The sequence below is a fragment of the Heterodontus francisci genome, chromosome 8, assembly GCF_036365525.1.
Source record: "Heterodontus francisci isolate sHetFra1 chromosome 8, sHetFra1.hap1, whole genome shotgun sequence".
Taxonomy (NCBI): Eukaryota; Metazoa; Chordata; class Chondrichthyes; order Heterodontiformes; family Heterodontidae; genus Heterodontus; species Heterodontus francisci.
Window position 1 is genome coordinate 28773776 of NC_090378.1, and position 144179 is coordinate 28917954.

Genomic DNA, 144179 nt, shown 5'->3' on the forward strand with positions numbered 1-144179 from the left:
TCTATTTACAGACTTTGACACGTGGGGGGGGGGGGGGGTGGTGTAGATATGGCTTTCAAAGCGTGTGCATTGGGACTTTAAAAAGACAATGTCCCAATATTACCTCGTATTGTCGCAGTCGAATTTATGAAGGTTTATGATTTACACATGCAAAGAACGCCTTGCTGTCTTCAACCACAAGTAGTGATGTAAGTCATTTTATCAACGCGATCCAATAATTTTGATTCACTTCTGTTTTTATGAACAAATGTAAGCTTTTCGGCTGTTAAATGGATCGGGATATAGAAAAGGATGGAATTAGTTCAGTAAGCCTATGCCTATTCAAGGTATTCAAGGGCTTAAGATTCTTCCTCTGTTCGCTACATTCCCTGTTTTCACTGGAATATCGCAACTTCTTAAGGATCCCATTTAGGATTTCGTTAGAGATACTGGACAGAAGGAATTGTGATGCATGCTAGACATAGCGCCCGGGGGGAGCTCATCCAATAAATTGTAACCATCTCTGGCATGACTTAAAATACGTTGTTTCTTTAAAATAAACATGCGCTTGCCTTATTGCACCTTTAAAAGTACGTGTAGCCTTGTTGAAAAATGCGAGTGATATGTGTCCTGAGAGTGGGACAGTTAAGGCCCGATTTTAACTCTGTGCCAGTGGACGGGTTCTGAGAGTTTAAAATGCATTTTCTGTAGTTCGCTAAGGATGGAATCCAAAGTTCCAAAGTCAGTATATATGAACAATAATAGATGCATGTTGACATTAAATGTTTCCAATATGTGAATATGGGCGCCAGTGTTCTATTTATTCGCTGAAACAATGGAGTTTTTTCTTTTTATATTGCTTGAACTGAAGCCCGCGGGCGTCACGGAAGTGTTAAAAAGATATGATGGGAGGCACATTAACTACACGAAAAAGAAAGCCCGGTGGGCCCTAAACCTGAGTTTGGCATCTATTATTTGGGTGATGTTCTCGGATGCGCTTCATTTAAAATGCATGGATTGCACTGCGAGGGCGCTTACTGGATCCGAGCACGCGTGAAAAGGGAAGATCTGCAGCTAATAACATGTGGGACCCAACTAATTCAAGGTTTGCGATGACCGCTGTTAAAACTCATTCATTCGTTTCTATCTACCTGACCATTTAGGATGCGAGGCCACCTCCCGAGCCCGGGGAAATAGCCAAATAAAGCGTTTTTCTACGTCACAGGCGCCACATAAGTGCAAGTTGTTGTTGTTGGCACAACCCTACTCCCAACAGGTGGGTGATGCAGTCCTGTATCATTTATATCTGCTGGTGTGAGGGTATGCATGTGTGTGTGCCTTTAAAATCTGTCACAGTAGTAATGTGCCACCGCTATCGAACCGTTTAGTGACGCGCAGTCCCTGTGTGTTAAACTCTGGGATTTAATGTGCACATTTAAATAATTGGAGCATATTAACGCGGCAGGGGACAGAACAGTCACCAATAGGCAGAAATAGGGCAAGTAATAGAAATGTGACAATGTGCAGTCAGCTCTCTTTGACTTACACTGCTCTATCTTTGCTGCGACCTGTTATTTATTTCCCCCCACCCTGTTTCTGCACAGCCTGAATATACGGGCACTTGGTTTGCGGGGAAACAGCGAAGATTTATCGAGCCACAGACAACGCCGGGGAATGTAAGCCGCAAGCTCGCAAGCAAAGCGGCGTTCTGCAGAGGACAGCAGAACTTGGGACCAAATCGATTGTACCAATCGGCGGCGTGTGCGCAGAAAGAGCTGAATGAAGATCGGACATGTCTTCTAAGGAGAGGCAGAAAGGGAGGCTAACGAAAGACAGCGTTACTCTGCTGCCTTGCTTTTACTTCGTGGAGGTAAGTGAACGCCGACTGTGCAATCGCTGGCAGCCGCAGGTAAGACCTATCGGATCCTTAGACAACCGATGCCAGGATGACCACCTTTGGAACTTCCAAATAGTGACATTGCCAGCCCGTGTCATTTCAGGGATAAGCTGTCTTCGGGGGTTCTCACCCTCTGTCCAAAACATTCCATATCTCCCCAATGGCAAAGCCAAGATACCCCCATTTATTCACATTAGACAATCGTGCATGGAAATCACGTCGACAGCAGCAGCAGTGTAAAGTGTATTCATCAAGCAGGCATATCGAGCCTTCAGGAAAGGTACATCTGGCACAATATTTCCAGCGGTCCTGATCGAGTTCTTAAAAGAAATGAAGCAATAATTCGATTAATGAGTAAAAATTGTAAAAACAAAATGTGCACGCAGGATTGCAGTTTTCATTTTGAATGACTGACTAGTAAAAGCTGCAGCATGACACAGTGTAATTGCAATAGTACCGTTCCTGGTTAGTCTGCATTTTAATCTTTCACCACAGAATGTCATGCCGCAATATAGAATTAAACAAGCCACCCTTCAAAACCTTTCAGTAGAGAATTCGCTGCCAATCAACAAGAAGCATTGTGAGTGTGAGGAGAAGCCTTGAACAAATTACTGATATTTCACATTGTGAATAATTGAATGGGGCAGAATTAACAACTTGCACCTGGTGTATACAATGAACCCATAATGGCCCAGAAATAGCTGGAAGAGTAATGGGGAGTTCACAGTGCTTGCCACTACTAGTGTGTAAAAAAAAAATCCAACAATTTACAGTGAAGAGATATGCCATATTAGATTCACCACTAATTACTGGATGATTTTCCCTGCTGCACCATTAGCCCTTGCCAAAACCTGCACAATTACCATCTTGCTGTGAGCTTTCCCCATTGTGAGTCATGAAATTGCTGGATTTATGCCATTAGTATGAATTAATCTCGCCATTGCTATTTAGGGCTGATAGTTCATGTCGTAAGGACCCTGCTAACGTGATTTATGGTTCTGCCATTCTACTCAAACTTCGCAGCCCAGAAAAGAGACAATTGAAACTGGAGTTATCACTCCCACTGGTAGTAAATTGTTCCTAGATTTTTAAAAAAAGTATATTTAAAATGGTTTCTTTCTTTTCCTGTATCCTTTTTCCTCTCTCTTAATCCACTCTCTTTCTTTCCCTCAATTCATTTCAATAATATCAAATTTGCCCTAATTCACCCTATTTCCTTTTTGTTTGTTCAGTTTCATTCTTTATTCTTAAATTTCCTTGGTTAAGGATGAGGACCATTACACCTGATGTTCAAGAGGTCTCAGATGCCTCATTGACCTCTCTGCACCATTATCAATTTGACTTTCCAGCAATTTATGGTGCAAAGGTAATATAATCTGAAGGGTGAGGAAAAATTCAATTCACAGCACACGTGGTGAGATGTGGCACTCCACCAATCTCTGGGCCATCCTTGCACAAGATGCAGTGAGTGTGCATTAGTATTCCCTGTGTGGCAAGAACCAAGGATTCCACATGCTCAACAGGAGCACTATAATTATCCCATTCCAGTTGGAAGAACACACTCATCTTTTGGCATCTATTAAAATAACAGGCTAGCAACAAAACCTCTTTCCTTCTTTGTGTCGCTTGGCTTATCATACCTTCCCATTGCAGCGCCATTACAGATTAATACCTGACAGAGGTAGGACAAAGACATTTTCTCTGTCGCTAGGATATTTTTGTAAAAGAGCTGAACTAGTCTTAGATTTTTCTATTCTAACCCTAAACATGTCTCCAATGTCAATATTTCATAATACAACTATTTGGTGAATATTGGAGATTAGCACACAGCTCCGAAGTTAACAGCAGTAATGCCTTACTTTTAATACTTGATATCCTGATATTTCACTTTCAATTGTACAGTATGGTGTGAGCCTTTCCATTTCCTTGTTATTATACTGAAATTATGCAAGGCTCTTCCAGCCATTTTATTTCCAGTCATTTTCAATGTACTGTTAGGTGCAATTTCAGCTTTGCACCAATGTGAAATTTGAGATTCACTGGAAGCAGGAGTGGGGGTGTGGGTGGGGGGGAGGTTGGGTACTCGTGCTATACACTTTTCCTGGATTTGACAGGCTGAGAAAATCATGTTGGATGTTCCACAAACAAGCCAAAATCTGTCCTGAATTTCTGGCTAGACTTCTTCCACTGATTGTTCCTAAGATGGGCAGAGCCTAATGTGGGCAAGGATTTTACCTGCTGGTGATAGAAGTGAAATTCCACGGTGGCTGTCATGGCGCGAGTGATAATCTTTACACTCGTGGAGGTGCACAATGTCGACAGCTTTGAAAAAACCTAATATCTGGGAAAACACTGACAGACCATGATGGCATTACCTCTGCTGGGTCGGTTTGAATGAATTTGAGGTGGTGAGGTTGCAAAATCTGGCTGCCATGTGCTTGGTATGCATGGAAACTCATTGGACTTCCAATGCAATATGTGGCAGCTATATATGTGTGTTGAAGAATTTCGGCTTTGTCCCATCAGCACACCCGCAGTAACTGAGACTCATCCATTGACATGACAACAGACTCCATCCCAGGAGGTGGTAGTCTCACCTTCACTGCATGGAAGGTAAATCCAGTGCAGTGCCAAACCTGCTTTTACAAAGTGCTCAGAGGGTCTATTGGACCCTCCCCCACCCCCACTCCACCCCCCACCCCACCCCTACCCCGCGTGCACACACTACCTCATACAACTATGTTTTATGAGTTTAGGCATTCACCTCTGCTTTTATAAATATTTACATTTGTAGCTGTTGGGAGAGAGCTCTGCCCTCATTTATATACAAGCAAGTGCACAGTTCTCTCCTGGACAAGACTGCTACCATTCCTGCCAAATAGTAGGCAGTCAATATAAATACAGTTCTGCCAAGATGGGTATTCAATTGTCTCAGACCAATAGCTACAGCTTAAGTACACTGTTAAGCCCCTCATTAGACAGATTTTCCACTATTCTGACCTCAATAAAAGTAACAAGACAAAACTATAAGTTGTGTCAAACAGAAAATTCAATGATTATATTGTGTCTGTTGTTTTTTACCCAACCACTATTATAAAAACAGAATTTGAATTGATGCACACCAGTTAGTTATAGTGTCTCATCATCATAAACTGTGTGGTGCAATTTGAGTGTCAAATCACCTGAAGCGCACTTAGGAGTTATGTAACACGTTTTGGAAGTTGAATCTAGTATCTGGTAGCCTCCTAGAGGTGATTCCCAAGAATTATATTGCCACTTATGCATTGACGCATACTCTGAAACCACTTTCAATCAGGAAGAAGACCACTCCTAGAAGGTAATCTCACACCACTTCAGCTTCACACCTGCTGTAATATAATTGCAGATGTGCTAATCCAAGTTTAAAATGTTCACTACTCATCTGAGAACTTTTAAATGTTCAATTTGAATGTTTTCAAAGTTGGCAAAGAACCAACAGGGTGAGACATTGTACTTCAATTAGCATTTAATTTGAGTGAAAGTCTGATTGCATGCATGCAGTGTTCCATTGTTTTCTGACCAGAGATTGACACAGGAACCAGAAATATAACTCCTGTCTGCCAGCCGTGTAGTGCTATTGATAGGCATTGATAGTTATTGGCCTAAATCTGTGATATAACAACTCCTCAACTCACTCTAAAACTTTAACCTGCTTTGAACATCTTTTGTGCGCAGAGATTCTGACATTACACTTGAAGATTTAAGGGAAAATTTGTTTAAAATTTAGATCACCTTGCCAAACTTTGTGTGCTTTTTAATTCTTGCCATAAATTGCAAGTAGTAGTGTCTTTTGTGGGGGGAACTGGGATCATAGGAGCAGGAGCAGGCCATTCAACCCCTCAAGCTTATTCTGCCATTCAATTTGATTATGACTGACCTGTATCTCAGCTTCACTTACCTGCCTTTGCTCCATGCCCCTTGATGCCCTTGCCCAAAAAAGATCTATCAATCTTAGTCTTGAAAATTTCATTTAACCAAGCATCCACAGGCTTTTGGGAAAGGGAGTTCCAAATTTCTTCTACTCTTTGTGTGAAAAAGTACGACCTGATTTCATGCACAAATGGCCTAGCTCTAATTTTATGATTAGGTACTCTTGTTCTGGATTCGCCTACAATAGGAAATAGTTTCTCTGTATTTACCTTATCAAATCCCTTAATCATTTTAAGCATATCAATTAGATCAGCCCTCATCCTTCTAAAATAAAATAGCTTCTGTAGTCCTGTATGTCTTCTGACAAATTTCAGTGATATCTGGGACAGAATAGTTTCACCCCTCCCACTGTCGCCCATATGTCGTAGGGTCTCCTGGCACATCTTACACTGCCCAGTGAATATAGGTACAGAATTAAAGTTAAACAAAACCTCTTCCAAATAAAAAACAGATCCGAAACATGAATGTGTCCATCTCTTTGCCCTTACGAAGTTAAACATTGTCTTGTATTAATCTAAATGCACCACTTCATGAACAACATTCAATAATTGAACAAGTAAACTTGAAAAGAAAGTTTTACAGAACACATTATGTTGGCTCATGCCAGGTGTTTTAATTTTCATTGTTAAACAAATAATTTCTTTCTTGTCAGTCTTCATAAACAATTTAAAACATATTGCACAAAGTTTAATCTAATATGCACAGAATAGTGCACAGTAAAGCATACTACAAAGCATTAACACATGGAAGTTGAGCTGAGGTCATGAACTACACAAGATGTGTTATTGCCTTGAATTACACTAGATAGACTTTGTTTTCCTTGATAGAAGCTTACAGTACAAAAGGAGACCGTTTGTCACATTGTGTCTGTGTATAGAAAGAACTATAGAGGAAAATAAAAATAACATCCTTTTAAATGTATTCATATGCTTGTATTATGTGGTTAGAAAGAAGTATCACTTACTAAACTTTCAAATGGACAGCAGAGTCATTTAAGCAAGAAATGTTAAGCTACATCATAAAACCAAAAGTGGCATTGTACCTCCTGATTAGTGGTGCAGCGATATTAGGACACATGTTACTTGCTTATGCAAGAAAATCTTATAGCTTCTATTTATTGAGACAACATTTCAAGTGGAGTATAAAAAATAAACAGAGAAGTTTGCATGCCAGGCAATTTTCCTTTTTTCTCTTTTGCAAGTCAACACCCTGCACCATTAGATTATTACCTTAAATACACAGAGTAATATTTTATATCAATCAACATCAACCTATTGTTTTCCACGAACCTAAACACTAACTATAGTTGCTATTTTTCAGCTCATTTCTTTTTAATCTCACAAGTCTTCCTGTTATGACCAGGTGAGAAAGAGGTTGAAGATTCCCTTTCAGCCTTCACCTGGTCTTACTGTAACAGGGTTTTATTTTAAACACTTTTTAGCTCCCCCTTGGTGAATCCTTGTTCACTGCTTTCCAATTATAAGGCAAGGAAACCAGCACAAACAGGCTTTCTTAGGTTTAAAGAAGAAAAGTTGAAATTTATTAAACTTAAACTCTAATTCGGTTAACGCCTACGGATACATGCTCGCATGCATATGCAATACACACATGCAGACAGGGACAAAAAGAGCAGAAGAAAAAAAAGTGGAAAAGTTTGAGGTAATCTCTGAAGAGGGTTTATTGTTACTGTGCTTCGCGATCACTGTAGAGTCCTTGATTTTGGTAGATTTTGCTTTTTGTTGGGGCCCAGTATTCTTCTTAAACGTTGTTCACTGTAAGAGATTTTTCTCCATTTGGGTGCATGTGTCTTCAGTGGGTTTCGGAGTTCCATGAGAAAGAGATGGAAACAGACAGGACAGATCTTTTCAATCCAGGAGCAAACAGCTTTCTGCAGACTCTCAGTTCAAACTGTACAATTCAGAAAAAAACCCAGACTGCCAAGTAGGTTAGTCATGTGACTAACTGGTTTGACCACGTCTGTTTGTGGATTGTATTGGAGCAGGGGATAGCTCCTTTGTTCCAAGCACTGTGTGTTAATATGCAAAAATGTCTTTCTAGGAAGGGGCCTGGCAATCCCTTGTCACAGGCCTTCTCTTCTTCCCAGAAACAATTTGAAATTTAATGTCCATGTGGTGAAATTAATGTGCCTCATTCTTGGCAGTTGGGGGCCTGCATGACATCTTCCTTACATTCCAGCTTGTACAAGTCAATGCCTCCCTCTCTTTAAAGAAAATACCTTCCCTAGTCTGTTAAATCTGTATCTTTTTTATGTTCTCCTTTACCAGTTGTTTTCCTCCCACTCTCCAGACATATCTGTGCACCATTTATCCATTGCTGTGATCCTTCTTTGTTTCTGAATTCTAAGTTGCAGCTTTTAGTGAGCAATCTGCACTGCTCTCATTTACACCGTTGAAGGACAAACAACGATAAGCGTATGATCCATGAGTGCAGCATGGTTTATTTTGACCTAAGTGGGTGGATCATTTAATTTAGAGAATAACATAGAATTTACAGGACAGAAATAGGTCATTTGGTCCAACTGGTCCACAGGAGCCTTTTCCCACTCTAATTGAATGCCAGCTATAGTTCAGTTGGCAGTGCTTTTGCCTCTGAATCAGAATGATGTGGGTTCAAGTCCCACTATAGGGGCTGAATTTTACAGGCCCTGCGACGCGGGGGTCAGTAAAATGCCGCGGGGAGAGGCTCACTTTGACCCGCAACGTCGAGAATGGGCTGCCGCATATTACCGGCGGCAGGGGGACCCTGTTGCAGCCTCCCTGCTGCCTCGCGGCGGGCCCTTCATCTTAATATTCAAATTGCCACTAAAGAGATTTAAATGAACTTACCTGCAGGCGGCGGCTGTCCCATGCCAATTTTACGGCTGCTGTTCGTCCTCTGCGCACCTTCGGAATTCCATAGGGAGTTCCAGGTGCGAACCTGGTGGGGAGGGGGTGGAACAGAATTTTCAGGGTGGGAGGGGTGGAAGAGCGGGGTAAATCTTTACTAGCTAATGGGATAGTGGGAAGGGGTTAAGAGTCAAAGGGAACAAATTTTGGGGGGGAAAGTACAGAATACTATTAAAGGTTTATTATGTGGGAAGTGTAATTGATGTATAATTTACCCATGGGGGGGGGAAGAAGTGATTTATATTGGAGATGACATTTTATAGTTCTATCCCGGAGATCGGGGCCTTTAAATTTTAAAATGCAACTGAAGGGCTTAAAGCCCTTTAAAAATGGCGCCAGTGTCCACGCGGTGGCTCCATATGCCATTGCCGGGGCCATCTGCCCCCTTGCGTCATCGGGGGCGACCATTCCGGCCACTCTATTTCAATGAGCCCCTGCACATAATATCACGGGGTCTCAGGGACGGCGCATCCGTGCGGGATGAACGCTGCTTTTAGAGTGCGCCGCCGCGAACTGCGGTGCGTTCTTAAAATTCAGCCTTAGGACTTGAGCACAAAAATCTTAGCTGACACTCCTGAGGGTGTACTGCATGTTTGATGTCTTTTGGATGAGTTATTAAACTGAGGCCCTAACTGCCCTCTCAGGTAGATGTAAAAGATCCCAGTCACTGCTTTGAAGAAGAGCAGGGGAGTTATTCCCAGTGTTCTGACCAATATTTATACCTCAATCAATATCACATAAAAAAACAGATTATCCTGTCATTATCAGATTGCTGTTTGTGAGAGCTTGCTCTGTGCAAATTGGCTGCTGCATTTCCTATATTACAGCAGTGACTGCACTTCAAAAGTACTTCATTGACTTTAAAGTCTTTGGGACATCCTCTGGTTGTGAAAAGTGCAATCCTTTTTTGACTTCATGTAACCATATCAAGCATAATATTTTGCTCCAATGGGTGGGTAGTCTACCCCCAGTTCATCTATATCAACAGGGCGGCACAGTGGCGCAGTGGTTAGCACTGCAGCCTCACAGCTCCAGTGACCCGGGTTCAATTCTGGGTACTGCCTGTGTGGAATTTGCAAGTTCTCCCTGTGTCTGCGTGGGTTTCCTCCGGGTGCTCCGGTTTCCTCCCACAACCAAAAGACTTGCAGGTTGATAGGTAAATTGGCCATTATAAATTGCCCCTAGTATAGGTATGTGGTAGGGGAATATAGGGACAGGTGAGGATGTGGTAGGAATATGGGATTAATGTAGGATTAGCATAAATGGGTGATTAATGGTCGGCACAGACTCTGAGGGCTGAAGGGCCTGTTTCAGTGCTGTATATCTAAATCTAAAAAATCTAAATCTTTATATACATATATTTTATTCAGTTCTGCTATGTAACATGGATAACACAACAAGCTGAATGTAGAAATTATGCTATTTTTAAAATTTTATTTAGAGATACAGCACTGAAACAGGCCCTTCCGCCCACCATCAACCACCCATTTATACTAATCCTACACTAATCCCATATTCCTACCACATCCCCCTACCTATACTAGGGGCAATTTACAATGGCCAATTTACTTATCAACCTGCAAGTCTTTGGCCGTGGGAGGAAACCGGAGCACCCGGCAAAAACCCACGTGGTCACAGGGAGAACTTGCAAACTCCACACAGGCAGTACCCAGAACTGAACCCAGGTCGCTGGAGCTGTGAGGCTGCGGTGCTAACCACTGCGCCACTGTGCCGCCCAAAAGTAACGACTCCGCCAGGACTCAAACCCGGAACCTTTGAATGTCTTAATAAACCCGCTAGAAGTCCAATGCGCTATCCATTGCGCCATGGAGCCACCTATACAATCTCTTGATTTTCTTTATGGGGTAATTTAACTTGGTGGCAACAAGAGATTAACTGTAACATCAGTCAGATATAAATGTTTGGTACATCATAAATATATCAAAAGAATTGTACATTTTAAGCAAGGGCATAATCCTTTATATATTTTACATATTTCATAGGAGCATCCAATGGACACTGTAAACAGGCTTTGAATATATGAAATTTACACCGTCAAATTTAAAATAATCCAATTGCACAATGTCAAATCACTTTTTTAATTTTCAGATTTAAAGGGGGTTGATTTTGAGCTCCACAAATTCTCCATGGTTGGGATTTTATTCAGCATGCTTTGCATGAGATTTGTCAGGTCAGCAGGAAAGGGACCCAATAGTAATCTTGAATCAAGAAATAACAGTGGGAAAAAGAGACGCATTTCCATTGAAAACAGTGACAAATGACCATGCATATAGGGATGATCAGTAACATGCATTAAGAATCATACAAGGAAGGAATAATGAAGATATCTTAAAATAGCACCATTACTTTTGGATGTGCTCCCACAATTATATGGGAGTTCAACACATACTAAACTCAAAGTTAGACTTCACAGCATGTGGCAGCAGTCCCCCTCCTTCCCAGTATCCAGCTCATTAATTTTGCAGCATGTTAATTACATTTTAAAATAATGAAAGATGCAATCATATTTTAAAAGTAGTAAAATCCAAATTGAAACACAGAATATGGTAATTTATCTCAAAAGATATTGCTATCAGATATTAGATCCAAAATCAGCATTTTACAAAAGCAATCAGGTTATTAATCTGCAGATTTACATGATCCAGGAGAAAACTGGAGTAACCCAAATCAAGAGACTTTGCAGAATAAACATACTTCTGTTTATATATGTAAAAAATTAATGAGATAAAATTAGTTTTAATAAGTGGATATCAAGCAATTGCACTCTATTGAGGCACTGGATCACAGGGGACAATTATGGAAAATAGTGATTCTGACTGCCCTTGACAATAGATTATGACCCAGTTCAAAGTAGACATCAGGGACAGTATTTCAGTTGTATATAGAACATTCATTAACTTATAATGGCAGGGGACAATTTTGTATTTCAACAGCATTAAACTGGCTCCCCGTAATCTAAAATAAAAATATTCTATTTCTGCCACAGATATTTAAAAATAATTGAAAATAGTGATATGATCTTTTACATAGATAATACATTTCTATACTTACCTGAGTTTGTATCTTACTTTTAGACATGATATTGTCAAATTGTGCTAACTGTCATATCTATTTATTTAGCAGTTTTGTGTCTGTCCTGTCATCCATGAGCTTTCTGATTGGCTCACTGTGGGCTGATGTCTGATCATTCAAATTCAGTGTTTTTACTGCTTTTATTTGGTTACAATAATCTCCTTTCTGACTGGATATTTTTGTGATGGATCTAATCACATTGGGGATGATTTTCATGTTGCACATTGTTTGTGTAGATGGTGGGCAGATTGCATAACGATGGTTACACAGAATGTTCAGCAGTGGAATCGATGTGCAGTGGGAAAAGTTTGCAGGGATATGAAAGGCAGGGGAGTAGGACAAGCTGAGTAGCATTTACAGAGAGCAGGCACTGATGCGATGGGCTGAATGGCCTCCTTTTGTGCTGTAACTATTCTGTGATTCCAGTATTCTATGATTGATTTTGGTCCTAGATCCTTATAATGTGGTTGTGAGCTAATGGAACTGTTCCCCAATAGGTGGGCCACTGATCTGGAGGCAGGAAATTGGGTATTTGTGAAGGGTTTACAGCAGCACCTTTAAAGGGGAGGGGTACTTGTTTCAAAAAAAATAAGAATCACTACTTTGAAGCAGCAAGCAACATGTATAAAGCCTACAGAAGTAAATTCATCACATTTGAAAGCCTCAGAGCTTCAAAATACACAAGTGACTATTATAAACGTGTCTCCTAAAGCTCCTTCTAGCTTTCCAACAGCTTTCCCTATCAACAGCTGGCAATCTCTTTAATTATGACTGGAAATGACGACTTCCTGACTTGCAGAAACTAGCAGTAGTCTGGCAGGCTAAGAAGAAATGGCATTGGAGTGTTAACTGCATCATTTGATCCTGATCTGCATATATATGTGACGTCCCTGCTTGTTTCTGATAGGAGCTCTGACTGCCAAGATGTTGGAAATCAGGATAGACAGAGAAGCTGTGATAGGTTGGCACAATTACCCATTGCTTGATTTTAAGAGCCAACATGGTCCCATTTTTAACACAAAATTGTGCCTATTTTATCAAAACTTTTCTGCGATGTCACTCTTGGCGAGTCATTTTTGTCACTGAACCAATCACAAGATGAGAGCTTTGTGTTTATCCACTATTAGAATTAGATAGTTAAATACAACATCATGTAGTCCCTAAATGTCACTACAATTTTTAAATGAATAATGCATTGCACACTGAAATCAATAAATTCATTGTTAAAATTGGCATCCCAATGTCATTTTTCCTGTTACCTAACCACTCTTCAACAGGCACCTATGGTCTCTCCTCAGTGCCTGGCCTGATGCTACTACAAACCATCTGTACTGGTACATTTTAAGCTCCTAGACTTTACATGCAGCCTGACAGCCCTCTCCACTGACAATCCCTCCACACTCAGTGCCTGGCCATTGCCTCCATCCACCAGGATCCTTGAACAATGGGAGATTCATTGGTTTACTTCTTAAAATAATCAAGCAACTTGATGAAATGATTTATACACTTCATTCTCTGAAGTTAAGGGAGAACAGTTGCACCACTGAATTGTCACGCAATCTCTCATTTTATAAATGAATATACTGACATGCTCACTGTGTTTCTCAGCACTCCCTTATTTTCTTGGTTTTTGCTTTCAAATTAATGGCTAGGAGCAGACCAGTAATAAATAACATATACAGAATCTCCAATCCAGCAACATTGTGTATGTTTCTCAAAATTTTATCCTGTTTCCTTGAATCAGCAGCAGCACCGTTAGCTCTGAGTTAGAAGGTTATGATTTCAAATCCCACTCCAGAGATTTGGGCCGGAATCTTGTTCTGCCACCGCCGAGGTTGGCAGCGGGCGAAGGAAGCTAGCAAGTAATGCACTGTTGGAGTTGTCGCCTTTCAGATGGGATGTTAAACTAAGTCGCCATCTACCCTCTCAGGTGGATGTAAAAGGTACCATGCCACTATTTGAAGAACAGCTATGGAATTCTCCCTAGAATCCTGCCCAATATCCCTCAGTCAACATCATGAATAAAAAGGATTATTTGGTCTTCATCTCATTACTATTTGTGACACCTTGCTGTGTGAAAATTAGCTGCCACTTTATAACAGTGACTAGTCTTCAAAAGTACTTGTAAAGCACTTTGAGATATCCAGAGGTCATGAGGGGTGCTATGTAATTACGAGTTATTTCTTTTATGACTAGAGAAGACCATCATGATGTCACTGGAAAGGAGCTTCTACACAGATAGTTCCCATTGCTGGCTTTCACTAACAGAATGGAAGTGCACAACATGGGGGCAAAAGAAGAGTGAACAATGCTAGTCAACCCATTTTCATTTCTATCCTTCCATTCTCTCTTCCCTCTGGCCTCCTTGTCTCGAGAGACAATGGGTAAGCGCCTGGTGGTGGTCAGTGGTTTGTGGAGCAGCGCCTGGAGTGGCTATAAAGGCCAATTCTAGAGTGACAGACTCTTCCACAGGTGTTGCAGAAAAAATTGTTTGTCGGGGCTGTTACACAGTTGGCTCTCCCTTTGCGCCTCTGTCTTTTTTCCTGCCAACTGCTAAGTCTCTTCGACTCGCCACACTTTAGCCCCGCCTTTATGGCTGCCCGCCAGCTCTGGCAACTGACTCCCACAACTTGTGATCAATGTCACAGGACTTCATGTCGCGTTTGCAGACGTCTTTAAAGCGAAGACATGGACGGCCGGTGGGTCTGATACCAGTGGCGAGCTCGCTGTACAATGTGTCCTTGGGGATCCTGTCATCTTCCACGCGGCTCACATGGCCAAGCCATCTCAAGCGCCGCTGACTCAGTAGTGTGTATAAGCTGGGGATGTTGGCCGCCTCGAGGACTTCTGTGTTGGAGTTACAATCCTGCCACCTGATGCCAAGTATTCTCCGGAGGCAGCGAAGATGGAATGAATTGAGACGTCGCTCTTGGCTGACATACGTTGTCCAGGCCTCGCTGCCGTAGAGCAAGGTACTGAGGACACAGGCTTGATACACTCGGACTTTTGTGTTCCGTATCCTTCCATTACTATGCAATAAATAATAGATGGTAAATTCTGCAACTTAGCCAACATTTCTAAGTTTCTGCTCAGGTGTGCACCCTAGCTGAGCCCAGAACTACAAAATTGAACCACTCATTTAGCTTTTCACAATTGCATTTCCTAATGCACTTACATTTATTCCTGTTGTCATCAGTTTACTAAACATTAAACTGTACTTTGATAATTATCACTCATAAGGGATTAAGCGTTTATTGTAAACACCGTTACATATCAAAGCAATTATTGTGTATTGTTAGTTATCGCAGCAATGTGATCTCACAAAGACTGAATAAGAAACTCAAAAACAATTTTAAAAAGTATATTATGTAAATTGGCTCAATGGTAAATGTGCTATGCGGTGTGATACTCAGCCATACAAAACAGTAGCAGAATGCAGGGTTAAGGCAATGTTCGACATGGTGAGAATTAATCTCAACAGCCAATGCTTGAGAGTTTATTTCAACTCCATGCCAGAATGCAAGCTTATTTTTGGCATGTTTTTTAGTGCTTTCTCATCAGATTTCTTACTTTCTGTTGCTATCAACTTGTGGTTGCCAGCTTTTGCTGTGTTACTTTGTGTTGTGCAATCAAGGTTTAAAAAACTATGATTAGGAAGAAAGAGTTTTACTGAGAAGTAGTATGCAGAAGTACATATTTTGTAACTTGCTCATGTTAAACTGGATCATAGCAACTGTGGACACTGGGAACAGTGGTCTATTCCTGGCATCCACAGTTGCTAAGGTAACCAAGGAGGTAATCAAAATTCAGTCATGGCAGCATTATTAGAAGGTTTGTTTTTTAAAGTTTTTTTTTCATTTTGGCCAGCCCCAGACGCTGCTGTCCGTGGTATAAAAGTATGTGCCTGAAGTCCGCCTCAGGTATTGTCCTCCTGCCCTATCCAAGATGGCCTCCTCACCAGAGGTGGTACTCCTACCTGGAGCCCACTAAAGAAAACTGGTCAGGTTTAGCAGCACAGCCATGGGGCAGGTACAAAGCAGAGTGGAAAATCCCAGCTTTTTTCTTGCTATACTTTTTTCTTGCTATTTTTTTTCTTGTATTTCCAAACTAACTCTCACCATTGTAACCTTAATACTGCTCTCTCACAATCACTTGTATTGTAATGGTGGTGTCTTTAATTATCAAATGCTGAGCACATAAATCCTTTTATAGCAAGAATATATATATCTTCAAAAACTATGTTTTTGTGTCACATTGGGTTCATTTCAGCCATTTGATTATGATTTAAATATTTTCAGTATTTATAATGTGTGAAATTTAAAATTCTAATATTGGGACAGCATGTTTGAGCATCTTTCTAAACTGATCAGCTTCTTTTGAAAATTGACAGTTTTCTGTACTTAGTACATTTTACCTTGGTTATATTATTTCCATCAAAGAATGTTGAATGCTGAAGTAATCAAGCAGGTTAGATACCTTCTGGATGGGTTACAAACAAACTTTGAAACAAACAAAGTTAGTTGGATCAGTTGTTAAAAAAAAAATGCTAGTCTCAGTGAAAAATATCAAACTGTAAACCACTTAAGGATGAAGGACAATTGTATCAATAAAGTAACGTGTAAGTATTTCAATTTCAAATAGCAATTCATGCTGGCAAATCATTGAATATAAACAATCCCTCAAACAGCAATGAAATGAAAGACCAGATGTTGGTGGTTAAATTGATTAAGTTCCTGCAAACAAGCATGGAATTTGTGGTGCTTGCAGTCACTGGCACCCTGCACCAGGTGAAAGCCTACAATCCATGCAAAATCTCATGTTCGTTCCTCCTGCTTGGCTCTGGCAAGAGGGAAATTAAATGTTTCTCACTGCAACCTATGAGATCTTGCTCATAATTCCAGCAGCAGATTGAGAGGAACCAGGGGCAAAATTAAAAACCATAGTCATCTTGACAGCCACAGGCAATGCTGTCCTTGCCCTGCTTTGAGGCAGCAGTTGTGGATGCAGCAGTCACAACTTCTTTTGTGAACCAAAGGTGTCTCATTCGTTGGTTGTCACTGAGTTTGAGGTAAGAAAATTATTCCCTGAAGACCCTCAGCGGATTTGGCCTCCTGCTGTGTGGCTTTCACACCCCCGCCCTCCTCCACTTCTACTAGCTTTTCCAGCTATGTGTGGCCTCTCTTAATTCTCCAGTCATGTTCAATTCCCAAAGGAAGCGTAAGGCCACCCATGTCTGGAAGCAACATTTTTCAAGACAATGTTTTAAATGATTTAGAAAGGATAGCAAGACCAGTCAGATCACTCTTGTAGAGCACTTAAAATTTAACAAAGCATAGGAAACCTCCAGAAAACACATACAATTGCACTGGCAGCCGAAATAAATAATATAACCAATAAGCTGTGAGTATTTCATGAGCCCTGCTGAGGGGGGTCCTACGTATGATTTAACGTTGTGCTCAACTCTGCAAGGCCAAGAGTGTGGAGTTGCAAAACGGCAGCGGTGTCATCAAATAAGCATTGCGCACAGATTCATTTCATGATCTCCCTGCTGTGCAGGCTCCCAGCTATTGGTATGTGCACGCATGCAAACCCCTTTACCAAGATGCTCTCATCCACACTTCCATGCACATCTCAGACCCCATTTTTGAGTTTTAGTTTCCATGTATTGTCTACAAAACAGGTGTCTCATGGACAGCAAAACCTATTATGTTTAGTGATGTTGGTTGAAGGATAAATGTTTATCAGGAATTTGGGAGAATTCCCTGCTTTTCTTTGACTCGTGCCATGGGATCTTTTACATCCACTTGAAGAGGTGGATAGGGCTTTGGTTTAATGTCTCATCCAAAAGACACTGGGCCAGCTCTTGCTGGAGTGATGCATCTCGCAGTGTATGCTGGTAGTTAGACTTTATCTTGCATCCTTCAGCTCAAATGCATGACTCAACAATCATAATTCAGAATTCGAACTTTGCTATACAAAGGAAAGAATTTCGGGCAATGATACCGTTCTACAGGCAGAAATTGGCAAGGTTAGCCATCGATAGTTTGTGTGGGCTGCTTGCAATTACACAGAATGTGAAGGTACAGCCACTGAGATCTTCTGGAAAGTCACAGCCAGTAACATCTTGGAGAAAATGGATTCTGTAATGCAACAAACTATTAGCACCAGGTCCACCATTCTGCATTGTTTTGAATTGTATTGGATACAGGAGTACGAGATGAATTGCTTTTTTGTAGATTACTAAATAGAGCTACAATATTTCCTCATTGGGTGAATTTGAGGATGCTGAGCGAAGTAAGGGTGGAAATTGCAGAGGTACTGGCCATAATCATCCAATCCTCCTGAGATACAGCAGATTGTGCCAAAGGATTGGAGAATTACACCCTTGTTCAAAAATAGATGTTTGGATAAACCCAGCAACTACAGGCCAGTCAGTTTAACCTCGATGGTGGGAAAACTTTTAGAAATGATAATCTGGGAGAATATTTACTGTCACTTGCACAAATATAGATTAATTAAGGCAAATCGTGTTTAACTAGTTGATTGAGTTTTTTGATAAGGTAACAGAGAGTTGATGAGGGTAATGCAGGTGATGTGGTCTATATGGACTTCCAAAAGGCGTTTGATAAAGTACCACATTATAGGCCTGGCAGCAAAGTTGAAACCCATGGAATAAAAGGGACATTGACAGCATGGATACAAAATTGACTGAGTGACAGGAAACAAAGAGTAGTGGTGAAAGGTTGTTTTTTGGAATAGAGGAAGGTATACCGTGGTGTTACCCAGGGGTCAGTACTAAATGCACTGCTTTTCTTCATATATATTAATGACTTAGACTTGGGTGTACAGGGCACAATTTCAAAATTTGCAGATGACACAAAACTTGGAAGTATTGTGAACTGTGAGGAGGATAGTGGTAGACTCCAAGTGGAAATAGGCTGGTGGAATGGATGGACACGTGACAATTGAAATTTAATGCAGAGAAATCTGAAGTGATATATTTTGGCAGGAAGCATGAAGAGAGGCAATATAAACTAAAGGGTATAACGTTAAAGGGGGTGCAGGAACAAAGAGACCTGGTGGTATATTTAGAAAAATCGTTAAAGGTGCCAGGGCAGGTTGAGAAAGTGGTTAAAAAGTGCCTGGGCTTTATAAACAGAGGCATAGAGTACAAAAGCAAGGAAGTTATGATGGACCTTTGTAAAACAATGTTTCAGCCTCAACTGGAGTATTGTGTCCAACTCCAGGCCTCAGGCAGCCAGAGGACGCCCGCCAAAGTCATCACAGGCCAAGGGGCAGCATGATCAGCAGCTGGCCTCCAGCCCAGCTTCTAGCACAGGGGTCACACCTCGTAGAAGCAATTATAAATGTATAAAGAAAACTACCTAGGTGCACTTGAGGTTTCATGGGTGTTTGGCATTTGTTTTAGTTTTTAGTTTAGTTTAGTGATACAGCACTGAAACAGGCCCTTCAGCCCACCGAGTCTGTGCCAACCATCAACCACCCATTTATACTTATCCTACACTAATCCCATATTCCTACCACATCCTCACCTGTCCCTATATTCCCCTACCACCTACCTATACTAGGGGCAATTTATAATGACCAATTAACCTATCAACCTGCAAGTCTTTGGCATGTGGGAGGAAACCGGAGCACCCGGAGGAAACCCACACAGATACAGAGAGAACTTGCAAACTCCACACAGGCAGTACCCAGAATTGAACCCGGGTCGCTGGAGCTGTGAGGCTGCGGTGCTAACCACTGCGCCACTGTGCCGCCGTGTTTTTGTGTTAAAACATTTTCTCTTTATTGAAGTTAACATTATTTATGGAAAATGCTTATTCTTTCATGTCTTAATAGTAAGATGCTGACTTCACCATTCTCCTTCAGTGGGCTGCCAGTGTAGGCACAGCCCTCCGTTGGTAAGCATCTCACGTGAACCAAAGTGCATGGTTAAGCTGGGTGCTTTGAGATGACAGACTGAATACATTGAGGTGAGTCTTTATTGAGTTCACTTTGGGAGGCTATTATGGTGGCTGGAAGTAGGTACGTATGAGGCTCTTGCATTCCTGGCCCATCACTCAATGTGCCTGGCTCCGGTGCAAGGGTTTCAAGATCCAGTGCAGCCTTCTCATTAGCTTCTTCCACGTTCTCCTCATCAGTTGAGGGGTGGCGATCAATCATGTCCTCTTTATGCAAGGCTTCCCCCATCTGTAGGGCCAGACTGTGCAGAGCAAAGCAGACCGCCACAATATGCAAAACCCTCACTGGAGCATACTGCAGGTCTCCGCTGGATCGATCCAGGCACCAGAATCTCATCTTCAGCAGTCCAATGGCTTGCTTGATGATCACATGGGTGGAGCCGTGGCAAGTGCTGTACCTCTCCTCTGTTGCAGTGAGAGGGTTCCTCACAGGTGTCAGTAGCCATGTCTTCAATAGGTAGCCCTTGTCCCTGAGAATCCATCCCTGAAAGTAAGCGGGCAGCCAGAAAAGCAGTGGCACCTGGGACTGTGGAAGTATGTAGGCGTCATGGCTGCTTCCCGGGAAGTGGGCACACACCTGAAGGAAGTGCTTTCAGTAGTTACAGGCCAGTTGAACATTGATGGAATTAAAAGCCCTTCTTGTTGATGAAGGCGACTGGCTGGACCGTTGGAGCCTTGATGGCCACATGTGTGCAATCTATCCCACCTTGCACCTGGGGAATCCAGCAATGACCCTGAATCCGATTGCCCTCTCCACCTGACTGTCAGGATGGGTCCACTAGTGCACATAGTCGCTGGGCCTCTTGAACAGGGCATTGTTCACCTCCTTGATGCAGTGGTGAGCTGCTCCCTGGGAGAACACATACATGTTCCCTTGATTCTTGTAATGATCCAGACGCATAGAAGTTTCATGCCACAGTGATCTTCAAGGCCATGAGCTTATGGTGACCAACAAATCCCATAGGTCGCAGACCCTCTTGCAGCATGGCGCATAAGTCGGTGACAGCTTCCCTGGAGAACCGCAGTCTTCACTGACAATGCTGGTCAGACATTTGAAGGTAGCTGATTCAAGTCCAGTACACTCTCTGGCACGGGGTGGGGGGTCCTTCATGGCATGGCTGGCTGCTGCTGCGCTTTTCATGGAGCTTCACGGACAGGCGCAGCTGCTTCCTGGCCCTATGTCCATTGGAGGCGCTGCATCACGTCACAGGGGTCCACAATGACAGGGTGTATGAGACCTATGCCAGATGATCAGTAAACGTCCAAAGTGTTGTCCTCGCAGAGATGAAGTTGCCTTGGTAGATTTGCCTTTGTTACTCCTCATGGTAACCTCGCTAATGGCCCTCAGTGCCCACCCTTGTTGAGAGTCTACCCTCTCACCCGATAGTATGGCCACCCATGCAGATCACCCAGTAATGTCCCCTGGTAACAGCCACCTGGTAATGCCACCCAGCAACATGCCCACCCATGCAGAGTGTATAGCACTGTAGGTCAACAATGGCCTCCTCTTTCCCTGTCCAGTGCTGGTCACGGCTGCCTTCCTGTCATGACACTGAGGCCTCGCCTTGGTGCCGTCACCTTTCAATGGCTGGGAATCCAAAGACACATGGGGGCCGTCTCCAAGCCCTTCACTGAATTGCTTTTAATTGCATGCAAATACATTATAACTATATTTTCAGCAATTTAAATTACCCTCCCATCACGTCAGGACAATGAGGCTGCCTTGGAGCTGTCCCGCCGCTGACTTAAGTAGGAACCCAATCATGATGACGGATTTCCGGGCGGACGCGTCCGACGCAATTCTCCTGACCCCACGACTCGATTCCCATTCCAAATGGCCTCATTAAATTCATCCCCCTGAGAGTGTGGTGGAGACAGATTCAATTGTGGTTTTCAAAAAGGAATTGGAAAAGGACCTGAAGATAAAAGTTTGCAGGGTTACGGGGAAAGGGCGGGTTAGTGGGACCAGCTGAGTTGCTGTTGCAGAGAGCCAGCACTACCTCGTGAGCCAAATAGCCTCCTTCTATGATGGAACCATTCTATGATTCTATGAATCTAAGCTTTGCAGAACACAAATATCCTGATGTTGACAAAAGCACGAAACTCTTAGTAGGGGTACCCTCATTTTTCAACCTAAATCAATCACTTATTGGACCAGCACAGGCAAATATGATTACCCAATATAAGAACTGCAAATCTGTAACTGAAGATGGATTTCACACTTCTAGAGTATGCATGAGTGGTCAGCACCACAGTCAATCTTTTTTTTGACAGATTTATTGACTTGGTTTCCTCAGTGCTGAAGTTAATACACCATTAACTGGCTGCTGTCCCCAATTTTGTCTTCATCTGCAGGCGATAGCTTGATCACCAAAGTGAATAGTATCACTTTTGATGACAGCTGCTAGGCCATTGATGAACATGCGAAACAAAATTGGTACAATTCCCCAATGGAATCAGGCATAACTGTTGCGCTAAGGTGGAAAATATATTTTTTTCAAGATGTGGTGCTTCCCATCCTTTGATTATCAAATTCAACAGCTCGCTACATCTATCATAAAAGACCACCCTTTCAACCAGCTGAAAGAAAGGATAGCTGCTTAAATTCTCAAAGTCTCTTGGGGGTCAATTCTCTAACTTTATATGGGATAGCAGGAGAATCACTTTATTATTGAGCAATGAGACTAAGTCATTACAAGTTGACTAATTGATACTGAAGTTAACTGGTGATCAGATCACAGTTTATTATAATTGAATTTTGTAACAACTTTTGCTGCATTTGGGTTTCCTGAGCTTTGCAATGATTGGCAGTAGGACTGGTACACTGTTGTTACTGGAAAATTAGGAGAGAAGGTGAAAACTATCAATTTTCCTTTGCTGAGGATTTGTTATTCTCTGCCCAAAATGAAAAGGGAGTGAAACTTGTAATAGCATTTTCCTTTGAAGGATCTGCTGTTGCATATAGTGCCTAGTCTAGGCAGTATTAATGTGAATTCAGCGAACTATGTTGTTGTTTTCCACTGAGAAGTCAAAATGACCAGGTTGGAACTAGTTTATCTGGTCAAGTGGAGTTAGTTCAATAATGAAGCAATTATGCATTTGGCAGAAAGTTTGTTCAACAAGGATTTGGCTGTAATTGTGACATTAACCAGTTCAGTGTTGTAGCTGGTGAGAGATGACTGCCCAGGAGCATAGGCTCCAGCAGAGGCTGAGTATCCACCCTGCCAAATACCATCAGCTTTTGAATGTTCACTGCTGCACTCATCAGCAGAGTGAGATCCAGGGACATTTCAGTTCAGATGTTTGGTAAACTGTTGAAAAGCCCTGAAACATTGCGCAACTGCGTATTTCATGCTCTTTCATTGGAAATCAAAACTTGTTTGGATATTTAAATAAACCATGGCGAGTACAGAAAAGACCCGAAGTGACGGAAACATTGCTTAACTATTTTCTAAATCAACCTACACAAGCTGTCGCAACACACAATTTTGAAAGCTTCAATTGTAATTTGCATTGTGTTTCTAATTCATAGAATCAATGCACAGAAGGAGGCCACCCACCCCATCCTGTCTATTCTGGTTCTAACTGTTCAACTGCAACTTTCTAGACATCATTTTATATGCTTAGGTATGGTAGCATAGTGCTAATGTTACTGGACTACTAATCCGGTGGCCTGAGCTAATGATCTGGAGACATGAGTTCAAATCCCACCACAGTTGATTAAATACATTTTGGATTAAAAAGTTAATCGCCGTAATGGTGACCATGAAACTACTGGATTGTTGTAAAAACCCATCTGGTTTACTGATGTATTTTAGAGAAGAAAATCTGCTGTCCTTACCCAGACAGGCATATATGTGACTCCAGACCCACAGCAATGTGGCTAACTCTTAACTGCCCTCTGAAATGGCCCAGCAAACCATTCAGTTGTACCAAACCACTACGACAAAGGACTGCAGCGATTCAAGAAAGTGGCTCACCATTACTTCCTAAGGGCAATTACAGATTGGCAATAAATGCTGGCCTTGCCAGCAAAACCCACATCCTGTGAATGAATAAAAAATAAATATTTCTTAATGTTTCCTCCAGACAGTGACATTTATTCAAATGTATTATAATTGAAGCTTACTTCAGATGTATTATCTAATCAGTACAGTACAAAGAACAAAGAACAGTACAGCACAGGAACAGGCCATTCGGCCCTCCAAGCCTGCACCGATCTTGATGCCTGCCTAAACTAAAACCTTCTGCACTTCCGGGGACCGTATCCCTCTATTCCCATCCTATTCATGTATTTGTCAAGATGCCTCTTAAACGTCGCTATCACACCTGCTTCCACCACCTTCCCCGGCAGTAAGTTCCAGGCACTCACCACCTTCTGTGTAAAGAACTTGCCTCGCACATCCCCTCTAAACTTTGCCCCTCTCACCTTAAACCTATGACCCCTAGTAACTGACTCTGCCACCCTGGGAAAAAGCTTCTGACTATCCACTCTGTCCATGCCGCTCATAACTTTGTAAGCCTCTATCATGTCGCCCCTCCACCTCCGTCGTTCCAGTGAAAACAATTCGAGTTTATCCAACCTCTCCTCATAGCTAATGCCCTCCAGACCAGGCAACATCCTGGTAAACCTCTTCTGTACCCTCTCCAAAGCCTCCACATCCTTCTGGTAGTGTGGCGACCAGAATTGCACGCAATATTCGAAGTGTGGCCTAACTAAAGTTCTGTACAGCTGCAGCATGACTTGCCAATTTTTATACTCTATCTCCCGACCGATGAAGGCAAGCATGCTGTATGCCTTCTTGACTACCTTATCCACCTGCGTTGCCACTTTCAGTGACCTGTGGACCTGTACGCCCATATCTCTCTGCCTGTCAATACTCCTGAGGGTTCTGCCATTTACTGTATACTTCCCACCTGCATTAGACCTTCCAAAATTCATTACCTCACATTTGTCCAGATTAAACTCCATCTGCCATTTCTCCGCCCAAGCCTCCAACCGATCTATATCCTGCTGTATCCTCCGACAATCCTCATCACGATCCGCAACTCCACCAACCTTTGTGTCGTCCGCAAACTTACTAATCAGACCAGCTACATTTTCCTCCAAATCATTTATAAATACTACAAAAAGCAAAGGTCCCAGCACTGATCCCTGCAGAACATCACTAGTCACATCCCTCCATTCAGAAAAGCACCCATCCACTGATACCCTCTGTCTTCTATGACCGAGCCAGTTCTGTATCCATCTTGCCAGCTCACCTCTGATCCCGTGTGACTTCACCTTTTGTACCGGTCTGCCATGAGGGACCTTGTCAAAGGCTTTATGAGGTTCATATAGATAACATCCACTGCCCTTCCTTCATCAATCATCTTTGTTACTTCCTCAAAAAACTCAATCAAATTAGTGAGACACGACCTCCCCTTCACAAAACCATGCTGCCTCTCGCTAATAAGTTTGTTTGTTTCCAAATGGGAGTAAATCCTGTCCTGAAGAATCCTCTCTAATAATTTCCCTACCACTGACGTAAGGCTCACCGGTCTATAATTTCCTGGATTATCCTTGCTACCCTTCTTAAACAAAGGCACAACATTGGCTATTCTCCATTCCTCTGGGACCTCACCTGTAGCCAATGAGGATGCAAAGATTTCTGTCAAGGCCCCAGCAATTTCTTCCCTTGCCTCCCTCTGTATTCTGGGGTAGATCCCATCAGGCCCTGGGGACTTATCTACCTTAATGCTTTGCAAGACACCCAACACCTCCTCCTTTTCGATAATGAGATGACTGAGACTATCTACACTCCCTTCCCCAGGCTCATCATCCACCAAGTCCTTCTCTTTGGTGAATACTGATGCAAAGTACTCATTTAGTACCTTGCCCATTTCCTCTGGCTCCACACATAGATTCCCATCTCTGTCCTTGAGTGGGCCAACCCTTTCCCTAGTTACCCTCTTGCTCTTTATATACGTATAAAAAGCCTTGGGATTTTCCTTAATCCTATTTGCCAATGACTTTTCATGACCCCTTTTAGCCCTCCTGACTCCTTGCTTAAGTTCATTCCTACTGTCTTTATATTCCTCATGGGATTCGTCTGTTCCTAGCCTTCCAGCCCTTACGAATGCTTCCTTTTTCTTTTTGACTAGGCTCACAATATCCCGCGTTATCCAAGGTTCCCGAAACTTGCCAAACTTATCCTTCTTCCTCACCGGAACATGCCAGTCCTGGATTCTCCCACATGTCAGATGTTGATTTACCCTCAAACAGCCTCCCCCAATCTAAATTCTTCACTTCCTACCTAATATGGTTATAATTAGCCTTCCCCCAATTTCGCACCTTCACCCGAGGACTACTCTTATCCTTATCCACAAGTACCTTAAAACTTATGGAATTATGGTCACTGTTCCCGAAATGCTCCCCTACTGAAACTTTGACCACCTGGCTGGGCTCATTCCCCAATACCAGGTCCAGTACGGCCCCATCCCTAGTTGGATTATCCACATATTGTTTCAAGAAGCCCTTCTGGATGCTCCTTACAAATTCTGCCCCATCCAAGCCCCTAGCACTAAGTGAGTCCCAGTCAATACAGGGGAAGTTAAAATCACCCACCACTACAACCCTGTTACCTTTACATCTTTCCAAAATCTGTCTACATATCTGCTCCTCTACCTCCCGCTGGCTGTTGGGAGGCCTATAGAAAACTCCAACATCGTGACTGCACCCTTCCTATTCCTGAGCTCCACCCAAATTGCCTCACTGCACGACCCCTCCGAGATGTCATCCCGCAATACAGCTGTGATATTCTCCTTAACATGTAATGCAACTCCCCCACCCCTTTTACATCCCCCTCTATCCCGCCTGAAGCTTCTAAATCCTGGAACATTTAGCTGCCAATCTTGTCCCTCTCTCAACCAAGTCTCTGTAATAGCAACAACATCATCGTTCCAAGTACTAATCCAAGCTCTAAGTTCATCTGCCTTACCTGTTATACTTCTCGCATTGAAACAAATGCACTTCAGACCACCAGTTCCGCTGTGCTCCACAACATCTCCCTGCCTGCTGTTCCTCTTAGTCTTACTGGCCTTATTTACTAGTTCCCCCTCATTTATTTCACTTGCTGTCCTACTGCTCTGGTTCTCACCCCATTGCCACACTAGTTTAATCCCTCCTGAGTGACGCTAGCAAACCTCGCAGCCAGGATATTTGTGCCCCTCCAGTTTAGATGCAACCCATCCTTCTTGTACAGGTCCCATCTGTCCCTGAAGAGATCCCAATGGTCCAGATATCTGAAACCCTCCCTTCTACACCAGCTGTTCAGCCACGTGTTTAGCTGCACTATCTTCCTATTTCTAGCCTCACTGGCACGTGGCACAGTGAGTAATCCCGAGATTACAACCTTAGAGGTCCTGTCTTTTAACTTTCTACCTAACTCCCTAAACTCCCCCTGCAGGACCTCATCACTCTTCCTGCCTACGTCATTGGTACCAATGTGTACCACAGCCTCTGGCTGTTCACCCTCCCCCTTCAGAATGTCCCCTGTCTGTTCAGAGACAGTAGTCCCATTCAAGGTAGTCAAGGTAGTGCATCACATTCTGAGTTCTCCAAATAGGATTTAAACTGGCATTGTTTTTAATATAAAAATGCAAGTATTTGTACTATGTGATAAATCTTCTCAATCCTTTATTCCTGATGACTGCTACAAGTAAGGGAATCAAATAAACCTTTGCATGTCACGTGTGGTACATGAATAATTTAGCTTGTAATATTTTATTGGCTTCACATTATTTCCTGGAATAAAATACTGTTTTAGTTTGCGATATGTTGGTATATAGCTCATGTGCCTTTTCTCATTTTCCTTTCTCAGCTTCCAATACTGGCTTCCTCCATTGTCAGTCTTTATTTCCTGGAGCTCACAGATGTCTTCAAACCGGTTCGCTCGGGCTTCAACTGTCATGACAGGACACTCAGCATGCCGTATATTGAACCCACTCAGGAAATCATCCCCTTCCTCATGTTACTTAGCTTGGCATTTGCTGGACCTGCAGCCATGGTTCGTACTTTATATAATATTATGAATTCCATCTTGCGTTTGAAACATGATATTTAATATATGATTGATTTTAGAGTCCTTTCCAATCCTGCCCCCACTCCCATATTAAATACTAATTAAGTTAGTGTAAGTCTTTGAAAGTATGCATAATTCCTTGTTATTTTGCAGGCTTGACCTATAACTTCTTTGTCCATGAGACTGAGATTTCACGCATGAACATTTTAAAGGTTAATTCTTATTTTAAATAATTTTGAATAGCTGGTGGCTGTGTGTGATTTTCCATGCTTTCTTTAGAGGCTGTTTTTAATGTTCTATCACAGTCTCATGCCTATGAGATAAACAGATCAGGCTAGTGAGCTCCAGGAACTGAGGGCATTTGTCTTTCACAGCATCAGTTGTGCAATTGTTACCCTCCTTTCCAAAAAGCAAAGTCCCTGATTTACTCATCCCCTTTTACTTTTAATTCAGCTGCCAGTTCTGTTGGGTGCACTGTGTTATACAGGGACTCAGTTGCTGCATCAGTTGGAGTATGGAGGACTAACGCTCCAAATTTACTTACTTGAGTTTAGTTCCCTGACTAGGCTGGCATATTTGTAGGTCCATGCTTGATTTTACAAGTGTACTTATGTTTGTGCTGTGGAGCTCAGCCACTGAAGGCAATATAAAAGAACCTTCATCAGTGCAAAGACCATTATGACCCACTTTTGACTAGCCTTTCATATTCATTAAAGAACTACTGACATTCACAGTCACTGGTGAGATATCCGCTCTCTTGATAATTGAATCTGATGTATTTCATTATCAACCACTCCACTGGATATATTGGAGTGGATATTGGAAATAGTCTAGGTCAGTCAAGAGCCAGATTATATGAGTAGCAAAAATAGGCTCATTTAGATCAAAACAGCACATTCTCTTTTTGTAGTGCTCTTCAAGGATGACAGAAGTTTGTGCTGGGGAATGAAACACATTCGTTTCAGAACCCAATATCAACATCAAGCAGTCCTAGATCCGGTCTAGCACAGTTAAATGCAGAATAGAGCTTACTTTACTATGCCCCTACAATAATCTGCCCCTCAACCCTAATCTCAAAAGAACACCTTGTACAGGGATAGTGTGATTTTTTTTTCCATTTCCCACATCGGCCATTCTATATTTCCTAGTGAAAGAGACAATTAGCATCAAAGTAAGGTAATTTTGCAATTTTGCCCATACTACTATGAACTGGATTGAGAATGGGTGAAACCAATTTCACACAAGACCTTTACAGCTACCAGAGAGAGCATTTGTACCTTGGTCTTAGAAGTGAAAGGCCAGCAGATAGTTGTCTACACAGTGCCGGCCCTCCCCAAACAGGCACGTTCAATAATATAGTACTGGCTCTATATTTCCTCAAGGATCCCGCCAGGGCTCCACCATAAAGGGCTCTGGCAGAACCTGCCCGCTTACAGCATGTTCCTGCCAACCCCAGGAACTCCCATTCAGCATGTAAGGGGAGGGACCTTTGCTCAGCTCCGTCAAGTCTAATGATGCCAAGGGGTGGAGCTGGGGTTCGGGACGCCCCAGGCTGGGAGTTCTCACTTCCCAGGCAGGAGGCCAATTTAAATATGCTAATAAGCATCCCGCCTCTTCATGGCCTGCGCGATGTGTTGTGGCCGGGTTACGCAAATTTCAATTTTTAACCCATCCCCTTGACCCTCTCCTGCCCATTATGGGGTTGGGGAGGGGGGATGTTAATATCGAGGCCTGCAAAGGCTGTAGCACACTCACGTCTGAAATACATTTAGAAAACTACAACAAACTGAACAAATAGGGAACCTAACAATCAATAAGGAACAATTTTAAAAGGGTCTTATAAACAGAAAGAAATGAGTCTATCATTGATCTCAGGAACAGCCAATTCGCAGGAATTATATACTTTTTACTGTGACTTAACATAAATAGCACCACAGAAATTCTGTTAGTAGTTTTAAATTGTGGAAAGAGAAGCCAAAATTCTCCACAGACCCTAAATCACATTCACAACTGAATACTTCAAACTATCCATTGAATTTAATTCAATGAAAGCTGGAGTTGTTTACACAGCCACGGACTGAATTACATTGGGTTGTGCAGAAAATTAAATCTGCAGCCTGGAGGTGTAATATTTAACTCCCCAACAAAATCACAGCAGATGAATTTACTACATTTAGACTGTTACAACTAGTTTAATATCGTTGCTTATTTACTACAAATGAAAATGAACAATGGCCATTTAAATATAGCATGAGACTGTCTTTGGGAACTGTACTAAGAGTTTATAATAAAAAAAGTGAGCTTTAATACAGTTAGATGTCAATGAAAGAGTTACAAAAACAACTTATACTGACCAGTCCAGGATGTCAGAATTTAGTTTTTTTATCCATTCACAGGGTAGGGTCATCGCTGTTAAGGCCACCATTTATTGCCTATCCCTAATTCCCCTTGAGAAGGTGGTGGTGAGCTTCCATCTTGAAGACAACTGAGTGGCTTTCTAGGGAAATTCAGCGAGCAGTTAAGAGTCTACCACATTACTGTATGTCTGGAGTCACACATAGGCCGTACAGGATGGAAGAGTTCCTTCCCTAAAGGAAATTATTTGAATCATATGGGTTTTTACAACAATCTGGTACTGATTACTGGCTTTTTATTCCTAGATTTTATTTAATTAATTAAATTTAAATTTTCTCATGGTGCCATTGTGGGATTTGAACTCGTATCTCTGGATTATTAGTCTAGGTTTCTCATATTACTCATCCAGTAACATAACCACCATGCTGCCATGTATCTGGTATAAAATCTGCTCGTTTTAAAATTTAAATATTCTGGATTCTTATCTGATGTAATTAAATGAGGTCCTTATGATAACATAACAGTACAAATTGATATTAACTATTGAATGTCCTGTGAGTTGGCTCATGATCAATCATATTTTATGTTATTTCATAATGACAGGAATTTTATGTATAATTAATGTCATTTAAATTGAATTACTGAAAAAAGGTCAGAAGTAATAGAAATTACTTAGCAACTTTGCACGAGCAAGATGTAAAAAGATCCTTTCAGAAGCTGGTCCATGTGGGGGTTGGGCCAGAGATTGCACAGGTCACACAAGAGGACGGGATATAAAAATAGTGCATAAAATGAAACATTCATAGAGTTGGTAATAAAAGCAAATTAAATAGGCAGCAAAAATGTTTCCACCAAAAGAACAGAAAAGGCAAAATTCTCAATCAATCAATCAATCAAGCGCAAGTTTGGGAAATGTTGTCAAAGTTGGGTTTGACATTGAGCGATTGGACACAATTGCAAAAGTGGAGTATGAAGGGATGGATTTTATAGGGGCCCCAACGTTGCGAACGGTGATGGGGGGGCCATGAAGATTGCTCTGGATGTGGCCCGCCACTGACCTCGACATCGGCCCGGCCTGTCCCAATCGCGGCGGCAGCGAGGCCTTCTGTTGTCAGCCCACCGCACTCATGTGCCTTCACGTTCACGCCCGTGAAAAGCTGGCAGCACCGAAGCATCAGTCCTCGGAGCAGGTGAAGGTGGGTGTGGTACTGCAATGACTGGGACAAAACTCTGCGTAAAAGAAGGGAGGTGGGTGGAGGTCTGCAATGAGCGGGACAAAACTCTACATGAAAGAAGCAAGGTACCTCGTGCCCTTCTACCATAAAGGGGGTCATTCTGCGTCCCGTTTGGTGGGGGGGTGAAGGGGGCTGACCCTGAAATCGCCAACGCTGTTTGGGGGAGGGGGAGCAATAGCAATCCATGACCCGTTTGTGTCGGGTCGGGGCCAAAAATGGTATGGGATCGAAGGTCATGTGGCAGATGGTTGCATCCATGCAACATCAGTAACATGACCATGTTCATGCCACCCCACTATTATGTAAAGTTAAGATGGGCAATGTCATGCCATACCATATAGGTGATGATGGAACACAGCTGAAGCAGCAATTTACATCACTCTCTGCCCTGATAGGTACCATTGACCTACTGAAGGCACCGAGTTCACCTGCAGCATTCAGATGGGGCTGGTCCATCCTGTCTTTCTTGATCCAAGTGCCGTGAGGAGCCATATCCACCAGACGTGGAACCAAGAGGTAGGCACAGTCCACATGGAAGCTTAAGGAAGTGAGCAGCAGCAGCCACCAAGGTGCTTTCAACGCCTGACAAGACAGCGGGTCTACAGGTCCCGCATGACATACCTGCAGATGTCTGAGCGTCAGTGTCAGAGGTGACTGCAGAGGTCCAGAGAGGTGGTGACACATCTCTGTGCACTGCTGAATGATGACCTACAGCCGATGGACTTTAATGGATACCTTTTGCCTGTGGCACTCAAAGTCACCGCGGCCTATTACCTTTTACGCATCCGCATCATTCCAGGGACCCACCGGCGACCTGTGGACTTTCACGGTCAGCAGTACACCACTGTATCAGGGAGGTGACCGATGCCTTGTACAGGAGGGCCGGTGACGATGGATCACTTCAGGACAGACCCTGAGAGTCAGGACCAAAGGGCCATCAAATTTGGGGCCATGGGAGTCCCACAAGTGCAAGGGGTCATCGACTGCATGCATGAGGCCATCAAGTCTCCAGTCGGACAGCCAGCTGCATTCCTGAATAAAAAGGGCTTCTACTCACTCAACGTGCAGCTCGTCTGTGACCACAGGAAACGCTTTATGCAAGTGTGTGCCCGCTTTCCAGGCAGATGCCATGACTCATTCATCCTGCGCCAGTCCCAGATGCCAATGCTCTTCACTGCATCAGCTCAGATCCAGGGGTGGCTTCTTGGGTACAAGGTCTACCCTTTGCAGACATGGCTGCTGACACTGGTGAGAAACCGTACCAGCAATGCAGAGGAGAGATACAATGCCTGCCAGGGCTCGACACGAGCTACCATTGAGCAGGCCAGCGGCATGATGAAAATGTGCGTCCACTGCCTGGACAGATTGGGTGTGGCCTGCAATACTCAACAGAAAGGGTAGTGCGCATTGTTGCTGTATGCTTTGTTATGCACAACTTTGCAATATAGAGGGGGGAGGCCTTGCAGGATGATGAGAGACGGGAGCAGGAGACATCGTCAGATGATGAGGACACAGAGGAGGCAGCATTCGTGTATGGGAGGACGGAGATCATCGAGGCATCGCAGACAGGGCGAGCAAAGAGCAAGGGATGCTCGACAATGCCTTATTGCTGAACGCTTCCTCAATCTGTGAGGAGCAGAATATGCTGCCCATGACACATCACCGTACTTCAGCTGGTAGGCAGTGTCCTGCATCTGTGACATCTGCGTCACCACTATTAATGGCAGCAGATGACTGAGCCATTGCCCATATGACTGCATCCTTGCAGTGCCACATCATGCATACTGGCATGGCGATGATGGTTTTCCATACATTGGCATTGCTGTCAGGTCAATGAGTTAACGAGAGGAGACATAGTCGGCACATGCTGGCATGCGCCATTCACACAGTAAAAAGGATACACTTGTTAGAGAAACACATTTAATGAGAAGTAATCAATACATATATGTGTCACCTGTGATAACCCATATGTGTCATGGCGTCAGTTTTAAACCTCTGCACTAACAGCTTGACTGGAGGCAGGCTGCTGATCAGGACGCCCTTTGGCTTTGGATAACTTGGGCAGTTGTACTCTGGGCCCACAAGACCTGGAGGGCCCCAGCGGCCTGAGGGCCTCCTGCACCAGTGCAGGGCTCTCCTCAGAGGTTGTGGCTGCTGGAGCTGGACTCACTGGCGGAGGGCCTGAGGAGTTGGTGTCCACATTGGAATTACCCTGAGGGGAGACCCCACATATGGTCGGCTTATCTCCTCCGTCTCAAGGCTCGTGGGAACCTCGCTGCTCTCCTGAGAAGGATCAGGAACAGAGACACTCTCCAGGCCTCTGGTCCCTCTCTCGCCTAGCCACTGCTGCATCCAGCTCATGGCTGAGGGGAGGTTTGCAGGTCAGTACACATCTGTGGAATGTGACTGTCCATGAGGGCCACCATCCTCTCCATGGAGGAAGCTGTGTGCTCATTTTCCCAGGACATAGTAGCTGTCATGGCCTGGATGGATTACTCCATCACCTGCTCATGGCTGCACATGGCCTGTGGCATCTCCGCCAGATGTTGTCTTACCTCTCCCTGCAAGTCCAGCATGCCCTGTGTTGTCGACACCAGAGGGTCATCATCAACCTGGGGCTCAGTATGGGCCTGGCCACCCATAGTCCTCTGACTGTCAGAGGCCTCAGCTGTCTCAGCCTCAGCCAGTTGCTTGGGCACGCGTGTGGTGCTCTCACCAGCTTGTGATCCAGACTCTAATGCCGAATGCATTTCCACCCAGGTGAGCGTCTCTGCGCTGGTGGAAGTTGCGGAAGTGTCATGGGACGCTGCATCCTCTCGGACTGTCTCCTCCTCAGAGGTTCCGGCACTCTCCGGGGCTTCTGATGCCCCTTAGAGCGTCGCCCTGCCAGATACAATGTAAAGAGCACAGTTTTAGGTTCACTGGTGTACGTTATCACTAACATGACTGCATTGTGTCCACAAAGGAAATATGTTGAATAATCATTGCATTTGTCTAAGAGATATATGTTCACCTGGGAACCCAAACTCCACTTCTGAAATGGAACGTCCTTCCTGACCGCCACCTAGCTCGAGGGCCTCCTTCTCAGCCAGTGAAAGTTGTTGTATGTCTGGCACCCCTCCACCAGTCCTGGAGGACTTCCTCGCATTGTGCACCCTCTTCGCCTGGAAGAGCAAGGATGCAGATGTATAATGTTGCCAAACAACAACGTGACTCATTTCATAACAGGGGCACTACAACAAAAGGTGGGTGATGATCAGTATGTCAGACAGACTCAGCCTTTCATGTAGGTGCCATGCTCTGGGGTGCAAATGAAGGTGGGTTCTTTCAAACATGCAATCATCCATGTGGCATCAATCCTCCCCGCCCAGCTTCCCTGTGTTTGACATGGCAGTGGCACCCATGTGCCACTCTGTGTGGGCAAACCCAGGTCAGAAGGGGCCGCAAAAAATAATGCCACTTACTTTTGCCGTGTGAATGAGATCATTCATACTCTTGTGGCACTGGATCCAGTATCGGTGGGTGACCCCATGGCAGCTTGCTTCCTCTGTAGTCTCCATACAGGCTTGCTTGGTCAGGCGGGAGGGCCTCTTCTTGCCATTGCTGGGGAAATGGACCTCCTGCCTTGCCCGTGCAACCTGGAGGAGACTGATCAGAGAGGCATCACTAAACCGTGAGGCAATCCTTCCTCGAACGTCTGCCATCTCCTGTGCTTTACTGGGATCTTGGTTTCAGAATGATGTTCAACAGCTCCTGTGCTGGCTTCTCAGCTCCAGCAACAAGGTTTTCAAGTCAATTCTGTCTGACTGCAGGGCTGGCAGCTGTTTAAATATGGCGCCAGCACCTGATGACTTGTCAGCAGACGCCATTTACTGCGTCGTTCAGCCCGGCCCTACACGGAGGGTGGGGCAAGGGGGGGGGTGCGGTGGGTGGCCACCCCGGGCATGCTGATGAGCTGGTATGTTTTTTTCGTCCGCCGCCAAGCCCAACTCTCCAATCTGCACTCTATCTAATTGCGGCTTCCCCTTTGAGAGGTGCAAGATCCTGAAGGTTTCCTTTAAGGTATGCTGTGCTTGGTAGCTACAAGATATTATTGTATAGATAGATACGTTCACATTATTGTGCCTTATTATATTCCAAACTCTGTTTCTGTGCTAAATGTTGAGATTAGAATCTTTGAAATATTCAGTTCCCCATGGCACTTTGCCTTTGTTAGCCCATGTTCACGACCCTTGTGCAGCAACAGCACTGTTTTAATTACAGTCAGCAGTTATTTTGGACATGCTTTTGATTTGCTCCTTCTTACACTATTATTGGCACTGTAATAATTGTAGAAGTAGCACTTGTTTTAATGCAGATTACAATTGTTCCTGCTAAAAAATCTGAATTTTTGTTTGTCTCTCCATTGTGCCACACCTCATACATCATCACTGATAGCCCTTTGAATTTTCCTCTCTTGTGATCTCTAGCCCTATTTGATTCAACAACTGAGGTTTTGAATAATTATGCAAATTATTTGATACCACAGAATATAATGCCTTTTCTGCTTGACCTTTTGGGTGGGACTTTCACCAGTTCTTAACCATTTAGAACTGACTTAGAGGTGAACTATCTAAAGCAAGTACCTAGACTTTGGCCTGCAATTCATCATGACATCCCGACAGCTACTGATTTGCTAAATCATGCCCTCTCCACCACTGTTACTCTTTCTCAGCCAAATTATTCTCCTGGCATACACTTCGGGGGGGGTAGACGACAGGGGTCTTGGCCACCGGCTGAAGAGCCAGCAAGTGCCCCGCGCATTATGTGCCAATCAGGCATTTAAAGTGGACAGCGGTGGGCCTTCCCCATGATTTAGGACCACGAGGATGGAGGTCCCGCCTGCTGAGAGCAGCTGGCCAATCAGAGGCCAGCAATTCTTTTACTGAGTAGTGCCACAGTAGAGGTGGTGGCTACTGCTGGTAATGCACCCACCCAAGGCCTAGGATCGTAGAGGGACCCTGGCCACAGGTGAGTCATAGCAGGAGGTGTTTCGAGGGGTGGGGGTTGCGGGGAAGGGTTTAGGGGGTGGCTCTCAGCGGTCCCCACCTTCCCGATGCCGGGTCCTTCGATCAGGCACCTTTGAACTAGGCACCCTCCACCCACCGGGAGCCAAGAAGCAACCAGCAAAGGTTTGCTTGTCATGCTTCCCGTGTGGCAACAGGCCTGCCCACCACTGGGCTAGTACTGGTGTATGAGGCATGAAGTCCTTAATTGAGCGTTAATTTCCCACTTAAGGGCCTCAATCGGCGGCAGGTGGGAAGGCCGTCCCCAGGCCATCCCACCACAGACTTAATTGGGATGAAGGTGGGAAGGTGGCAGTGTCCCCACCTGCCACCATCCTGCCAGATTAAATGTTTTCCCTGCCTCCAAGCTCGCTGAAGGGGAGAACATAAAATCTGCCTCCCCTTCCTTTATCTCAGCTCCCTTAAGTCCAAGGGACTTAGAGTTGAATGTTTTTGGTAATCAACTGGTTTAACCATTCATCGCCAGATCTGGCCAGACCACTTAAAGCATTTTCAGGCAATGTCTATTGCTAAAACTGCTTACTATTCAGCAATGTAAAGGTAATCTCTGCCTTCTTATCTCTCCTACAAACTGTTTTCCAAAACCACCCTCCCCTGCCTCCATCCTCACCTCCAACAGAGAGGAGCTCATGGATCTTTTTGTCACAAAGTGCCTTTGCCACTTCTCTCCCTTTTGTTAACTTGTTGGGACAAACTTTCCCAAAATCTCCCACTGCCCTAGCCCTGAATCATGTCTTTCTCTAGATCCCTCCTATCTCCTGCAACGCTCTGTCCAACCTTATCTTGTCCATGAGACCCACGTCCTGCTCCCTCGAGCCTATTCCAACCAAACTGTTGACCATTTAACTTGCCTTTCTGGGCCCAATATTAGCTGATATTGTTAATGGTTCCCTTTCCACAAGTACCGTCCCCTTCTCATTCAATTTGCCTGTCATCACCTAACCCCTCAAAGAACCTACTCTTAATCTCGCTGTTTCGGCAAACTACTGCCTCATTACCAACCTCCCTTTCCTCTCTAAGGTTTTTGAATGTGTTGTTGCTTCCCAAATCTGCGCCTTCCTTTCCAACAATTCCACGTTTGAATCCCTCTAATTGGGTTTCCGGCCTGCACACAATATTGAAATAGCATTTGTTAAAGTCATAACAGATATTCTTTGTGACTGTGATCATGATAAACTCTCCGTTCTCATCCCTCCCAACCTTTCAACACAGTTGAGCACAGCGTCGTCCTCCAATGCTTCTCATCTGTCAGCCAGCTAGGTGGAACTGCCCTAGCTTAGTTCAATTCTTATCTGTCTAATCATAACCAAAGAATCACCTGCAGTTGCTTCTCTTCCCACTCTTGATCTGTTACCTCTGGAGTTTCCCAAGGATCTATTCTTGGCCCTCTTCTATTTCTCATCTACATGCTACACCTCGGCAATATCAGATTCCACATGTATGGCACCGACACTCTGTCTTATGTCATCACGACCTCCTTGGACACCTCAAATGTCTTTGGTTTGTTACACTGTTTGATTGACATCTAATGTTGGATGTGCAGATATTTCCTCCAACTAAATACTGGTATTGGGAAGACTCAAGCCATTGTCTTTGGTCCCTGCCACAAACTCTGTTGCCTGTCCACCATTTTTATCTCTAGTGACTGTCTTAAGTTCAGCAGGACTGTTTACAAACTCAGTGTTGGGTTTCCGACCACATATCTGCACCATCACAAAGTCTGCCTTCTTCAACCGCCACAATATCGCTCGACTCCGATTCCATCTCATTTGCTCCTGAAACCCTCCTCTATGCCTTTGTTACCTTTAGACTTGACTATTCCAATATTCCCTTGACCAGCCCCCCATCTTCCACCCCACATAAGCTTATGCTCATCCAAAACACTGCTGCCATCTCGTAACTCGCTCCAATTCTCATTCACCCCTGTGCTTGCTGACCTTCTCTGGTTCCCAGTCTGTCAATACCTCAATTTTAAAATACTCATCCTTGTTTTCAAATCCTTCCATGGCCTCACCACTCCCTATCTATGTAGCCTTCTCCTGCCCTAGAAGCCTTCGATATCTCTGCACTCCCCCAATTCTGGCCTCTTGTGCATCCCTGATTTTAAATGCTTCACCATTGGCAGCCATGCTTTCAGCTGCCTTGGTCCTTAGCTCTGGAATTCCTTCCTTAAACCTCTCCAAATCTCTACCTCTCTCTCTTCCTTTAAGATGCTCCTTAAAAACAACCTCTTTGAACAAGCTTTTGATCATCTCTCCTGATTTCTTGGAATATATTACTATGCTGAATGTGCTATATACATGTAAGTTGTTGTCAAAGACAAAACAATTGGCCCCAGTATCAATAAGCTATTAAGGCTTGCAATTATTTCTTGATGGATGGTGTAGGAAATAACGTGGTATTTTGTAAGTTGTGATATTAAAACCATTACTCTAGTCCTGCTGTAATTTTACACCTCTAGCATCATGGGTGGAATATTCCAATAATCCACACAAGCTGCAAAGGCAACTCTATAGGTGGTGCAGGGCTAGGCAAAATTCCACACGATGCGATAGATTTTTGTCTTCGCCCCTTTGGAATTCAGCATTGCCTAGGCAGACTGGAGAAGGGAAAATCTGGTAGGGAGGATTGAAAGCCTCTTACTGAACCCACTGGATTTCTCTACATTAATTTCAGTGAGCTCCCCCACCAGATCCAGCCACGACATTTTTACTTCCTGTACTCCACCAAGGCAATGCTTACTCCACAGTCAGTGAAGGTAGAAATCAACCCCAACTGGAGCAGTGGCAAATGGAATTTAATCCTGAAAAGTGTGAGGTAATGCATTTTGGGAGGACTAACAAGGCAAGGGAATACACAATGGATGGTAGGACCCTAGGAAGTACAGAAAGTCAGAGGGGCCTTGGTGTACTTGTCCATAGATCACTGAAGGCAGCAGCACAGGTAGGTTAGGAAGGCATTTGGGATACTTGGCATAGAATATAAGAGCAGGAAGGTTATGATGGAGCTATATAAAAAGCTAGTTATGCCACAGCTGGAGTACTGTGTACAGTTTTGGTCACCACACTATAGGAAGGATGTGATTGCACTGGAGAGGATGCAGAGGAGATTCACCAGGTTGTTGCCTGGGCTGGAGCATTTCAGCTATGAAGAGAGACTGAAAAGGCTAGGGTTGTTTTCCTTGGAGCAGAGAAGGCTGAGGGGGAACATGATTGAGGTGTACAAGATTGAGGGGCATTGATAGGTTAGATAGGAGGAAACTTTTTCCCTTAGTGGAGGGGTCAAGAACCAGGGGTCATAGATTTAAGGTAAGGGGCAGGAGGTTTAGGGGAGATTTGAGGAAACATTTTTTTCAAGGGCCTGTTTCTGTGCTGTATAACTCTGACTCTATAACTATCTGTTGTATGTAACTTTAAAAGATCCTTACCTGCATGATTGACTCACTACAATATGAAGACAGCCATTTGGGGAGCGGAACATTTTTTCCAATTGCCAGGTGTATGATTGGCCTACTCCTGCTCCTATTTCTTAGGTTCTTAAATCATCAACAGTATGTCAAAGGAACGCTTACTCTGTCACATTAATGTACCTTAGTCTCAACCTCAAAATGAGCTTATTTTTCCATATCCTACACCAACTATGTTTGTGGTTCTAAGGTTGCCCAGTTTGCACTAAATTAGGAGCAGTTTCTTGTGCTGTACACTCACACCCACTAGGAACCGGATTGAGCGTCCACAAACACTTTCAGAGGGTGAGAGAAGACTTTGTCCCATAATTTTGAGGTGGTTTCAAACACATAGGCACAGGTAAAAGTTCAGTGTACAAAGCCACTCCACTATCCAGTCTCCTAAACTACTGCATGCCTCAGTTTCTCAAACAAGGTTAATGACAGAAAACTTACCCTGTGTGTGGAAGGTATAATAATACATGCCTTAGGTAGGTTATAACTGCATTTTTCTTTCTCAAAGTGAACACATTCCAGCTCAATCAACTTGGTTTCAAACATGTCTTTCTATTGCATATAAAATTATCAATGATGTCAGAACTTATATTATCAAATACTGTTATTTTTCATTATGGGACCAAAATTTCTCTATTAACTTTAGCAAGATCTCCCATTGCAAAAAAAGCTCACAGTAATATTAAATAGGGATTGAGAGAATCCTGAGTTAAAATCTAAAAGTAAAACACATCTATTTCTACAATGTACCCAAACATAAAATACAAATAATAGCTATAGGTGATTGCCATTTGAAGCTTCAGAGATGCTATTTTACTTGAGTGAAGTTACATAAATGGTTATTGTCCTTGTTAGTATTTAAATTATATGGTGGGTAGGTTCACTCTTTCAAAGTCATAATGCGTTATGGAAAGGCAGTCAATCAACTCTTTACATTAAATTATTCAGGCACTTTGTTCCTCAGCTATTTAAGTCTCTTTGTTCCATGTGTTTCAAAAGTTGCATTTTGCTATTGGCAACTCTTTTGTTATAGTGAATACCTAATGAATTGATAAGGAGCAGTTCATAACATTATTAACGAGTTGAGCCCTGTTATTTAGTTCAAAATAGACACTGTTTAGACATCTTTTTATGATTGGCAGACTATAACTTCTTTAGAGTATGAGGGGGAAATTTTGAGAACTATTACTCACAGTGCAGAACTTACGCATTAAACAGATAGAAAATCACATTGGATACATTAATCTGTGTATTTGAATTCCCAGGGATGCTACAATCAGTCTCATGATTTCAAACAGAAGTATAAAAATTGAAAATCATTTTTTTGCATACTATTTTAACTTTCTTTTTCTTAAATCTATCAGTGATGGATGAATTTTCAACTTTGGACATGAATAACATCAAGCACTCCTAGTGTACAGCATAGATCTTGACTGAAATCTCCCTTACTGTCTCACAACAGTGTACCTTATGCCCAGTTACTCCCTACTGTGCCACTGTGAATGTATCCATTTGAACACATTTGGCTGCATTACATCTTTGATGAATGTGATTGCCAAGTGCTGAACTGTCAGCAGTGTTTGATGCTTTGGATCTGTCTTCGCTTGCAGTCAGAGAGTGGAGGCTTTCACTATATTTGTCCTGGCTGGATTCAAATCCAGGAGCCAGATATGAGAGAATAGCAATTTTAACTTATGTTCATGCCTAGTGCCCAACACATTGGCCTGGAATTTGCAATGAGAATAAAGGTTAGGCTAACAGCGTCACTGTTATAAGAAGAAATTTAACACCACGCACATATACAGTTAAACATGGAAATCCAGAAGTTATTGTCAGAGATGCCCTGCTCCTTCATAGGATGTGCTTTTATGATAGACTCGGCATTGAAATCATGGCTGTACTTGCCTACTAGTTATGCACTAAGTTGTGGTTGGCATCCTTCCATCTATGACAGATGATGAACACGCCGCAAACAATCCTCTTCTCTTGGTACCCCTTTGCTGATGGCTGTGAAGGCCACTCCTTGAGAGGCAGGTTCTGACACAAGTGATGCATATATATGTACTAAAAACAGCTGAAAAAGTTAGGGCTGGTGCATTCATGAGTAAATGAGTTTTTAACAGTGTGAAAAGTGATAATCACTACTGAGCACTCTCTGACTCTGAAAATTTAATTTTACAAATGTGAAATCTCATTCTTTAAGAAGAAAATGAGTGTTGGAGATTTTTAAAAATAAAACATAATTTTTTGGCATTTTTTCTGTCTGCCACTTTTATCTCTCTTACTTAATCCCATCTGTATTTCCCAATCTTTATTTCATTTTCTGTACATCATTTAAATCTGATTTATCTTTCCTGCTTTTTGCTTCTGGGTTTGGACGCTGTGTGTTGTAGTGAGGATTCTTCACTCTGATTGGTTGAAAAGCCTCACTATTGCTTGTCCTGTTCACAGATGCCACAGATACCCTGTAGATGGTGCCATGCTGGTAATGATGTAGATTAAAGGAACTCTCCATTGACAAGCCTGTGAAAAGTTTGTGGGCAACTTTTCGCGAGGTGAATGGCGAGTGCCGTTCCTTTGTCACTGAGAGTAAGATCTGGTCCTTTTCATAAATTTTATTTATTTACTGTTACATATAGTACAAAAAAATCCATCCTTGTAAGAGAACAGAAAGTATGTTTGAATGTGAAAAACTGAAAAATTAATGAACAATTAACTTTTGAATGATACAGTTTCCTAATGGACTAGTGAGTTTATCCAGTGAGTAGCTGAGTTATACAGGTAAAGAAGATCCTGGGAGGACACCTTACGGGTTAAGGAGGGAAAAATCAGACAGGAACCTCACCTTAACCACTCTGCAGTGGCCTCTGATTGCATGTGAACATCAAGTCTCCCTGGGTTGAATAGTCTGCCAACACTGACGGTCAAGACTCATACGTGATGAATGGTTATTTGGTGAAGTTTTGGAGAGCACCTAGTATCTGTGTAACCATACCCAGAAAGGAGTCAAATCCTTCAGGAGAGGAGAGGAGGAAATATTTTTGAGCAAATTTCTTTTCACATATAAGGTGACAAAACATTGCTTTGAAAACTTATGAAGAATGTTTCTAAAGACGCCACAAAGCATTTTCAGTTCCAATATGCTACCCCGTGACATGACTAATAGGCATAACCATCCTTCTTGTCATTGCAGATTATGATGGGTGAAGGCATTCTTTACTGTTGTCTGACTAAAAGAAGAAATGGAGTAGGATCTGAGGCCAACATCAATGCTGGTGGCTGTAACTTCAACTCATTCCTCAGACGAGCTGTCAGATTTGTTGGTGGGTTCAAATACTGGTTATGACACTTAAGTTCATATATCATTGAATAGAAAAAGTTAGATATTCAGAAGATCTGACATAGTTACTTCTGAATTTTTATTCACATTTTTGCTGAAATGAAAATGCTGTTAGACTTTGATGTGATTATCGATTGATGTAATTCTGAAAAGGAGCACAAAATCTTAACTTTTCGAGCAGTATATGTTTGGGTTAGGCTGACAATTAGATGCGCTATGTTTTCAAATCAACACATAAATACATAATTTGTTGTAATTGAGAAATGACTGCTATGAGTGTAGGCTTCAATGAAAAGACATTTAAATATGATTTGATTCACATTAACTTTTCAAAGACAATAGCAAATATGGGTTTGATTTTCCCCCAGAGCAGTTTTCGGTGGCTGGCTGGAGGAATGGGCCTGCTAGCTGCCTAGGAGACCTGATCCATTCTGAGGACCAGGCCTCATTTACACCAGGACAGAGAGCTGTGCCAGAATTTAAGTGCCTTGGGGTAACCCACTGGCTTGTGGAATGTGGGGTCCTGGGGTAGGTGGCCTAATTGACTGAGGGCTGGAGGGGGTTGGGTTTGTGGACTGGTAAGTGCACCCCTGCTCTTCCCAGCCCCACTAAAATAAAGAGGAACTCACCTTGCAGGTCTTCTTCTTCCCAGCTCTCTGCTGATACTGGCTGGATTGTGCAAGACCCACACTCCACAAATTATGGACCAAAAATAACTTTGGGGTCTATGACATCTTTTCCTGATCCATCCTTTCTTATATTAACACACTGGTTCTGGAACCAAAGGCATTTAATCTTGCAAAAGAACAGCATTGCAAGTTATCCTTCTTACCATTGAATTCCAATGGACGGTGTGAAAACTGTCACAAGTTATAAGCCTCTTGGGAGGTCAAATATACATTTAAATGAGTTGGGTATCCCCAGAAGACCCAGGTGTTGTCAATGATAACAGCAGAAAATCTGCTACCAGCCAGCAAGTGAAAACTCGAAATGATAAATTATGATTACAACAACAAACACAAATGAACTCAATTTTAAAATGACTATTTATGACATTTTATTAGGAATATTATAAATATATAGGTATCTGTGTTTTACCATCAGCTCCTTGCCATAGTGTTTGATGACCATCTTAGAAACACTATGTGAGGATTTAGCATGAGGTTTCAGCATCAAGTGCATCACGATTTGATACTTATGGAATTAAGGAAAATATTTAATTCTATTGTGAAATAGCAGTTGGGATTTGGAAGCATTTCCTTTTAAAATCAATTCTAGATTTTGGGGCCCTATGTGGATATTATAAGTACTTATATTGAGAAATTCTAATGAATGTAACAGCAGTATTTCAATTTTGTTATTTGATTCTAGATCTGTTGTTTAAATTTACATTTTTAATACTAAAGCAAAATAATATGTCCTGATACATGGTCCAGGTGTGACATCGCCATGATTTACAGGCATCACAATATTTACAGATTGCTTACTTAAATACCACAAGTCATTTTTTGGAGATTTCTTCCAGTTCAGTGTGCATGATTATAAACACCATCTGAGCCTCTTAGGAGCCTTACAACATTTCAAATAGAACAGTGCATAGAAATTGTAAGATGAATGTGTACGGTTATTACTACACTAAAGATTAATTAATGTTCTAAAGCTGACAAGTGACTTTGTTCATTCAGGTTTATTAGAACATTATAAGTATCACAAATCCAATTTAATTTTACTTCTTGCAATTTCTTTTTATAACAAAGGTATTTATCATATAATTATCATGTTATGGAAATTAAGTTCGCTTCCACTTTTTGTGTGTAAATAGTCACTAGGAATACATTACATTGCATAGAACTGCTTAGCTTACAGCCTCATGCTTCTGTCCCTTCAGGGTAGACATTCGTCTCGGGTGGTGGTGTAAAGTGGGCAGTATCAGATCATCTAACCATTACATGCACGCCTGATATTGCGTTCCATTGCGCTCATTAGAATTGATTATCAAGCGTTGGGCAGAATGGGTGCCTGATCCAATATCCCCTATATGCACCACTGCCTGAAATGAATTTCTGCCCCCTAGACTTTATTTGAACCGGTGCCAGAAGGGAAAATTATCTGCTTGCCAGTATAACATGTATAGGTTAAGATGTAAATAAAAGCAAAACCTTTGTTTATTGTGTGTGCAATACAATTTCAGTTCTTCAGTTGAGTTTGTATGTAGTACTGCAATTACAATTATTACTTTTAATAAGAATCATAGAGACAACTTTTTATTAATCTATTTACTGGAAGTGTTAACACAATAAATTATTCTGTGAAAATATATTGATGGAAACTGTATGTTGTACTTAACACAGTTCATCATCAGGTCCAAAACTCTCAAATTCTCTCTGGTATACTGATTGAGCTAATTATACTCCTTAATGGTAGGTGTATTTTCTAGCAGCTTTGATATTTTTGGCATTAATTCACCACTATTTGGGATGAACAGTCTTGTACCATATGATTCTGAACTAGCAGCTGGAGATAAAAATTGTCATGCTAATTATTTTTGATTTCTCTTGAGTGTTTTAGGAGTTCATGTGTTTGGCCTTTGTGCCACCGCTCTCATCACTGACATTATTCAGCTGTCAACTGGGTACCATGCCCCATATTTTCTTACAGTGTGTAAGCCCAATTATACATCGTTAAATACCTCCTGTGAAGAAAATCCATATGTTGTGGAGGATATCTGCACAGGATCTGATCCTGCTCTCATTAACGCTGGCAGGTTAGACTTTACGTTTCACTTTATGTATAACAAAGAGCCGCTTATTTATTCTATGCTCAATTTGCAAATCTGTTGGATTAATGCATAACTTTATCACAGCATTTTAGATTATGGTGCAGAAGAACAAGACATTTTTCACCTTGTACTTAGTAAAGGCTTCAAGCACTTTCAGATAAATTGATTACTGGGCTCTCAATAATCTTCAAAACTGACATCAATCCTCAACTCGGAAGAGTGTTTTCTCATGTAATGTGAGAAGCTCGCCTGTCTTCACTTTCAACAGTTGTAACTTGAATAGTTAAATTCAAATCAGGATCTATTCTGTACTGTGGGCATACATGACCAGCAGAAACTAGACAGGAGCCTCACTTCACTCTGGACTGCATTGAAACCTGAACCACACGTAGGATGGGTAAGCTTTCAGTAAAATTGTAAACCCCAATAATCCTGACTTTTTTTTATTCATCTCCCCATCCCATTCCACGAGAACAAATCAATTTAATTTTCAGGTTCGGTCCCCAAATTATAATTATGTGTTTGGCATAACTTGCTGGAAACCATTGTTCTGGCCATAATATTAGGCTGCAGCAGTAGAAAGGACTATGTCTGGATTTATTAAGATGTATCCCAAGTAACTTACAGGACATAAGGGGCTGAATTTTAGGGGCTCCTCTGAAGCAGGATTGGAGGTGTGGAGGACCTGTAGAATCGCGAGGGGTGGCGAGGGTGCAGAGGACCCTTCGCCGTCCCATTGCCAAGCAATTTTTCCAGGGGCGGGATAGGCCGACGACGGCCTTCCTGACCAGAGGCCAATTGAGGCTTTTAATTGGCCTATTAATGGGCACTTGAGGACCTCTTCCCGCTGCTGCGGGGATCTAACCAGCGACTGTTGGGGGCGGGGTGCCTCCACCACATGAGGGTGGGTGCCTTGTAAAATGAGGCACCCACCCTGTGGGTTTGGGGTGGTTCCCTCCTCCTTGGCGATCTGTGGCCCACGGAGGACCCAGAAGGCAAAACCTTCACCTCCATGGCCCCACCACCCCCCCCCCCCCTCCCACTCCTCCTGGACTTGACGGCCTCGGCAACCCTGTCTCACTTACCTGAGGTCCGGGGTTCCAGGGCTGGGCCTGTGTCCAAGGCCTCTGCAGGATTGGCAGTTGCCACTGCCAGCAGTGGTGCTGCCGATACTGCTGAGTTGCCAGCCTTGTGATTGGCTGGCAGCTCTTGGAGGCAGGATCTCCATCTTTAAAGGGATGGAGATACCTGCACGGGACACTTGGGCTGAAAAACAATGGAGGATTGCTCAGACGTTTCCCCCGCCTTTTTGGTCTGGCGCCAGGAGCCCCACCTCCTCCACAAAATTCAGCCCAAAATATTTGATAGTCTGAGGGCAGCTTCTATAGAAAAACTATGAACATTTTTTGTCATTGCAGCTAAAAAAGCTATCACTGTAATTGATTTGAAAAGGGTTTGAATTTTGCCTTCAAATAGGCACTAAAATTATACCAGTTTCTCTAAAAGTCATGAGCGAATTTCTTTCTAACATTTGCAACATTTAATCAAAATCAAAGGAAGACTGACAGTGTGGTTATCCCTGACATTGGTTAAAACCTTGCTGCAAATATTATACTTGTAGTTCAAATACTATTTATCAAAATTGAAAATAAACACAAACATCCTGCTCGTCTGTTGTGATTAAATTTGAAGCCTGGAGTTGAGTAATGTGCACAATTACACACACCACAACTACTTGAAGTAAATTATAATTTTATTGCAGCAACATTCTTTCATTTATAAAACTTAAATGTGAAACTCTGTCATTGTTAGAATGCAGCCAACCTTCTTAGTCAGTAATCAAATATAAATGTTATTGCTCCTGCAAATCATGATGGGGATTAAATTATAACTGCATTACCAGAGGGATTTACTGTCTGTAGTGATCAGGTTTTGTTTCTGTGTGTCTCTGCTCAATGGGTTTTTGGAACTGAGGCTCCCTTAAATTCTTCCTCCTACAGGGCAATGCTTCTGTTTTGCTACAAATCACAATGGGCAGTTTGCGCTGATCTGTTTGGTCTGCTTGTTGATAAAGGCCAATCCACTGCTCAATGCTAGTATCCCTTGTCCAATCTGTATCACTGGCACTGCTAGGTGGATCTGTATATATGCTGACATTCATCTTTCCCTCTCATGTCCCATGGTAAGGACACCAGGAAGAAATATATTTCCACCATGGAGTGGAAACTATTGGCAGAATTTTGCTCTGGTGATATCTGCTTATACTGAGTGGACACTGTTTGTCAGACTAGTCAGACCTATTTACACTGTAATGTTAAATACCACTGGCAATGAATAGAATAAATGTGGGTTGCCCAACTACCCTTCATCATAGAGTTGACTGTGTCAATGTTGTTTCCTGCTCTCACCTTGACCTAGAGAATTTAATCAATGTTGCTTCAAATTTTCACCACTGCTTTACCTTTATGTAGCCATCTCGTACTGTCTCCTTCCCTTTCTAAGCATCTTTGTCTCTTTGAAACAAATACAGTGCAGGTGAAGGGGTCCACCCCCACCCCCACCCCCCCAAAAGATTAATTTGTCCATTCTCTCAGCAGATACTGGCTAAGCTGCTGAGTATTTCCAGCATTTTCTATTTGATGGATTTGCTTATACACCTCCATTCTATTTCCCCTGTAGTCACTACCTTTGTGTGCTATTTAACACTTCCCACTTGGAATGTCACTTATAAGCTAAGTTTCTACGCCTCGAGAGAGCTTTGAACTTTATTTCACTCTTCCGAACATCTGGCTTTTCTGCATTATGCATGGAAAGAAAACTAAGTTACTCTTTTTATAATACCGACATCATATTGAAATATGTATAGAATCATAGAACCATTGAATGATACAACAGAGAAAAAGGTCACATACCCCACTGTGGCTTTGCCAGCTCTTTGGAAGAGCTAGCCACTTAGTCCCACAGCCCTGCAAATGTTTCCCCTTGACGTGTTTATCCAATACTATTTTGAAAGTTGCTTTTAATTCTGTTGCCACTCTTTCAGGCAGTGCATTCTAGAGCAGTGAATATCAATACCAATACTTGAGGGACACCACTCTCCATCCAGTCTGAAAACAACCACTCACCACTACTCTCTGTTTAGTCAATTTTGGATGCGCACTGCCACTGTCCCCTTAATCCCGTGGACTTCAATTTTGCTAAAGTCTATTATTGTGGTATTATATCAAATGCCTTTTGAAAGTCCATATACACGTGAAGTGCACTCATCAAATCTCAGCTTAATTCGTCAAAGAACTCGACCAAATTAGCCAAACATGATTTGCCTTTGACAATTGCATGTTGGTGTCCATTTGTTAACCCATACTTCTCCTATTGCTAATTAATTTTGTCTCTAAAGTGTCCTAACCACCGATGTACAAAGAACAAAAGAACAAAGAACAGTACAGCACAGGAACAGGCCATTCGGCCCTCCAAGCCTGCGCCGATCTTGATGCCTGCCTAAACTAACACCTTCTGCACTTCCGGGGCCCATATCCCTCTATTCCCTTCCTATTCATATATTTGTCAAGATGTCTCTTAAACATCGCTATCGTATCTGCTTCCACCACCTCCCCTGGCAGCAAGTTCCAGACACTCACCACCCTCTGTGTAAAAAAAACTTGCCTCGCACATCTCCTCTAAACTTTGCCCCTCACACCTGAAACCTATGTCCCCTAGTAACTGACTCTTCCACCCTAGGAAAAAGCTTCTGACTATCCACTCTGTCCATGCCGCTCATCACTTTGTAAACCTCTATCATGTCGCCCCTCCACCTCCGTCGTTCCAGTGAAAACAATCCGGGTTTTTCCAACTTCTCCTCATAGCTAATGCCCTGCAGACCAGGCAACATCCTGGTAAACCTCCTCTGTACCCTCTCCAAAGCTTCCATGTCCTTCTGGTAGTGTGGCTACCTGAATTGCACGCAATATTCTAAGTGTGGCCTAACTAAGGTTCTGTACAGCTGCAACATGATTTGCCAATTTTTATACTCTATGTCCTGACCGATTGAAGGCAAGCATGCCGTATGCCTTCTTGACTACCTTATCCACCTGCGTTGCCACTTTCAGTGTCCTGTGGACTTGTACGCCCAGATCTCTCTGCCTGTCAATACTCCTAAGGGTTCTGCCATTCACTGTATACCTCCCACCTGTATTAGACCTTCCAAAATGCATTACTTCACATTTGTATGGATTAAACTCCATCTGGCATTTCTCCGCCCAAATCTCCAACCGATCTATATCCTGCTGTATCCTCTGACAATCCTCATCATTATCAGCAACTCCACCAACCTTTGTGTCGTCCTCAAACTTACTAATCAGACCAGCTACATTTTCCTCCAAATCATTTATGTATACTACAAAAAGCAAAGGTCCCAGCAATGATCCCTGCGGAACACCACTAGTCACATCCCTACATTCAGAAAAACACCCATCCACTGATACCCTCTGTCTTCTATGACCGAGCCAGTTCTGTATCCATCTTGCCAGCTCACCTCTGATCCCGTATGACTTCATCTTTTGTACCAGTCTGCCATGCGGGACCTTGTCAAAGGCTTTACTAAAGTCCATATAGATAACATCCACTGCCCTTCCTTCATCAATCATCTTCGTCACTTCCTCAAAAAACTCAATCAAATTAGTAAGACACAAAAGCCCTTCACAAAACCATGCTGTCTCTCGCTAATAAGTTTGTTTGTTTCCAAATGGGAGTAAATCCCGTCCCGAATAATCCTCTCTAATAGTTTCCCTACCACTGACGTAAGGCTCGCCAGCCTATAATTTCCTGGATTATCCTTGCTACCCTTCTTAAACAAAGGAACAACATTGGCTATTCTCCAGTCCTCTGGGACCTCACCTGTAGCCAATGAGGATGCAAACATTTCTGTCAAGGCCCCAGCAATTTCTTCCCTTGCCTCCCTCAGTATTCTAGGGTAGATCCCATCAGGCCCTGGGGACTTATCTACCTTAATGCTTTGCAAGACACCCAACACCTCCTCCTTTTTGATAATGAGATGACTGAGACTATCTGCACTCCCTACCCTAGTTTCATCATCCACCAAGTCCTTCTCTTCGGTGAATACTGATGTCAAGTACTCATTTAGCACCTCGCCCATTTCCTCTGGCTGCACACATAGATTCCCATCTCTGTCCTTGAGTGGGCCAACCCTTTCCCTGGTTACCCTCTTGCTCTTTATATACGTATAAAAAGCCTTTGGATTTTCCTTAATCCTGACAGTTTGTAGTTGCCAGGTTTAGAACCATAGAAAAGTTACAACACCGAAGGAGGCCATTCAGCCCATCGTGTCTGCACCGGCTGAAAAAACCAGCCGCCCAATCTAATCCCACCTTCCAGCACCTGGTCCGTAGCCTTGCAGGCTACAGCACTTCAGGTGCATGTACAGATACTTTATAAATGATTTGAGAGTTTCTGCCTCCAGCACCGATCCGGGTAGTGAATTCCCGACACCCGCCATCCTCTGGGTGAAAGCGTTTTTCCTCATGTCCCCTCTAATCCTTCTACCAATCACCTTAAATCTGTGCCCCCTGGTAATGTATCCTCCTCCTTTTTGAACACCAGTGTAACTTTTGCAATCCTTCAGTCCTCTGGTACCGCTCCCATATCTAGTGAGGATTGGAAGTTTGTAGCCAGATCCTCTGCAATTTCACCCTTATTACCTTTAGCAACCTAGCATGCATTTTATCTGGATGGGTGATTTCTCTACTTTGAATACTTCCAGCATTTTAAGTAGCTCCTTTTTTATGCTATCCAATATCTGTACTATCTCTTCCCTTACTGCGAATATGAACAATAATTGTCCTGGGACCAATCCCTGCTAACTGCTAACATTGATCATTACTTTTTAAGGTCATAGTATGAGATCAGTCAAGTTACTAGTAATTCATTGATTGTAAAGCACTTTGGGATGACTTGAAGACATTCAAGATACTACAGAAAGGAAACTTCTTTATTAAGCACTAGTTATTACATTGTTAAAGAATTCCAATAAATTTACATGACATAAGCTATCTTTTGAAACCTATATTGGTGTGGTTGCTAAATATTCTTGAATATAATAAATTCCCAACAATTTCTCCTTTAGGTACTTCAGAATTTTTAAAAAATGTATATGTTTTCTGTCATGGAAGAATGATTTTACAGGTTCATAATTATGTATATAAAGTAAAATTAGAAAAATACACATAATTGTAATTTCCTATGTGTGGGTACAGCAAAATCGCTACAATGTTGGGGAAGAAATTGGTGTGCATATTGTACATTTTCTGGTTTCAAAACAGCTGCCAAGAAGTGGAATTTTGCAGTGGGATGTATCAAATCAGAATGGCACTGGAAGTGCATCCTACACCATATTGGATCAGGTGCTTGATCAGTTTCACTGGCAGCTGTTTGAAACACATGCAGGCATCATGTAAATATGTTAATAAGGGTCCGTCACATGAATCAGGCCCCTTTCGTGAAATTGGTGTCCATTCACGCCTGAAATGCCACTTCCTTAACCCACTCAGCAAATCATGACAGGGACAGATGGCAAGTCGCTTTCACGAGCAGTATTTATTGGGATCCTTATGGCAAGTCTGGTTAGTTATTTTAGGCCACTAGATTGCTTTGAGGCCAAGCTTTGGCTATGTTGACAACTGTTTGTTTCTGAGATACTTTTGCACGGTGGATTTGTAGAGGTCCAGACCACTTTCTTAATCACAATTGCTGATTTTTAAAATTATTTCATGGGGTGTGAGCATCGCTGGCCAGGCCAGCATTTGTTGACCATCCCTAATTGCCCTTGAGAAGGTGGTGGTGAGCTGCCTTCTTGAACCACTGCAGTCCATCTGATGTAAGTAGATCCACAGGGCTACAGGGCTATTAGGAAGGGACCCCAGCGACAGTGAAGGAATGGTGATATAGTTCAAAGTCAGGATGGTGTGTGGCTTGGAGGGGAACTTGGAGTTGGTGGTGTTGCCATGTGTCTGCTGCCCTTTTTCTTCAAGATGGTAGCGGTCATGGGTTTGGAAGGTGCTGTCAAAGGAACCATGGTGAGTTGCTGCAGTGCATCTGGTAGATAGTACATACTGCTGCCACTATGCACTGGTGGTGGAGAGAGTGAATGTTTAAGGTGCTGAATGGGGTGACAATCAAGCGGGCTGCTTTTGTCCTGGATGGTGTTGAGCTTCTTGAGTGTCGTTGGAGCTGCACTTATCCAGGCAAGTGCAGAGTATTCCATCGCACTCCTGACTTGTGCCTTGTAGATGGTGGACAGGCTTTGGGGAGTCAGGAGGTGAGTTACTCACTGCAGAATTCCCAGCCTCTGACCTGCTCTTGTAGCCACAGCATTTTGTGCCTGGTCCAGTTCAGTTTCTGGTCAATGGTAACTGCCAGGATGTTGATAGTGGGGGATTCAGCAATGGTAATGCCATTGAACCTCAAGTCAAGATGATTAAATTCTCTCTTGTTTGAGATGGTCATTGCCTGGCACTTGTGTGGCATGAATATTATTTGCCACTTATCAGCCCAAGCCTGGATGTTGTCCAGGTCTTGCTGCATATGAACATGGACTGCTTCAGTATCTGAGAAGTCGTGAATGATACTGAATACTGTGCAATCATCAGTGAACATCCCCACTTCTGACCTTATGTTGGAGGGAAGGTCATTGATGAAGCAACTGAAGATGGTGGGGTCTAGAATACTACCCTGAGGAACTCCTACAGTGATGTCCTGGGGCTTAGATGTTTAGCCTCCAACAACAAAACCATCTTCCTTTAGACTAGGTATGACTCCAACCAGTGGAGAGGTTTTGCCCTGATTCCCATTAACTTCAATTTGACTAGGGGTGCTTATTGCCATACTTGGTCAAAAGCTGCCTTGATGTCAGGTGCAGTCACTCTCACCTCACCACCTGAATTTCGCTCTTTTGTTCATGTTTGGACCAAGGCTGTAATAAGGTCTGGAGCCAAGTGGCCCTTCGGAACCCGAACTGTAAGCAGGTTATTGGTGTGTAAGTACCGCTTGACAGCATGTCGACGACATCTTCCATCACTTTACTGATGATCTAGAGTAGGCTGATGGGGCGGTAATTGTCTGGATTGGATTTGTCCTGCTTTTTGTGGACAGGACATACCTGGGCAATTTTCCACATTGCCAGGTAGATGCTATTGTTGTAGCTGGGAATTCTGCTGGGCTAATCACTGAGGTTCCCAAATCAGGAAGGAGAACTGTAGCAAGGAAGGCAGCCAAGGATGCCATGAACCCAGCAGCCAGCTTGCCACCCGATGGTATGGGTGGAACAGGACTGGTGCAGCACGAAAGCGTCATGACTACTGCTGGGAACCTGAGCACAAATCTGCGTGACTTGTGGTCACAAACAAGTTGAACATTCAATGAATGGAAGGCCCTTCTGTTGTAAAACCATACTGGCTCCTGATGGGTTGCATGCAGGGCGAGGTGTATGCGCTGCACCTGCGCATGTTCAGCGATGTGAGAAAATCCTAGTGACCTTTCCTCCTGCTGAGCAGACTCAGTGGGGAAGATGATGAATTGTTGGTGTCTCACAAACAGTGCATCTGTCACCTGCCTAATCACCATAAGCACAGCAAACTGACTGATATAATATAAATGTGAAACATTACTAATGTCAGCCGTTGCAGTTTGAAAGGAGCCAGAGACATAAAAGTTTAAAGCTACAGTGACCTTCACTGCCCCAGGCAGTACAGTGAATGTCTTGGTTCTGGGCTCAAATTTCTCTGCAATAGGTGACACATGTCAGTCACTACCTCCCTGATAAAGTGGAGCCACCTTGAACACTGTTCCTCTGCAAGTTTGAAGATTGAAGATGTGTTGTGCATTTTCCTCCTTTTGTCTTCTTGCAGCCTCAGCAGGTCTTTTGCTTCCTTCTTTGCTGCTCTTCCACCTGAATTGGCAGCCTCAATGATAATTCCAGCAGCATTCCATGTTCAACAATTCTGCTGAAGCTAACCCTGTGTCAGCTTTTCCAGAAACCTCGGCTGAATTTTACCAACCCTCAGGGGATGGGCTGGGAGGCTGAGGGGGGTGTAAAATAGTGAGGGAAGGGTTGAGAGTGGGGGAGTTGGTGTGCCCATCCTCTTCCAGTGCCATGCCATTTTGCCAGTAGCAGGGAAGGTGGCAGATGGCCCCCCTGCCCGAGGTCAATTGAGCCAGTTAAGTGGCCAATTAAGGGCCTCCTTCTACCATGTCTTGCATTTGACCAGTGGCGGGTGGGACCTCCGGCACATGGGGAAACTGCCAGGTAAACCCTGGCTCCCTCCCAAGTGGGCTTGGTGGGGTGGGGATCCCTCCTATTCTGGCACTCTTTGTTCCACAGAGAGTCCCCCAGGCAGAAATGGCCACTCCCACAGCAACAGCACTGCCTGCTCTCACCAACCCCACCCTCCCCCATTTCCCGGGGCCTGCCTGACTGGCCCTGGTGCCCCCAGACCCCACTTACCTGGTTAGGAGGGCACTATCCTCCTTTTCTAGGTGCAGTCCCAGCAGTGACCACCACTCCCTTAACACAGTACCTGATGGACCCATTTGTCCTAACTTGGACAATCTTATTGTGAAGAGGAAGAGAGAAGGAACACTAATTTAGGAAATGTCATAGTGGTACATTGAAGATGGTCTTCTGTAATTAGCACGAAGACATTGTTGTTGCTGCCCAGAGGGAGCTTTTGACTAGATTTAACCAATATTCTTCCTTTCCAAGGAGTGATGGTCCTAAAAAAAAAAGGCAGATCTCTGTTCACAGTCTTTCTCATTCACAACAACTTGCAGTTATATTGCATCTTTAATATGGAAAATAATCTCAAGGCACATTACAGAGGCATGAGGAAAATAGTCACTGAGCCAAAGAAAGGACAGTGGGTGGGGTAAACGAAAGGCTGGTGAAAGGGGTGGATTTTAAGGATTGGCTTAAAAGAGGAGATAAAGAGGCAAAGAGGTTTAGGGAGGGAATTCCAGAGAAAGGGGTCTAGACAGTTAAAGCACAGTAACCAATTGTAGAGATTGAAAGGGGAAGATGCACAAGAGACCAGAGTCACAAGAACAACAAATTTGGGGAGGGGAGTGACAGAGATAGGGGGATAAAGAACCAATGTAGGTTAGCAAGAATGATGATGAAGGGTGAGCAGAACTTGATTTGGGATAGAATATGAACAGCAGAGTTTTGGATAAGCTGGAAGTTATGGAGAGTGGATGATGGGAGGCTGGCAGGTAGACTGTTCTTTACCTTAATGAGCATAAAACATTCACCAGAACAATAAAATCCACCTCTTTCACCAACCTTTCATTCAGCCCACCTAATCTCCCTCCTTTGACTCGGGAGATGGTGGCATTGTGGTATTGTCACTGGACTAATAACCCAGAGTCCAAGGGTATTGCTCTGGGGGCATGGGTCCAAATCCCACCATGGCAGAAGGTGGAATTTGAATTTGAATTCAATTAATACAAATCTGGAATTAGAAGCTAGTCTAATGATGACCATGAAACTCTTGTTGATTGTCGTAAAAACCCATCTGGTTCACGAATGGCCTTTAGGCTGCTGCTCTTACCTGATCTGGTCTACCTGTGACTCCAGACCCACAGCAATGTGGTTGACTTTGAAATGGCCTAGCAAGCCACTCAATTGTATCATACCACTACAAAGTCAATAAGAATGAAACCAGATGGACCACTTGGCATCGAAGCTTGGTGCCACCTAAGCACCAAAAATGACAACGGCAAACCGAGCCCTGCTGAAAGGTCCTCCTTAATAACATCTGGAGGCTTGTGCCAAATTTGGGAGAGCTGTCCCACAGACTAGTCAAACAGCAGCCTGACATAGTCATACTCACACATTCATACCTTATAGACCATGTCCTAGACAGTGCCATCACCATCCATGGATATGTCCAGGCCCACCAGCAGGACAGACCTACCAGAGGTGGCGGCACAGTGGTGTATAGTCGGGAGGGAGTTGCGGTAGTCCTCAACATTGACTTTGGACCCCAGGAAGTCTCATAGCATCAAGTCAAACATGGGCAAGGAAGCTCCTGCTGATGAATCAGTACTCCTCCATGTTGAACAGCACTCGGAGGAAGCACTGAGGGTGGCAAAGGTGCAGAAAGTACTCTAGGTGGGGGACTTCAATGTCCAGCACCAAGAGTGACTCAGTAGAACCATTACAGGATGAGGCCTAAAGGGCATAGCTGCAGCAGGTGATGAGGAACCAACAAGAGGGAAAGGCATACTTGACCTCGTCCTCACCAGTCTGCCTGCCACAGATGCACCTGTCCATGACAGTATTGGTAGGAGTGACTACTGCACAAACCGTGTGGAGACAAAGTCCTGTCTTCACATTGAGGATACCCTCCATCGTGTTGTGTGGCACTACCACCGTGCTAAATGGGATAGATTTCGAACAGACCTAGCAACGCAAAACTCGGCATCCATGGCGCTATGGCCTTCAGCAGCAGCCGAATTGTATTCGACCACAATCTGTAACCTCATGGCCCGGCATTTCCCCACTCTACCATTATCATCAAGCCAGGAGACCAACCCTGGTTCAATGAAGAGTGCAGGAGGACATGCCAGGTGCAGCACCAGGCATACCTCAAAATGAGGTGTCAACCTGGTGAAGCTACAACCCAGAACTACTTGTGTGCCAAATAGCGTAAGTAGCATACAATAGACAGAGCTAAGCGATCCCATAACCAACCAATCAGATTTAAGCTCTGCAGTCCTGCCACATCCAGCCATGAATGGTGGTGGGCAAATAAACAACTAACTGAAGGAGGTGGCTCCACAAATATCCCCATCCTCAAAGATGCGGGAGCTCGGCATATCAGTGCAAAAAATAAGGCTGAAGCATTTGCAACAGCCAGAAGTGCCGAGTTGATGATCCATCTCGGCCTCCACCTGAAGTCCCCAGCATCACAGATGTCAGTCTTCAGCCAAACCGATTCACTCCACGTGATATCAAGAAACAACTGAAGGCAGCATTTGACTGACTATGGTATCAAGGAGCCAATCAGAAGTTACAATCAGATCTGCCCTGACCAGAAACTGAACTGGAGTAGCCATATAAATATTGTGGCTACAAGAGCAGGTCAGAGGCTTGGAATCCTGAGGTGAGTAACTCACCTCCTGACTCGCCAAAGTCTGTCCGCCATCTACAAGGTACAAGTCAGGAGTGTGATGGAATACTCTATACTTGCCTGGATGGGTGCAGCTCCAATAACACTCAAGAAGTTCAACACCATCCAGGACAAAGCAGCCTGCTTGATTGTCACCCCATCCACAAACATTCACTCCCTCCACCACCGACACACAGTGGCAGCAGTATGTACCATCTACAAGATGCTCTGCCCCAATACACCAAGGCTCCTTAGACAGCACCTTCCAAACCCACAACCTCTGCCACCTAGAAGGACAAGGGCAGCAGATGCATGGGAACACCACTACCTGCAAGTTCACCTCCAAGCTACTCACCTCCCTGACTTGGAAATATATTGCTCTTCCTGTATTGTCATTGGATCAAAATCCTAGAACTCCCTTTCTAACAGCACTGTGGGTGTACCTACCCCACATGGACTGCAGCAGTTCAAGAAGGCAGCTCACCACCACCTTCTCAAGGGCAATTAGGGATGGGCAACAAATGCTGGCCTGGCCAGCGACACCCACATCCCATGAAATAAATTTTAAAAACACACACATTGCTAAATTTCAAGTAATCTCAAGTTAAACACATGCAGCTGCTATGCCACATTTTTTGTGCCAGTATATTCACTCAATGATATTCATTAGTTCACAAGGCAATTTTCACCTCATAAAATAATGATAACTAAATCCCATGTTGCATGTTAACCATACTGCCTGCTGCTTTCTTTGTTGGCTGTACTTTCGGACCTTACGTTGAACTCAATTCCCCTCGTAAGGTAAATCTCCAGACAGCATAAACATTAGAATACACATCTATTCGCCGTCATTGTCCTGCTTAATTCCCGTAAGTTATTCATTAGAGCCCATCACATCATTTTAATTTAAGTTTATTAAAGATAAATAAGCAGAAACAACAACATAGTGGAAGGGATGATGATCATCATTTTGCAGTGTGTAAGAATACCCTTGATAACAATAGTGGAAAAATGGTCCATTTCTCAGCCCTGGCTTCTCTTGCTTTGGCTAAGACAGAACAAAAATAAAGAGGAACTTTTAGGTTTTAAAACAAGAGTGAATTTTTCAGTGCTTCAGCATCTGAGGACTAGGACTTTCTTAGTCTGTAGAGGAATAGGCCATAGCCATTGGAAACCCTACGTAATGTCAATTAGCTCAATTTTTAACTGAATGAAGTGGGAAGTAGAAACCTTAGTATTCTGTAGCATGACTAGATTGACATGTTGAAGTATGTTCAGGTGCCACAATCTACTTAATACTTAGCAAAATGTTCTTCCTTGATATATTCACTAAAGACCACCTTAAGAGGTTAGTTTGAGTAGAAGTAAAGCTGCTTTCAAAATGACTACATCTACACAACTGTTAAAAACAAGTCAACAGATGCTTTCTAAATCATTTTATTTGCTTTCATTTAAACCCCGTGACAGTTGACTGCAATATAGGGAGGTGATATTTTTAGCACTGACCTTTTAAGAGTATTGCAGTTGAAAAATATTGGTGGTTGTTCAAAATTCAATATTTAATATAAGCAGACAGAAGGTTCAGTAATGCTAACATGACTGTGTGACATGTGATGTAAATAACTATACAGCCATGCAGAAAGTCAACAGATCATGGAACAAGATGCTACTTAAGCTGAAATTAAGAAACAGGGTTTGCTTAAGATGTAAAATGGAGGAGTCTGACAAATTCAACAGGAAGGGAGTGACTGAAAAAATCTTAATATTAAATTATGATATTTTATTTCCTTATGGAGACATATTCAATGTCATATTTGCTAATAAAGATTTCACATTATGAAAAATTGTGTGTTGTCTTAAAATTGATGATTTAAAAGTCTACCTGTAATGGGAAAATATTAACAGCACTTTTTGTAGATTAAATCATTTAATTCTCATTTTCCCAAAAAATCAATCCGGTGTCAGGTAGCAAATGCAGAAGATTATTACCATCAGTAAAATGTGCCTTAAGTAATTTCTATCTCTATGTATCAGGAATTCCTTGATTTGATGATTTGGTGCATATATTTTTAAGAATCACAGATTGTCTCTAAGAAAGTAGTTTGTGTCTATAGTTGGAACATTATACAATGTACTTTATACAAAATGTATATAATGGATGCCCATTATAAAATGTGTATATATATCAATACTCCTCAATTTAATATAAAGATAAATTCTTTAAAAATTAAACTTAATTGGCTACACAACTGGTATTCTGTGCAGATTTAATGGTTAATTGTCCAGTCTTATTGTATAGCACAGGCAAATGTTTGGGCAAATTAATAAAATTCACAGCAGCTACAGAACAAAGTTACGTAGGTAGTATAACTCAGTTGAATTACACTTGTCTCTGGGATTGAAATTATTCAGCACTCCAATAATTCACTCATAAATGACTAAAACATCAACATCATAATTAAGTTGTTGTTTTTCTCTTTGCAGAAAATCCTTTCCATCTCAGCACGCTACGCTTGCAGCCTTCGCAGCTGTGTATGTTTCTGTAAGTAATCAGGGCTGCCTTGTGTGATCTATAGTGTCAAAACCAGTACAGAGTAGAATCTGTCAGTTAATTATTAATTGTGAGTAAGATCTTAATCTGCTATGTAAATTAGCTGCAACCCTCATTAGTAGGTGAAATGATCAGTGTGAAAATTAGAAAGAATTAAAATATGAGCATATGAAATTGATGGGCAGGAAAAGACCAGCTGTTCTGTTGTGCCTGACCCATATCATGTTGGCCGGACCATCATGATTAAACATTCCTCCCTTCCCCGTCACCCCATCTATGTAATCTCCTGTAATTCTGGCCTCTTATGCATCCCTGATTTCTAATCACTCCACCACTAGTGGCTGCACCTTCGGTACCCTAGGACCCAAACTCTTGAAAACCCTCCCTATACCTCTCCACCTCTCTACCTCACTTTCCTCCTTGAAGGTACTTCTTAAAACCCACCTTTTTGACCAAGATTTTGGTCATCTGACTTAATATCTCCTTTTGTGGCTTAGTGTCATACTTTGTTTTATAATACTTCTGTAAAGTACCTTGGGATGTTTTATTATGTTAAAGGCACTATATAAATATAAGTTGCTATTGTTGCTGTTGAGAAAAAAAAACCCAGGACCAATAATCGAAACATACTCTGGAAAAGTCCTCTCCAACTCTTACAGTCAAAACCAGTCCAAGCATTATCTAGGAAGACACTTGTCCTCTATGTGAAATGATTTCTGCCCCAGTCAAGAACAGGTCCAGCTCCATTTTGAAGGCATGCAGAGAGTCAGCACCTACCACATCAGCTGCCAATGTATTTCAGATGCTCATTACTCTCTGAGAAAGGTAGAACAGCCTAGCATCTTACATAGTTTAAACTCATGTCCCCTGGTCCTCCCCAGACAGTACTTGGCAGCTTATCATAGAATGATACAGCACTAAAAGAGACCAATTGGCCCATCATGGCTGTGCTGGCTCTTTGAAAACGCTATCCAATTAGTCACACTCCCCTGCTGACTGTCCATAGACCTGCAACATTTTCCCCTTCAAGTATTTATTCAATTCCCTTTGAAAGTTATTATTGAATCTACTTCCTTCACCCTCTGAGACAGTGCACTCCAGATCATAACAGCATAGCAGATTAAAAAAATTCTCATCTCATCTTTAGTTTGTCTGCCAATTAGCTTAAATCTGTATGTTGGTTACTGACCCTTCTGCCACTGGAAACAATTTCTCCTTATTTACTCTATCAGAACCCTTAATGATTTTGAACACCTCTATCAAATCTCTTAACTTTCTCTTCTCGAAGGTGAACAACCTCAGCTTCTCCAATCTATCCACGTAATGGAATCCATGGGGTACCATTCTAGTAAATCTCTTCTGCATCCTTTCAAAGGCCCTGATAGCCTTTCGAAAGTGTGATGCCCAGAATTGGACACAATACTTCAGCTGGGGCCTAACCAGTGACTTATAAAGATTTAGCATAAACCTCCTTGCTTTTGTATTCTGCTTCTATTTATAAAGCCAAGGATACCTCACACTTTTTTAACAGTCTTTTCAACTTGCCCTGCCATCTTCAAAAATTTCTGTACGTACACCCCCAGGTCTCTGTTCCTGCACTTAGTTTAATATTGTATCATTTATGCTAGTGATGTTTAAATTATGCTTTATACTGAAAGACAATTAGCAAAATGTAACAAAGCTACATCATTTAAGCATAACAGCAATTTTATGGTTCTAATATATTTTGTCCAAGAATATTTATGTGATCAATTGTTCAGTTCCAACTCGCACTAACAGTTTCTTCAACGTTATTAAGGAAATATTATTGTACCGTGCTATTTAACCAGTAGCCCTGAAGTTATGCCTTAAGCCTACAAACATACAAACACTTAACATGTTGATCTGAAATTCCTCTCAGTACTACTTCAGTAGTGATGTTAACTAGTCCAATATAAATGGGCTAAACAGGATATGTATCCTAGGGAACTGTGCTGGGACTTTTCTTTTCTGCTTATATAGATAATTTGGATATCTGTACTAGACAAATGATATCAAAGTATGCCGATGACAGTAAACTAGGGGGAATGCCAAAAAGGAGGAAATTGCAGGCAGACATAGACAAGCCAGTAGAGTGGGCACAGAAGTGCCAGGTGCAGATTAATGTAGAGAAATATAAAACAGTGCATTTTGGACAAAAGAATTGCACTCTAAATAGTAATAGTGGAGACCAGCAGGGCATCCAAAACTCTGATTCAAGGATGCTGTCAAAAGAGACATTAATCATGACAAGTGGGACAGAGAGATCAGGAGGTGCAGATATGTCGTTGAATGTTAGCATGCAGATTGATAATGCCACAAATAAGGCAAAGGGGATTCTAGATTTTTAGGTAGGGGCATTGAATAGAAAAGCAATAAAGTAATGTTGGATTTATACAAGATATTGATTAGCCATAGTGGGATTGCATGAATTCTGGGCTCTACATTATAATAAAAGGGTATATAGCCATGGAAAGGATACAGAGAAGATTTATGAGTGTGATACCAGGAATACAAGATTTTTGTTATGGTGCAAGGCTTTTTTTTTCAATGGAATTGAGAAGCTGAATGAGTGATCTAATGGAACTTTTCAAAATTATGAAAGATTTTGAGAAGGTAAATAGTGAAAAGCTGCCTCATTACAGCTGGTGAATTGATAATAAATATTCTGAGGATTACCATTAGAAGAATGCAAAGGATATTAGAATTTTTTTTAGCACACAGTGGAATGTCGACAACATAAATTGCTTTACCACATATTGGGAATTGAGACAGAGACTATGGTTTGCATCTTTCCATCTGCAAGAGATGATGGGAATGCACCCTCAGAACATCGGTGAGGTCTAATGATATCATGGAGTGGGCTTCGCCATCAGAAACTCTTTGCTCAGCATGATAGAGCCACCTTCAAATGGCTCGGAACGCATACTGTCCATCCGACTGCTCACCGCCTCTGGTCCAGTACACCTACTCAGCATCTATGCTCCAACACTCTGCTCTCCACCTGAAGATAAAGACCAGTTCTACGAGGGACTCCATAATATTATTAGTAGCATCCCAATACCGAACATCTGTTCCTGCTGGGGGACTTTAATACCAGGATTGGGGCCGAACATGAATCATGGCCCTCCTGCCTTGGGCGTTATGGCAATAGAAGGATGAATGAGAATGGACAGAGACTGCTTGAGTTGTGTACCTATCAGAACCTCTGCATCACCAACTCGTTCTTTCATACTAAACCCTGTCACCAGGTTTCATGGAGGCACCCAAGATCACGTCGTTGGCACCAGCTGGACCTCATCGTCGCAAGGCGAGCCTCTTTAAACAGCGTTCAAATCACGCGCAGCTTCCACAGTGTGGACTGCGACACTGACCACTCCTGGTGTGCAGCAAGGTTAGACTCAAACCAAAGAAGCTGCATCACTCCAAGCAGAAGGGCTGCCTGCGCATCAACACTAGCAGAATTTCTTATCCACAGCTGTTACATAAGTTTCTAAATTCACTTGAAAAAGCCCTTCAAAACACTCCTACAGGGGATGCAGAGACCAAGTGGGCCCACATCAGGGAAGCCATCTATGAGTCAGCCATGACCACCTATGGCAAACGTGTGAAGCGGAATGCAGACTGGTTTCAAACTCATTTTGAAGAGCTGGAACCTGTCATAGCCGCTAAGCGCATTGCACTGCTGAACTACAAAAAAGCCCCCAGCGAGTTAACATCCGTAGCACTTAAAACAGCCAGAAGCGCTGCACAAAGAACAGCCAGGCACTGCGCAAATGACGACTGGCAACACCTATGCAGTCATATTCAGCTGGCCTCAGACACCGGAAACATCAGATGGCATTAAGAGAGCTTTTGGGCCAACCATCAAGAAGATCACCCCCCTCAAATCTAAATCAGGGGACACAATCACTGACCAACGCAAGCAAATGGACCGCTGGGTTGAGCACTACCTAGAACTGTACTCCAGGGAGAATGTTGTCACTGAGACCACCCTCAATGCAGCCCAGGACGGCATTACCCCTGAAATAATCAAGAGTGCTAAGCCTGCCATACTCTCAGCACTCTACGAACTGCTTTGCCTGTGCTGGGACAAGGGAGCAGTACCACAGGACATGCGCGATGCCAATATCATCACCCTCTATAAACACAAAGGTGACCGCGGTGACTGCAACAACTACCGTGGAATCTCCCTGCTCAGCATAGTGGGGAAAGTCTTCGCCTGAGTGGCTTTAAACAGGCTCCAGAAGCTGGCTGAGCGTGTCTACCCTGAGGCACAGTATGGCTTTCGAGCAGAGAGATCGACCACTGACATGCTGTTCTCCTTTCGTCAGCTACAGGAGAAATGCCGCGAACAACAGATGCCCCTTGACGTTGCTTTCATTGATCTCACCAAAGCCTCTTCAGACTACTAGAAAAGATCGGATGTCCACCAAAGCTACTAAGTATCATCACCTCATTCCATGACAATATGAAAGGCACAATTCAGCATAGTGGCGCCTCATCAGACCTGTTTCCTATCCTGAGTGGCATGAAACAGGGCTGTGTTCTCGCACCTACACTGTTTGGGATTTTCTTCTCCCTGCTGCTCTCACGTGCGTTCAAGTCTTCAGAAGAAGGAATTTTCCTCCATGCAAGATTAGGTGGCAGGTTGTTCAACCTTGCCCATCTAAGAGCGAAGACCAAAGTACGGAAAGTCCTCATCAGGGAACTCCTCTTTGCTGACGATGCTGCACTAACATCTCACACTGAAGAGTGTCTGCAGAGTCTCATTGACAGGTTTGTGGCTGCCTGCAACAAATTTGGCCTAACCATCAGCCTCAAGAAAACGAACATCATGGGACAGGACGTCAGAAATGCTCCATCCATCAATATTGGCGACTACGCTCTGGAAGTGGTTCAAGAGTTCACCTACCTAGGCTCAACTATCACCAGTAACCTGTCTCTCGATGCAGAAATCAACAAGCGCATGGGAAAGGCTTCCACTGCTATGTCCAGACTGGCCAAGAGTGTGTGGGAAAATGGCACACTGACACGGAACGCAAAAGTCCGCGTGTATCAAGCCTGTGTCCTCAGTACCTTGCTCTACGGCAGCGAGGCCTGGACAATGTATGTCAGCAAGAGCAACGTCTCAATTCATTCCATCTTCGCTGCCTCCGGAGAATCCTTGGCATCAGGTGGCAGGACCGCATCTCCAACACAGTAGTCCTTGAGGCGGCCAACATCCCCAGCTTATACACACTACTGAGACAGTGGCGCTTGAGATGGCTTGGCCATGTGAGCCGCATGGAAGATGGCAGGATCCCCAAGGACACATTGTACAGCGAGCTTGCTACTGGTATCAGACCTACCGGCCATCCATGACTCTGCTTTAAAGACATCTGCAAACATAGAACATAGAACATAGAACAGTACAGCACAGTACAGGCCCTTCGGCCCACGGTGTTGTGCCGAACCTTTAACCTACTCTAAGATCAAACTCTAAAATAAAAGCAAAATACTGCGGATGCTGGAAATCTGAAATAAAAACAAGAAATGCTGGAATCACTCAGCAGGTCTGGCAGCATCTGTGAAAAGAGAAGCAGAGTTAACGTTTCGGGTCACTGACCCGAAATGTTAACTCTGCTTCTCTTTTCACAGATGCTGCCAGACCTGCTGAGTGGTTCTAAGATCAAACTACCGACATACCCTTCATTCTACTATCATCCATGTACCTATCCAAGAGTCGCTTAAATGTCCCTAATGTATCTGCTTCTACTACCACCGCTGGCAGTGCATTCCACGCACCCACCACTCTCTGTGTAAAGAACCTACCTCTGACATCTCCCCGAAACCTTCCTCCAATCACCTTAAAATTATGCCCCCTGGTGATAGCCCTTTCCGCCCTGGGAAAAAATCTCTGGCTATCAACTCTATCTATGCCTCTTATCATCTTGTACCCCTCTATCAAGTCACCTCTCATCCTTCTTCGCTCCAATGAGAAAAGCCCCAGTTCCCTCAATCTTTCTTCGTAAGACATGCCCTCCAGTCCAGGCAGCATCCTGGTAAATCTCCTCTGCACCCTCTCTAAAGCTTCCACATCCTTCCTATAATGAGGCGACCAGAACTGAACACAATATTCCAAGTGTGGTCTAACCAGGGCTTTATAGAGCTGCAGCATAACCTCGCGGCTCTTAAACTCAATCCCCCTGTTAATGAAAGCCAACACACCATACGCCTTCTTAACAACCCTATCAACTTGGGTGGCAACTTTGAGCGATCTATGGACATGGACCCCAAGATCCCTCTGTTCCTCCACACTGCCAAGAATCCTGTCTTTAAGCCTGTATTCTGCATTCAAATTCGACCTTCCAAAATGAATCACTTCACAGTTTTCCAGGTTGAACTCTATCTGCCACTTCTCAGCCCAGCTCTGCATCCTGTCAATGTCCCGTTGCAACCTACAACAGCCTTCCACACTATCCACAACTCCAGCAACCTTCGTGTCATTGGCAAACTTGCTAACCCAACTTTCCACTTCCTCATCCAAGTCATTTATAAAAATGACAAAGAGCAGAGATCCCAGAACAGATCCCTGCGGAACATCACTGGTCACCGAGCACCAGGCTGAATACTTTCCATCTACTACCACCCTCTGTCTTCTATGGACCAGCCAATTCTGTGTCCAGACAGTCAACTTTCCCTGTATCCCATGCCTCCTCACTTTCTGAATGAGCCTACCATGGGGAACCTTATCAAACGCCTTGCTAAAATCCATATACACCACATCCACTGCTCTTCCTTCATCAATGTGTTTTGTCACATCTTCAAAGAATTCAATAAGGCTTGTGAGGCATGACCTGCCCCTCTCAAAGCTATGCTGACTGTCTCTAATCAAACTATGCTTTTCCAAATAATCATAAATCCTGTTTCTCAGAATCCTCTCCAATAATTTGCCCACTACCGACGTAAGACTGACTGGTCTATAATTCCCAGGGTTATCCCTATTCCCTTTCTTGAACAAGGGAATAACATTTGCCACCCTCCAATCATCTGGTACTACTCCAGTGGACAGTAAGGACGCAAAGATCATCGCCAAAGGCGTGGCAATCTCTTCCCTCGCTTCCCGTAATATCCTTGGGTATATTCCGTCTGGCCCCGAGGACTTACCTGTCCTCATGTCTTTCAAAATTTCCACAATATCCTCCCTCTTAACGTCAACCTGTTCGAGCATATCAGCCTGTTTCACGCTGTCCTCACAAACGACCAGGTCCCTCTCACTAGTGAATACTGAAGCAAAGTATTCATTTAGGACCTCCCCTACCTCCTCCGACTCCAGGCACAAGTTCCCTCCACTATCCCTGATCAGCCCTACCCTCACTCTGGCCATCCTCTTGTTCCTCACATAAGTGTAGAACGCCTTGGGATTTTCCTTAATCCTACCCGCCAAGACTTTTTCATGTCCCCTTCTAGCTCTCCTAAGTCCATTCTTCAGTTCCTTCCTGGCTACCTTGTAACCCTCTAGAGCCCTTTCTGATCCTTGCTTCCTCAACCTTAAGTAAGCTTCCTTCTTCCTGTTGACTAGCTGTTCCACATCTCTTGTCATCCAAGGTTCCTTCACCCTACCATCCCTTCCTTGCCTCATTGGGACAAACCTATCCAACAGTCGCAGCAAGTGCTCCCTAAACAACCTCCACATTTCTGTTGTGCATTTCCCTGAGAACATCTGTTCCCAATTTATGCTCCCCAGTTCCTGCCTAATAGGATTGTAATTCCCCCTCCCCCAATTAAATATTTTCCCATCCCGTCTGCTCCTGTCCCTCTTCATGACGATGTAAAGGTCAGGGAGTTGTGATCACTATCACCGAAATGCGCTTCCACCGAGAGATCTGCCACCTGGCCTGGTTCGTTGCCAAGCACCAAATCCAACAAAGCCTCCCCTCCAGTCGGCCTATCTACATATTGAGTCAGGAAACCATCCTGGACACACCTGACAAAAACTGCTCCATCCAAGCTATTTGCACTAAGGAGGTTTTAATCAATATTCGGGAAGTTGAAGTCACCCATGACAACAACCCTGTTACTTCTGCACCTTTCTAAAATCTGCCTCCCAATCTGTTCCTCCATGTCTCTGCTGCTATTGGGGGGTCTATAGAAAACTCCCAATAAAGTGACTGCTCCTTTCCTGTTTCTGACTTCCACCCATAATGACTCAGTAGACAAACCCTCCTCGACGACCTCCCTTTCTGCAGCTGTGATACTATCCCTGATTAGCAATGCCACTCCCCCACCTCTTTTATCTCACTCCCTATTCCTTTTGAAACATCTAAACCCGGGAACATGCAACATCCATTCCTGCCCCTGTGATATCCAAGTCTCCGTAATGGCCACAACATCGTAGCTCCAAGTACTGATCCATGCTCTAAGTTCATCACCCTTATTCCTGACACTTCTTGCATTAAAATAGACACACTTCAACCCATCATTATGGCTGCAACTTTTCCCTGTCAACTGTCTAACCTTCCTCACAGACTCTCTGCACTCTGTATCTTCCTGTTCAACAGCTACCCCATCCACTGATCCGTAGCTCTGGTTCCCATCCCCCTGCCAAACTAGTTTAAACCCTCCCGAAGAGCTCTAGCAAACCTCCCGCCCAGGATATTGGTGCCCCTGAAGTCCTGACATGAAGTCCTGTAACATTGATCACAAGTCGTGGGAGTCAGTTGCCAGCGATCGCCAGACCTGGCGGGCAGCCATAAAGGCAGGGCTAAAGTGTGGCGAGTCGAAGAGACTGAGCAGTTGGCAAGAAAAAAGGCAGAAGCGCAAGGGGAGAGCCAACTGTGTAACAGCCCCGACAAACAATTTTTTCTGCAGTGCCTGTGGAAGAGTCTGTCACTCGAGAATTGGCCTTTATGGCCACTCCAGGCGCTGCTCCACAAACCACTGACCACCTCCAGGCGCTTACCCATTGTCTCCCGAGACAAGGAGGCCAAAAAATAAAGAAGAATTGATACCATCTGCTGCAATTCTTTTGATGGCTGAACAAGCCAATTCTGAAAAGGCAAAGTCTGCCATAAGTGCCACACCCTTGCCGGTGGTGCGAGATGATCTCTGCTGACGCCTTGTTGGCAGGGCTGGCGTCTGCTTTGGAGCTTCTGAAACCATGTGTCGACATGGTGGCGAATTCTTGCCCACAGCTGGTGTCGCCATTTGCATCCATTTGTCAACTAGAGTGTTCCGCTTGTCACGATTAATGTCTCTTTTTACAGCATCCTTGAATCGGAGCTTTGGGTGCCCTGCTGGTGTTGTGGCATGGGCTGCCTCCCCATATAGCAAATCCTTGGGGATGCAGCCATCTTCCATCCTGTGCAAATGCCCAAGCCAGCAAAGTCTCCTTTGCTTGAATAGTGCTAGCATGCTTGGCATGTTTTCCCTCGAATAGCCAATACCGAATGGTATTTTGTCTTTCCATGTGATGCCAAGGATGTGTCATAGACACTGGAGATGGAAGTTATTGAGCCTTTTTTCTTGGTAGGTGTAAGTTGTCCAGGTTTTGCTGCCATACAGCAATGTGCTGAGGATACAGGCCTTGTAGATAAGCCTCTTGATCCTGTGGGTCAGTTTGTTGTTTTTCCATGCCCATTTTGTTGGCAAAGGTTGGTCCAAGGCATGTGCTGAGCTGTTCATCAAGAGACAGTTTGTGTGTCGCAGTAGATCCAAGGTAGCAGAATTTGCTGACTGCTTCTAGTGGTGTGTTGAGTCTGATCACAGACAGTCCATGAACCTTTGGAGCTGGTCTTCTGTCTAGGCAACTAGTGCAGCATCATTAGCATACAGAAGTTCTCTGATCAGAACATGCCGCACTTTTGTCTTGACTTTCAGCCTTGATAGGTTGAGGAATTTCCTGTCTGATCATGTGTGGAGGTACACTCCTTCCATGTTGGCAGGGAAAGCATAGTTCAGGAGGACAGAAAAAAAAGATACAAAACAGAGTAGGGGCTAAGACGCAGCCCTGTTTCACCCCATTCTTGATCTCAAAACCGTCAGAGTTGAAGCCTTCAAACTGAATGGTGCCCTGCATGTTATCGTGGAAGGACCATACGAGACTGCAAAGCTTGGGAGGACAGCTGATTTTCTCTAGTATCCGGTAGAAGCCCATCCTGCTCATGGTGTCAAATGCTTTGGTGAGATCCACAAAAGCAAGGTAGAGTGGTGTTTGCTGCTCTCTGCACTTTTGAAGCTGACGTAGGGAGAAGATCATGTCTACCGTGGATCTGCCTGCTCTGAAGCCACATTGTGCCCCTGGGTATAATCTGTTGACTGGTCATGAAGTCTTATTAGAATGATTCTGGCAAAGGCCTTCTCAGTGACGCTGAGGAGTGAGATGTCCTGGTAGTTGTTGCAATCCTCTCAATCATCTTTATTCTTGTATAACATGATGATGTTTGCGTCACACATATCCTGTGGGATAGCCTTCTGTCCAGCAGATGAGGAGGAAGTCGTGGAGATATGGTAGTAAGTGGGGCTTTCCATTCTTAAGTAGCTCAGCTGGTATTCTGTCCTTTCCAGCTGCTTTCCTTGCTGCTGACCACATTCAATGGCCTTTTCAAACTCAAGTAATGAGAGTTCTGCATCAAGCTTATACATGACAGGTAGCTGCAGAAGATCATCAAGCAAAGGCAGACAGATATCCATCTCACGTGAGTATAGCTCAGAGCTTGTCTTGACTTTCAGTCTTGATAGGTTGAGGAATTTCCCGTCTGATCGTGTGTGGAGGTACACTCCTATGTTAGCTGGTGGGCCATTTGCTTCTTCCTATCAATGAGTACTTCCCAATCTGTGGATTTCAGAGGAGCAACTTTGGTAATGGTAGGGATGAATGCTCTTTTGATACCATCATCCACAGTGCAAGCATTACCAATGTCACTAGCAGTTTGTATTTCTTCGCATAGATTGATACAATACTTGTTGACACAGTACCTTGCTGTCTTCTGCACAACTGCCTTGATAATATGAGTTTGTCATGTCTTTTAGAGTTAGGAGCCAGGCTGTAAGCCAGGTGAGCTGCACTCTTCATTTCAATGACTGGTGTCATTTCTGTAACAAACTAATCTTTGTTCCTGTTTCTTCCTTTGCAAAATGTGGTTACTGTAGCTTCGTAGATGATTAATTGCAGAGACTTCCATGCTTCATTAGCATTTTCTGGTGAGCCCTCAGGTGGAAGGGACTGCCTGAGAGCTTCTGAGAACTTCTGACATTTGTCGTCATACCTTGTGCATGGAATTTTGATGCGCGGCATGCTATTGTGTTTAGACTTGTGTATTTTCCTTGGTTGCACCTTCACCATTCTACTGACAAGCCGATGATCGGTATCACAATCTGCACTGTGATAGATGTGGGTGTGAAGAATGCTGGACAGATCACATCTTCTGATGATTATCAGGTCAAGTTGGTGCTAGTGGCCAGATTTCGGATGGTGCTATGACTCCTTGTGCTGATATCTGCCCTGGAAGAAGGTGTTGGTAACACAAAGTTCACGCCGTTCACAAAGTTCTAGCAGCTGCTGTCCATTTTCGTTCATCTTGCCAATGCTATGATGACCAAGATGCATTTGCCGTGAAACTCTGTCTGATCCAACTCTTGTGTTAAAGTCTCTAGGAGAAATAACTTTTCTCCATGTGGCAGATGCTCCAGAATATCATCTAGAGTGTCGTAAAAGTGATCTGCGTCTTCGCCATTGGCGTACAAGATTGGTGCATAAGTGCAGATGATGGTGACAAAACCTCTATCTGATGATAGATGAAGAGATATGAGGCATTCAGAAGTTGCGACAGGCATCTCAATTATCTGCATCAATCTGTTGTAGACAGCAAAGCCCACTCCATGTTCACGGTGGTCATCTGGACTTATGCCATGACAAATGAAGGAATAATTGGCCTCGCTTATTGATCTAGGGTCAGCCAATCTAGTCTCTTGGAGAATAGTAACGTCAATGTTGAACTTGTGTAGCGCACGATCAATCAATGCTGCCTTATGTACATTGTCTGTTGACTGCAAGTCCTCTTACATGCCAAGACACATAATCCTGACATTCCAGCTTCGAAGATGGAGAATCTTCACCTTTTGTTTCTTGGGTGACCATTTACCATCTGCTTGTCAGGATAGGATTCCTAATCCTCATGCTGCCATACAGAAAGGCAGATGTTGGCTGCCCAGCTTGAGATGGGCGGTGACTGACCAATAGAATGTGATGATCCTTCCACTATCAGAGACAGCCCATGACGCCCTTCCCTTACGCCAGTCCTTCACTGTCGCTGGGTTAAAATCCTGGAACTCCCTACCTAACAGCATTTTGGGTCTACCTACCCCATGTGTTCTGCAGTGGTTCAAGAAGGCAGCTCACCACCCCCTTCTCAAGGGCAATTAGGATGGGCAATAAATGCTGGCCTAGATGCCCACATCCCACGAACGAATAAAAAAAAAAGTCGAGCTGGGCTTATAACCCATAAACTACCTTCCTTGTTGGTCCCCTCACTGGTAAGAGTAAGGATGGAGTGTCCTCTCCATTTGTTTTTTTTTTATGGGTAAAATGTCCTTTCCATTGTTTTTTGGCCATATATAACCTAGCAGAATTTGGAGACACAGACTTGCCCAGCATCTGCATCTCCCTCTCAACCTTATAGATTAAATCCAGAGGAAGGGTGGGAGCCCCTACTTCTAGAGCCCATTGGGTTGCAGGAGTTATCGGAAGGTGCCTGCTTAACGGGATCACCAGCCGCCTAAAGGACTCCACTCCAGTGTCTTTGACTCTCCTGAGCCAGGCACACAGGCAGTGGGTACTTTTTGACCCATAGCTTGTACCTGCTTGATGGATGCCAGGGTGTGCCCACACACAGGAGGGCCTGTATATCACATCTTTGGGGGCCAAGGTTCCTTTGAAAACCTCTGCAGTTGAGTCTAGGACTGCAGGGACCTAGTTGCCGTGTGTCACTGTGAGGAGGCACAAAAGGGGTCTTGGTGATGCAGAGGCTGTGTACTGGCAGGAGAGACTTACACACCCCGCTCCCTCTTTGCAGTAAGCTAGCCAGTGACAGTGAATCATGCAACTGCACTTGATGCATAACTTCACTCTGGCAGAATCAGAGATTACTTTACCACATATCGGCAATTGCATCATTCAAAATGGAATTGGATACACTTTTAAAAAGGAAGAACATGATATGAGGAAAGGGCAGGGCAATAGACAAGTGCAGTTGAAAAACTAGTGCTGGCACAATTGCCTGAATGGGCTCCTCCTGTGCTGCAAATTCTATGACTCTAGTATTCAGCAATGTAATTAAATAAAATTCAATGATTTTCATGAATGTTTGTGTGGGGCTCAGTAAAACAAGGCAATAGTCTTAGTTCAATTCAAAACTGATGTAGTTTTTATCATTCGTTGTTTATCATTTAGATGTATTTCAATGCAACCCTGACAGACTCCTCCAAACTCCTCAAGCCACTGTTGGTCTTCACCTTTATCATCTGTGCAGTGATCTCTGGTTTAACACGCATTATCCAGTACAAGAATCATCCGATCGATGTGTACTGTGGATTTATGATAGGAGGAGGAATTGCTGTCTATTTGGTAAGTGTCACATCTTACAGTTTGTTACAAGGATATCATTCCTGATGTTGTGTACTCATTGATTTTAGAAATGGCCCTCTTTTAGATGTTTATGATGTTTCTCTGGTGGTCAATAATCTCTTGGTGAGGTTACAGCAGTAGATTGGAAGAAACCTCTATAGAAAATCTAGATGGATATGTTGGTCCATTTCGCTGTATTAACCAGAAAGATCAAGGCTCAGAACCTTAGTCAGTGATGGGTTGGTTGATCTCTGATAGAGGAAGTAGAAGGACCCTAAAACAGGCATCAACCTTCAGGGTTAGGGAACACACACGATTGCCCAGGATTCCTAATTGGGATTGCTATTTTATGATTGGCACAAAATTCCAACCATCCATTTAGAGGATTGGAAAATTATGCGCAGCATGCGACCCAATTTCTGATGCACACTTTTATAGGCGACACTGCCTGCTGGGATGGTAGAGTTGGGATACTATTCCTTGATGTCTAGGAATTGATTTTAGTTAAACCAGCTGAAGTGTAGGCTATTTCAGTTGATGTCTTTTGAATAAGATTAACTTGTTTAGGCATCCAATTGAACTCTCAATGACTATGTGCCAATACTGTAAGAGCATTCTTAATTCGAATGGTTATGGTTAACATTTTATTTGTGAAAGGTAGCTTTTGTTCTCACATACAGGCACACAAACATCATATTAGGGCATGTGAAATTGGTTTGAGTGACTTCATTAATGCTTTAGCAAGGTATTTGACACCTCAGTCTGATTGTCTGCTGTGTTACAGTATCGTACCTTGGAATAAATTGACATTTTTTTTACACTTGTTAGCCCAACTCAAATACAGTCATCTTTAAAGACTCAGCTGTGGCCTTTTTGTCTGGTACTACTGTCAGAAAAGCTGCAGTAAAACCCATCATGCTTTCTGGCCTACTATCCAAGCAAGAGATTCAAAGAAAAGTAACAGAAAGTCAGGAAGTACTGAAAGAAGTTGTTATACTTTGAAGCAGTTTTGCTTTCACTTATCTAACTGTCCAGCTGTGGCTCAGTGAGTAGCACTCTCAACCCTGAGTCAGAAGGTTGTGGGTTCAAGTCCCCTCCAGGAACTACAGCACAAAAATCAAGGCTGACTCTCCAGTGCTGTATTGAGGGAGTGCTATGCTGTTAGAGAGGTTGTCTCTCAGATGAGATGTTAAAATGAGGTCCTTGTCTGCTCTCCTGGGCAGACATAAACAATACAATTGTGCTCTTTTGAAGAGGAGCAGGACAGTTCTTGCCAGTGTCCATGCCAATATTTATTCCTCAATGAACATTACAAAAACCAAAAACAGATTATCCGGTCATAATCACATTGCTGTTTGTGGGACCTTGCTGTGCGCAAATTGGCTACTGCATTTCCTCCATTACAACACGTCAAAAGTATGTCATTGGCTTTAAAGATCTTTGGAATGTCCTGAGATTGTGAAAGGTGTTATATAAATGTAAGTCTATCTTTATTTTGATATTTTCAAAATGCCCTATAATATTGATGTTTTAAACTCTGGACGTTAAAAACTGGAATGCTGTTTGTAGTGTGTCCCAAGCACTTCAAATCACAACTACATTTCGACCCATCATTTTCTGACGTACCTGAATGATGCTCAATCAGAAGTGGAGAAAATCTACTGAGCACATGAACTTCACCCTCATAAAATACTTCAGATACAAATCCAGATAAAGGTTTAAGTACATGTTCCAATTTAACACAAGACTGGATGAGCAGACTGTAGCTCAGCAATTCCTGTTAACTGAGGGCCTGACCTAATTTCCCAGGCACCACGTGGTACAGTGAGACAAAGCAGGATCACTATCACATCTGCTGCTCAGCTGGCCCAGATGTTGCAAGAGAGAAGCAGGACTGACTGGCCAGGGCATCAACTTCATAAAACAGTGATTCTTTTTCTTTAATAAGGAATGACATGAGAAATAAAAATACATTACATTTAAATTGCAAATAAAATGATAAGACGTAACTTGCAAATCAGATTTTAAAAAATTATGCAGCACGTTTTTATGATCTGAATCTCACTGTCTGCAAAAAGGATGGTGGAAGCAGATTCAGGAGTAATTTTCAAAAGGGAATTGACTATATACTTGTCAAGGAGAAATTTTCAGGGTGATGGGGAAAGAACAAGTGAGTGGGAATAATTGAATAGAAGGAAAAGAAAAAAATTGCATTTATATAATGCCTTTCACAACCTCAAGTTGTCCCAAAGTGCCTTATAGCCAATTAAGTGCTTTTGAAACATAGTCATTGTTGTCCAGTACAGGCGCATTGGGTCAAATGGCCTCCTTCTGTGCTGTATGATTCTATGCAATAAATAATCTTTAAAATGTATTTTCATTCCGCATTATTTTGTGTTCTACATGTAGGGTCTTTATGCTGTGAGCAATTTCCAACCTAGTGATGATGGCATAACCCACCAGACCCATCATAGAGAACCTTTGAGGTCACTGACAGACCTCAGCCAGGAAAGCAGTAGACAACTCCAAGGAAAAACAGGCAGTAGCATCGATGGGATTTCATCCCACCATTCTGAAAGTATTCTGAACCGAAATCACAGGGAATCTAGCTCCCTTACAAACTTAAAGAGAACGAGCGCTGACGTTGAGATCATTACTCCTCGCAGTCCAATGGCAAAGGAGAACATGGTAACCTTTAGCAACACGTTACCACGTGTCAACACATCATCGTTGGATGAGGCAGCCAGAAGAAATGCAACAATTCATGCTTCTATGGACTCTGCCCGTTCTAAACAGCTCTTGTCACAATGGAAGTCTAAGAATGAAAATCGAAAATTGTCCCTGCAAGTAATGGAGACAGAAACTGGTCACTCACCACCAAAGTCCATGGAGATGAGATCAAGTTCAGAACCAGCAGGAGTAGGCCTTAATGGGGACCAACAGATACAACTCAACCAGTATCTGAAAATTCAAGCTGGTGCTATTCCTGGGACTAACAGCACCAGTAACATCAGTGGAGGAGCAAGAGTCTCCATGCAGTCACGCCCCGGCTCATCACAGCTTGTCCATATACCTGAAGAAACACAAGAGAACATAAATACTTCTCCAAAAGCCAGTTCAGCTAGATCAAAGTGGCTTAAAGTAGCTGAGAAGAGTGGAGTAGGTAGGGCAAACACCCAACCAAGAATTATGCAGGTTATTGCTATGTCCAAACAGCAAGGTATGTTACAGAGCAGCCCGAAAAGTATGGATGGTAGCACAGTAACCTGCACAGGATCTATAAGATACAAAGCACTAACAGACCACGAACCTAGTAATATTGTCAGGGTGGAAGCTCACCCAGAAAACAACAGATCTCTCGTGCAAGTACCATCGGGCAGTGAAGGAAGTGGATCATGGAAATGGAAGTCCCATGAAAAGGCCAGCATTCGCCAAGCATTTGAGTTAAATGATCTTAACAGGGACTCTGAAAGCAGTGAGTCAGTAAAGGATAGCTATGCTTCATCTGATAGAAAGAAAACCAATCCAGACGGTAGTGACCACCATCACCATGGAATCACCACCATAAGAGTAACGCCAGTGGAAGGAAGTGAAGCCGCTTCTGAAACGCATTCTGTGTCCTCCAGTCGGGATTCAACTCTCAGGAGGAAAGCTAACATAATTTTAATACCGGAAAGAGGAAATAGTCCAGAAAGTACAAGAAATATCTTCTACAAGGGAACATCGCCCACCAGAGCTTATAAAGAATGAATCCTTATTATGGAAGCCTGCTGAAAGACAATCCATTGAAAACTGATGCTGAATACCAGTACTTACCGATAATAGATTGAGCAGTTTTAATGTGCCATTCAGTTGTTTATTAATTGAAAAGTTACTGATATTTAAACATGTTTGCATGAATATGATATTTTTACATCCTAATCAAGAGCACACAGGCAAAGCCTAAGCCTTGTGAAAGAAGTATTTGCTACATTGCTATTTCAATAAACTGTGAATGCATTTTCACCCATTCTGAATATGTCACTTATGTATTGAGCAATTCATATATTTTCAGATAGCTTTCACTGTACTGCTGTATTCCGTAATGACCAATTTAGAATTTATTTCCTGGTTAAAGCTGTAGATAGTACTTATATACCCAACTGTTATGAAGGATTTTGTGAAATTTTATATGTGGAAACATTATTGGGATTGCAATGATTACTTGGGCAACACAATCAGTCAAAGTTTTAGTGAGCTACAAAGCTACCTTCTAAGGGGATCATTTAGATGAGAAAACCATGCAGCTTTTATAGAAATTACATGCAAACTATATTCAAATACATACAAATGTGCACCATGTACATTACAAATAATAGAATTTTTCTCTCACAGAATGTAAAATGAACAGTAATTGATTACTGATCACGATTTATATCATAGATTTTTATACCTATTGTAGCCTTAGATTATTGATATCATGCCTTTAATGAAAATGTTTTTAAGTAATATAGACAGCTTTTTGGAAGCTTACCAAGGCTGTATTTCAAAAGTATTAAAAGTATAAAGTATGCCTTTAATCATATGTTACAGGCTTTGTACCAAGCTTTTTCTACATTTAAGTAATGAAGGAAAGTGTCCAATACAACAGTGCTGCCATTTCCACCCCTCCCCCAAACCCACAACTCTAGTGATGTACCAAATATAACCCTGTATGATCCTTTTAAGTTGCTAAAGGAAATTATTTCGGTATTTATTACTAGATTCATATTGATAGAAAAAAAACCTATGTGTAGTTTTTACTTGTTGATATTCAGTTTTGGATATAGCTTATACGTAGGAACACAAGAGTCAGGAACCTTCAAATGACAGTTAAAATAGTGTGCTCCCAACGCTTTCCCACAGTGTCTTTGTTAAATCCTGGTGGGAGTTTTCTTAAGGAATCATCTCATTTCAAAGAGCTATTGGCTTGAATTATTCCAGTGGTTAAAGTGAAAACTTTCCTCGTGTTACATTATGACCTAGTTACGTTTTATTATGATGGATAGAAAAAGCCGAATTGTTCCTGCCACTAAAAAAGTGGCTGTAACACATTGGACTGTGATATACATCTGCATGTATTTTTTTTATACAGCACCTCTTGTAAAATTAGACTTTATTTTCATTGCAACCCATACCTTAATTAAATATTTATTAAGGAATTATTTAACAGGTGACATCATCTTTTGTCATTGTAGATAATTACTAGTTGGTACAAACTGTGATACCTTATGGAAGATTTGTTTACTTGCCCAGTAAAATTATATTTAAGTGATTTGAATGTTTAAGGGAAGACCGTTTAACTACGGTATACACAGGTGTGTATAGTGGCATATGTGTTTAAAATGTTCTGTTAACTATTGTTTTCAAAAAAGTGTTTTAAAGACAAGCACTGGCTCAGTAAGTGTTATGCAAGACATTTTGTGTGCGAGTTTTTAAATTGTGGTATACAAACGTCTTGTGAAAAGTAATCAAGGGAGAAATACTGGAACATATTTCTGTTTAAAAAATGGCTCTGTTGTCATATTTGAGCGATATCAGCTACACTGTACCTTTCCCAAATGTGTTGGTTATTTACAAAATAAATGTTCCTTAATTGCAGTGGATACAAGTAAATCCTGTTTTTTTTTTTCATTATAACACTAAAGCAGAAACAGTAATGTTTTTCTAATGGACTACATGGAGCAATAACAAGTCCATCAAAATGCAAGATGCCCAAAGCATAATTTAGTCTCTCCATTAATCCAAGCATTGTCTAATATTTTAATCTTTTTAAATGACTGTGCTTTATATTGTCACAACATTTTCCAGCATTAGTTAACACAAGAAAGGAAAAATAAAAATGCCTAAACCATAGAAGTTTACAGTGCACAGAGACGCCCCTTAGCCTATCTTGTCTTTGCTTCTTCTGTCAGAACAATCCTAAATTAATCCCACTGTCTCATTCTCTCTTTGTTGTTTCAAATGGTTGTCCAATTTCAAAAGATATAGTAGTTTCTGCCTCAACTACACCCTGCAACAAAGCATTCTGTGCTCCAAACTCTGTATATAGGGACATCTTTAGTTTTTAGTTTTTTAGTTTTAGAGATACAGCACTGAAACAGGCCCTTCGGCCCACCGAGTCTGTGCTGACCATCAACCACCCATTTATACTAATCCTACACTAATCCCATATTCCTACCACATCCCCACCTGTCCCTATATTTTCCCTACCACCTACCTATACTAGGGGCAATTTATAATGGCCAATTTACCTATCAACCTGCAAGTCTTTGGCATGTGGGAGGAAACCGGAGCACCCGACGGAAACCCACGCAGACACAGGGAGAACTTGCAAACTCCACACAGGCAGTACCCAGAATTGAATCCGGGTCGCTGGAGCTGTGAGGCTGCGGTGCTAACCACTGCGCCACTGTGCCGCCCACCATTCTTTTTCCTAACTCTTATCATTTTGATTTTAAATTGAGACTTGCTCAACAACTCTGTCATCTGACCGATAGTTTGTACAAATTCGTCATCGCTTCTTTACTTCTGTACTCTCTGCACCTATTTATTAAACTGAAAATGTCAAGGACCTTTTTATGATTTTATCCACTCATACTTTCAGAGAACATCAGCACATGGACTGCATCAATTCAAGAATGAAGCCCATTATTTCCTTCTTCAGGACAGCAAGGAGTGGGCAATGAATGTGGTCCTGTCAGCATCACCTATATACTCCATGCCAATTACAAAAAATTGTATTTGTGGTTCAGAAAATGATGAGTGAGGAGAAGGCCATTCGGTCATAATGCCCATTCTGTCAGAAATGGTTCTGTTAAGACAACTCAATCCTGATAAATCAGTTTTACCCCCAACTATCCTATGATTCTCTAACACTGCAATCTTACAAGAAATCTCATACTTAGACATCAGGCTGCATATGCACCACTGCATATTGGCTTATCTGAATCAAACCTAAGCTGTATTTAACATGTTTTATTCCATCAACAAAAGCTCAGTACCAGTGTTGAATCTGTTTCCCTTTTTGGGAGGAGGAGCTCAAGTAGCACAGTAGTCTCCGGTTTCTAGTTGTATGGTTTAATTTATGGGATACAAGGTTTCAGACAGTGGGGATGTAAACTCAACTAGTTATCCTCCTAAACAAGAAATCTTTACAGCTGCAACCCACTTCGACATTGCATCCAGATCAAAATTCAGATTCCAAGACTTCAAAGTTGGGTGATCAACATTATAGTAAAGTCCAACCTCCGAGTTTTGGGTTTGGCAGTTACTATCTTTACTGTGCACACTAGTTCCACCCGTTCAATCAAACTTACAGTCACTATGATTTCTGCAAAAGACAATGGACTCAAGCATATCAGAAACTACACAAAAGGCCAAATACTGTGAATGCTGTAAATCTCGTATATAAACAGAAAATGCTGGAAATACTCAGCAGGTCTGGCAGCATCTTGGGGGAGAGAAACAGATTTAACATTTCAGGACTGTGACATTTCATCAGCTATTTGTACAACTGGTTCAGGAGTTACAATATCATATTGACTGTCTAGGATCACCTAGGAACAGGGTAACATCCTACTCAGCAGAGAAATGGTCCAACATAATGAGTGGACTCTGCACTAAGTGGTGATTGCATGGCTATAGCAGGGATATCTACAAGCAGGCGCATTTGCCTTGGAACACAATTAGTCCTAATCAACATCAACTGCATAATTAGAAATTAAAGTACTTTGGAGTGTATTTTAATAATAATCACATAGGTCCTGGATTTCCTTGGGGTTTGGGGAATATGTGGACTAGTCGGATGCAAGTGGGCGTCGCCTCAGCGTTGTGATGGGTAGGCAGCCATGAACAGCACTGCACAGGGGAAGAGAGGGAAGCGGAGGCCATTGTCGACCTACAGTGCTGTGCACTCTGCAAGGAGGGTTATGGTCACAGGTGGTCTGCAGGGTGGTGAGGGGGGTCGTGGTTTCAGGTGGGAGTATTGGCTGAGCAGGGTCTCGGGTGGTCTGCAGGGGTGGGGGAGGGTGAGAGGGTGCTTTGTTTTGGGTGGCTGTATTGGGTGCCCAAACAGTTGGGTGAGGTGGTCTGATATCAGCAAGGGTGGGCACTGAGGGTCATCAGGGAGTCTGCTGGGACAAGTAGCAAAGGCACAGCTGCCATGGCAGATTTGTCTCTGCATCGATAGCACTATGGAGGCCCACTGATCACCTGGCATGGGTCTTATAAACCCTGGCCTGGAAAAGTGACGCCGAGATCCTTGCATCGCCTCTTCTCCAGAAGGCCCACCGAATCTGGTACCAGTCAGGCACTTAAGGGGACAGCGGCGAGCCTTCCAAAGGATCAAGGACCCTGTCGCCAGAAGTCCCATCCTTGGAGAGCTGCCGGCCAATCAGAGGCCAACAGCTGCTGCTGGAGGACCACCTACCGGAGGCCGAAGAGTGTCGCTGCACCCAGGTCACAGGTAGGCAGGGCGGGACGGGTCCTGTGGGGTGGGAGACGCGGGGGAGGGCGTTCAGCAACAAGGGTGGTGGGGGGGTGCTTTCATTGGGCCTCTCCCCTTCCCTTCCCGATGCCGGGTCTCTTGTTCCCGCACTAGGTGCTTTTTAATGTGGGACACCCACCACCCACCTCCCGCCACCCTCACCGGAGCCAGGAAGCAGCCCACATGATTTTTCATGCTGTGGATCGTGTACGTTAACAGGAATGCCTGCCGTACTGCTAATTGCAGCGGTGACAGGAAGGCCATTCACAGGCCTTCCCGCCCCGGACTAAATTTTGGCGGAGGCAGGCTGGTGGTGGGACCCCCACCTTGCCCACCGGCATCCCACCAGATTTTATGCTCTCCCAGCCTCCAAACCCACCACGGGGGAAGAGCACAAAACTCCCTCCTCTGTCTTTTTGGATCCCCGTGGCATGATGCAGTGCCTCTGATGGAGACAGGGCCAGGATGCAGCTGTGCCTGTCCATGAAGCTCCATAACGAGAGCTTCAGCAGCCAGCCATGGCACGAAGGGCCCACCTGCAACAGAGGGTGTACTGGACTCGCCTCAGCTACCTTCAAATATCCGAGCAACATTGTCTGCGAAGACTACAGTTCTCCTGGGACACTGTCACCGACTTATGCACCCTGCTGCAGGATGTGCTGTGACCTATGGGATTTGGGGTTCACCCTACTCCAGTGGCCCTGAAGATCACAGTAGCACTCAACTTTTATGTATCTGGATCACTCCAAGGATCCACCAGGGACATGTGTAGGGTCTCCAAGGGAGCAGCCCATTGCTGCATCAAGGAAGTGACTAATGCCCTGTTCAAGAGGGTCGGTGACTATGTGCGCTGCCGACCGAACCTGACAATCAGGCGGAGATGGCCATCAGACTCAGGACCATCATTGGATTTCCCCGGGTGCAAGGTATGATAGATTGGCCATCAAGGCACAAATGGACCAGCCAGCTGCCTTCATCAATAGGAAGGGCTTCCATTCCATCATTGTGTAACTGGTCTGCCACCACTGAAAACATTTCTTTCAGGTGTGTGCCCACTTCCTGGGGAGCAGCATGATGCCTGCAGGTGCCACAACCTTTCAGGCCCCCTGCTCACCTTCAGGGATGGATTCTCGGGAACAAAGGCTACCCATTGAAGACATGACTACTCATGCCTGTGAGAACCCTTGTAATGCAGAGGAGGAGAGGCACGACACTTGCCGCTGCTCCATCTGAGTGACCATTGAACAAGCCATTGGGCTGCTGAAGATGAGATTTCATTGCCTAGATCGATCCAGTGGAGTCCTGCAGTATGCCCCAACTAGGATTTCATGTATCGTTGTGGTCTGCTATGCTCTGCACAATCTAGCACTGCTGAGTGGGGAGGCCTTGCATGACGAGTATATGATTGAATGAATCTCCTCCACCGAGGAGAATGCAGAGGAGGGACATGAGTAAGCAGCAGTGGATGTTGAACCCCTTACACCAGAGGCCAGGCAAATTGTGCGACAGGCCAAGGAAGAAAGAGACAATCTCATACTTAGCCACTTTGAGCCACTATGATGGCCACTCAGAGTAAAAATAATAAAGACTCACATCAATGCATGCAGTCTGTCACCTCCTTTCTATTTGTCTTCCATGCCTAGCACCCAGTTGAACCACACTCTATGGCTGATGCAAATGAGAGTTCTGCCTACATTGGCATCCACTAAGAGAAAAGGGTGAAGTCAGCAGCTCACAATTAATGCAGGATAGAATAATCACTTTTACACGAGGAAGGTTAATTTCAAGAACAAAAAAGAACTTTATATGATAAAGCAAATTTCAAAATCCCAAGTGTCTCTAGGTGGTTTTCTTTCTTTGTTTATGAGATTTTCTAAGAGGTGTGACCCCAGTACTAGCAGCTGGGTTGATGGCAGGCTGCTTATCACACTTCCCGTTGGCCTGTGATGACTTTGGTGGCTGTCCTCTGTCGGCCTGAGGCTTGGAAGGCCCCGGCTCCCTGAGGGTTGCCTGCACAGGTGCAGGACTCTCCTCAGGTGTCACGGCTACTGGAGCTGTGCTCACTGGCGGAGGGGCTGTGGAGCTGGTGTTCACACTCGGAGCACCCCGAGGGAAGCCCCCAGTGTCTTGAGCCTCTTTGTGTTATCTTAAGCAACACAATGAAGTACATGGATTCCAGTTTCTTGAAGATCTCTAGAAGGTTTATTTACAGCTAAACTAATACACACTGTCATGCAGGCCCCCACCTGCCAAGAATGAGGCATATTAATTTTGCCACATGGACATTAAATAATTGTTGCTGGGAAGAAGAGAAGGCCTGATAGAAGGGGTTGCCAAGCCCCTGGCTGGAAGGACATTTTTGCATATTAACAGACAATGCTTGGAACAAAGGACTATTCCCTGACCCACCCAATACACAAAGCCAGAAGTGGTTATACCAGCCACGTGAATACTCTGCTAGCCAACTTGGGCAGTTTTAAATTGTAAAGACAGTGTTTGAACTGGGGGAGAAAGCTCTTTGCTCCTGGGCTGAAGAAGACCTCGTGTCTGCTCCCAACTCTTTCTCATGGAACTCCAAAACCCACTGAAGACACATGGACCTCCAAGATAGAAAAAGTCTGCTACAATAAACGAGGTTTAAGAAGAGTACTGGGCTCCAACAAAATGCAAGACCCTATCTTCAATCAAGGATTCTACAGTGAGCGCGAAACACAGTAACAAAAAAACCCTCCTCAGAGATTGCCTCAAACTTTTCCACTTTATTTTTTCTTCTGCTCTTTTCTGTCTCTATTTGCACATATCGCATATGCATGTGAGCGTGATCCGTAGATGTCAACCGAATTAGAGTTTTTAGTTACAAAAAATTTCAATCTTTCTTCTTTAAACCTAAGAAAGCCTGTTTGTGCTCATTTCTTTGCCTTATAAGTGGAAAGCGGTGAACAAGGATTCACCAAAAGTGAGCTAAAAACAGTGTGTTTAAAAATAAAACCCTGTTACAGTAAGACCAGGTGAAGGCAGAAGGGGATCCCTTGACCTTTTTCTTACCTGGTCGTAACAACACAATACAGAGCAAACTATAGACAGTACCTTTGTCCAGGGTGTTACAGTGCAGAGACACGATGCCTTCTAGTCTCATGATTACATTCTGGTACTTTGCTCATTTGCATACTGAGTTCTTAAAGGGACAACACTCTACAACGCCCAGATGTTGAAGTCAGCCTCTCCTCCTCCTCCCTTTTATGCCTCACTTGAACCTACCTGCTCCCTAGAAAAGGACGAGGAACTGGAGAAGGCTCCATGTGCCTCATTCTTCTCTCACCTTGCCACTGCTGCACTGAGCTCATGGCCAAGGCGATGTGTGCAAGTCTGTGCGCATTTGTGGGATCTGGCTCTCCATGAGGGTTGCCAACCTCTTGATGGAGGAAGCCATGCGTTCAAATGCCTGAGACATGTCAGCAGCCGTGGCATGGATGGACTCCTCCATCGTCTGCCCCCATGCCTGCGCACGGCGTCTGGCATTTCCGCCAGAAATTGCCTTACCTCTCTGTGCAACTCCAGCATGCCCTGTGCTATCAACACCTGAGGCTCATCATCAGGCTGGGGCCTGTTGACTCACAGTCCTCCCACTGTCAGAGGCCTCGGCTGTCTCAACCTCAGCCAGCTTGGGCATGTGTACGGTGCTCTCACCAGCCTCTGACCCTGATTCTACAGCCGAAGTTTGTGCAAGCTTTTTGACATTGCACACAGGCTTTCTGGCAGACCTGCCAATGCACCAAACATTCCATTGCCATATCCATCAGTCCTCATATGAGTTCTCTGCAGAATAACTTGTGTGCAATCTTGCCGTCCGGTGAGCTGGCACCTGAACAACCCTTGTCCCCTGCCATTGCTGCAAGTCACTCATGTCCGTTGTTCCTTCAACACTGTCTTCCTGCTCTTCCACCACTGCCTGACCACATGGAAGTTCTTGGATATGTGAAAGGAGAAAGGCACAAAGGTAGGATTGTAATGAGGGGAGGAGGGAAAGGAAGAGGTACATGCTTACACCATCTGCAGCTTGCAAATCAGAAGACAGTGTAGGATGAGGAGAAATGGGACGTGAGAAGGATGGTGAAGTATTAGGATATCATCCTCTTTGATGGTTTCAGCCCACTGCTGCCCACAGTCTTAGCAATAGCCTCTCCAACAATGGCGAGGACCATCTTCACCCTGGATGGAAGGACATGCAATCATGTCTGGCCCCCACCAGTTAGGTGCTGCTGCCTGAGGTCACCTTGTCCTGCAAGAGAGAGGGAAGTCAGTGAGTGTGGTGCTATATGTTTGGGTGATATGGCGGTCATGGTTGAATAGCTGGTAGTCTGTACACACTGTGAGATGGGGATGTGAGCTTTGCTGCAGTGCAAAGTGTGTGAGGTTGAAATGAAGTTATGAATTTTAGATATGAGTCATGGTTGATAGAGATTATTGGTTGGTCAGTAATGGGGGTGTGGTGAGTTGAGCAGTGTGTAAGGCTGTTGGTGCAGTTGGTGGGATATGGCATTTGAAGATACATTCACTGACCTTGACCACACATGTGAGGTAATTGAACCTTCAGCAGCACTGCATCCAGGGCCTCGGGGCTTTTGACATTGATCTCCACAACTCTCTGGTCCCTCTGCCTTTACAAAATGTGTCTGGAGGGCCCCCTGGTTCTCTGTGGATTGATCACAGCTCTCTGCCTCTCCACCTCCTCCATCAAGGCATCAAGTACAGCATCCAAGAACCTTGGAGCACACTCTCTCCCCTGTTGCGCCACAATTTACTCTTCCTCCTGCTCTAACTCTCTTCCACAAACAGTTCCAGCACCTTCTCCAGCCAGAATGCACCTCCCTTTCTAGAGGTTCAAATAGTGCAGACTAGTTTTAAGCAGTGTTTTAAGTAGCTTGGCACAAATTTGGGCCCCTGCTGAGGCATGCAGCCACTCAAAGTGCATTTAGGGCTGGCTGCACACAAGAATCATGCAAATTAGCAGGCAGCGTGAAGTTGCGTGCTTCCTGCATTGGAAGCAGCAGGCATGCGTTAATTACGTACTGCGATCCCTCTGTCCGTCTGGGGGGCTATCAAATTTTGCCCCCATAATGTTTTCATTTTTTTTTTTTGTTCGTGCAATCTGAAATGTATTTACTTTGAATGCAGCCTTACTTCAATTATAACTTCACTATTACAGCTCAGTTCCAGTCCATGGTAGTCACTCATTATGATGGGTTTAGCCCTTGAGAAGTAAATTTAATGTTATTGCTGTGAGCACCAGGGAATGTTTGGAAATGATGCATTATGGCATTTTATCATTACTACAGTCTGCAACCAACCATGAGAACCTGACTGTGGCAACAGGAATCCTTTTACTGACCTATATAATGCAAATGAAATGCAAACTGGTCAGGGCTTATTTGAAGTATGCATGTCTAGTCATGAAATTTAAAGTAATCTAAATGTACTGTACTCCAGGAAAACATGGCAGTAATATAATCATAGCTATTATTATTTTATAGATTGTAAAGATTAATTCATAGAATTCAAAGTTTTAATGAAATGTATACTTCTTCACATTTCACAATATATTTGTAACTTGTCTCAGCTGCTTTTGAGTTCCACCATTTTTACATTATTGTCTAAATAGATCTACAAAAATAATCTCTTATTTCTATAACTTTACAGTGGCAAGAATTCATATTAATGAGTAAAGTGTAATAGGAGTAACAGGCCCATAGTAGAGTCAGCAAGCTGTTGTTCATACTTTGGACTAATCATTTTTAAGTACCTAAGCTGTTGTTAACTATCATTATTCATGGGTGCGACCTCACTCAGAATACTGTGTACAGTTCTGGTAGCCACAGTCCAAATGAATTTGCAGCTATTGAAAGGATACAGAAAATGACAACCGGAATAATTGAAGGGATGGATGGGTTGGATTATGATGAGCGATTGTATAAATTGTGTATGTGCTCACTGGAAAAGAGAAGGTTGAAAGGTGATGTGATTGCTGTTCTTAGGATTCTAAAGAGACTAGTTAATGTACACTATGACAAGATATTTCATCTTGCCCAGAACAATAGAACTAAAAGACATGACCTATACTTTAAAAAGGTTGTAAATTCAAAATTAATCCATGGAAATATTAATACAGTGAGCGAGTGGTCAATCGGTGGAACAAGCTGTATAGGGAGATGGTGGAAGCAGATTCATTCAAATGCAAATTAGATAAATTTATTCCAGAAAATAATATTTTAGGATACCATTTACGAGTGACATGACATAAGGTAAACGTAGCATGCTTGGGAGGAACAAGTGACTTCATAGTTACTGTTTTCAAAGCTCTCCACCGTTGGGGGTTTTCCTCATCTCATGTCTGGCTTTGTTGTAAATTAATTGATTGCCATAATTAGTCAACAAATCCATTATTGTTAATAACATGTAACTACATGATGCTGAGGGGAAAACCAGATAGGTCTTGGTCTTTTGCATTTAGGAATTCCTATGTTCCTAACTAGTTATATTAATGTAAGTTCAATCAATGACAGAAAGAGAAAAAAATGCTTAGAAGCAAAGTTTCACTTATTTAAAGTTTAATGTTGCAAATAAGAACTTACAAAGTACTTACAAATCAAGCAAACATCACTAATCTAACTACCCTTATGAGACATATAACTGTATCTCTCCAACATAAAATTATACATGAACAATGGGCAAAATCATACTATTGATAGACATGGGTAAACATGGTATCATCTTCCCTTATTCTGCTTTCTTCCATTCTCTCATATTTCCTATCTTCCCTTTCTTGAGATCAGCAAACAGGCGAGTGTCTATGTATGATTTATTTCAAGGTAATTATAACAATATTAGGCAGGCACTGAAGAATTTAGATTGGGGGCGGCTGTTTGAGGGTAAATCAACATCTGACATGTGGGAGTCTTTCATACATCAGTTGATTAGAATCCAGGACCGGCATGTTCCTGTGAGGAAGAAGGATAACTTTGGCAAGTTTCGGGAAGCTTGGATAACACGGGATATTGTGAGCGCAGTCAAAAAGTAAAAGGAAGCATTCGTAAGGGCTGGAAGGCTGGGAACAGACGAAGCCCTTGAGGAATATAAAGACAGTAGGAAGGAACTTAAGCAAGGAGTCAGGAGGGCTAAAAGGGGTCATGAAAAGTCATTGGCAAACAGGATTAAGGAAAATCCCAAGGCTTTTTATACGTATATAAAGAGCAAGAGGGTAACCAGGGAAAGGGTTGGCCCACTCAAGGACAGAGGAGGGAATCTATGTGTGGAGCCAGAGGAAATGGGTGAGGTACCAAATGAGTACTTTGCATCAGTATTCACCAAAGGGAAGGACTTGGTGGATGATGAGTCCAGGGAAGGGAGTGCAGATAGTCTCGGTCATGTTGTTATCAAAAAGGAGGAGGTATTGGGTGTCTTGCAAAGCATTAAGGTAGATAAGTCCCCAGGGCCTGATGGGATCTACCCCAGAATACTGAGGGAGGCAAGGGAAGAAATTGCTGGGGCCTTGACAGAAATCTTTGTATCCTCTTTGGCTACAGGTGAGGTCCCAGAGGACTGGAGAATAGCCAATATTGTTCCTTTGTTTAAGAATGGTAGCAAGGATAATCCAGGAAATTATAGACCGGTGAGCCTTACGTCAGTGGTAGGGAAATTATTAGAGAGGATTCTTCGGGACAGGATTTACTCCCATTTGGAAACAAATGAACTTATTAGCAAGAGGCAGCATGGTTTTGTGAAGGGGAGGTCGTGTCTCACTAACTTGATTGGGTTTTTTGAGGAAGTAACGAAGATGATTGATGAAGGAAGGGCAGTGGATGATGTCTATATGGACTTCAGTAAAGCCTTTGACAAGGTCCCTCATGGCAGACTGGTACAAAAGATGAAGTCACACAGGATCAGAGGTGAGCTGGCAAGATGGATACAGAACTGGCTCGGTCATAGAAGACAGAGGGTAGCAGTGGAACGGTGCTTTTCTGAATGGAGGGCTGTGACTAGTGGTGTTCCGCAAGGATCACTGCTGGGACCTTTGCTGTTTGTAGTATATATAAATGATTTGGAGGAAAATGTAGCTGGTCTGATTAGTAAGTTTGCAGACGACACAAAGGTTGATGGAGTTGCGGATAATGATGAGGATTGTCAGAGGATACAGCAGGATATAGATCGGTTGGAGACTTGGGCGGAGAAATGGCAGATGGAGTTTAATCTGGACAAATGTGAGGTAATGCATTTTGGAAGGTCTAATGCAGGTGGGAAGTGGGAAGTAAATGGCAGAACACTTAGGAGTATTGACAGGCAGAGAGATCTGGGCATACAGGTCCACAGGTCACTGAAAGTGGCAACTCAGGTGGATAAGGTCATCAAGAAGGCATATGGCATGCTTGCCTTCATCGGTCGGGATATAGAGTATAAATATTGGCAAGTCATGCTGCAGCTGTACAGAACTTTAGTTAGGCCACACTTAGAATATTGCATGCAATTCTGGTCACCACACTACCAGAAGGACGTGGAGGCTTTGGAGAGAATACAGAAGAGGTTTACTAGGATGTTGCCTGGTCTGGAGGGCATTAGCTATGAGAAGAGGTTGGATAAACTCGGATTGTTTTCACTGGAACGACGGAGGTGGAGGGGCGACATGATAGAGGTTTACAAAGTTATGAGCGCATTGACAGAGTGGATAGTCAGAAGCTTTTTCCCAGGGTGGAGGAGTCAGTTACTAGGGGACATAGGTTTCAGGTGCAAGGGGCAAAGTTTAGAGGGGATGTGCGAGGCAAGTTCTTTACACAGAGGGTGGTGAGTGCCTGGACCTTGCTGCCGGGGGAGGTGGTGGAAGCAGGTATGATAGCGACGTTTAAGAGGCATCTTGACAAATACATGACTAGGATGGGAATAGAGGGATACGGTCCCCGGAAGTGCAGAAAGTTTTAGTTTCGGCAGGCATCAAGATCGGCGCAGGCTTGGAGGGCCGAATGCCCTGTTCCTGTGCTGTACTGTTCTTTGTTCTTTGTTCTTTGTATGGGAGCATTTTAAGCACACACAGAATCATGGAATCATAGAATGACACAGCACATTTTTGGAAGAAAAGCAAAATACTGTGCAATGAAATTCAATATGGGTTTGAATGTTCAATCTCCCACTCAGCACACCCGTTTTAAGGTAAAAAGTTAAAATCGGCACAGATTTTAGGGGCCACTCACAGCTTGGATTCTTATTCAATGAGAGTGAAGACTGGATAAGAGGGCACAGAGGCTGTGCTCTCGATTTTTTTCTGGTCATTGTGCTGCAAAGGTTTTAAGGCTACTACCACAACTACAGATTGTGAACCTTGGGAAAAAAATTACAGCCTGCATTCTTCAAACTTTGTGTGGAATGCAGTTTTAATTGTTGTTTTAACTGCAAAACCGTAATTTTGATTACCCCTTTGCTTCTCAATAATTCTTTGCCAGACATTGTCAATTTAGAGAGAATAATTTAGTGAAAAATGCCAAAATTTGTACAGTTCAAACTGTGAGCTTCTTTGAGTATTTGATGATGTTCAGTTCAATACCAGGACTGAACACCATGAACTGTTCTGATTTGGAAATGTAACAGGCTTTATCAAACATTTCATTGGTCCAGAGTTCATGACACTTGCCATTATTAGTGTGTAAAAACCCTAGCAATTTTTGGCAAGGAAGAGATATGCCATGATGGATGATTTCCATCTTTCCACTATTTGTCTTGCAAAAAAATGGGAGCTGTCATCAACCTCTCCGTTGACATTCATTAAGTTACAAGAAATTGCTGGATTTTCAACACAAGGTCATTGTAATCTCGCCACGGCCTTTTAGAGCTGGTATCTCATGTCCAAGGACCCTGTCATATGATTTATGGTCCTGACTTACCATTCAACTTTGGATGTCCAGAAAAGGAACAACTGAAACTGTGGAGTAACACAAGTAGGTAATAAATTGTTGCTAAAGGTCTTTACATTAAAAATAATCTAATTTTCCTGTCCTTTATCTCTTTCTTAATCTGCTCTCTTTCTTTCCCTGTCTTTATTTCTCTTTCGTTAACTAATTTGACTCTAATTCACTATATTTCCTTTGTTCTGTTTCTTTCCTATTCTTAAATGTCATCAGTTAAGGAGATAAACCATTGGACTTGATATTCAGGAGGTCCCAGATGCCCTGCTGATTATTATCAGTTTACATTTTCAGCAATCGATGGTGCAAAAATAATATGATTTGAAAGGTGAGGTAATTAATCATGAGATGTATGAATTTGAATAGCCGAGGGAAGATTCCTCAGTGCAGAATACAATCCTAAATGTCTTCAGGACAATTTCTTCTGTCTGTTTTTGTAATGAAACTGCAGACAGAAATTTAAAGAATACATTTTCAACTTCAATATAAATCGTGACCAATAAAATCCTGCCTATGGGAGACATAGGTTGGATATGAGAGATTTCATAGCAGCAGACATTGCAAGGTTGTGGCATCTGTAGAGGTTAAGATAAAGAAGAAAAAATGTGCTTATAAAGGATGCCAGGTAGAAAATACTATTGAGAATCAGGCTGAATAAAGAAGATCCAGAGGGGAAGTCAAAAAGCAAAGAAGAGAAGCAAAGAGAGAGCATGAAAAGAGGCTGGTAGCTGGCATTAAAGGAAATCCCAAAGTTTTCTATTGGCATATATATAGTAAAAGGGTGGTAAAAGGAGGAGTGGGGCCAATTATGGACCAGAAAGGAGATTTACACATGGAGGCAGAGGGCATAGCTGAGGTATCAAATGAATACTTTGCATCTGTCCTTACTAAGGAAGAAGATGCAACCCAGGCAATGTTGAAAGAGGAGGTAAGACAGACACTAGAGGAGTTTAAAATTGATAAAGAGGAATTATTAGATAGGCTGTTTGTACTTAAAGTGGATAAAGCACCAGGACCAGATGAGATGCATCCAAGGATACTGAAGGAAGTGAGGGTGGAAGTTGTAGAGGCACTGGCCATAATTTTTAAGTCTTCATTAGACTCAGGGGTGGTGCCTGGGCACTGGAGAATTGCAAACTTTACACCCTTGTTCAAAACATGGTGTAAAGATAAGCCCAGCAACTACAGGCCAGTCAGTTTAACTTTGGTGGTGGGAAGACTTCTAGAAAAAATAATTTGGGACAAAATCAATAGTCATGTGGACAAATGCAAGTTAATTAAGGAAAGCCAGCGTGTATTTCTTAAGGGAAAATCATGTTTAACTAACTTGCTAGAGTTTTTTGAGGAGGTAACAGAGAGAGTTGATGAAGGCAATGCTGTTGATGTGGTGATGTGGACTTCCCAAAGGCATTTGATGCAGTGCCACACAACAGACTTGTGAGCAAACTTGTAGCTCATGGAAATAAAAGGGATGGTAGCAACATGGATACGGAATTGGCTGAGTGACAGGCAACAACGAGTAGTGGTTAATGGATATTTCTCAGGCTAGAGGAAGGTTTGTAGTGGAGTTTTCCAGGGATCAATGCTTTTCCTGATATATATTTGTCATGCAGGCTCCCACCTACCAAGAATGAGGCATATTAGTTACGCCACATGGACATTAAATTTCAAGTTGTTGTTGGGAAGAAGAGAAGGCCTGTTACAAGCACTGCCAGACCTTGGCTGGAAAAAAGACATTTGCATATTAACAGACAGTACTTGGAAAGGACAAAGGATCATACCCTGATATAAAATACACAGAGCGAAGACATGGTCAGACCAGTTAGTCACATGACTAACCTGCTTGGCAACCTGGGGGTTTCTGAATTGTACATTTCGAACTGAGAGCCTGCAGAAAGCAGAATGCTCCTAGCTGAGAAGAACTCTCCTGTCTGTCTGCCTGGTTCCATCTCTTTCTCACCAGCTTCTGAATCCACTGAAGACACATGAACCCCACAAGAGAAAAGTCTCCTACAGCGAACAAGGTTTAAGAAGAATACTGGGTCCCAACGAAAAGCAAGATCTACCTACAATCAATGACCCTACAGTGAGCTCGAAGACCCCTAACAAAAAACCTCCTCAGAGATTGCCTCAAACTTTTCCACTTTATTTCTTCTGTTTTCTTTCTGCCTCGATCTGCATGTGTGCATCATGTATGCATGCTAGCGTGGGTGTGTCGTATATCTGTAGGCATTGACCGAATTAGAGTTTAAGTTTAATAAAATTTCACTTTTCTTCGTTAAACCTGAGAAAACCTATTATGCTCATTTCTTTGCCTAAGAATTGGAAAGCGGTGAACAAGGATTCACAAAAGGTGAGCTAAAACACGGTGTGTTTAAAATTAAACCCTGTTACAGTAAGACCAGGTGAAGGCTGAAAGGGAACCCTAGACCTCTTTCTTACCTGGTCATAACAGAAATTTGGGTGCTAGCATCTGGAATTGACCCAAAGACAAACCAGAAAAATTAGAAGTGGGAAGCCAAATTGATCCCAATCAAAAAAGAGCAAGATTTCAATACATGTTTTCTTATGGTTGTGTGTGGTTGAATACTAACATGTCTGCAACTGAAGCTAGTAGCTCCCCAACCCAGGGTGAAGTAACTCGGGATAAGTTAAAAGCACTGTCTAGGGAGGAGTTGAGAAAATGGCTGAGCAGTGTGGGATCACTGTACGTGGCAGGGCTAGGAAGTCTGAACTCCTAAGGCTAGTGGCCAACCATTTTTCCCTTGAATCTGAAGAAGTAGAAACAGGGTTAGAAGCAGACTCCAACAGGGTATTGTTAGAAAAGATACAATTGGAACAGAGGAAACTTGAATTTGAGGAGAGGGAGAGAGAAAGAATATTCCAGAAGGAATGTGAAGAGAGAGAGTTGAAGTGGCTTGAGTTAACTAGGGGGCGACAGTGTAACCCCAGTGAAAGCATGGCCAAAATGGAGGAGCATAATTCAAGGCTGGGTACAAAACAGTTAAAACTGGCTCCACTAATTCCAAAATTCAATGAGGAGGATGTAGAAGTATTTTTGTGTCCTTTGAGAAACTGGCAAGGCAGCTAAAATGGCCAGCTGAGATCTGGCCTCTTTTACCACAAAGTAAGCTAACTGGAAAAGCCCATGAGGTTTATTGCCTGTTGCCAGATGAGAGTTCATCAAATTATGAACTGACCAAAAATGCTATCCTCGGGGCATATGAATTAGTACCCAAAGCCTATCGCCAAAAGTTTAGAACCCTCAAGAAGCAAGCTAATCAAACTTATCTGGAGTTTGAAAAAAGTAAGTAGCTGGCTTTTGACCAGTGGCTGAGGGTTCTTAAACTACAGCTCAGCTATGAAAATCTCAGAGAAGTAATTCTGTTAGAGGAATTTAAACACTCTCTCCCACTCTCCATAAAGACCCATGTAGAGGAGCAGCGTGTCCAGAGAGCCCGGCAAGTGGCTGTCCTGGCCGATGAGTTTGCTTTAATTTCTAAGTCGGTTTCCCAGGGGGGAACCTTTCCTAGTCACCCCCACAAACCTGACAAGGAGAAAGGGTGGGAAGGTGAAAGGAGCCTAAACAGTCCTGGGAAAGAAAGGAAAGCAGGAGAAACAGGGAGCCCTCCTCTAGCCAAAAAGGAAGGTGCTGTGAGCAAGAGTGAGACTCGGAGACCTGTGTGCTTCCATTGTAATAAAGAAGGGCATTTAAAAGCTGACCGCTGGAAACGAAAGGGAAAACCTGTAGGGTTAATCAGGGCACACCCACTCAGTGAAAAAGGAACCCAATGGAAAGCACAGCAGAACAACCTGTGGCTTTAACTGCAGTAAGAGTGAGACCCAAGAAACTTATGGCTGCAAGTGCAGGAAAAGCTAAAAGGATTCCTGAGGGTTTTGTGTTTGAATGGAAAGTAACCCCATACCCCTCAAGTGGGGCAAGCAAGTCCATAGTGATTCTCAGGCACACAGGGGCCACTAGATCCCTTTTACTGGGAAAAGGCCTGACCTTTCCCCAGAGAGTGCAGGAAACTCCAGAATGGTGGTGAATGGTATTGGAGGGCAGTATATGCCTATACCTGTACACCGGGTGCACCTGGAGTGCGACCTAGTTTCAGGACCAGTGATCGTAGGAATTGTCCCTAGTTTGCTTGTGCATAGGGTTGATCTGCTCCTAGGTAATAATCTGGCGGGGGTGGAGATGGTAGCCCCCGCTGTAGTGAAAGAAAGACCGCAGGAGGTCAGAGAGACAGGGCAGTCGCGGGAGAGGGACCCCTGCAGTTTCCCTGAATGTGTAGTGGATCAGGCCATGATCAAACCAGCTCCCCCAGAGGAGACTGCATTGGCACTGCAGGCAGATGACCATGAGGTCTGCCTGTCTGAGACTTTCTTTGGAAAGTTAGGAGACCCAGGCAATGAATTAAATGGATTTTCCCTAGCTGATGCTCAGTGAGCTGACCCAGTATTGTAAGAGTTAGCACAGGCTGCCCAGCCTGAAAGTGATTGCTACTATTTAAAGAATGAGGTACTGATGAGGAAATGGAGTTCTCCTCACAGACCTGAGAGCAAGAAGTGGGCAGTGGTTCACCAGTTAGTGATGCTGCAGAGATACTGGAGAGAAATATTAAGAAGGGCCCACAAGACTACAGTGACTGTACATGCTGGTATACGAAAGACCAAAGTCTGTATAAGACAGCAGTTTGACTGGCCAAAACTCCACAAAGATGTGGTGGAGTACTGCAGGAGTTGCCACATATGCCAGGTTGAGGGGAAACACCAACCTACAGTGAAACCTGCACACCTAAGTCCTGTATCAGTGTTAGGAGGACCCTCCATCAGAGGGATGGTGAACTGTAAGGGACTCCACTGAGAACAGAAAGGGACAGACAGACACAAAGCTGGCAAAAGGTTAGACAGAGAAGGGGATAAAGTGACAAAGAGGGCAGGTTAAAGGAAGTCCGGGAGGAATCCTAGATGAAAACCCCTACTGTCCGCTCAGCCGACCCTGAGAAATGTGATAAGTTAGACCCCACATCCTCCTACGTAAATGCAGACACGAAGCACCCCACCAGAATTGCTAACAGCATATACAGGAACCTACAGAGACAAAGAATGATCTCTCGGGGGCAGAGAAACTGTGAGGTTGATGCCTCACCTAGTTGAGATGCCACAGGGGAGTGCAGTAGAGTTTGTACAAATACCTGCAGGCAGCAGTATCCTCTGGGACAAAGGGGAGATTAGCAAAAAATCCTACCCCACAGTCAGAAAAAAAGTGAACCAGCCATCCCCTGAAGTCAAAAGCCTTTGTATGACTCAGCAAAGCACTAAAAAAGAGTTCAGGATAGACCCACCCATTACTGACTCTTTTTAAAAAAAAAAAATTACCTCAGCAGGAACAAAGACCTGAGGCAGCTTTGGAAATGGGCAAACAGAAGAAAAACTTCCCAAAAAAAAAGAACCACATGTTTACTGGGATGCCCAAAATGGGGGCAATTAAAGTAGCACTGGCACCAAGAGAAGACAGGCTGTAATTAGTTTTAGGATTTATGAATGAATGGGAATGAATGAGAGAAATGCATGTTTTTTTCTGTATCTTACATTTTTCTTGACCCTTTTAATGAAATACGCCTTTTCTCAAGTCAAGTGTGGAGGTGTTATGCTGGGCCCCCACCTGCCAAGAATGAGGCACATTAATTTTGTCATGAATATTGATTTTAAACTGTTACTGGAGTGAGGGAGGATTTGTTGAACAGATCGGGCGTGGATGGAAGGGACGTTTGTATGTTGGTAGATGGTGTTTGGAAGGACAAAGCAGCCATTCCCTGACATTCAACCCACAATGGACATTTGATCACCAGACATTGAAGGTGGAGGAGCTTGCATTCCAGGTTGACTGCTAAGATGGCCGAATACACAAATGGACATGGCCAAAGCAGCTAGTCACATCACTAACCTGCTGGGCAACCTGATTTTTTTCGAATTTGTACTAACAGTTTGGGCAGAAAGTCTGTTTGCTCTTGGACTGAGAAGATCTCTCTCTTGTCCGCTCCCATCTCTCTTTCTCACAAGTCTCTGAATCCACTGAAGACACATTAAACCCAAGAGAAAAAAGTCTCCTACAGCAAACAAGGTTTAAGAGGAATATTGGGACCCAACAAAAAGCAAGATCTACCTACAATCAAGGACTCTACAGTGAGCTCGAAGAACTGTAACAACAACTCTTCAGAGATTGCCTCAATCTTTTCCACTTTATTATTCTTCTGCTCTTTTCTGTCTCTATTTGCATGTGTGTATCGCATATGCATGCTAGTGTGGGGTGCAATGTATACCCGTAGGCATAGGGTTTAAGTTTTATAAATTTCAACATTTCTTCTTTAAACCTAAGAAAGCCTGTTTGTGCTGCTTTCTTTGCCTTATAATTGGAAAGCGGTATACAAGGATTCACCAAGGGGGAGCTAAAAACACGGTGTGTTTAAAATTAAACCCTATGACAGTAAGACCAGTGAAGGCTGAAGGAGAACCCTAGACCTCTTTCTCACCTGGTCATAACAATACAGTGTCCTGGGCTTTATTAATAGGGGCATAGAGTACAAGTGCAAGGAAGTTATGTTGAACTTGTATAAGACATTAGTTCAGCCTCAGCTGGAGTATTGCGTCCAGTTCTGGGCGCTGCGCTTTAGGAAAGACGTGAGGGCATTGGCGAGAGTACAGAAAAGATTCACAAGAATGGTTCCAGGGATGAGGAATTTCAGTTATGAAGATAGATTGGAGAAGTTAGGACTGTTTTCCTTGGAGAAGAGAAGACTGAGAGGTAATTTGATAGCAATATTCAAAGTCATGAGGGGTCTGGACAGAGTAGATAGAGAGAAACTGTACCCACTCGTGAAAGGATCAAGAACGAGAGGGCACAGATTTAAAGTATTTGGTAAGAGAAGCAAAAGTGACATGAGGAAAAGGTTTTTCACGCAGCGAGTGGTTAAGGTCTGGAAGGCGCTGCCTGAGAACGTGGTGGAGGCAGGTTCAATTGAAGTATTCAAAAGGGAATTAGGCAGTTATATGAAAAGGAAGAATGTACAGGGTTACGGTGAGAAGGTGAGGGAATGGAACTGAGGGAATTGTTCTTTCAGAGAGCCAGTGTGGACACGATGGCCAAATGGCCTCCTTCTGCACTTAACGATTCTGTGATTCTGTTATGCATAATGATTTGCATGATTAATGTAATTGGAATCAAATTTCAATTAGAAGATAGAATTCCAAATAATAATCTTATTTGTTTGGTAACTTTTAACCAATTTCCCATGAAAATAATGCAATTAGAATCCAGTATTTTTGATATGTGCTGCTCTCATGTCCACTTGACTCATTTGGTTGTTAATTAAAAGACTGGGGTTTCAGGCACCACTTCAAGGATTGGCGTACAATGGAGGCTGACATATGTATTGGTATTCAGTATAATTGGAGGTGTTGTCCTTTGGATGAGAGGTTAAACTGATGCCTTTGGGTCAATTTTTCTCTGATTAGCACAGGTATTCCCTGCTGCATAGCACGAGAATTAGAAATGCAGATCTGTGATGCTGGGATTTTTCCTACTCTACATTGCTTCAGAATTTTGGGGACTTCCTCTCGGTGTGGGAAGGGGGATGAATGCCTACAGTAGGCACAGGTGAAGCATGACAATGTAAAGGAGGTCTTAGAAGATAACAGCAAGGAAGGTTGAAAGAGAAAAGTAGGACTTACCTTCTTAGGTATCTCGTGCCTGGCCCTTGTAATATTGTTTTCTACAAGGCTTGCCAGAATGGCACAGACATAGTGGTGCCCTAAGCAGGTGACATGAGGCTCTGCACCTGGACCTCCCTCAGACTGAAAGATCTGAGGGGTCAGGCTGCATGAAGCCTAAAAAAATCAAAGTTCTCCCCTATTCTTTCAACCTTCTTTGGCTGCTAATTTCAAAGGTTAGCAACCAGGCCCACTATTGCAGGCCTTGGACGACTGCAGCTCCACCTGCTTTCCCACCCCTGTTTCTAGGTGTTGGGCCCTGCCATGGTGTCTTTCTGCACCAGAAGTACGGCTGGACCATGCTAATGATTGACCCACCAAGTTTAAATATGGTCAGGTCGGTTTGGGCATACCACACCTGGGCAAACGGAGATGGTGGACAGGAACGAGGGCAGGTTTGAAATATCGGGACTTTTGTCTGTCCATTCAGGTAGATATAAAAGACTGTTAGGGAGTTATTCTGACCAATAATCAACAGCAACCAAATGAAAAAGAGATTAACTGGGCATTAAGATCATTTGCTGTTTATAGGATTTTACCGTGAGCTGCTGCCACCTCCATAACTCCATAGTTCTTCATAAGAAATTCATTGGCTTGAATGTGAAATGGTTTGAGATATCCTAAGTACATGATGGAGTGTTAGACAAATGTAAGTTCTTCAGATGTGTTGAATACCCTGTCCACTTTAGACTTTGTATTCAAAAACAGAGTGTAAACAAATAAAAACACAACAGTACCTCCACTAACACCAGCAATGAGCAGCTTAGGAAGTTATGCATCACTTTTTCATTTATTGTAAAAGTGAGTTGCTATGATTTGGAATGTACTACCTGAAAGGGTTTCAGAAACAGATTCAATAGTAACTTTAAAAAGGGTATTGGATATTGTTACAACCGAGGCGGGAGGAGTGCACAGTCTCTTCTAGTTCCACTTCTCCACAGGTTACAACCTATTTTTAAATATTTACTCAGTTACCGATCCAGTCAATCGTGTACTCTATTCTCGGAACCCTGCATCTGGTGGAAAACTGATTACAGTTCAAATTTTCACTTATGGAGACGGGTTTCCTGTCCACTTAGAACCAGTTTGGGGGGTGGGAACGGAGGTGGGTCGGATGAAGTGTGGAGCTCATGTAGATACCCCACAACAGGCATCACTGAGGCTGTTGGGTGTCCTGGGGGAGAGACCTGCATTTTATGCCAAAGCCATCCATTTCACCAGAGGGAAGTGAGACGTCAGGGGGTAACAGGAGGCCTGGCACCCAGGGCAGGACAGCCCCTTGCTTTGTCGATGTCAATGTGGATCTAATGCTGGAGGCCTTGAGGGAGAGGAGGGGTGTCCTCTTCCCAGAGGGTGGCAGTAGGAGGCCACCTTGTCATGCAGAAGGGGCACCTCTCTGTTCAGTGTTATCTCCCTCCATGTCATCTTCCTGCTGCCCTCTCACCTCCTGCTCCTCCCCCGATGAGCTGTCTCCTTTCTAAACCTCACTGTCCTCAAGGTCCACCCCTCTCTGGCGGGCCATCTTCTGGAGAGCACAGCAGACCACAATAATGACTGTGATCCCTACAGGAGGGTATTGAAGGGCACCAACTGACCGGTCTAGGCACCGAAGCGCATATTGAGAAGCCCGATGATCTGCTCAATGGTTGCCCTGCTGAGCAGGTGGCATTGATTGCATTGCCTCTGTGCCTCTGACTGGGCCTCCCAGAGAGGGGTCAGTAGCCATCTCTTCAAGGGATTTCCTTTGTACCCTAGGATCCATCCATGCACTTCGAGAGTGGAGTAAAGATCTGAGGCAGCCTGGACTGGTGAAGGATGAAGGAGTCAAGGCAGTTCCAGGAAAGTGAGCGCACACATGGAGGAAGCTCTTGTTGTGGTTGCAGACCAGTTGGACATTGAGGGAGATGAAGCCCTTCCTGTTAATGGAGCTCACTGGCCGGTCACTGGGTTCCTTGTTTGCCACACGGGTGCAATTGATAATGCTCTGCACCTGGGGGAATCCAGTGATGGAGGCTGAATCCAATGACCTCTGACCCTGAGAGTCCATTTCTGTTGTTAAATGTGATATATTTGGGTGACACTAACAGACAAGATGGACAGCAAGTTCAAGGATGTGTTTATTTACATCGTGAAGCCATTACATCATCACATTATTAACATATTATTCAAATACATTACACTTCTTCCCCATTCAAAAGAAAAGTATTGTTCTCTACAATGAACAATATTTACAAATTAAGTTTTATAACAGGTTTACGAAGTTTTATCTCCTTTCAAGTTTTGGTATAGAATCAGTTTTTGGATTGTTTGGTTTAGGTTCAGAACATAGAGAAGATCTTGTTTCTTTTCAAAAATTGGTACTTCAGACACTGAAATCTGAACTGGTTCAAACTCTGACATGAGCTCGTAATCAAGTGGATCATGCTCATGTTTTGGTTCATCCCTTGTCCGGATGATGTGATCTACATGAACGCTTTGAAATTTTTAGGTCGACTATGACCACAATTGTAAAGGAGTTATAGGTGGTTTATTTCTACGGTTTTGGCAGATAGTGCATTTGCTAACCAATGATTCTAGATCACCATCTAGACTAAGCTTCTAGCTATGGATTTCATATTGATTATTCCTTATGTTCAGTATGGAGTTCTGCCATAATCCTATCTCTCAGGCAACTAGGTACTGCGACTCTATCACCCCAGTTAATGTGCCTTGTTCACATGAAAACTCATTGCAATGATTGTGGAATGGTTTCAGTTCGTCATCTGTACACCTGTCAAATTCTCTCCATCCATTCAATGTCCATTTGTAGACTGTTTTCAACAGAGTCTTTCCGAGTTTCAGCCGCAATTTCAGTTGCAGTGATTTTGAAAATCATCATCTACTACCCTTATTGTGAAGATTGCACCTTCACAGTCTACGTCTGAGTCCTCATTTGGCAAACACGACAGTGCAACAGCGATGGCATTCTCCTTCAAACTGTGATATTTGTGCTGTAGTCATACTGTGAAAGAGGTAAAGCCCACCGCTGCATCTTTGACCCTGCCATCTTCTATATTGCTTCTCTTGACCATCGTCCATGACATGACTGATCACTGCTTCAACATCATAGTTGGAAGTGCCAGCTGCCAGCTTCAGGTCATGATTTGTAACGTAATGAATGAGTAGTGATCACTGGTTAAGCTTCTCTTACGTGCATCATAAGCACCTTGTTGTGCTTTAGACTATTTCCATTTCACATCTTTCTTCACCAACTCATGTAGTGGAGCTAACACTATTGCAAGCTCAGGCAGAAATTGCGAGTAGTATTGAACCATGCTGAGAAAAGATCTGAGCTCAGACACATCTTCTGGCCTTGGGACATTGACTATAGCCTCTACCTTCTCTTTCACTGACTGTAGTCTTTTTTCATTGATTTTCAAGTTAAGGTACATGACCTCAGATTGCATAAAAGCACACTCACTCTTTTCCAACTTCACATTGTGATCATTGAGCCTTTTTAACAATTCATCTGACACTTGAAGATTCTCTTCTTCTGTTGTGGTCACAATCAACACATCATCCTGATTACACAAGCAATGCGGCACCCCTTTCAAAATATTATCCATTGCAGCTTGGAAGATTTTTGGAGAAGACTTCAAACCATATTTATTTATTTTTATTTATTTATTTAGAGATACAGCACTGAAACAGGCCCTTCGGCCCACCGAGTCTATGCCCACCAACAACCACCCATTCATACTAATCCTACATAAATCCCATATTCCCTACCACATCCCCACCATTTGCCTACCACCTACCTACACTAGGAGCAATTTACAATGACCAATTTACCTATCAACCTGCAAGTCTTTGGCTGTGGGAGGAAACCGGAGCACCCGGCGGAAACCCACGCGGTCACAGGGAGAACTTGCAAACTCCTCAGGGCAGCTTTGTGTAGGACCATAACCCCATCTGTGTATTTATTGTCAGATACTGCTGACTGTCCATCCACATTGAGCTGTGCTTAAGCTTGGGACAAATCCAACTTCATGAATATTTTGGATCCTGCTAACTCCGCTGTCATGAAGACCCCCCCTACAAAAAATGAGGAATATCAATTTCATCACATGAACATTCATTTTAAACTGTTGCTGGAGTGGGGAGATGACTTGTTTGAAGAGATCAGCAGTGGCTGGTAAAAAAAATTTCATTCTAAGAGAGAGTTGCCTAGGAAAAGACAATGGAACTGCTCACCAATTCAATTAACAGAGATTGGTCTGCGCAATGGTGATCCACATCTTTGTAAGAGACAGCACTATACCCGCCCCCACTGAGCTTTGGAATCCACAAAAACAGGAGTTTGTTAAAGAAAAGTAGTCACATGAATAACCTACTGGCCCAGGTCTGGTTTTGAACTACTCACTAATCAGACTGCAGATTGCAACTGAACTTGGAAGAAGAGAACCTCTCTTTCTCTATCTCTCTCTGTCACTTATCTCGGGATCTACTGAAGTCACAAAAACCACAAGAGAGAAAAGACTCCTACATCGAAACAGGTTTTAAAGCATGTACTGGGCCCCAACGAAATGTCAAGACTTACCGGCAACCAAAGACTCTACATTGAACTTAAAGGACTGTAAATAGAAACCCAGCTATTTCCTCAAACTTTTCCCTTTATTCGTTCTACTTTTTCTGTCTCTATCTGCATGTGTGCTTATCGCGTATGCATGCTAGCATGGTCGTGTCACATATTTGTATTCGTTAACCGAATTCGAGTTGAAGATTAATAAACTTCCACCTTTCTTGTTTAAATCTAAGAAAACCTGTCTGATTGATTTCTTTGCCTTGCAATTGCAAAGCAGTGAACAAAGATTCACTGAGGGGGAGCTAAAAACAGGGTGTTTTTAAAATTAAATCCTGTTACGGTTTAACCAGCCAAAGGCTGAGAAGGAACTCCTAGACCCCTTTCTCACCTGGTTGTAACACCGCATACAAATCTTGAGAGGTCGGTAATGGTTACTTCTCATCATCCACTGTCTGTTGATTGTGATTTTGTCGTCACCGCGTAATCTTTCATTTTTTTCTGATTGGGCATTGCTACAATTGGGGTTGCCCAGTCACTGTGGTTAGTTTTCACTAGCACATGATTTTTTCTAGCTTCTTTAGCTCCTCTTCAACCTGGGTTTTGAGAGCATAAGGTACTGGTCTAGCCTGGCAATATACTGGTTTTGCATCAGGCCTAATGTGGATATGCACTTTCACACCAATTATACCTTCATAACTGTTGCTGTAACTATCAATAGTTTCCTGGTCTTCTCAGCTTGGAAAACATGCTTCCAGTTTAAGGTCAGCTTACAAAGCCAGTTTTTGCCCATTAATATTAGTTCGTTGACATATGTCGCTACAACAATGGTTAACTTGAGGGACTTGCCCTTACATTGGACATTGCACTCCATTTGTCTGCATATTTCTAACATCTCACAAGAGTAGGTTTTCAACTGAACTGTTTTCTCAGTTAGGGGTGCATCACCGAATTTGCTCTTGTACGTGTCTCTCCTCATAATGGAGCAATCTACAGCTGTATTGATACATTTTTGATTTACCAACATCTTTGTACAAAAGTCTCTGTCATTTGAGTGATTGCTAGTGACATAAATGCTGTACAGTCCTAGCTCCTCTTTGTTTAGGCACTCTGGATTCATTCTAGATTGTGAACTCCATCTTTGTGATGTAGCTATTTTCCATTACCACTGGAATGAGTTCCCTTTCCTGCTTTGGTCTTTGCTCAATAAGCAGCTGCAAATATGGCTTTTCTTTTGGCAATTAAAGCACTTGACATTTGTGTATTGACATGCTTGTGCCATGTGGTTGCCATTATAGTGATAACAAGATGCTAAACCGCTATCACCAGCACTCTTCTGATTAGGTTTCTCCACTTTAGGCTTGATGGAAGCCTTCTGACAGTGGACAGAAGCTGTACTAGTCATTGGCATGGGACAAAATTCCTGAGCATTCTTTGATGTCTTCTTTATAGAAAGAGCAATCTTACATTCTAGGTCAAATGTAAGATTTTGTGTTTAGTAACTCGATTGGATTCTTATGTCCACCAATCCATGCAAAATCTGTCTCGTAATGCATGGTCTAAGAAAGTGCCAAAGTTGTAATGTAATTATAAATTCTTTGTGCCATAATGAATTCACCAACTGCTTCATTACTTTTCACGTTTTGGTTCAAATTTGCAGCTTTCCACTATCTCTAGTGGTTAGGGTTAAAATGTTCCTCCAACCTGGTGATGATTGTTTTGAATGGCACATCTTTTGCGTTGTTGGGAGAAAAAAGGTTTGTTATTGTGCCATACACTTCTGGGAAAATTTCCGTTAGCATAATTCCTTTCTTGTGCTGAAGAATTGCCGTTCTCTGAGTCTTAACCTCTTCACTTTCACCTTCAATTTCAAACATTGTCATGGTCCTGTAGTTTTTTTCTCTGGGGAATATACGGTTTGCCTTTAAGGCTTGCAAAGGATCAGTACTACTTTAAGAACCAGAAAGCCTCAGGAGTCATAGAAAATGCATTTTTGGCTGCCATTGGATATACGCATATGGAGAGGGAACCAACCAGCTTCAGAGAATGCAGCCTGGTTACTCGGCAACAGCCATTCGGAGACTGTGATTCAAAGGGTGCATTCTCGTTACCTTGGAATCAGCCACTTGGACTGAGCATCACGCGATACATTTGTTACAATTCAATTTTGAACTGACATTTTAGTTGAAAACAGTCTGTTCTAAGGGAGAACACAGACAGACAGCTGGTGTTAGCACCTGAAAAAAGAGCTCTCAGCCATTTAAACTGAAGGAAGAGAATTTAGTCTGTTTAATTATCATCTCTAAAATTTCTAAAAAAGTCAAGCCAAACAGAGATCTCTAGTAATTTAAACTGAAGGAAAGGAAGTTAGGCTGTGACAATCTTTTATCCCTCAAAAACTCTAAAGTCAAATTGATTCATTTAAAAAGTGTTTGCAAGTCGCTAATTGATGAAATTCGCTGAAGGAAGGAAAGCATCACTTACTGCTGGAATTAGACTACGACTGCTCTACTGTACAAGAACCTTTTTTCCCCATCAGATGGCTGTAAGGACTTCAAACAACATTGGACTGTAAATTTTCAAGGACTCTAATTTTTCTATTTTAAATGTTGTTTGTATCTTCATAAAGTTTAAGAATTTAGTTTTTCTAATTAAACAGTTAATTTGTTGATTTAAAGACACATGGTTTGGTTAGCCTCATTCGGGGGTTAATAGATGGCACAATTTGGCTGGGTATTTCTTTAATTTGGAAAGTTTGAAATGATATGTTAGGTGATCTGTGGAGGGACAGGATTGAATTAACAGTGCATTTCTCCCACCACAATCAGAATCATATATTTTGATTGGGGGCTTTGACTGGAGCGGTCGGTCGTAACAAATGTTATTCGCTCTGAAAAGCATGTCCATTCTTTCAATACATGAACTGAATAGTCCTCGAGCCTTCTCATATGTTCCTAGTCATCCAACGTATCCCATGGCACAGCCATTTGTCGGGTTTGCCAATTCACAGTAACACAGTAAACACTTTACTTCAGCTGTCCGTAACAGTGATACCTAAAACCAGTCCAGTTGGTGGTTGAAAATATTTACTTACCCAAATTAACACTTTGAATCAGATGCACACTCGGATCCTGTGGCATTCCATTCAACCTAGGAGACAGCTTGAGGCTCAGACTTTGCACAAACCAGCCAAAATCTCCGCCATTTGAACAGGTAGGTCATCACAAACTGTTTAATCTTGTTCACTGCAGTCCCTGCTGCTGTTTGCTGCCTATATTGATGGCCCTTTATTTCATCCTCATTTTCTGTAATATATTTGGATGGCACTAACAGGCAAGATCAATACCAAGCATGGTCAGTTCAAGGAAGTGTTTATATATGTCATGATGTCATCGTGTCATTATGTCATCACACCATTAGCATATAATACAAATACATTAATAGTGTCTGCTGTCCAGCTCTGGCAAAGAGGGCATCAGTGACCAGCGAGATGAAGTGATGTGCTGCTGTTTGTGAGATGCCACCAAGGTCCGCAGCTGATCCTTGGAAGCAGCCAGATCAAGGCCACAGCGATTTTGATGGCTACTGGCAGGGCATGGCAATCAGTGCTGAGAGGTGCAAGGTCCTCAACGACAAGGGCACAGATGTCTGTGACCATCTGCCTTGAGAGTTGCAGCCTCCTGTGGCACAGGTCAGTCCTGTGATGAGGGTTTCGTCCCGTTGCCTTCCTTCCCTTCTTTCTTCTTCAGTGCCCTCCTGATGCCCAGGGTTCTGTCCTTCCTACAGACGCTGTTGTCCATCATTGCCCAAAGACTGATAGATGTGCCCCCATTGCCATCTGCAGCCTTCCTTTTGGGCAGCTGGCTGCCCAATTGTTCTTGGCAGCCTTGGCCTCTTCTCTTCTGCTCCTGCGATGCCAGGGGTGTGCTGATCCTGTTCAAAGCCTGGGCACAGAGTCCCCAATCTCCCTGCCACTTGTGCCCACACCCCTATGCCCCATTGACCCTCTTCTGGTGCCAGAGTGATGCACTGGGGCAGCCATGGCTGGCTCCCCACTCTTTACCCACCTGCCTTCAGCTGGTCAGTTTTTGAAGATGTGGGTAGCCTGTCATCCCCTGCATCCTTTGACAAGCTCTTAATAAGCTTTTTAACTGATTTAATGGGCCTCAATTGGGGGGAGAGTATGATTCCTGTCCTGCCCTATCCCACCCTGGTGATTATTGGTGGCACCAGGATCGGGGCCTTTAAATTGACATGCTGCCCGGCAGCAGTATTATCGGGACCACCCACCGCCCCACCTCTGTACCTCTTTTCCCGCTTTCATGGGACTCTGAAAATTCAGCCCAATGTGTGGACTGATATGTGCAATATCTGGTAATATCGCAAGCTAAGAAGTTGAAGTTCACAAGGTTACTCTCTTATAATATCTTTTGCCTCTTCCCTTCTGCAGGAAGGGAAATCTATCTTTATGAGCTCATGTTTTGGATTAGTTCCTGAAATGAAACAATACAGCTTTAAATACAACAATACCAGATCACTATTTTCCCAACTGGATGCGAAGAGGCTTTATATATTGAAAAGTTTGCACTACTGAATATTGACAGTCTGAATTATTTATGCTTATAGAGTGCTTTTGCATGAATGCACCAGAGTTACCTCTTAACATTGGGAGAAAAGGCATCATGTGCCATGTGAAATCTAAAAGTGGCAATTCATCATTAGTTGCAATGCCTCCAACCAGAAAAATGAATTTGGCCATAAAACATTATGAAGACCATCAGGCCAAGGTTCTAAGATTTTGCGAAAGTGAATCTTAATATTCAATAGTGACATATCATCCCTATTATTAATTTCTGAGGTAGTTGGTATAAACATATTGAATTCAAGGTGGGTTCACTCCATTAAATATTATAGCAACTTTAGCAGAACCTTAATATGGCCTCACCACATACCCCTCAATGAATGTGCAGACAGGGAATTTTTTGCTGACTCAAGAAAAAAACAAAGTGTGAAGCTGCAAGCTATGCTCTACACTAGTGTTATTTATAGAGCCAGGAACCCTAATTGCAGGTAAATAATTTTTTTGAAACTTTTTCTTTTCCAAAGTGTCTAGATGTACTAAGTGTAGCATTGTGCTGCGTTCTTAAGTCTTCAATTAAATGATAGCCGCAGGTTTGATATTCATATTTAACACAAGCACTATTTATCATCTTACTTATCTACATTGCATAATCTCAGGTCCAGGTCTTTTCCTCACTAGTTTGTGTACCTGCTCTCTGTAAACCATGTGCTAAGTGTGCCTCTCAAATGGTCTCCTCCTTATATATGTATGCTGACGTCATCGGTTGCACCGGTGGTCTGATCTCTTAAAGGTACGATTTCTTAAAGCTGAAATCACCACTACTCTACTTTACATTACCTCCTTCTTTTAAAGTTAAAGTTTCCCCCTTTTCTTTAAAAATGAACAATTACTCTCTAGCTACTTTATCATGCAAAATTATATTGAACAAAACCTGAATGAACTGAAGCTTGAAACTTGGCATCACCCACAATGCCAGACCTTTTTCTCACCTGGCTCCCTTCAGCATCGATACATGACATAGGCCAGGATTTTACGCCTCCATCCGCCACTCCCCCCCCCCTCCTCCCCCACAGGAGCGGACTGGAGGCGTGGCGGTTGTAAAATTGATTGTTTTCCTTCCCACTGCCACTTCAATTTTACGAGAGGCCACAGCGGTGAGAAATGACCCACCCACCCCAGGCCAATTAAGGCCCTTAAGTGACCAATTAACTGCCACTGGCATTTTACCAGCGGCAGGCGGGTGGCTCAGGACATTTAGGAGCCACACAGTAAAATCTGGCGGCCTCCTTGCGGGCCTGAGGTGCCCTTCTGATTGGGCACCCTGTGCCCCACGGAGGACCCCCCATGGCCCAACTGCCCCCACTGCATTACATTCCCCCCTCCCAACTGACCTCCTCTTGCCTCACAGGAGCCTGGAAAATTTCCCCGGTGAGGCTACACACACATTTAACTTTTTTCTGGGGCTGGCGTCCCTCTTGCTCCTCTCCCTGGCTGCAGTCCCAGCAGTGGCCACTGCTCCCGGTGACACTGCTGGGACTGAGAGCTGCCAGCCCACTGATTGGTTGGCAGGTCTTGGAGGTGGGATTTTCTGCCTGAGGCACGAAAGTCCCGACTGAAGCCACGTAAAATCATAGCGTGGCTCCCAGGCCCGGCGGAGGAGGGCTCACCCCCGACATTTTGGCCCGGCACAGGCGGGGCATCCTGCGCAACATAAAATTCAGGCCATAGTCTTTAAATCAGACCGGTAATCGATGAGGTCTCAATGATCTTCTCTGTGACTCTTGCAGTATCGATCTGGGTTGTGCTTGATATAACTGAGCTGCTACTCGAGTTGTCGCAGGCATGAAGGTATCAAAGTCATCTTTGTCACTTTCTTCTGGAGTTGTTTTAGCATTAACATTTGTTGAAGAAGGTTACGTTTCTCTTCACAATGTAGTTTCCTCTCTTCGCTTTCATCACGCTTCCTTTTCTCAGAATTACCGTAAGCACTCTTGGGTCAAATGTTGAGCTAATTTTTGATGTTTTCATTTGCTGAACCAGCTACATTGCACTGTGGAGTGTTTTTGAAGATCTTGTGGTGAGTTCTTGGATTTGCCAGAGAGTGTTGCCTCATTCTCACAAGGGGTGGGGGGGTGGTGGGGAGCATAGGTGTAGGTGTCCTCTCCACACAAAGGCTGCACCAGGTAGAAGGGAAGCAGTGGCAGTACCTCTGGGTCTTAAGGATGACAGGGTGATGGAGCAGAGGCTGCGAGAGGACAGGTTCTGCGCCATGTCCTCTGCCAACTTGGAGCCAGACTCCTCCATGTTCATTGACAGTGACAGAAGGCTGTCTGACAGGCCAGCCAATGGACTCAACATCTTGGTGTGCATGCCCATTCAGTGCTTTCTTGTAGGCTGCCCCATAGATGTCCGAGTCCTCTGCAGCAGTACTAATCTGTCACATCGTCCTCTGGTGAGCTGGCAAATGAACAATCCCTTAGCCCTGGCCTGGCTGCAGGCCACTCTTGCCTGGTGACTCATCAAATGTGCTGATCCTAACTCTAATCTCGAGGTACGTGCAGTGCCTGTATCTGAGCAGGTGGCTGCGAGTATCAGATCAAGAAATGAGAGGTCCATAGTCATACCAACAGCAGCTTCCAGATAGCAGGATGAAGTGTTCAGGAAGGTACTGTTATCCTGGATGTTTTCAGTGACATCGGATGCCGTGGGCTCCGTTGCAGCTGGCCTCATGATGCGGGCAACCATCTCCTCTGCAGAGCTCAGGAGCTACAGGCATCCTTGCCATCACCAGTTCTGCTCTCTTCTCTTCTATTGTGTGCCACCTTGTCCCGCAAGGCAGAGGGCGGAATGTCAGTGACTGTGCAGTGCTGTGTTGGGGTGATGTGCCTGGCATTGCTCAACAGCTGGAGGCATTTGGAAGCAGCGAGAGGTGGGTGTAAGACTGGCAGTGTTGAAGTTGTGTGAGAGTGAGGTAGAGTACCTGGATGTTAAACCTTAGTGCTGAGTTCAGAGGAGTGCTGCTGGGTGAATGATGGGGGTGTGGTGCATTGAGCAGTGTGAGAGACTGATTTGGGGTGGTTAGGAAATGTCTCTGAAGATGCATTCACTGACCTTAACCATCCTTGTGAGATCATTAGACTTCTTGTGGCACTGCTGCCAGGTCCGAAGGGCCAGACTCTGGGAGTTGACCTCCTTGGCCACCTTCTCCTAATTCTCTTCTGAGGGTGGTCCTTGACAACTTCCTGCACCCCCCCCATGCCCTCACCCCACCCCCATGGAACAATGGCATCTCTTCTTCTGCCAACTGTACCATTAATACCTCCAGTGCCACATCCATCACTCTAGAGCCCTCTCTCTGTCCTGGTGATCACTTTTCAATAATTTGCATCGCAGCAATATTTTTGTGCAGTTTCCATTTAAGATACAGCTTGCCTTTAAGAAGATCAGGCTGGCTGTAAAATGTGATCGGCAAACAATACTGTTGCCGCACCACCCCCACCCCCCACCACCCCCCACTGCTGTGTGAAGAGGCACTTAGGCAGCTTGGTGGAGCAAACAAGTGGAGACGCTTGGGCCAGCGCTACAATCATGCAGATGAGATAGTTACACAAAAATTATGTGGTTCTCACCTCGAGCTGCATTGTCACGGGCAGCTCACAAATCGCCAAGGCAACCCAATTTTTAGCATTTAGTTTTTAATGCTTGGTGATATAACCAATTTGTCCATGTCCATTTCCTATTCACATCTCATTTGATGCCCTCTGCCACTTTAATGACTTCAGATTCTTCAGCCCCAAGCAATCTTTTTTCACCTCGGCCTCAAAAGTCCCTCTACACCTCTATCCCTCACCAGGATGATCTCTGGGCCCTCTCCTATTTCCAGTGGCAGCCTCACAGTTCACATCCACCAATATCCTCCTGCACCTCTGCTGAATTTGTTGTCACATTTAAACAACTTTCCTTTTAATTCTGCTCATGTGCTCCAGATGAAATATGTCACTGTGGAAGCCCACATGGATCCCAGCTATGCCTTTCTTTTTGTAGGAGATGTGGGTTATTCATTGTTCCAATTTCTCCCTGACCTCTTCCTCTGCTATTTTTATATTTGTGCTGCTTTCTGCCCTAGCTCTGATCCGGGCAATTTCATTCACTATGTTTTCAATTTCCACCCACCGCTCACTTTCACATGGTCCATCCCGCATTCTCCAGTTCTTCATGGATTTCTCTCCCCATCTCTGATGACGACCTGTCCATAGCCATCTAATAAAAGTCCAGCAGCTCCCACGAATGGAGGTCTGAGACAATGATTTTGTCTGTGTTTTCTCTCCCTCACAGCTGGTGCATCTCACAGAATCGGTACAACGCAGAAGGAGGCCATTTGGCCCATCGTTTCTACACCGGCTCTCTGAAAGAGCAACTCCCTCTGTTCCATTCCCCTGTCTTCTCCCCATAACCCTGCACATTATTCCTTTTCATATAACTGTCTAATTCCCTTATGAATGCTTCAATTGGACCTGCCTCCACCACGATTTCAGGCAACACATTCCAGACCTTAACCACTCGCTGCGTGAAAAAATTTTTCCTCATGTCACTTTTGCTTCTCTTACCAAATGCTTTAAATCTGTGCCCTCTCATTCTCAATCCTTTCACGAGTGGGAACAGTTTCTCTCTATCTACTCTGTCCTACCTATTGCATTTTGCCATAATTGAATGTTTCGATTTCAAATCTGCTGCATTTCTAGCTTGCTTGCTTATCTTCTTTTTCCAGCTCTAGTTTTCCCTATTTTCTGGCCTTTCAGCCTTCTGATGAAGGGATCCACACTCCAAATGCCAATGACCTTTCTTTTATGGATGCTGAGGCATTTTAGCTGAAAATAACGAATGCCATACAAACATTTGTCCACAAACACCACAGTCATCATAATGTTATTGACTGCAAACATATTGAGGAATGTGTATATTTGGTGGCAACCTAAATAGGGAGAAGTTAATTTCAAACATGGCTAATTGATGCCAAAAGGCTTATCATACCGTACACATTTGTTCTAATTTTCAAGCGATAGTTTGTGATTCCTTTTACCTGTCTCACTTCCTATCCTGTAAAAGTTTGAGGCTTCCATCACCTAATATATCTGATCCTTTTTATGCAGAGGTTCATTAGTACAGGGACTACCAGAAACACGGTTGGAAGCTGAATCCATGATATATTTCAAAGGGAAAAGAATAGATATTTGAACAAGTTTTTTTAAGTATATGGAGTAAGGGCAAGGAAATAGGATGAAGTAGATTGCTCATTCAGAGAAGGGGCACAGGGACAATGGGTCAATCGCCTCCTTCTGCACTGGTAAATTCTATGAATCTTTAGTGATGCAAGGGAACATTTTTAATAGATATTTTGTCAATAGGATGACATTCAATCGCCAGCCACCCTTCCTTATGAGATATCCGGCAGTTGCAAATGCCAGGGAAACAGCAGCCATCCCTCAAGCCCAAAGCCAGCTTGGTAAGAGTTTCAGGCAGGCCTGTAAATGGGCGTCCAATGGTCTCACCATGAGAAATTGCTTGCATACAGAAAATGGAGGTCCTATGTCAGTTGTAGGACCCCATTTGCAATTTTCAGAACAAAATGTTGCAGCACAGGCTCTGTCCATTTGTACCAGTGATGAGCAACCTAACTTGAGGTCCTTGAAAGACATGCCAGAGGCTACTTCACAATTGGCCTGGAGCAATCTTGGGGGGAATATTTGAGAATGCTCCTTCTGGCCCCGCAAACATTGCACCACTGCAGGATAGGGCCCTTCCTCCCCCGATATGGGAAGTTAGAGATGATGATACATGGGAACATTCTCCATGATTTATGAATTATGTGTACAATTCATTCGCAAAGCAGTGCAGCTTTTGAAGACAGGTTTAAAATTTATTCCACAATGCTGTCAGTTATCTGATAATTAATTTCAAATAGATATTGTCTCACCTTAATTAGACCATTTTTAAAAGGATGGATGGTAGAGAGTGAGTATAGCTCTAATTTAATCTTGAGATTCAGACGATGTCCATAAATCATTTGAGATTCGCTTTCATAGCTCACGTCATTTGAAGTACTCAATTAAATTACAGGCTTATTGCTCACTCCCAATCGTTTATAATTCTATTTATTGTCGAGCTTCAGAGGAATAAAAATACCACTCCCACGATACATGGAATAAATATGGCACTGTACATTTAATAAATACAGTACAGCATTTGCTTAGGTATGTTCTATCAGTCCAGACAATAAGCTGACCACTGAGTTGTTTCTGAGCATATTATGATCCGAGAAGTATGTTCCACAGATATGTGCCTGTCATTCTACATATTCAAAACTTGACATTGATATGGTTCAAGAAGTCTAAGAACTGTAATGGTGTAGAGGAAGTAACTTGAAAGAGCAGGATTGAGCCTCATAATATGATGACACATTGGCTTTCAATGTGTTGAGATGTACTAATTTAAGTAAGAAATGAGAATGTCATGCAAAGTATAACATGTCCGATCATCACTGGGTCAAAATCCCGGAACTCCCTACCCACGGTGGAAGCACTTTCACCGTGCACTGCAGTGATTAAAAGAGGTGGCTTACCACCACCTTCTCAAGGGCAACCAGGGATGGGCACTAAATAACCATACATGGTTACTGCATTCCTATATTATGATTATATAAAAGGAAAGAAGGGACCAGCCCTTTGTTTTGCAAGCTGGAACATCAGAACTATGTGTCCCGGCCTGTCGGATGGCCTTACACAAATCAACGATTCTCGGAAGACCACCATCATTAACAACGAGCTCAGTAGACTCAATGTGCACATTGCAGCACTTCAGGAGACACGCCTCCCTGCGAGCGGATCTCTAAGAGAGCAAGACTACACCTTCTTCTGGCAGGGTAGGGATCCTGAAGAACCAAGACAGCATGGAGTGGGCTTCACCATCAGAAACTCTTTGCTCAGCATGATAGAGCCACCCTCAAATGGCTCGGAACGCATACTGTCCATCCGACTGCTCACCGTCTCTGGTCCAGTACACCTACTCAGCATCTATGCTCCAATACTCTGCTCCCCACCTGAAGCTAAAGACCAGTTCTACGAGGAACTCCATAATATCATTAGTAGCATCCCCGATATCAAACATCTGTTCCTGCTGGGGGACTTTAATACCAGGGTTGGGGCTGATGATGACTCATGGCCCTCCTGCCTTGAGCGCTATGGCATTGGAAGGATGAATGAGAATGGACAGAGACTACTTGAGTTGTGTACCAATCATAACCGCTGCATCACCAACTCGTTCTTTCACACTAAACCCTGTCACAAGGTTTCTTGCAGGCTCCCAAGATCACATCTTTGGCACCAGCTGGACCTCATTGTCACAAGGCGAGCCTCTTTAAACAGCGTTCAAACCGCACGCAGCTTCCACAGTGCGGACTGTGACACTGACCGTTCCCTGGTGTGCAGCAAGGTTAGACTCAAACCAAAGAAGCTACATCACTCCAAGCAGAAGGGCCGCCCGCACATCAACACTAACAGAATTTCTCATCCACAGCTGTTACATAAGTTTCTAAATTCACTTGAAAAAGCCCTTCAAAACACTCCTACAGGGGATGCAGAGACCAAGTGGGCCCACATCAGAGACGCCATCTATGACTCAGCAATGACCACCTATGGGAAATGTGAGAAGCAGAATGCAGACTGGTTTCAATCTCACTTTGAAGAGCTGGAACCTGTCATAGCCGCTAAGCACACTGCACTGCTGAACTACAAGAAAGCCCCCAGCGAGTTAACATCTGTAGCACTTAAAACTGCCAGAAGTGCTGCACAAAGAACAGCCAGGTGCTGCGCAAATGACTACTGGCAACACCTATGCAGTCATATTCAGCTGGCCTCTGACACCGGAAACATCAGAGGAATGTATGATGGCATTAAGAGAGCTTTTGGGCCAACCATCAAGAAGATCTACACCCTCAAATCTAAATCAGGGGACACGATCACTGACCAATGCAAGCAAATGGACCGCTGGGTGGAGCACTACCTAGAACTGTACTCCAGGGAAAATGTTGTCACTGAGACCGCCCTCAATGCAGCCCAGTCTCTGTCAGTCATGGATAAGCTGGACGTACAGCCAACAAAATCGGAACTCAGTGATGCCATTGATTCTCTGGCCAGCGGAAAAGCCCCTGGGAAGGACGGCATTACCCCTGAAATAATCAAGAGTGCCAAGCCTGCTATACTTTCAGCACTCTACGAACTGCTTTGCCTGTGCTGGGACGAGGGAGCAGTACCACAGGACATACGCGATGCCAATATCATCACCCTCGATAAGAACAAGGGTGACCACGGTGACTGCAACAACTACCGTGGAATCTCCCTGCTCAGCATAGTGGGGAAAGTCTTCGCTTGAGTGGCTTTAAACAGGCTCCAGAAGCTGGCTGAGCGTGTCTACCCTGAGGCACAGTGCGACTTTCGAACAGAGAGATCTACCATTGACATGCTGTTCTCCCTTCGTCAGCTACAGGAGAAATGCCTCAAACAACAGATGCCCCTCTACGTTGCTTTCATTGATCTCACCAAAGCCTTTGACCTCATCAGCAGACGTGGTCTCTTCAGACTACTAGAAAAGATCGGATGTCCACCAAAGCTACTAAGTATCATCACCTCATTCTATGACAATATGAAAGGCACAATTCAGCATAGCGGCGCCTCATCAGACCCCTTTCCTATCCTGAGTGGCGTGAAACAGGGCTGTGTTCTCGCACCTACGCTGTTTGGGATCTTCTTCTCCCTGCTGCTCTCACATGCGTTCAAGTCTTCAGAAGAAGGAATTTTCCTCCACACAAGATCAGGTGGCAGGTTGTTCAAACTTGCCCGTCTAAGAGCGAAGACCAAAGTACAGAAAGTCCTCATCAGGGAACTCCTCTTTGCTGACGATGCTGCTTTAACATCTCACACTGAAGAGTGTCTGCAGAGTCTCATCGACAGGTTTGCAGCTGCCTGCAACGAATTTGGCCTAACCATCAGCCTCAAGAAAACGAACATCATGGGACAGGATGTCAGAAATGCTCCATCCATCAATATCGGTGACTACGCTCTGGAAGTGGTTCAAGAGTTCACCTACCTAGGCTCAACTATCACCAGTAACCAGTCTCTTGATGCAGAAATCAACAAGTGCATGGGAAAGGCTTCCACTGCTATGTCCAGACTGGCCAAGAGAGTGTGGGAAAATGGCACACTGACACGGAACACAAATGTCCGAGTGAATCAAGCCTGTGTCCTCAGTAGCTTGCTCTATGACAGCGAGGCCTGAACAACGTATGTCAGCCAAGAGCGACGTCTCAATTCATTCCATCTTCGCTGCCTCCGGAGAATCATTGGCATCAGGTGGCAGGACCGTATCTCCAACACAGAAGTCCTCGAGGTGGCCAACATCCCCAGCATATACACCCTACTGAGCCAGCGGCGCTTGAGATGGCTTGGCCATGTGAGCCGCATGGAAGATGGCAGGATCCCCAAGGACACATTGTACAGCGATCTCGTCACTGGTATCAGACCCACCGGCCATCCATGTCTCCGCTTTAAAGACGTCTGCAAACGCGACATGAAGTCCTGTGACATTGATCACAAGTCGTGGGAGTCAGTTGCCAGTGATCGCCAGAGCTGGCGGGCAGCCATAAAGGCGGGGCTAAAGTGTGGCGTGTCGAAGACACTTAGCAGTTGGCAGGGAAAAAAACAGAAGAGCAAGGGGAGAGCCAACTGTGTAACAGCCCCGACAACCAATTTTATCTGCAGCACCTGTGGAATTTTATCTGTCACTGTAGAATTGGCCTTTTCGCCATTCCAGGCGCTGCTTCACAAATCACTGACCACCTCCAGGCGCTTACCCATTGTCTCTCGAGACAAGGAGGCCAAAGAAAGAAAAGAAAGGAAGAAAGATATTATGATTGGCAAAATATAATTTGCAGTATTAGTAACTGAGGAGTGAAATTGTTCTGCCTGCACGAATTGGATTGAACAGCAAATCATCTAAAATCTAGTTTAGTTAGTAAACTCACATTTCACACTGTGAATTAGTGACAGATGTTAAACATTACTGCAAAGATAAATAAAAATCATCAATTAAACCAATGGTTAATGATTGAATAGATAGCTATAAGAACAATAATGGTTCAGTCATTTTTGTACGTAAATATTTGCAATTGGCATCAATTTTAATTCGAGTTTATATCCTTCCCTCGACAAGAGAAATGCTCAGTCGCAAAACTATCAAGTATCTTCTCCGGAAGTGGAAAATTCAGGACACATGACCCCCTTGTATCATTGAATTCACTTTTTGAATTCTATTTTGAAATGGAAAGTAGTTTTCTGTGGAAGAAATATCTAGATACAGAAGCTCTGCATCTGTGAGATATACCATTGAGTAGCCTTGATCCTAACTGACAAGTCTTATCCTATCTGTAGATTTTAATGTAACCTAGTGTACCAAACCAGCACTATATGGCTCACTCTAATATCATAGTACTTTACTATACCTTAGGGAAACTTAACCATAAAACAAAATAAAATGAGTTTAGCAGCAAATGATTTAATTCTAGGTGATATAGAATGATAGAAGTTCAAATAAAAAATAACAGACATCTAAGGCTTGTTGTCTTGTGGTTAAATATTAACTGACAATTTTATTACAGCCAGAAATATTTGTTTTCAACTACATGACCAGCATAAAGATATTAATTTATAGATGACAAAAATTATGATTACCCACTTATAGAATCATACCATTTACAGCAGCGAAGACTATTCAACCCATCTCACGTGTGCTGGCTGTCTGAAAGAGCTGTCCATTTAATTCCATTGCCCTCCCTTCCCTGTTAGCTATTCATTTTTTTCCAATAGTTTCCTTCTTTTAAAAATTATGATGCATTCTGTTTCTAGCATTGCTCCTGATATTGCATTCCATGTTCTAACAACCTTTGTGTGAAAATAAATCTCCTCATCTCTCCCTTCATTCTTTTGGTGATAAGATTAAAATTATGCCCTCTGGTTACTGATTTACCAACCAGTGCGAATTTTTTTTCCCCAATTTATTTTGTTAAATCACTTGATATTTTTGAGCATTTTTATCACATCTCCTCTTGAGCTTCTCTGTTCTAATGCAAAGAGCCCCAACTTCTCAAGTCTTTAATCATAACTAAAGCATCTCATCCCAGGTAATATCCATGTATACCTCTTATGCAGCCTTTACACAGTCCTGACATTCTTCCTAAACGAGGGCATTTAACAATAGATACAATGGGGTGAAATTCCATGGAGTTTCTCTTGCTTGTCCATTGAAGGTCCCCAAATTTATTTTCTTTCATTGTGCGGGTCCAGGAGGAGTCCTCCTGCATCCACAAAAATTCAGTGGCCAGCTGCTGGCCCAAGCTTGCCCCCTACACTGGGATTGGCTTCACCCTTCCTCCAAGCCCACCCTGCTGGCAAGCTCTGTTCAGGAGTGCCCAATTTTCCACCTTCCCACAACCAGCCTGCTGCATCGGAGCGCCCATTGGGCATCAGCTGCTCATTGGCTGCATTCAAATGAGGTCTGCACCCGGAAATGGTTGAGGCCTCCCAGTGGCGGCTTTGGATGGGCATCAAGTACAATCCGTCGACTTTTCATATCTGTTTTGGGTAGAAGTTGAAACTCCCCTTCACTATACCAACCTCAAACCACTGTGAGAAATCACATTGTGTGTCACAATGGGTTTTGCTAATCTTGAAGCTGAAGTGCTTAAAGGGGGCTTGCATCTGCAAGTCTGATGAGAATGTTATGCATGCAGACCTATAGGTGAACAGAAGTATCCCAGCTAGTCACATTCCTTTCACTCTGAGGCCTCCCATTGCAAAGGAAAAGGTAACAATAACCAGTGTCAAAGAACTATAACTGGAGGGGGAACATCAATCTTGAAACCTTTGAATAGCAAGTTGATTCCTCTCAGTTGCTACATCTTCCAGGATCCATGGGCTGAATTTTAGTTGCAGGGTCCCGATCCAGACATCAGACTGAATTATGGGTTGGGAACACAGAATGGTTGTGGCGTGACGGTGGAGGAGATTTTCGAGGAGGCGGCCAGGAGCCCCATCCATTTAAGGATGGTGGGCGAGCTCTGCAGGTGAGAGGGCCAATGGGAGCGCTCGAGGCTCTGAACAGCTGACAATCCCACCATGCGAGGTGGGCGTTGCTGCTGAAAGTGGGCGACTGTGAGGGTGCCTCAAGATGGAGGCACCCTCTGAAAATTTGTAAATGCTACAAAATATACAGTGGCCACAGCTGCCAGACCATACTTGCAGAGGGGGAGCCCCTCCACAGGATGGCCTGCAGCTGCACCTGTGGCCCTCCCAGCCCAGCAGATCCACTCTGGGCTGCTTTGCAGGATGCGCCTCTGCCCCTGCACCCCCCACACCCAAGCCTGCCGCCGAGAGGCCGCTACCATGTTATGTACAGGCTCCAGCCACATCAGGGGACCTGTCCATCGTCTGGAACAGCATGTGAAGAGTGCCCTCAATTGGCACTTTATTTGGCTGAACTGGCTACCCACCCTGCTGGCAGGCAGGTAGCCATCAACCCCCAGAAACAGCCTCTATGAAAATAGGCCAGAGCTGGGAACATGCCAGCAGACCAGCATGTTAGCCAATAGTGCAAAATTGCCGACATGCTCGGCTCCAAACCTGCCTCTGCCTCAGGATGAAAATTCAATCCCATGTAAGTGTTTACTCAGCTAAAGCTTTTGGCCGCAAAATTCGGCAGCATGACACTCATATTTTCAGTGCTATGGATGCCATTTTGGGTTCAAAATGGTGTCCACGACATACACTTCTGCTGCTGGCTGTGCTGGATGCCATTTTGGTGAGGGTGTTAGCACAGGTGCAGAGGACATGTGCCGGAAGTACACAGAGTAGGCAGATCGTGACACTAACTAGACCCCAGCAGTGCATTTTCGACCCATGTGCTCCAGTTAATGCCCTCTCTTAACCACACACAGCTGAATATGCTCAGCAGCAGGAAGGACCCTATTTAAAAGGATCATCAACTGCTTTCAGGTTAGTTGTTGATTGATTTCTACTGGCGGCTGCTGCTGAGTTTGTAGATGTGTTTGGTGGCTGTAGTGCTATTTAAAGTTGTGGAAGTATATAGGGAGTGGTATGGTCATGGGTTCTGCTCAGACCTCTTGCTCCCAGATATGGGTGCAGTAGTTTGTATCCCCTTAGACTGCAGCATGACAAGGAGAATAAGCAGAGGGAACACGGAGAAGGACAAGCTGCTGGAAGAGAGAAGAGGAGGAGGGGGAGAAGGGTTCACAGTAGGGGGCCATATTTGCCAAGGGTTTGCAGGGAGCAATTCTCCAACCTCAACTTCAGCAAACAGTATGTGAGCCATCTCTGCTTCACTAAGGAGGTGCTCACTGAAACCCATCACCTGTTGCAGGCAGAACTGCAGCCTCAAAGCAGGACAAGGATGGCATTGTCAGTAGCTGCTAAAAGTAACCATGGCCATGAACTTTCATGTGTTGGGCTGCTTTCAGGCTGGATCAGGCAATATTTGCAAAATCTCCCAGTTTGTCATTGTTGCGTAAAGGAGATTACTGAAGCTCTACAAAGAGAATTGAATACATTTCATTCTCTTGTCAGAGAAAAGCAAGCAGTTGGACAAAGTGCACCAGAATTTCAAACTTCCCCATGGTGCATGGTGCCAATGATTGCATAAGCGTGGGCTTGCATGCACCACATAGAAATGTAGAGCTGTACTGCAACTGGAAGGGATTCCACTCCCTCAATGTTCAACTGGTGTGCAACAATACTCAGCACATCATGCAGGTCAATGCTTGGTATCCAGGCAGCCGACTGGGTGACAAGACCTATCTACTGACCACGTGGCTCCTGACTCCAGTGTCCAAACCACACACGTCATCGAACTTGAACAATGCTTCTGCTGCCTGGACCACTCTGGAGGGGCCCTCCCGTACTCAGCAGAATGTGTGCCAAGATTTGTGGTGGTCTACTGCATGCTGCACAACCTTGCCATCATGAAGGCACAACACTTGCAACCAGCTATACAGGGAGCAGCTGAGGAGGAAGAAGAGGAGGAAAAGGAGGAGGCAACCAACACATCTTCTTTCTCACCGGGCTGTCCACGGTTGACTCATCCAACTGTGATACCAGTGAACGCAACCTCAATTCCCATTCACCACCTTACTCCACATCTGTCACTGACTATCACCTCATCCTCTTGGCCACAATGCTGAACTAAAAGCGACCACAAAACAAACATTCCAAACCAACTTTATAATCAAACCATTCAATATTTGATACAAAATTCAATTAGCCACTCTTGCACATTCCCTTAGTATCTGTCTTCCATGAGCCTTTGTCTTTCCTAGTGCTGCTATGCAGTGCGACCCCATTGACTGCAGCATGGCTTCTGGGATGTTGCTGACTTTCAGTGGCAGAGACTGCAGATGGCCTTGCAGGACCCTCTCTGGCAGTTCTGACCTTAGAAGGCCCAATTTTGGACTGCAGCATCTCGGCATGGGTGGCAGCAGTCTGGGCTGACAGGTGACAGCAAGGGCACTGACACAGTGGCAGTGGTTGGAGGATGAATAATGTCATCCCGAGAGAGAGGAGAGCAGGTTCATTCTCCATGGTGCAACAGCCACCCCCATGTGGCAGTGGTTCAACAATCCCAGCAATGTGTTGGGGGGTAGGTTGCTGGATTGCTGTGACACTCTATAACTCCCTTTGCACACTGGCATTCACAGCTATGCAGCAAGATGAGCTTCAATGAGAGCAGTCTGAGCTTGCATGTCAGCCAGCTGAGATTGCATGGCTTACTTCTGAGATTCACCCAGATGTTGTGTGGCTTCCTCTTGTGCTGCAATGGAAGCTGAGACATTAGCCATCGTTGGCTGGGTTCACAAGTGATCTAATGGAGTTTACCACCACTTCCATGCTGGAAAGGGTGGACTCCAAGCTCTGCACAAAGCTCTGTGCCAAGTTGGTGCTGGACACCTCCATGCTTGTTGACATTGACCTCAGGTTTCCTGGCAGACCTGCCAATCCATCAAGCATTTCAGTGTGCATATCCATCAGATTTCTTTTTCTGTAGCCTGCCCCATTGAAGTCCTCATCTGAGTCCTTTGCAGCAGAATTCGTCTACGACCTCCCCTTCTGGCAAGCTGGCATCTGAACTAATCTTGGGCCTTGACCTAGCTGCAAGCTACTTGTGACCAGTGTCTCACCATATGCAGATCCTGCTTCTAAGCTATCTTCTGAAGTACATGCTATGTCTGAGCTGGTGGCTGTGAGTGTGAGTGCGAGTGACGGTGTTACTCCCTGACCACGTGGCAGTTCTTGGGTAGCTGAAAGGAGAAAGGCATATGCTCTGGTGAGTGAGGAAAAGGGGGGAAAGTAAGAGGTGCATGCTTACACCATGTGCATCTTGTAAATCAGAAAGAAATCAGCCTTACAAGGAATTGGGGCCCACTTAACATTGTTTTTAGTGTTGAGCTGCATGCAGCTATCATGTAAATCAGCAGGCAGCATGAAGTGTGCATGCTGCCTACATCAAGAGGAATGGACACAGATTAATTGTGTGTCATGATCCCCTTTTGTGGGTACTTTTGAACTTCACTCCCTTTGTGTTTTTGAAATCCTTGGAGATGACTTGAAGGGAGAGATCAGCCAGTCAGATGAACAGCTGGGACCACAACTCCTCACCGTGCTCACCTACTCTGTCATGGCTTCTTACCTGCCCCAGCACCAGCACAGATACATCCACTTAGGCAGAAGGAATTGGTGAATTAAAAGGGTTTTTCACTTGGGTGAAGCACCAAGCATTAGTGGAGCAATCAGGAAAAGTGCTGATTCTCCACAGAGTGTAAACAAATGATCACTCCTGCCTAAGGAGCCAAGGTACACAGATCTCAGGGGGTCAGACTTCAAAAGCACAATGATTCAAGAGTATAGATCTCATGCAGGTAGATGGTTTCCAACATATGGTTAAGTGGAGTCCACTAGATGCAGCTGCAGCGCACTTCAGGAAAGCAGGTCTTTCCAAAACTGTCAGGACTGGAGGGAAGAACAAGTGAATGGGAATTTTATTTGGTTTCTTGACTTTTATTTACTAACAGCACTCAGCTCTAAGTGCTACCTGCTGTCTCTGGCTGCAAGTTGATTGCTCTCTTTTATACCTTGTTTCCTTCCTTTGCCCCCACTGCCTGATGTGAGGATAGCGTACTCTTGTACTCTTTTATTTCTATTGCCACACTCTTCTGTGAAGGCTAGAGGCAAAGTTTTTTTTTATTATCTCTGCTATCCCTTCATTTTCCATAAGAAGATTTATTTTTCATCTCTAACAAACCTAACATTGCTTTTAACTATTCTTTTATGTTGCATAACTATTTCCGGTTGTGTTATACGTCAGTCATACGCCAAACCTCCTGTTAACTTTATAATTGCATTTTCCTTCATTACTATACCTGTTTGGCTCCATTTGACTTTATTTGTGTTAACAGCCCTAGATTTGTCATAATAATTCATCCAAAACACTTCATGTTTTGCAGCATTCCTTTCACTGCTTGAGGGAATTTGTAACCTTCACTTCTCCTGTTTAAACACTTGCCATTGTTTGTTCACTGTCTCATCATCCAGTTGCTTTGGACGAGTTTCCCTTTTAGCTCATTGAAATTGTTTATTTTCCAGGCAAGTACCTTCATCTGTGACTGTTTCCTGCTCCTTTTAAGTTTTTTTATCAAACATAATTAAGTTATGGTCACTCTTTCCTGCTCTTACATTACTTACGTGCCTGACTTCATTTCTCAGAACTATATCCAACATTTTCTCCTATTTTTTATCTACATACTGCCCCTCGGCAACATCATCCAAAAACACAGCCTCAGTTCCACATGTAAGCTGACCGTACCCAGCTCTACCTCACCACCACCTCTCTCAATCACTCCATTGTCTCTAAATTATCAGAGTGCTTGTCTGACATCCAGTACTGGATGAGCAGAAATCTCCTCCAATTAAATATTGGGAAGAACAAAGCCATTATCTTCAGTTCCCTCTACAATCTCCATTCACTAGCCACTGACTCCAACCCTCCACTAACAACTGTCTGAGTCTGAACCAGACCATACAAAACCATGGTTCCAGAATTCACCCCGAGTTGAACTATCGACCACATATCTGCACCATCATTTAGACCACTTACTTCCACCTCTCTGTAACATTGCTTGATTCCACCACTGCCTCAGCTTATCTGCTGCTGAAACCCACATTCGTGCCTTTGTTATCTCTTGACTTACCTATGCCAATGCACTCCTAGCCCGATCTCCCACATTCTAGCTTTTGAAAACTTGAGGACATCCAAAACTCTGCTGCCCGTGTCCTTACTCACGCCAAGTTCTATTCACCAATGGCGTCCGAGCTTGCTGAGCTACATTGGCTCATGATTAAGCATATTTTAAAATTCTCATCCTCGTTTTCAAATTCTCTCTCCCTGTCTCTGTAATCTCCTCCCATCCCATATTGCTCTGAGATATTGGTGCTGTTCTAATTCAGGCCTCTTGAGCATTTACGATATTAATCATTCCATCATTAGTGGCCATATCTTCAGCTGCCATTTGACTTTGAAAACTGGCTTTGCAGAGACAGTTGACACAGCTGTGTGTTAGCACCGGAAAGGAGAACTCTCAAACCATTTAAACTGAAGGAAGGAAATTTGGTTTGTTTATTTATCTCTCAAAATTCTGAAAAGTCAAGCCAGATTGATTCTGTTGAAAGTGGTAGCGAATTGTTGATCTACTGTGTTCATCGCTGGAAAAAGAAGAGTAACACTTCAGCTGCCGAACTGGACTACTGAAATTCCTATCATTGAAGAACCTGTTTTTTCCCATCAGACAACTGCAAAGACTTCAAGCAACCATGGACTGCTTCTACATTGAAGATTCCATTTTGGCAGGAGGGTAATCTGAAAAGACTTTATTGTTTTTTCTATTTTCTCGGGCAACTAATTAAACAACAAAAATACAATTAGTTTGGGCATATGTATGTGAATGCGGGAGTTAGATTCTTTAAATAATTTATAAGGTCTTTAGATATTGGTTTATCTTAGTAGTGTTTAAGATTTTAGTTTTTTTTTAATAAACAGTTAATTTGTTGCTATCTAAAGATACCTGGTTTGGTTCACCTCATTCGGGGGTTTCTAGATTGTTTCAAGTCGGCTGTGGCTTTGTTTGATTTGGGAAAGCTTAAAGATATGTATGATGCGACTTGTGGAGCGATGGGACTGAATTGACAGTGCGTTTCTCCCACCGCAATCAGAATCATATATTTTGATTGGGAGCTTTGTCTTGAGCAGTCGTGCCATAACATATTAATTGGGGGCTCATTTGCAGTCAAATCACATTTTAATTAGGAGGCTCATGTCTGGGATCAGAAGCAGACTAATTGAAGGGCTTGCGTTTGGAATCGTATTAATTACTCGTCTCTGGGATAACATGTTTAAATTGGGGTCTTGCGCCTGGCATCTTATTAATTTCTCTTGTGTCTGGGATCATATCAATTGGAAACTCGATTGTTGGGATCTAAATCTAAAGCCAATTACAAAGAAATAAAAGGAACCAGGTCTCTTGTATAATAAGGTACATTCTATACCATTGTGATGGCATTAGCAATTGAAGCAGAATTTTTGGAAAAGCAGAATGTTTCCCTGAGTGACTTGATAACTTTAACTAAGAATAAATGAAAAGAATTGGCAGCAAAATTCGGGTTAGAATTAAAATTAGGTGCCAAAAAAGCAGAGATAATTGACATCATAGCCCAACATCTGGAATTAGAAGAAGAGGCATATATGAGGAACTAGAAAGCAGTAGGTCCGAGAGTGGTGCAGTGATATTGGCTAGGATTCAGTTAGAAACAAAGAAACCTGAGGCTGAAAAATAATTATGAAAACTTGAATTGGAAAAAGAGGAAAGGGAAAAAGAAAAAGCAATAGCAATACGAAAACATGAATTGGAAAAAGAGGAAAGGGAGAAAGAGAGGGAATTTAAGTTAAAAGAGATGGAACTAAGACAAAAGGGTAGTCCTGAATCCAGAGAAATTTCGTGTCGGGAAGAATCTGAATTTAGATCAGGACCCAGCGAAACGTTGTTTAAATTTATGCAAGCTCTTCCTAAGTTCGAGGAAAGGGACGTAGAGGCATTTTCATATCTTTTGAAAAAATAGCCAAACAGATGAAATGGCCGAGGGAAAGTTGGACACTGCTTATGCAAAGCAGGTTGGTAGGCAGAGCTCATGAAGTTTATGTCATGTTTCCTGAAGAGGCTTCTGCAGATTATGAGATGGCAAAAAAGGCTATTCTTACTGCGTATGAGTTAGTCCCTGAAGCTTACCATCAGAAGTTTAGGAACTTACGGAGATTGGCTGGGCAGACATATTTAGGATTTGACAGGGTGAAGCAAATTCATTTTGACCGTTGGATACGGGCATTAAAGATAGAAACCGCATCTGAGAACCTTCGAGAATTGATTCTCTTAGAGTTTTAAAACTCCATTCCTTCAGTAGTGAAAACTCACATAGATAACCTGAAAGTTTTGAAAAATAGGCAAGCAGCAGAGATTGCTGATGATTTTGAGCTTGTGAATAAGCCAATCTCTTTTGTTTGTCACCCCCATAAACCCGAGAAGGATAGAAAGTGGGAGAGTGAAAGGAAGGCAAGTAGCCGGGGACAAGAAGGAACAGCCTGGGAATGCCCCAGGATCACCTCCTTAGGTCAGAAAGGAAGGTGCTGAGGGTGGAAGTGATGTTCGCAAGCCAAAGAGTTATTGCCACAAAATGGGCCATCTTTTTTTAATTTTTTTCATGTCGAGGGGGCCTTTATTGCTCAGGCCCCGTTTATATACTTATTTATATTTTGAAAATAACTTTATTAAAAACAGATAAATGAACAAAAAGCTCAAATTAAAATGCCATTCTCAGCGTCGACAATGCACTCCAGTCCCTGCGGTCCCCACCGGTCGCGGAAGGCCTTAAGCATACCAGCAGACACCGCATGCTCCTTCTCCAGGGACACTCGGGCGCGAATGTAACCGCGGAAAAGGGGCAGGCAATCAGGGAGGATGGACCCCCCGACGGCCCACAGCCTGGACCTGTGAATTGCCACCTTGGCCAGGCCCAGGAGCAGACCGACAAGGAGATCCTCCTCCCGGCCCACACCCCTCCTCACCGGGTGCCCAAAGATCAGGAGTGTGGGACTGAAGTGCAGCCAGAACTTGACGAGCAGCCCCTTCAAATACTCAAAGAGGGACTGCAACCTCGCACACTCCATATATACATGGAACACGGACTCCGCAGAAAGAACAGGCTGCCTGGGAGTCCATGAACCTGTTTAAAAGTCTATTGCACGGGACTGCCCTGTGCAACACCCTCCACCCCAGGTCCCCGATGTAAAGGGGGAGGACTCCTGCGTAGAGAGTCCTCCATCGGGGTTTCCCCTCACCGCCAGATGGCAGCGTGGACTGCCAGGGCATGTCCGGCCGGCTGACGAGGGCGAGGAAGTCGAGAGTGTGCAGTAGCAGCCCGTACAGGAAACACCTCCGCGCCGATTGAAATGGCACAGAGGGCATTTCCTAGAGGCGGCTCAGGTTGTGTGGGACAGACTCCCGAGCAGGGTTTCGGGGCCTGGGTCCGAAAAAGGGGTCATCTTGGTTCAGAGTGCTGGAAATTGCAAGATAAACCCATAGGACTTGTTGGGGTATGCACAGCAAGTACAGAGGAAAAGACTCTGATAGCAGATCAGGCTATAGCTTTAACGACAGCTATGAAACCAGATACTAAAACTAAAAGGATTGTAGAGATTAAGAATAAAATACCCGAGAGTTATAATGAATTTTTGTCAAAGGGAAAAGTAACTCCATATCCTGTAAATGAGGCAGGAAAACTCAGGAACACAGGAGCAACCCAAGCACTCTTGCTGGGGAAAGATATAATGTTTCCACCAGAGACCACCTTGAACGCTAAAGTTTTAGTTAATGGAATTGGCGGGGAGTATATACACATACCTTTGTAGAAAGTACGCCCAGAGAGTGACTTAATATCTGGGATAGTAACTGTAGGAGTTGTCCACAGTTTGCCAGTCGAGGGAATTGATCTACTCCTAGGAAATGATTTGGCTGGATCATAAGTATCAGTTTCTCCGATAATTACAGAGGAACCAAGTGAAATTAAAGAAACGGAGCAATTATAGGAACAAGTTCCGACAATATTTCTCGGCTAAACAGGATCCATTGTCGGAGGTAAAAGGGGCACCATAAATAGATAGTCAAGTATCTGAAACCTTATTTGGGGATTTAGATAATCCAAATGAGATGTTTAGCAGATTGTCCATTATTGCAGCACAGCAAGCTGATCCAGAGATATACCGAATAGCACAGACGACTCTGACGGAAGTTGAGGTGAAAGGAATTTCAGAAGGCTATTATATGACAAACTGGGTTTTGAGGAGGAAATGGAGACCGCCTCATAGACCTGCAGATGAAGACTGGACTGTTGTTGAACAGATAGTGGTACCACCTAAATATCACCAAGGATTATTAAGGTTAGCACACAACATTCCTTTTGCAGGACATAGGGGAATTTAGAAGACCAAATCATGCATAAGCCAACATTATTACTGGCCAAGTCTTACAAAGGATGTGAGACAATTGTGTAGGACATGCAATACCCGTCAAATGGTGGGAAAACCACAACCTACCATAAAACCGGCACCACTAGTTCCCATACCAGTGATTGAGGAACCATTTAGCAGGGTATTAGTAGACTGTGTAGGACCCTTGCCAAAAACAAAAGTGGGACATCAATACATACTTACTATCATGGATATGGTTATTTGATTTCCAGAGGCCATTCCTTTGAGGACAATTACTGCTAGAGTAGTAGTAGAAAAGTTAACCCAATTCTTTACGAGTTATGGGTTGCCACTTGTTCAATCAGATCAAGGTTCTAGTTTCATGTCTAGGATATTTCAAGAAGTCATGGGTAATTTGGGGATTAGACAGTTGAAATCTTCAGCATATCACCCACAGTCACAGGGAGCTTTAGAGAGATTTCACCAGACTCTCAAAACGATGATGAGAACATACTGTCACAAATATCCACATGACTGGGATATGGGACTAGACTTTCTTTTATTTACCACCAGAGACTCATCAAATGAGTCTACAGGCTTCAGACCTTTTGAATTGGTTTATGGACATGAAATAAGAGGTCCTCTAAAACTTGTAAAAGACAGATTCTTGGAACAAAAGAATGAATTTTCGATATTAGACTACATATCTGTGTTCTGGGAAAGGCTCACGAAAGCTTGCGGCGTAGCTCAGGAATACCTTAAAGCATCCCAAGCCAATATAAAAAAATGGGCACACAAGAATGCAAAAGCTCGTGAGTTTCAACCAGGGGATGAAGTATTAGTGTTGCTACCATTGCAAGGAAAACCATTAAAAGCACGGTTCAGTGGCCCATATAGAGTGATCAAAAGAGTGGGTAGCCTAGATTATTTGATTGACACCCCAGATTGCCGGAAGAAAAACCGATTGCGTCACATCAATATGCTAAAGCAATATTACCGCAGGGAGGAGGATAAGCCAGTACAGATATGTCAGGCAATCGGGACTGTTCAGAAGAAAAAGGATAGTGAGGATGAGGCAGAAGCAGGGCTAGGAAATTCTCAGACTGAACCTCCAACTATCAGATTAGCCAATACAGAATGGCTAGGAAAATTAGACAATATGCTTTTACACATAGAGGCAAAAAAACGTGAAGACCTAACCAGGCTTTTCACAACGTTTAAAAGAATTTGTAGGGATAAGCCAGGATGTACAACCTTAGCCACACATGATGTCGATATAAGGGGAACCGTTCCTTTAAAACAACATCCTTACTGCTTGAGTCCAGACAAACAGGCCTAAGTGAAAGCAGAGATCCAGCCTATGTTGAAAACAATTTGATCGAATGTAGTCAAAATAGCTGGAGTTTACCAATAGTTCTAGCACCTAAACTTGACGGGTCACCCGATTTTGTATGGATTATAGAAAAGTCAGTGCTGTAACCAAGGCAGACTCCTACCCAATTCCACGTTTAGAAGACCGCATCGACAGAGTAGGCAGCGCTAAGTTTCTTACTAAGATCGACTTGTTAAAGGGATACTGGCAAGTTCCTTTCACTCCTCAAGCCAAAGAAATATCAGCTTTTGTAACACTTGACTGTCTTTATCAGTGCTGGGTGATGTCAGGCTAAAAAATGCCCCAGCAACTTTTCAAAGATTAATGAATCAGGAAGTAGCCTGTGTTCCCAACTGTGTAGTATATCTCGACGATGTACTAATATATAGTAACACTTGACAAGAACACTTAAACCAATTAAAACTTTTGTTTAAAAAGTTAGAAGCCATAGATTTAGTGATAAGTTTGGAAAAAAATGAATTCGGAAAGGCAAGAGAACTTACCTCGGACAAATAGTGGGGCAAGGTCAGGTATTGCCAAAACGGCAATGGTACAAGTCTTAATGGAGTTCCCTATCCCGAAATCTAAATGGGAAATAATGAGGGATGTACGGTTTTTACCAGAAATTTGTATGAGACTTTAGTACTGTGGCTGCTCCATTAACTGACATGCTCCAAAAAAAGAAAAACAAAGTAGTATGGTCAGATGAATGTTAGGCAGCTTTTGAAAAGCTAAAGGCAATCCTAACTAATGAACCAGTGTTGGCTGCTTCAAATTTTGCTGAAACCTTTAAATTGGCAATTGATGCTAGCGACCTGGTGGTTGGTGCAGTCCTGTTGCTGGATGATGAATCGGGCATAGAGAAGCCAGATGGGTATTTTTCCAGGACACTAAATTGTCATCAGAAAAAACATTCTACTGTGGAAAAAGAAACATTGGGACTTTTACTGGCTCTCAAACATTTTGAGGTATATGTTCACCAGGACTATAAATAAATATTAATATACACTGACCATAACCTACTAACATTTGTGGAAAAGTTTAAGAACCGAAATGTTAGAATCTTTAGATGGAGTCTGTTGTTACAGCCTTATCATCTAAGTGTTGTACATATTTCGGGGCAAAATAATGTTATCGCCGACACTTTGTCACGGATTTAACCATGTTAATGTATGTAGATGGTGATGGTATAAAAAGAACGCTGTAAATTATTAGTAGAATATGGTACGTAAATGCAGGAAAAAAAAGTTAGCGTTTTTTCAATTTCCATTTTTTACATTGTAATGAAACGCATTTCGGGAATGGCATTTCATTTCACCAGGAGTGGAGGTGTCATGATCCTGTTTTTTTTCTCCTCAGGAAATAAGCAGTGTGCCTTTAAGGCTGTAAGAGATCAGCACTTCTTTAAGGCAGCCAGCTTCAGAAGTTACCGAGTGAAGGTGCATCTTGGTTGCCTGGATACAACCATACAGAGAGGGACAACAGACATACAATGTTGCCATTTGACTTTGAAACCTGGCTTTGCAGAGACAGTCGACACAGCTGTGTGTTAGTACCTGAAAGGAGAACTCTTAGACCATTTAAATTGACGGAAGTAAATTTGGTTTGTTTATTTATCTCTCAGAATTCTGAAAAGTCAAGCCAGATTGATTCTGTTGAAAGTGGTAGCGAATTGTTGATCTACTGTGTTTATCACTGGAAAAAGAAAAGTAACACTTCAGCTGCAGAACTGGACTACTGAAATTCCTTTTGTTGAAAAACCTGTTTTTTCCCCATCAGACAACTGCAAAGACTTCAAGCAACCATGGACTGCTTCTACATTGAAGATTCCATTTTGTCAGGAGCGTAATCTGAAAAGACTTTATTGTTATTTCTATTTTTTCAGGCAAATAATTAAACAACAAAAATACAATTAGTTTGGGTATATGTATATGATTGCGGGAGTTAGATTCTTTAAATAATTTATAAGGTCTTTAGATATCGGTTCATCTTAGTAGTGTTGAAGATTTTAGTTTTTTTTTAATAAACAGTTAATTTGTTGCTATCTAAAGATACCTGGTTTGGTTCACCTCATTTGGGAGTTACTAGATTGTTTCAAGTCGGCTGTGGCTTTCTTTGATTTGGGAAAGCTTAAAGATATGTATGATGCGACCTGTGGAGTGATGGGACTGAACTGACAGTGCGTTGCTCCCACTGCAATCAGAATCATATATTTTGATTGGGGGCTTTGTCTTGAGTGGTTGTGCTAGAACACTTACATTACCAATTACTTTTGTATACATGATGAAAGAACTAATGCTGCAGCAGCCTTCATCCATGTCTTTGTTACCTCTAAACTTGACTATTCCAATGCTTTCCTGGCCAGCCTCCCATCTCCTGCCCTCTATAAACTCAAGCCCATTCAAAACTCTGTTGCCCAAGTTTTGCTCATACATCACTCCTGTACTTCCTGACCTACATTAGCTCCTGGTCCGCCAATGCTTTGATTTTAAAATTCTCATCCTTGTTTTCAAATCCCTACATGGCCTTACCCCTCACTGTCTCTGTAACCTCCTCCAGCTTTGTAACCCTCTGAGATCTCTCCACTCCTCCAATTCTGGCATCTTGCACATCCTCTATTTTAATCACTCCACTGTTGGCGGCTGTGCTTTCAGCTGCATAGGCACTAGACTCTGGAATTCTCTCCCTAACTCTCTCTGCCTCTCCACCTCTCTCTCCTCCTTTACGACACTGCTAAAAACCTACCTCTTTGACGAATTCTTTGGTCACCTGCCCTAATATCTCCTGATATAGTTCAGTGTCAAATTTTGTTTGATAATGCTCCTATGAAGCACCCTGAAATGTTTTACCATGCTAAATGTGCTATATAAATGCAAGTTATTATTGTTGTTGTTGGAAGTGACTGTGGCTCTGCAACTACGATTGCTGCTAGTGAATCCGTGTATCAGGAAAAGATCCTTGTAAAATTCCCCCATCTATGTGATCCCTAAGGCTTCATGGTACATATCTGCGTAGCTCATGAAGACAAAAAGGGACACTCTGGGCTGAAATTTATGTTGTGGTGATGGCCATAAACTATGGCGGTCCGCCCGCACGGACCACACGTCTTGGAGCTGCCATGATATTAAATGCAGCAGCTCATTTAAATGGCCGGGGCAGACCGTCCACCCCCGCCCCCGGATGACGTGGAGGAGGTGGGCGATGCGTCCCCAGCAACGGCGGCATCAGGTGCCATTGTGCAGGCGTCTATGCCATTTTTTAAGGGCTTCGAGCCCTTGCGTTTCATTTGAATTTGCAAAGAAATAGTGAGTTATAATTTACTAAAAAATTAAATCAATGTTTCTAGCCCCTCTCCCCCCAATAACCAAACAGGTTATTCCTTGCCCTCTCCCCCACAAAGTACTTACCTTGTGCACCTGACCTTCCCCCCACCCCCTGCAAAGTTCACAAACTTTTATCTTTAACGCTTGCCACCATCCACTACACCAATCATATTAGTTTGACCCTGCTCCCACCTCCCACACTGCAATACTTACCTGTTCCCCCCTTCCCACCAGTTTTACGCCTCAGATCTCCGGACGTAGATCCGAAGGCGCAGGAGTTTTTTTTATTCGTTTAATGGGGATGTGGGTGTTGCTGGTCAGGCTAGCATTTATTGCCCATCCCTAATTACCCATGAGAAGGTGGTGGTGAGCTGCCTTCTTGAACCGCTGCAGTCCATGTGGGGCAGGGACACCCACAGTGCTGTTATGAAGGGAGTTCCAGGATTTTGACCCAGTGACAGTGAAGGAATGGCAATAAAGTTCCAAGTCAGGATGGTGTGTGGCTTGGAGAGGAACTTGCAGGTGGTGGCATTCCCAAGCATTTCATGCCCTTTTCCTTCTAGGTGGTAGAGGCCACTGGCATGAATATCGCACTGGGATCGGTGGTGGGAGCGGGCAAGGCATTAAATCATGACTTGTTACATACATAAACTTTGATGCTGCTGCCGAACGGCAGGGGGCGAGGGGGCCGCCACCAGGCCTCACTGCCACTGGCAATATGGGGCTGGGACTTCCTGGAGTCGAGGTCTCCTGGAGGCATTTTCTGCACCCCCCCCCCACCCCCGCTATGACTCCCTACGTCAGGGGGGACTGTAAAATTCACCCCTCTATCTTAGAAAATATTGCAAAAAGTAAAAGGCTAAAATATTAATCAGCAGGAACGATATCATCTACCAAGTTTATGGCAACGCAATATTCCAGAGATTATTTCTAGTAATGACATTTGACGAGGTACAAAAGCCACACATAATCACCTTTCTCATTTCAAATGTGAAGAATTTTCAGCTTCAGCTTCTTTAAATAACATCATGATTGGATTTATCTTACCATTGAAAAGGACTGGATTGTTTGCCTTAAATCATAGTAATAACTGTTTAGACCATCAATAAATAATACTACTACCATTTGAAATAAGCATTAAAATACAATATACTGTTTTCCCTTGCAGATTTCTAGCCAGTCATGGATATTATAAGAAATAAAACTGGAATTTATAACCATGGGATGTCAGGGAGTGCCCTTTTAAATAATAGGATGTAAAATATTAATTTCATTAATCAATATAAATGGACATGAAACTGCTTTAAATCACTATTCAAGTTGAATTTTTGTTATCTATAATTCTGGAATTATATCAGTAATAGAACAGTAAAGTGGGTCCTTGCTGATCTCCATGCTCAATCTACAAAAGATATAATGCTTTGCAAAATTTCAGTTGTGCAATCATTTCAAAGTTAGTGGTTTATTGGAGGATTAGCAATAATAACAACAGGAATAATGGTAGATAAAATTTACATAACTGAAAAATAAATCTTTCCACATTATGTAAAGGATACAAATATTATTGGTTTAACAGTAGACTGAGTAATTGATGGAGTCCCCCATTGAATCGATGGATGAGTCTCAGTTGTTAATGATGCACTGATGGGAGAAGAACCTAATCCTGGACACATATCCATAGCTGCACATATCACAAGGAAAGTCAGATGAGGCAGGTAGATGAGTTGCGATGCATGCCAGGCATTTGGCAGTCAGATGTCGCAACCTCGTAGTCTACAATTCATCTGAATCGACGCGGCAAGCATAAGGTGGAATCTTTCAGTCCCACGGAGGCGGGTTGGAAAGCGTGACCAAGGTTGGAATTTTACCATTGAAAAACAGGACTCTTCCGAGGCATCTGAGACGTAAAATGGCGGTCGATGACGTCGAGTCAGGTCCCCGACGTCATGACGCACAAACACCATTTTATGCTGGTCGTACGGCGGGTGAGATCTAGGCGCCTCTCGCCGTCCACTTACAATCAATTAAAGGGCAATTGAGGTTGTTGAAACACCAACTGACTACCATTTTACGTTGGCTGTCAGATTTTATGGTATAAAACGAGTCAAGGGGTGTCTCGGGAACCCGGCAGGTTTAAAAGAGTGGCAGGTAGTGTATCTGTGAGGGAGTTGGAGGTACTGTTTTGTTGGTTCTTTGATCATTGTTATTTATTTGTGTGACTTTACAGTTTGTCGTAGTTTCAGCTTGTTCAGCAGGGTTCACCTGAGTATTACTCACTCCTGATTGGGCCCCAGCAGTATTAATTTCTTTTCTTGGGTGAAAGGGAGGAGGTTGTGTGAGGCTGTCCTTACGGCAGACTGGTAATACTTGAAGTAATTGTATCTGTTCAGCACTTCAGCAATGGGAATTGTGCACTGTGGAGGCGGCTCATCTAATGAGGAGGACTACGCCCCAAGGAGGGACAGGAGGACAACTGGACAGGGGTACACGCAACCTACTGGCCCAGTGCAGCCTTGTAATGGGGGAGGGGGAGAAGGTGGCAGAGTGGCCCAGGTGCAACTACCTATCAGGAGATGAGCCTACCCAGTAGGCAGGGTCTACCGCTCGCATTTGAGCTTCCTGCAACTGTCAGAACGCCAGCGCCGAAGAAGACTGCAGCTGTTATGGGAGACTGTCACATTTCTGTGTGAGATGCTGGCAGCGGAGGTTGTTTCAAACTGCGTGGGTGGCCATCCCATGCCAGTCGCACTGAAGGTAACAGTAACGCTGAATTGCTGTGCATCAGGCTTCATCAGCAGAGATGTGCGGAATCACCCAAGTATCAGCGCATCACTGCATAAAGGTTGTGACTGATGCTATTTTCAGACATGGCAGCCATTTCATCAACTTCAAGACGGATGCCGCCAGTCAAGCAGAGGGAGCCAGAGGCCTCAGCACCATAGCTTGGTTCCCGATGGTCCAGGGCGTAATAGACTGTATGCATGTGGCCATTAGAGCACCTGCAGGTTAGTCAGGGGCCGTCATGAATTGGAAGGGGTTCCACTCAATTAATGTTCGGCTCGTATGTGACCATTGTAAGGGAATCATGCAGGTGTGTGCACGTTACCCTGGGAGCAGTCACGATGCTTTAATTCTCCAGAACTCCCAGGTGCCAGCATTATCCAGCCCACCTGCACGCCTGCAAGGATGGATACTTGGCGACAGGGGTTATCCGCTGAAGACATGGCTGATGACACCGGTGAGGAACCCAAGGAATGATGCAGGGGAATGTTACATTGCGAGCCAGGTGACCACCAGAGTGACCATAGAGCAGACTATAGGTCTTCTCAAAATGAGATTTAGGCATATCGATCGCTCAGGTAGCATCCTCCAGTACTCACCATCAAGGGTTTCTAGAACTATTGTCATCTGCTGTGCCTTACATAACCTGGCGATGGAGAGGGGAGAAGTCCTGGAGGATGATCAAGGTCAGCGTGTGGCTTCCTCAGACGAGGATGGTGATACAGACGAGGAAGAGGGGCCACAGCCACCTGAATGGCGGAGCGACGGAGTTGAAGGTCAGGTGGAGTTGAGTGCAAGGGAGACCAGGGAGGCTCTAATACTCAGGTGTATCTCCTGAACAGAGTCTCATCAACCATAAACTAACATGGCAGCCTGAGAGGAGGCAATGACAGGAGCTGGAAGGGCAGAGGCACTCACATTCAGGAGAAATCTGATCTGATCTGAACCAGGCCACCTTTCCATCAAACACCACACAGCCCAAATGTGTCACCTCTCAAACAATCCTTCTCATGTATCCCAAACCAATGCCAGTGAAGTGCATGGATGGAACACATCTGGACCACTGAGCGTCACAGATGTGCCCATTATACAACCCAAAGCATGGCTGCAGCCAAGCACTGAACATGGATGGCTTCGACCTTGCATCATCAGTACCCATTGACCCTCCCGTGTCACATAAAAGATGATATGAATGCAGAATGCCCTTTACCCGGGCAGAGCGCAGAAGATCATTGACCCGTTTGCGGCACTGGAGCAATGACCTCCTAACAACTCCGCGGCTGCTGACCGCCTCCGCTAACTCCAGCCAGGCCTTCTTTGTGACTTGGGAAGGCCTCCTTCTTCCGTCGGATGGGAAGAGGTCCTCCTGCCTTGCCTCAATCGCCTGGAGGAGGATATGTAAGGATTCCTCTGAGAAGCGGGGTGCCATGTGGCTACTTCTCCCTTCCACTCCTGCAATTAGCTTCTGGTGGGGTTCCAATTTTTCTCAGAGTGTTGGCTTGGTGGGCACTTTCAGTCCTCCTACAGTCCCTTGTTTTTCCCTCGCAGATGTGCAGTGTCTCCTTTCAACGTCCTCCTTCTTGCTTCAGGTAAGCCTCTCGGAGTCCCAGAGATTGCTGAAAGCCTTTTTAAACGGCCTTCAGAAACTCTTTCGGCTCTTGCCCCGCCCCCGCTGACACTCAGCCTCCCGCCGGCACATGCCCCTTTCACTCAGAAATACACCACGGGGTCGCTAATTGGCTACCCCGTATGGGGCAAGGCCCGGAGCAGGAGCGAGTTCTTCACCCGCTTCCGCCTCATCAGACTCTGAGCTGCCAACAACAGTAAAATTCCGGCCCAGGAGTAAGATCAGAGATAAGGGTATCTGGTCAGCACCCCGACACGTTCTCGCCTCTCAGCAATCTTGCTGGAGGCGGGTGAACAATGGCAGTGGCTACCTACAATAATGATCAATTAAAGCACTAATGGGGAGAACAGTGAGAACTCCACCAGGATCTTTCTGGTGCTGGAGTGGACCCCTACTGAGTGTGGAGCTTGGCAACTCAGTGAAGGCAGTGTCCTGGCAACAGGCCAGGGGCACATCAGAGCCGGAGGCACCCTGCCCCAATGATAGGGCCGTGGAGATGAAAAGCCACACCAGTGGCCAAACCAAATCCTTAGGAAGGGTTTCTCCTCCATCCCAATGTCCTGTTGCAAGTACCCCAATGTGGGCTCCTGGGGCATCTAGTGCCACTGATCTCAAGACCTGCAGTTAAGTTGCTATGGTACAGCCAATCTACAGTGAAGAAAACACTACTACCAATTATTAGCACAACATTTTATGGGATGTGGGTGTCGTTGGCCAGGCCAGCATTTATTGCTCATCTCTAATTGCTCTTCAGAAGATGGTGATGAGCTGCCTTCTTGAACCGCTGCAGTCCATGTGGGGTAGGTACACCCACACTGCTATTAGGAAGGGAGTTCCAGGATTTTGACCCAGCAACAGTGAAGGAACTGTGATACAGTTCCAAGTCAGGATGATGTGTGACTTGGAGGGGAACTTGCAGGTGGTGGTGTTCCCATGCATTTGCTGCCCTTGTCCTTCGAGGTGGTAGAGGTCGCGGGTTTGGAAGGTGCTGCCTGAGTAGCCTTGGTGCGTTGCTGCAGTGCATCTTGTAGATGGTACACACTGCTGTCACAGTGCATTGGTGGTGGATGGGGTGCCAATCAAGCAGACTGCTTTGTCCTGGTTGGTGTCAAGCTTCTTGAGTGTTGTCGGAGCTGCACCCATCCAGGCAAGTGGAGATTATTCCATCACACTCCTGACGTGTGCCTTGTAGATGGTGAACAGGCTTCGAGGAGTCAGGAGGTGAGTTACTCGCCAGAGGATTCCTAGCCTCTGAACTGTTCTTGTAGCCATGGTATTTAGATGGCTGTTCCATTTCAGTTTCTAGTCAATGGTAGCCCCCAGGATGTTGATAGTGGGGGATTCGGCGATGGTAATGCTGTTGAATGTCAAGGGGATATGGTTAGATTCTCTCTTGTCATTGCTTGGCACTTGCGTGACGTAAATGTTGCTTGCCACTTATCAGCCCAATCCTGGACGTTGTCCAGGTCTTGCTGCATTTCTACACGGACTGCTTCAGTATCTGAGGTGTCGCAAATGGTGCTGAACATTGTGCAATCATCAGGGAACATCCCCACTCTGACCTTATGATTGAAGGAAGGTCACTGATGAAGCAGCTGAAGATTGCTGGGCCAAGGACACTAACATGGTAACATTGAATTTGACAGTTTCATATAATGCAATCATTCGAATTGTGACTTTCCATATGATTCAGGCACTGAACAAGTCTCCTAAGCATCAGATTTAATGATAGGTTATGAAATAGGTTAGGGCGGCACAGTGGCGCAGTGGTTAGCACCGCAGCCTCACAGCTCCAGGGACCCGGGTTCTATTCCGGGTACTGCCTGTGTGGAGTTTGCAAGTTCTCCCTGTGTCTGCGTGGGTTTTCTCCGGGTGCTCCGGTTTCCTCCCACAAGCCAAAAGACTTGCAGGTTGATAGGTAAATTGGCCATTATAAATTGTCACTAGTATAGGTAGGTGGTCGGGAAATATAGGGACAGGTGGGGATGTTTGTGTAGGAATATGGGATTAGTGTAGGATTAGAAGAATGTGAGGTTGATGTTCGGCACAGACTCGGTGGGCCGAAGGGCCTGTTTCAGTGCTGTATCTCTAATCTAAAATGTAAAAAAACCTCTCTCTGATAAGATCACATGGCTTGGCTGAAGAAACATGTCATGTGCAGAGAAAGTGATTGGAATACATTTAAGTACAGCTCAAAAATAACCAATCGGTCCAACCAGTCCCTGTCAGCATTTATATTCCACGCAAAAAAAGGGCCGGATTTACCATTCCCCCGATGTTGGGGGTCGTGGCTGGGGGGCCCAGAAAATACCTCCAGGAGAAGTCTACCACAGGCCTCATTCTGGGAAGGCCCCGCCCCATATTACCGGCAGCTGCGAGGCCTTGTGGCGGCCCACCCCCCCACATGTAAATGAGCCACTGCGCTAAATATTGCGGCGGCTCAGCGGCGCACGTCCCACGCATGCTTGCACTGTTTTTGAAGCTTGCCACCTGTGCATAGGCGCTGACGCCATTGTTAAAGGGCTTTGAGACCTACCGTTAAATGTAAATATTTAAAGCTGAAGTGAAACAAAATGAATACATTTATTTTGCCCCTCTCCCACCCCCCGATAACATTTAAATTAATTACTTTCCCTTCCCCCCCCAAAAACACTTACCTTGTCCACCTGACCTTCCTCCACGCAAAGTACATAAACTTTAACCTAAAACCCTTCCCACCGTCCCCTACACCAATTATGTTACTTTGACCCCTTCCCCCACCTCCAGCACTGAGAAACTCACCTCCTCCCCACCGCCCCCCCCACCCCCCCCACAAGCGTTCTTCCCCATTTCCCCCAAAGGCGTGGCAGGAAGATTGCAGCGGGACAGAAGGTGGCATTGTAAGTATGAATAATGTATTAATTTCCATTTATTTAAATATGTAAATGTGGTTCCATCACCAAGCGGCAGAGGGGCTGCCACGAGGCCTCGCTACTGCCGTCAATATCGGGCCTCCTGGCGTGGGGGTGCGTGGCGGCCCTCTCCCAGAGGCATTTTCTGACCCTCCCCCCCCCCCACCCCCACCACAAAACCTGATGTTGGGGGGTCTGTAAAATCCAGCCCATATAGAGTAGAGAAAATACTGCACAGATTAAACTAATGGGTCTTATTAAGGTTTGATGTAGGACCAACATTACCTCTTGGTTTTATAGTCTATACCTTTTAGTTAATCAGATTAACTCATTAATAATTTGGTAGCATTCAATACTCAATTAATTACTGGGGAGCCAGAAACACCTTCTCTCTAAATAATTTATGCATGATTTATAAATAATTCACTGATTTGTGAATGGACAAAACCCCAAATTTTGCCACATCTAAAACAAGAGTAAAAGTCTTGTTGGAACTTTGTGTTACAAATCTTTCCATTGTAAGAGCTTTTATGTGAATGGGCATTGATATTTTTGAAAGTGTTATAATGGCCAACAACGCACTTCACAGAAAAAAACTTCACAGAATCATAGAAATTTACAGCAGCAAAGGAGGCCATTTGGCCCGTTGTC

The 144179-nt window shown here is 43.7% G+C and overlaps 1 protein-coding gene across 1 annotated transcript; it reads left to right on the plus strand.

The window, feature by feature from the left end:
- The first annotated feature begins 1754 nt into the window (after nucleotides 1–1754).
- LOC137372494 (phospholipid phosphatase-related protein type 4-like) lies at nucleotides 1755–78291 on the plus strand. Its single transcript, XM_068036363.1, has 7 exons — nucleotides 1755–1849; nucleotides 27692–27877; nucleotides 43202–43331; nucleotides 45917–46112; nucleotides 60791–60848; nucleotides 74308–74481; nucleotides 76891–78291. The coding sequence occupies exons 1-7, from the start codon at nucleotides 1772–1774 to the stop codon at nucleotides 78229–78231; spliced, it is 2163 nt and encodes a 720-aa protein (XP_067892464.1). The 5' UTR covers nucleotides 1755–1771; the 3' UTR covers nucleotides 78232–78291.
- Nucleotides 78292–144179: the final 65888 nt, after the last annotated feature.

Coding starts and splice junctions, on each gene's coding strand:
- LOC137372494 (XM_068036363.1), top strand. CDS start 1,772: ATGTCTTCTAAGGAGAGGCAGAAAGGGAGGCTAACGAAAGACAGCGTT. Junction 43,332..45,916: donor ACGAGCTGTCAGATTTGTTG/GTGGGTTCAAAT, acceptor TGAGTGTTTTAG/GAGTTCATGTGTTTGGCCTT. Junction 60,849..74,307: donor TCGCAGCTGTGTATGTTTCT/GTAAGTAATCAG, acceptor TTTATCATTTAG/ATGTATTTCAATGCAACCCT.